At 42.0% G+C, this 131,814-nt stretch overlaps 1 protein-coding gene and 1 long non-coding RNA gene across 3 annotated transcripts; one reads left to right on the forward strand and one right to left on the reverse strand.

The window, feature by feature from the left end:
* Positions 1-2,984: 2,984 nt before the first annotated feature.
* On the reverse strand, positions 2,985-107,916 carry DRC12 (dynein regulatory complex subunit 12 homolog). 2 transcript variants are annotated; one of them, XM_075191341.1, is made up of 7 exons: positions 107,806-107,911; positions 99,855-99,926; positions 86,948-87,010; positions 85,986-86,105; positions 61,756-61,848; positions 43,213-43,343; positions 2,985-3,274 (listed from the first exon to the last, which is right to left on the reverse strand). In XM_075191341.1, the coding sequence occupies exons 2-7, from the start codon at positions 99,922-99,924 to the stop codon at positions 3,146-3,148; spliced, it is 606 nt and encodes a 201-aa protein (XP_075047442.1). In that variant the 5' UTR covers positions 99,925-99,926; positions 107,806-107,911; the 3' UTR covers positions 2,985-3,145. The 2 variants fall into 2 exon arrangements, with proteins under 2 accessions (XP_075047442.1, XP_075047443.1); XM_075191342.1 differs by lacking the exon at positions 2,985-3,274 and adding an exon at positions 43,082-43,128 and having other exon boundaries at positions 107,806-107,916.
* LOC142106807 (uncharacterized) lies at positions 78,090-84,902 on the forward strand. Its single transcript, XR_012679794.1, has 2 exons — positions 78,090-78,286; positions 84,358-84,902. It is a non-coding gene; the product is annotated as an uncharacterized LOC142106807 (long non-coding RNA).
* Positions 107,917-131,814: the final 23,898 nt, after the last annotated feature.

Here is a 131,814-nt window from a genome sequence, read left to right on the forward strand (position 1 = left end):
ATCTTACGTCATTTTGACCCAACTACTTAAAAAACGGGACTACCCGGAAATTATTTTTGCTTAGGGGTGCCTTGGAAAAATTATGGTGACCCTAAGGGTGCCTCAAGCTGAGAAAGTTTGGGAACCACTGCAGTAGAGCAATTTAAACATGCTTGGGATAAACATAACAATATCCTTATAAAGAATAAGGAGTCAAATAGGGTTTGAGGTTATCATAAGTTAATAAAACAATGGGCAGGCTAGATGGGCCAAGCGGTTCTTAAATGCCGTCAAATTCTATGTTTCTATATTTCTTTCGGCCCACGCCGCAGAGCATACCCAGGGGTGCACGCAGGGGAGTTTCCTAGTCTCTGGAAACCCGCCTGCTGTGCCTGACTTTTTTTTTTCCCCACCAGGTGCAGGTGCGGGGAGGGGGGGGGGGGGGTTCCACGAGCGTGGGAGGAGGGTGCAGGGGTGCTGCGAATGGTCGGGTTATGGTGGGGCAATTTAATTTAATAGTGTGGTTGGTGCAGACTTATTAATGTAGGGCGGGATGATTCATTTAATGTTGGGGTGGTTTGGGCGCTGTTAATTAAATGTGTGGCAGACTTTTGGAAAAATTACTTTTTCTTAAAAGTGAATGCAAGTTATTTAATGTATGGTAAGAAAGAGGTTTATTTAATAAATGTGATTACAATTAATGTTGTAGTTGTTTGGGGGAAATAGGTCTTTTTATTAAAGGTGAATAAAATTATTTTACAGTCAGACTGGTTACAAGAAAGGGGCACTAATAATAAAACTTGAGTTGTTTTGATTTAATGTCGGACTGCATAGAGGCAGGGAGGCCTACTGTCTTCACTCATTGCTGGTATTTCTATATCTCATATACCTATTCTATTTCCAAACAGGGACCCAACATTCCAGGACAAGCACAACTGAGCTTAGGACACGAGTAGCACCAACAAGTATTGAAAGCAGGAAGAACAGGTAGGAGAGAGCAGGACAGTCTACCAACTGTCCTGATTCTGGTGGGGCAGTCCTGTGTTTGGGGACTGACTCACTCAGTCAGGACTTTGTCCTGACTACAGGGACAGTTGGGAGGTATGTCCCACTTCACACTGCTCTGCTCGTGAAGGGGGATCTGCATGCACCTAACAGTAGTGCACGCAGCATTGCTTGTGTATTTAAAGGGGGATTGGAAGAGTTGGAGACTACCTAGCACTGTCTAAAATTATAGCCATGTCCCCATGCATGCTGGCCATGCCCACTGGTGGTGTGCTGTGGAAACCCCCCATCTCAAATCTTGTGTTTGCCCCGGTACCCCATCTAAATATATTCTGTACACCTAATCAAACCCGTTATATCCCCCTGTACCCCTCAACCTGTACTCCTACTATATATATATTCTGCAGGTATGCTAATGTATCCCATGGCACGTACCCCTATTATATCCCCCTATACACCTAATAAATATGTCCTGCATCCCTAATGTACCCGACCCACCTCTGCATACCCCTGTACCCCTATTATATCCACCTATACGTCTAATAAATATGTCCTGTACTTCAAATGCATCCCACCCCCAGCTATATCACCCTGTACCCCATCTGAATATTTTCGCTACTCCTAATCTATCCCCTTCTACATACCCCTGCACCCCCCCCCCCCACACCCACCCATGCATGCCAACCCGATCTGCAGGCTGCAATAGCGTGGGGTTAAACTTGAAAGTGGGTGGATCTTTACGGAAATGTGCCATTTGTGGGCGGAGTTTGGGTGAACCAGGCGGGGCTTATTTTGTCCCTCTTTTGGTATTCAAAATTTTGGGAGGTATGCAATATATATTTCATTGACACCTGTAGAATGCCAATAGCCTTCTAGTGATCCCTCCACAATACTGAAAGTTTTCTGGTGATCCCTGCACAATACAGAGGGACAGTACTTCATACTGATATATAAAACACTGACATTTTGACAAATTTTGTGTGACTTGTGTGATATTATACTGATGGTGGATGCTAACAGTAATAATGTGCTGATGGTTAATGCTGGGAGCGGCATTGCAGTGACAGTGCATGGTGGGAATGGTAGTGCAGTGAGAGTACATATTGAGAGTAAAAGTGTAGCTATTGTGTATGTTGGGAGAGGTAGTGCAGTTAGAATGATGGACGTGATAATGTGGATGCAGAGAGAACATTTAAAAGAAAAAAAAAACCTCATGCACCTCCATGGTGTCATGACAGTTGCTTGCCTATAATGAAAAATCAAGTGAAACTGATGACCATTCCATACCTGCATTCAAATCTTGCATTTAAAAGCTAGATGTTTTTTGCATGTGGGTGCATAATTATGCAGAGCACTCAGCAAAGAAGGCCCTGATCTGTCCCACTCTTTTGGCACCACACCATTTTTAAGTGCAAAATCAATGCCATTGTTTGAAATCAGACACATTTGCACAAATATAGTCACAAATGGTATATGCACTGCAGGAGGTGCTTGTTTTACATTTTTAGAAATTACATTTCCTGCTAATGCTAAGTGAGAAATAGGGTAAAATTAAAAAGGTCTACTCCATTAGTACATTACATTACATGTAGCCATTTACTACTGCACATACAATTCAGAGATGGTGAAGTTAGTTGTTTACTGTTATTACTGTGAGCTTAAACCTAATTTTATTAGTAAAAAATAACATGTAGGTTGGATTTTTGGCTGTTTGTGTTTTCCAAAACAAAAAGCCAGCCTGTTTGCTTTTTCAATAGCTCTGCCATCTTCTGCACATGAAAGGTGCACTTCCCAGCTTGCCTAGTCAGCACCCTATTTGTTCATCTAAATAGCATGCTCACCAACCTGCCATTTTGTTTTTGCTGATTTGCTGGATTAGGCTTTAAAAGTACCTAGTTATCTGCATATGTTCGCACTCCTCAGTACCCATTGATTTTGGTACTCAGATAAGCAACATATTGGAAAAACAGTGAAGTTTGAAATTAAACACCAACACATCCTTTTAGTTTATCCTGTTTAATACATTAATATCAGCTGCAAATATTTAAGTTTTTTGACAAACTTGATCTAGGAACATCCCATATTCATTAAACATTCCACTTTTATTCATTTTTCTACTATTAAAAACATAAAGATGATGTCGCTCATATAGTCTTATGGTTTAAATGTCTAAGGGATTTAGTCCACAATCCTGAAGCATCTGTTTGTGTTGCTGATGAATGGCCAAAGCTTCATTTGTCCACTGCTGCCCAGCCACACTGAACTTAGACAGTATCTGGTCCAGACAAGTCTAGAGGAGAGAGACAAGAATGAGTGGAAGAGCCAGAAAGTACAAATAAAAGGGTTCTGTGTGGATTAATTCAATAATTATGTGCCATGGTGGATTAAAACTATCACTGGCTCTGGTTAGTGTTCCAACCGAGGGTCCAACGTCACATACATATTTTCCTTGACCACCCACTGAAAAAAATTGTCCTTTAATATCTAGTCTGGAAAATCTTTGAGTTAACATTGAGGTCTGCTCCCCTCACGCTATAGGTTCAGGCTAACACCTCATAATGCACTGAACTGTGAAAGAAGGAAAACCTTGCTTAAAAGTGTCAATTTACCAAAAGAAGTGTCACCAAATTACACTCTATGGGTCCCCTCAGTCTAACTGACTAATTCATGCAACAATCAAATTAGCCTGTTATGCATGCAATCTGGTAAAATTAAGTTTTTTAAGCGTTGCATTTTCTTTTGATAAAGAACAGAGCTTGGTTATTGGGTGATAAAAAAATGCAAGATAATCCAATATTGATAGGCACATTGTGAAATAAAAAAAATGTAAAAGTATATATACCACAGAGCTGTAACTTAGAATTCTAGCGCCCGGGGCGAGAAAGACAAATGCCGCCCCTCTAGCCCTAATTTTTAACCAAATTAACCTAAAATATTCCTAAATTGCGCCCCCCTTCAGCGTTTCGCCCTGGGCGGTCGCCCCTGTGGCACAGCCCTAGTTACGGCCCTGATTTACCATGACAGGTCCTAAGATATCTGACATTGTATTTCACCTCTATTGCGAGTGATTTAGGTTCATATAGACTTGGTGTAACACAGTATTTAATTTACTAACAAACTGCAAAATTGCAAATGTGCAGTTACGCATAGCAACCAAATAGATTTTATCAAAGCTAGATAACATAAATTTTCCATCCCTCGTGATGTGTTGGGGTAACTACAAAATTCAGAAGATAGATAAATCATGCAGGCTACGCTGCAGCACTGTTTACAACATGGCTGCATGTGGCCCTCCGAGCCTTCACCTGTGGCCCCCAGCTTCATCCTGGTTTATTGTCGGATTTGTTTTTTTATAGTTTGTAACACTTGTCTAAATTGCCTGCTGATATATTATTATAGATATATGTCTATTTCTTTGATCAAATGTATTGTTTTAACTTATTACTAAGACTGAGGAAAATGTGTGACCCTTTTGAAGGTTAGAGGGCCCCCGAAGTGTTTCAGGTTGCCCATCACCAGTTAACAAAGTTATGTAGGAACCCAAAGTTATTTAAATTTAAATTTTTGCCAGTGGAAATTATAATTGACTTTGAGATTTTGGATAACATCATGAGGTAAAATTAAGATCAAGGATCTGCATTGATTCTATAGTTAGATAAGGTAATGTAATGTAAGCATCCTGGATTCCTATGCTCACAAGAGTGCACTGTATGAAAGGCCAGGAGACGCTATCAAATGCCTTTTTGGAATCTAAATTGAACACTAGAGAAGGGAGAGCACTGGAGTTTCCTATATGAATTAACATGAAGTCAGGTTTTCTGGTGTTATCAGAGGCCTGTCTGCCAGGGACAAGGCCAACCTGCTCAGGATGCACTAATGGGGGCAACACTGCACCTAGTATATTAGGTAGGATTTTTGCAAACAGATTCAGGTCCGCATTAAGAAGGGAAATGGGTCTGTAGTTGCTCACTTCCGTGGGGTCCTGATCTGGTTTGGGGATAACCACTATCCCTGCTCCAGTGGAGACCCTGTCAAATGTTTCTCCTGCTAATACCAAGTTGAATAGCCCCATGAGCATTGGAGCAGAGGTCTACTGAACTTTTTGTAGTACAATGCAGTGAAGCCATAAGATCCCAATGCTGATTGATGTCTTAGAGCTTCAATGGCATCAGAAATCTCTTCGCAATTGAGTGTGGCCAATTGTCCTCTTGTAAGTTTAGGGAGGTGGCATGTTTGAAGATGAGGTTTTTATACTATTTTTCAGTAAATTTGGATCACCTATAGTTGGCTGTAAATTGTATAATGTGGCATAACAGTCCCAAAATTGTTGCACTATTTTTTGGGGGTCATAGAGAGGCAAACCAGTTGAGGATTTTAACATCATTATTCTATTACACGTACATCGGGCTATAAATTTGCGTGCTAGTATGGAACCTGCTTTGTCGCCTATTTCAGATTATAGTTGGTGGGCCCAATAGCAGTATTTTAGCCGGTTGCTTTGATAATATTTTATTTAATTGTCCTTTTAGGGAAAGGATCGTAATATATAGGCATTTTTTTAGATAAGTTTGGAGCCGTCTCTTTAATTTGATTTTCTAGATCTTTGATACGCTCCCTCTCTGCCCTCTCCTGTGTCACATATATTTTAAATATGATTCCTCTTATGGTGGCTTTGTGGGCCTCCCATATGATAGACCTGGACCTTGCCCAGTTTTTGCATAGTCCATTGATCTACAAAACAGTAATCAATTCTCAAGTATATTTCATGTGGGATTGAGTAGTGTGTGTGCAAGCTCTGGTAGTGGGGTATAGTATTCACCATGTATCATATAGGATGAATAATCTGAGTTAGGTTTTAATTTACAAGATTCAGCTGTATGATCATTACTAATATGTGTAGAGTCTGAGCGAGTAGGATGGCATTGAAGACCCCTCCCACAATAGTCATGCCATTAGTAGAACAAACTAGATGCTGAAAAAATGTGGTATAGAAAACACCCCGCTGCAAGTTTAGAGGAAATATGGAGGCTAGTGTTATTGGGATTTGGTTCAGTGAACCTCTAATGATGATGTATCTACCAAGTGTGTCTGTAGTCACAGAATCTATTGTGATTCGAACGCTGTGATGTATGATTATTGCTGTACCTTTACGTTTAAAAGTTGCTGAAGAGTAATAAGCATGTGGGTACGATGTACAAGCTAGTGATGGTTGTGGGTCTTTAAGATGTGTTTCTTATAAGACGATTAGGTCAGAGTCTTTAAGTCTAAAGTATTGCAATGCAACAGATAGCTTATTTGGATAATTCAGTACATTGACATTAAGGGATAATAATTTAAGATTCATGGTGGTTTATAATCTGTGGAATTGGGTGGCGTGATTACCTTTACAGGGAGCTGATGTTCTTTAAAGATAAAGAAGAGGACCTTGAAAATAGAGAACATCGGAACAATCTTCGTATCCATAACATTATGGAGTAGGTGGATCACCAGCGCCTGGAACCGTACCTGGTTTGTCTATTTCAAGCCCTAGTTCCCAAGCTCTCTGATCAAGATATCCATATTAAACAAGACCACAGGGCCTTGTGCCCCAGACCTAAAGACACCGAACCTCATGTTCTCCTTGAATTTCTGTCTTTTAAAACCAAGGATAGCATAGCTACAGCAAGCAGGAACTCCCCCTCTATTCTATTTGAATAATCTAAGGTTTAAATCTTTCAGGATCTGGCTCCCTCTACAATCTTGAAACGCAGAGAACTAAGGGAAGTCACGATAACTCTGCATGAACATGTATATAAATATAAGTGGGGCTTCCCTTTCTGCCTAAATGTAGAAGTGGGAGGTCGCCAAATCACCGTACAGGATCCTAATGAAGGCAAAGACCTGCTGCGAAAACTAGACTTGGGTCGTATGGCACCGGAGCCGATCTCCCAACTGTGACGCTAGCACTTGGCTTTTCTTCTGGGAAACCTTTCTACATGTCCTCGCAACCTACCTGTTATCACAGGTAGGATCTACAGAATGTTAACATCACTCTGCGTATTCTCTTCCGGCCTGTTACCAGTGAGTTACCGCGAATCTTCACCAGCATTCCCATATGAACCTTTTCCATCGCAAAGGCCTTCATATTATTATTATTATTATCGTGGAACAGTAGGAAGTGTTTCGCAACTGTAGTTAGTCCTAAAATGTATTTGATCCCTCTTGGCATTTCTAATATTTCCCACATGTTCCAATAAACGTTTATTAAGGGGTCGAGCAGTCATTCCTATGTAATTTTTAAGACACGGACAAGAAATACAATAAATAACACCAGAAGAGTTGCAGTTCAAACAGTCCATAATGGTCCATGTTTTATTATACTTCTCTTTATATTGTTTAGTCTTCACAGTGATTTAACAGGCTCTACAATGATCACAATTGAAAAAGCCCTTGGTTACATTTTGATTTTATTTACTTTTCTGAAGATGACTGTGAACTTTAAGATTTTTAGATCTTCTCCAAGTAATTAAAATTCTGCCATCTAGACTTTTTCTGAGATCTCATCTGTAAGTAGTAAGTGCCAGTGTCTCTGAAAGATAGCATTCAACTCTTTCCACTCAGTACAAAAAGTACCAATCATCCTGATTTTATTATGCTTAATAGGAGGACTCTGCGATGGACAGATAACGGATTCTCTCTAATAGTATTGTTCTTATAACCCCTTTGTTGTAATCTCATAGTTAACGCCTCCGATCTTCTCTTGAACACTATAGGATCTGAACAATTACATTTTGTTTGTAATAATTCTCCCTTGGGGATACCTTTAGTGACTGATGGGAAGTGTGCACTCGTATTATGAAGGATACTATAAGTAGCTGTTTTTTTCTGAAATATATCGGTATTAAGAGTACCCTCTCTGGTTTAATAGACCGTCAAATAAAGAAAATTGATTTTTTCAGAGCTGATATCTGAGGTCAATTTTAGATTTAATGTATTTGCATTAAGTATTCTAGTATATTCATCAACCTTGAGATTGTTTCTATCCCAAAAAATAAAAATGTCATCAATATATCTTAGCCATAAAATAATATGACTAGTATACCGTTCATTGGTTTCTGAAAAAATAAACTCCCGTTCACACAAGCCTAAAAATAGGTTCCATACGTCGGAGCACAGCAACTTCCTATAGCCGTCCCACTTATTTGGAGTAAGAATCTTTCATTAAAAACAAAATCATTTTTGGTTAGAATAAATTTCAAAATTGAAATAACAAATTCATTCTGATCAGTTCTAGTATCCATGTTAAGGAAGTATCGTTCTACTTCCAGACCGTCTGTGTGATCAATATTAGTATAAAGAGATTCAACGTCATAAGACGCAAGCATAACATCCGGGTCTATATTAATTTCTTGGATTTTGGATAGAATATCCAGGGTATCCCTTGTATATGAAGGTAGACTTAATACATACGGTCTAAGATACTGGTCTACAAATCTGCTTGCCTTTTCAGTTAGTCCTCCTATCCCTGAGATTATAGGCCTTCCTGGGGGATTATTTTCATTTTTATGTATCTTTGGCAACATATACATGGCCAGTGTTTTCGGTTTTTCTACATATAAGAAGTTGTAACTCTGTTTCGTAATAATGCCCTCCTTGACAACTTTTTCCCTGCGTTTGAATTAGTTACAGAAGATCTAAAGAAAGAATGGGAACAGATTTTAACTAAATGTGCAAGCGAATTAATTAACATCTTAATTAAACATGATACCATCTTACTGGACCAATATAATAAAGAAATCTGCATACTTGGAGAAAAATTAAAAGATTTTGAGAATCTAGACCAATTTCAAAAATCATATGATAAATTTAAAACTGACTTGGACATATATGAGAGACACATTTTGAGATAAAGAAAAATAAATTCTCCAGAAATGTTAATGATTATGCCCAAAACAGGGTCTTTACATGGGATCAATACAAATCATATAAATTATCAACAGCATAGAGATAGATTTCTCAGAAGGAGAAACCTCCAGCAATACATCTGGGATAAGAGATCTGCCTACACATTCTAGGGATTTTTTAGAGAAGTATACCCAGAATATCAGACCGTGGCGGTTCCAATACAAGAAGACACAGGGGGGGGGGGGAAGACAATTGAAGGCAAAGAGTGTAGGAGCAGGAAGGAAATATCTTTTGCAGGAGTCAAAGACAACAGAAACACTAGATGCTGCCTTAAGAATTATTAATTTGTCTGCCAAACAATTAAGCCCCGATCATATATGCCTGTTAAGCAAAGGCCACTCATTTTCACCTACTAAAAATATGGATAGATTTGAATGGCAGAAAGATTCAAATCTTTTCTCAAGAAAACTTCTCAAGAAATTTTATCACATTAATATCTGTGATATATCTCATGTGTCAGGTACGAACCAGGAAGACGTGACTGATAGTAATAACTATTTATTACAACAATCGTTGACAGATTGTAACAATCCTGACCAGGTTTTGTTACTTTCCCTGTCTGCTGTTTTCTGTGCATCGCATGACTCACCCTCAGGGTGTGGTCACTTTACCTGCTCTATTTAAACTCAGCACTGACATCTGCTCACTGTCAGTGCAACTTGTTGCTAGCCTGATTCCTTGGACTCCTGTGTATCCTGTGTCTTCCTGTGTATGAGTTTCAGTTCTCTACCTGGTGCTGGAGCACTTCTACTGGGATTTCCCTGCTGCAAGTATCATCTTGTGCATATTACCAAGACTTGGTTTTCTCTCTATTGTGCCTCTACTGATTCACAGCCTGCTGCAAGTCTGTTCATGTGCATATAACAAGACTGTTATTGTGTCGTGTCTTGCCTCCTTATTCTGAACCTAGTAGACTCAGCATCTGATCGTGTACAGGCCTGCTCTGACTATCAGACCTGTAACTACCAGCACCGTAACAGTTTGCACTGACCTAAAAAAGGAAATGAACACCATGGACGATCCCTCTACCAAGGACCTATTTCAACACCTAATAGGGAGAGTGGAAAAACAAGAGTCCAATCAAGATCGTCTCATGCAGTTCTTACAGGATGTATCCTCTCGTCTGGATTCTTTTCAGGACACTCTGGAATCCTCCCATAAATCTAAGACATCTGCTGAGTCTTCTGCTAACACAACTACCATGTACCCACAAATTCCTCATCCTCCTATGTACGATGGGAACCCCAAGTCATGTAGAGGATTCATGAATCAGTGCGCAATTCACATAGATTTATTGCCCAGAAACTTTCCTACGGATAGGGCAAAAATTGCCTACATTTTGTCCCTTATTTCTGGTCAAGCCCTGACCTGGGCCTCACCCCTATGGGAGAAGAATGACCCCTTGCTGCAAAATTATACAGAATTTCTGACAACCTTCAAAAACATTTTTGATGAACCTGGTCGGCTTTCCAGTGCAGCTACAGGAATTATTCGTTTATGACAAGGCTCTCATTCTGTGGGACAATATGCTATCTTATTTAGGACAATGGCCTCCGAGCTGCGCTGAAATGATGAAGCGCTGGTGGCCACGTTCTGGCAAGGCCTATCTTATCAAATAAAAGACGTGTTGGCTTCCCGTGACCTCCCATCTTCCTTGGATGATCTGATCTCATTGTGTGTTAAAATAGATCTTCAATTCAAGGAGAGGGTTCAAGAAAAGGAACAGATTCAGTGCCCTAATCATCGCCCTGTTTTCCATAACTTAGGGGCCGCTAAGCCCCCAAAAGAACCCATGCAAGTGGGTAGGTCCCACCTCTCTCCAAGTGAGAGAGAGATTTAAAAATAATCTGTGCCTCTATTGTGGAGGGAAGTCCCATCGCATCAGTAGTTGTCCTACGCATCCAGGAAAATGCTCAGACCAAACAGAGCAAGTGGGAACCCCGTTAGGTCTGTTTGATTTTTCCCTCAACAGTTCTCATCACAAAGAGAACCTCTTGTCTGTTTTTTGGGAATCTCTCTATTCTGCTGGATGCCTTTCTGGATTCTGGTGCAGCCGGTATTTTATTGCCGCCACTGTGGTTGAGAAATATCATATTCTTACTACACCACTAGAACGTCCTGTACGCCTCACAGCCATCGATGGCAGTAATATTCCAGGAGGCTTCATTCAATTCCGGACGGTTCCCCTCACTCTTCAAATTGGAATCCTGCACCAGGAAAAAATATCCTTCCTAGTTCTTCCAAAGACCATCAATTCCCTTGTGTTAGGTCTGCCATGGTTACGTCTCCACTCCCGAACTCTGGACTGGCATACTGCTCAAATTTTGTCCTGGGGATCACGGTGTCAGTCTCACTGTCTGAAGAAAGTAGTACCGCTTCATCTAACCACTGCATTGTCATTACCATCTTTACCTCATCAATATCAACAGTACGCAGACGTCTTCTGTGAAAAGGAGGCAACCAATCTTCCCCCTCACCGCATTTGGGATTGTGGAATCGAGCTTCTTCCTGACAAACCTATTGCTCGTGGTCGTGTATATCCCCTTTCTCTTCCTGAGACCCAGGCTATGTCCACATATATTCAAGAAAACCTGCAAAAAGGTTTTATCCGGGAGTCCACCTTTCCAGCTGGCGCTGGATTCTTTTTCGTTAAAAAGAAGGATGGCGGCCTCCGGCCATGCATTGACTTTCGAGGACTTAATGCTATTACCATTAAGAATAGGTATCCGTTACCCCTCATCTCCGAGCTGTTCAACCGCATTAAAGGCGCTACTGTGTTCACCAAATTTAATTTACGAGGGGCCTACAATCTCGTTCGTATTAAAGCAGGTGACGAATGAAAAACAGCATTTAACACACACAATGGGCACTTTGAATATCTTGTGATGCCCTTTGGGCTTTGTAATGCTCCAGCTGTATTCCAAACCCTCATGAATGAGACCATCTCTATCAATTCGTCATCATCTACCTGGACGATATTCTGATATTTTCTCGAGACCTCCCTTCACATAGGGAGCATGTAGGTCAAGTCCTGACTCGTCTGAGAGAACACAACCTCTTCTGTAAACTTGAAAAGTGCCTTTTCGAGCAACCTCAGATTCCTTTCTTAGGCTACAATCATCTTGGGCACAGCCCTCCAAATGGACCCAGCTAAACTAAGAGCAACTGTGGATTGGCCCTTGCCCACCGGGTTGAAAGCTATCCAACGCTTCCTTGGCTTCACCAATTATTACAGACAATTCATCAAGGGGTATTCTACCATCATTGCCCCCATTACTGCTCTTACCAAGAAATCAGCCAATCCCAAGATTTGGTCCCCCGAGGCCATCTCTGCTTTTGAGCATCTAAAGTCAGCCTTCTCTTATGCTCCTATTCTTCAGCAACCTGATTGCCAAGTCCCTTCTTGGAGGTAGATGCATCTTCTGTGGGCACTGGTTCAGTTTTATCTCAACGTGACGCTTCTAGGAAACTACATCCATGTGGGTTTTTATCTCGCAAATTCCTCCCAGCAGAAAAGAATTATGGTATAGGAGATCAAGAATTATTGGCTATTAAATTAGCCCTGTCTGAATGGCGACATCTGTTGGAAGGGGCCTTGTTTCCCATTACAATATATACAGACCATAAGAACCTAATTTATCTCCGTTCGGCTCGATGTCTGAATCCGCGTCAAGCCAGATGGTCCTTGTTCTTTTCAAGATTTGATATTAGACTTACCTTCCGTCCGGGATCAAAAAATAAAAAAGCAGACGCACTTTCTAGGTCCTTTCATTCCGAAGACCAGGATTCTCCTGAGGACATACATCCCATCTTTGAAACTAGTTGTGTCTTGGCTCTTACTCCTGTGCATAAATCTACTTGCCCTCCAGGCAGGACCTTCATATTACCACATCTACGTCTCAAGTTGTTACGCTGGGCCCATTTATCTCGCTTCTCGGGTCATGCTGGAGCCAAGAAGACTGGAGAACTCCTGACCCGATACTATTGGTGGCCATCCCTTCTGAAAGATGTAAAATCATTTGTTTCTGCCTGCTCTAAATGTGCACAATATAAGATTCCTTGGCATAGACCCTTCGGTCCTCTTATTCCTCTACCTGTTCCTGAAGTACCCTGGTCTCAAGTATCTATGGACTTTATTACTGATCTGCCTCCTTCCAAAGCTCATACAGTTATCTGGGTGGTGACAGACCGTTTTTCGAGAGCAGCTCATTTCATTCCTCTCAAAGGACTCCCTTCTTCCGCATTGTTGGCAGAACTTTTCATCAAAGAAATATTTCGCCTCCACGGCTGTCCACTCCATATCGTGTCAGACCGTGGTTCACAATTTGTTTCAAGGTTCTGGAGATCCTTTTGTTCACAGTTAGGCATTAAATTGGACTTTTCATCGGCATACCATCCTCAGTCTAATGGCCTGACCGAACGGACTAACTAAAAGATCGAAAAATTCCTACGAATGTATGTGTCTGCTCACCAAGCGGATTGGCTGGAACTCCTCCCATGGGCTGAATTCGCCCATAACAATCATTTACATGAAGCTGTTGGTAATTCACCCTTTTTTGTCATGTATGACCACCTACCTTTTCTCAAACTCCGATCTCCTCAGTTCCTGCAGTAAATTCCCTGCTATGCAAGTTTTCTCTCATTTGGACTCAAACCAAAAGTAATCTGGAGAATTCTGCTGTACGGGCCAAAAAAATTTTCGATAAGAAAAGGTGTCCTGTACCTCCACTTCTTCCAGGGGATAAGGTCTGGTTATCCACAAAAAATATCCGTTTAAAAGTTCCTAGTATGAAACTAGCACCCAAGTTTATCGGTCCCTACCGAATCTCCGAGATAATTAATCCAGCAGCTTTCAGATTGGAACTTCCATCCTCACTACGGATTCCCAATGTGTTTCATGTCTCTCTGTTAAAACCTGTGGTACAAAATCAATTTTCAAGAGTCACAGCTTCTCCGCCTCCGGCTACTTCTCAAGATCAAACTGAATGAGATTAAACAACTATTGGACTCTCGTAGATCCAGAGGATCACTGCAATTCCTGGTCGATTGGAAAGGCTATGGGCCTGAGGAACGTTCTTGGGTTAAAGCTTCAGACATTCATGCTCCTCGTTTACTCAAACAGTTTCGGAAAAGATTCCCTAAAAAAATATCGTAGGTGTCCGGAGTCCACCCCTAGGGAGGGGGGTACTGTAACAATCCTGACCAGGTTTTGTTACTTTCCCTGTCTGCTCTGTTTTCTGTGCATCACATGACTCACCCTCACGGCGTGGTCACTTTACCTGCTCTATTTAAACTCAGCACTGACATCTGCTCACTGTCAGTGCAACTTGTTTATAGCCTGATTCCTTGGACTCCTGTGTATCCTGTGTCTTCCTGTGTATGAGTTTCAGTTCTCTATCTAGTGCTGGAGCACTTCTACTGGGATTTCCCTGCAAGTATCATCTTGTGCATATTACCAAGACTTGTTTTTCTCTCTATTGTGTCTCTACTGATTCACAGCCTGCTGCAAGTCTGTTCATGTGCATATAACAAGACTGTTATTGTGTTTATCCTTGTCACGCTCCGCTGTGGCTATTGGACACCTGCATATTATCATCTGTGCTGTGAATAGACTACTATTGTGGTTATCACCTTGTCACGCTCCGCCGTGGCTAATTGACATCTGCATATCATCATCTGCATATTTCTATATATATATGTTTTTCATTAAAGTATTGAAGAACTACATTGTGTCTTGCCTCCTTATTCTGAACCTAGTAGACTCAGCATCTGATCGTGTACAGGCCTGCTCTGACTATCAGACCTGTAACTACCAGCACCGTAACACAGATACATTTCAAACTGAAGAAGAAAGACACTCGATTAATATATTGTAAGAACAGGAGGACACGCAAACAATGAATACATACGAGGATATAAATCCATCTGTAAAATTAAAAAACAAATCACTATTCTCACCTGACATCTCAATATGTCTGCAAGTCAAAATATATGTTGATTTATTGTCAAGAGATAATGATAAATTGTTTGAGGAATCTAAATTACAATACAATTTGAAGAGAAATTTAAGCCCTCAAGGATTGAAAAATGGGAGGACATTAAGATTAAACCGCCTAACAAAGGTGGGAATATTTTGCTATGGCCGAAGGATAAATGTTTGAAGGAAGTTTATTGTCAACTAAATAATTCCTTTTGTTACAAACAACTTATGTTTAACCCAATTGTAAATTTTCTTAAAATGTACCAATGACTGATTGAAAAAGCGTTCATTATTATGAAACAGAGTTACAATTTCTTATATGTAAAAAACTGAGAATACTGACCATGTATATGTTGCCAAAGGTATATAAAAATGAAAAAAATCCCTCCGGGAAGGCCTATAATCTCAGGGATAAGAGTACTAACTGAAAACGTAAGCAAATTTGTAGACCAGTATCTTAGACTGTATGTATTAAGTCTACCGTCAAATACAAGGGATACCCTGGATGTTGTATCCAAAATCCAAGGAATTAATATAGACGCGGATATTATGCTTGCGTCTTATGACGTTGAATCTCTTTACACTAATATTGATCACACAGACGTTCTGGAAGCAGACTTCCTTAACATGGATACTAGAACTGATCAGAATGAAATTTCAATTTTTAAATTTATTTTAACCAAAAATAATTTCGTTTTTGACAAAACATTCTTCCTCCAAATAAGGGGGACGGCTATGGGAAGTTGCTGTGCCCCGACATATTCTAACCAAAAATTATTTCGTTTTTGATGAAAAATTCTTCCTCCAAATAAGTGGGACGGCTATAGGAATTTGCTGTGTCCCGACGTATGGAACCTATTTTTAGGTTGGTGGAAACTGTAGATTGTTTTTTCAGAAGCCAATGAACTGTAAACTACTCCATATTATTTTATGGCTAAGATATATTGATGACATTTTTATTCTTTGGGACAATAACAATCTCAAGTTTGATGAATTTACTAGGATACTTAATACAAATACATTAAATCTAAAATTGACCTCAGAAATCAGCTCTTAAAAAATCAAATTTCTGGATTTGACGATCTATATGTGACTGAGGTATATCGCCAAATTGAAGACACCTCATGTTACAAAAGACTTATTGTCACGGTTCAAATACAAGTGCAGCTCAGGAGCCAGGAATGAAGTGAAAACACACAAAGTTTATTGCTGAATACTGAATATATAGGAACATGCAGGAATAAATACCGGGTAGATGGCTGATTAAGGTAAGTGGTAATATGGAGAGATCCAGGCAGCATGAAACCATAAGCACAGCAGAGGAAAGGAACTACAGGATGGGACAACAATAACCAGTAATGACTGCTGGGAGAGACAGGTATAAATGGAACACACCCAGGTGCATGAAATAATGAGTGAAGTAGTGTTAACTCTTAAGGAACTAGGAGCAAAACAGGCACAATAGCAGCACCTCTGGTGATCAGAGGTACTGCTGCTAACACATAAAATGAATACAATGATAAAGTCTGATAGTCCAGGAGGCAGGAGCTGCCAGGCAAAGCAGTATGATGCAGGCAGATCGCGACAGTACCCCCTCTTCCTTAAGGACGGATTCCAGACGCCCAAATTACCACCAATGTCTGAATTCATTGGAATCATAGTCCAGAATGGGAGGCCCGGCAGAAAAGTCCTCGTCCATGGGCGGGGAGGCAAAGGAGACCATGCCAGATGAAAGCTGAAGCACTGCAGAACCTCCTTTCTTTTTACGTCCTCCCCTTTTACGGGACTTCCTCGGGATTGGGACCTAAGCAAACTGGGAGGAGCACAATAGTATCTCTTGGCCAGGAGAGATAGGTGGTATTGCTGACAATGCAGAGGCCCCGCAAGATGGCATAATGGGAGGAGTTACAAACTTGCTGATTACTGCCTCAGCAAAGGATTGTAAGTCCGATAAGATGGGATGATCCATCTCAATAAATGGGTTTGCCCATATTAAAGCCTCTCCCCTAAAATGGGATATTAGGAATAGTACCTGTCTCTTAGGGCTACTAACATGGCTTGGTACGGAGGGGATCTGTGAAGCAAAAAACCTCAGAAGGGCACTAAATTGAGAAGGATGCCCCTCAAAGAAAGGTGATGTTTCAGACTTGGCACCCTCTGTAACAGATGGTTCGGACTTGGCAGCAGGCCCGGACTGGGAGGCAGGCTTGGCAGCAGGCCCGGACTGGGCGGCAGGCTTGGCAGCAAGCCCGGTCTGGGCGGCAGGCTTGGCAGGGGCAGCACTGAGAGAAGCCTCAGGGCAGAAAACACTGTGAGAAGCCTCGGGGCAGACAGCACTGTGAGAAGCCTCGGGGCAGCCAGCACTGTGAGAAGCCTCAGGGCAGGCAGCACTGTGAGAAGCCTCGGGGCAGGCAGCACTGTGAGAAGCCTTGGGGTAGGCAGCACTGTGAGAAGCCTCGGGGTAGGCAGCACTGTGAGAAGCCACGGGGCAGACAGCACTGTGAGAAGCCACAGAGCAGACAGCGCTGTGAGAAGCCTCAAAGCAGACAGCACCAAGTGGTAACTCGGGCTGAACCGCATAGAGTGGCAACTCGGACTGAACCGCATAGAGTGGCAACTCGGGCTGAACCGCATGGACAGGCAACTCGGGCTGAACCGCATGGACAGGCAACTCGTGCTGAACCGCATGGACAGGCAACTCGTGCTGAACCGCATGGACAGGCAACTCGGGCTGAACCGCATGGACAGGCGACTCGGGCTAACCCGCATGGACAGGCGACTCGGGCTGAACCGCATAGACAGGCGACTCGGGCTGAACCGCATAGACAGGCGACTCGGGCTGAACCGCATAGACAGGTGACTCGGGCTGAACCGCATAGACAGGCGACTCGGGCTGAACCGCATAGACAGGTGACTCGGGCTGAACCGCATAGACAGGCAACTCTTCTGGAGCAGACTGGAGAGACAGGACCCCCTCTGGAGCAGGCTTTAAGGGCAGCGCCCCCTCTGGAGCAGGCTTTAAGGACATCGCCCCCTCTGGAGCAGGCTGTAGCTCAGGAAGAGAGACAGCGGCTGAAGACTCGCAACTGGAGACAGCGGCTGAAGACTCGCAACTGGAGACAGCGGCTGAAGACTCGCAACTGGAGACAGCGGCTGAAGACTCGGAACTGGAGACAGCGGCTGAAGACTCGGAACTGGAGACAGCGGCTGAAAACTCGGAACTGGAGACAGCGGCTGAAGACTCGGAACTGGAGACAGCGGCTGAAGACTCGGAACTGGAGACAGCGGCTGAAGACTCGGAACTGGGTAGCACGGTGGCAGGAGACTCGGGTGTAGAGGCAGCGGCAGGAGACTCCGGACCTGACACAGTGGCAGCAGACTCCGGACCGGACACAGTGGCAGCAGACTCCGGACCGGACACAGTGGCAGCAGACTCAGAGCTGGAGGCAGATGATGACTCCTCGGAGCAAGAGGCAGAGGCTGGGACCTCGGAGCAAGAGGCAGAGGCTGGGACCTCGCAACAGGAGACAGAGTCTGGGACCCCGCAACAGGAGACAGTCTGGGACCTCGCAACAGGAGACAGAGGCTGGGACCTCGCAACAGGAGACAGAGGCTGGGACCTCGCAACAGGAGACAGAGGCTGGGACCTCGCAACAGGAGACAGAGGCTGGGACCTCGCAACAGGAGACAGAGGCTGGGACCTCAGGACAGGCGGCTGGAGCTGGCGCCCCAGGAGGCAGGAGCTGCCAGGCAAAGCAGTATGCTGCAGGCAGATCGTGACACTTATCTTCAACCCCACTGCAAACTTTTTGTCATTATATATGAATTTAATAAAACGAGCGTATCATAATGGAACACTATCAAAAACGGATTATGAATTTCTAGTGGTGGAAAATCCGAAAATTCCAACTTTCTACGCTTTACCAAAAATTCATAAGAATGACAAATTTCCACCAGGGAGACTTATAGTCTCAGGGGTTGGTAGTTTAACTGAAAAAGCCAGTCAATTCATAGATCAACATCTACGTGAATTTGTAACGAGTCTGCCCTCATACACAAGAGATACTTTAGATGTATTATCTAAGATCAATGACTTATCAGTGAACCATGAAACAATGCTGGCATCTTTTGATGTGGAATCCCTATATACCAATATATTACATCAAAATGGTATTAAGGCAGTGCAACACTTTTTAGATATGAAGACCCACGGTGAATTTAATGTGTTCCTCATTGAACTTCTTGATTTTGTTCTGACTAAGAACTATTTCCTATTCGATGATAAGTTCTTTTTACAGACTAGAGGGACTGCGATGGGCACTTCTTGTGCACCAACGTATGCAAATATTTTTCTTGGTTGATGGGAACAACAATATGTATTTAACGGTGTCAATGAAAAATATACAAGCCATATTTTGTTATGGCTTCGTTATATAGATGACATTCTGATTTTGTGGGATGGTCAGGAAGATTTGTTTCATGAATTTACTAGAGTTCTAAATAGAAACAATCTGAATTTGAAATTAACCTCAGAGATACATGAGAATATCATCAATTTTCTGGATTTAAAAATACAAATCAATAGAGAGGGTAGACAGTGTACCGATATTTATAGGAAATCTACAGCTACCAATAATTTATTACACTACACGAGTTCACATTTTCCTCCCGTCCTTAGAGGTCTACCTAAGGGTGAACCTCTTAGGACCAAACGTAACTGTTCAGATGAAAAACTTTTCCAGATTAGATCTCAGGATTTACAGAGTAGGTTAAAACGACGTGGTTATAGTAGCAAAATAATACAAAAAGCAGTACACTCTGTCCAAGAAAGAAATAGAGGCTTGTTAATTTATCCATCTCCAGTGGTAAAAGTTCAGGACTCTGCAGTAAGAATGATTGGATCATTCTGCAACGAGTGGAAAGAAATTTCAGAGATCTTTCAGAAACATTGGAACGTTCTGTTACTAGATGATGACGTTAAACAGATATTGGATAACAGAGTATCTATGACTTGGAAAAGATCTAAGAATCTTTTCCAAGTCATAGATACTCGAGCTTACATCCTAAGGGAGGGTGGACGAAACAGACCACCGCTCCCTCTTGTGTCTGTTTCGTCCACCCTCCCTTAGGATGTAAGCTCGTTTGAGCAGGGCACTTCTTACCTCGTGTTCTTCTGCTCTGTCCTTACTCCATTTGTCTGTCCCGGAGTTTCTGAAGCACTGGTACTTTTTGTTTACTGTTCTGTACTGTTTAACCCTGTATGGTTTACTGTTTGTACTATGTACGGCGCTGCGGACACCTTGTGGCGCCTAACAAATAAATGATAATAATAATAATAATAATAATAATCTTAAGGACCAATTAGTTTATAGTCATTTTATTTCCAAAAAAAGGATCACTAGGAAAACCATAGGATTTTTCAAATGTGGCACGTGTAAGGCATGTGAGTATTCTATACAAACTAAGGAATACACTGATCGGTATTCCAAAACCTGGCGAATAACAGAATTTCTGAACTGTAATTCCATTGGGGTGATCTATTGTTTAACCTGTCCATGCGGGTTGAAATATATCGGAATGACAAGTAGGCCTTTTAAAAAACACCTTTTAGAACATGTAAGCAACATTAAAAATGCCTCTCGGGATAGAGACAAATTCAAACCGTTAACAACAGTTGCAAAGCATTTTTTATTATATCATGAGGGTAACCCCAAGTCTTTACAGGCTTTTGCTATGGAAAAGGTCTCCTTGGGGATTCGTGGAGGTGATTTCCATCAAGAACTCCTTAAACGAAAAGCTAGACAAATATTTATGATAAATAGTCTGATTTCATATGGCCTAAATGACTTCAATAATCTTATGGTTTATTTATAAATGATACATATATTATCTTGGGTCTTGAATATTTATTCTTCACAACACGTGATTATATTCACAATTTTGTATCGTCACTTTGTTCATTATATACCTGGGCAGTACAGAAGTATTGTATTAGGTATTCAATTTATTCTTATCACTTTTACATGTTGTAAGATACACTTGATTTGTATCATTCACTTACAAAAGTATGTTATGGAAATAATATGATTAACATAATAAGTTTATGTTACACATCATATATCCTTTTGCACATTTGTTGAATTGTTAAAATTTAGTGTCAACAGTTTCACATTGTTTCATTCATTATCACTTTATTTATACAATCAATCTTATTTTTTATTTATTTAATTTCACAACAATACTTACCTTATCACATTAGGATTGATTTAATGTTCAGATTTAGGTATGATTAGACATATCATCAAGGAGATTAATAGGCTTTTATGTAAGGCTTCGTATATCCCTTTGTTTACATGCTGCAGTCTGGAGGTTTGATCTGCCAATGACCAACTTTAGGGGGCGGATCAATGTTAATTTCACCAACGGGATAGGTTATACACACTATTAATCATAGGAATTGCACGACACGGAGCTCCACCTATCGTAGTGTTACACGTCAGATGAGGAGGCGTGTTTTACTGCTTATATACTTTCATTCTTCCTCATTTCTGGTTGCCTTGAAAAAGCGAGTAGCGAAACACGTGTTGGCGTCCGCCTCGCTACTGAATGTCTCCACTCCTTGTTATTTTGGTTAACTCAATAGTGATTATAGATAGCGCTTAACTTTTAATGGGCTGTATACATCAGTGGGCATGTGTGGGATCGTGAAAATGTACGATCGAGATCTGGCAGCAGCTATCAGTATTATATTGGGTGTCTTATAACAGATTTACCAGACAATTCGATAGCGCTTAATCCTTATTGAGCTGGATATTACAGTGTGTGATTGTATAAACGGAGGACTAAGACCCTGTAGCAGCTACAAGCACTATATTAGGTGTCCTACCAGGCAATCATAGATAGCGCTTAATCTTTATTGACAGCATGTGTGTGTGAGATCGTACAAGCGGAAGGACTGAGACTTTGCAGTAGTTATGAGTAATATATTAGGTGTCCTACAATTGTTATACAAAGTAACTATATAAGATCACCTTGATAGGTACTATTAGAGTAAAGAATTAACAGACTAGTTGCTAAAGAGTAATCTTATTAAGCTAATATGTAGGATTACCATCCACCAATGTTAAGAAACTAATGAACTGCAGCAGTCAGTCTAGGTGATACCAATTATAGAACGATCATACCACTAACTAAATAGACTTAAATCTGATAAAGTCAGTATCAGAGGGGAGTGAAGTACAATATTATATATTGGAAAGCATGATCAATTGATATAATAATTGTTGAAGTATATTAAGTAGCGGGGCATAGCAAATATTTTTGCTACTTTAATTCACTTTAGTTTCACTTTATTGGTTTTATACTTCGCTATTTCATTTGGAGGGATACATTTTCATTTTTGAATATAATTAATAAATAATTAGATATTTTATTATTAAGAAGATCGCGGAGTGCCTCCATAAGCACATTTCCCTTCTCTTACCTTTCTTCAGGTCACCAAACTATTACTGTGGCAAATTTGTATGCTCCCTATTCAGGGCAGACTATCTTCTTTAACAAATTTTTTCTAGAACTAAATAAAATACAGGGGGACATTCTCCTGATTGGTGGGGACTTCAATACAATTTTGCCAGAGGAGCTGGACAGGTTCAGTGTGTGGCATATCTCCCCACCTACTTCTCACTCAAAAGCATTAATCAGACGCATGGCTGGGGCTGATATGTTTGATTCCTGGAGGGCCCTCAATCCCTCATCTCGTGATTATACCTTCTACTCACATCCACATAAATCCTACTCCAGAATTGACATGATAATGGGTTTTAGTAAAGTTATTCAACTTCTCACTTGCACTGATATACTCCCCAACCCTTGGTCGGATCATTCGGTAGTCAAGGCTTTGTTTGATCTCCTGAATAATTCTAAAGGCAGTTCGTCATGGAGACTAAATGAATCCATGCTTAAACTTCCCCAGTTTAAAGAGCAGATGGGCTCTCATCTCCAAGAATATTTTGACCTTAATTTGACTCCTGAATCCTCTCTTTCCACCGTTTGGCAAGCACACAAATCAGTCATTAGAGGGGCCATTATAAAGTATGCATCCTTTCGCAAAAAAGCAACAAACCATGAAATTAAATTATCTTACTGCCCAATTGCAGCAGCTCGAACATATCCATAAACAAAATCATTCGAAATCAGTCTACAAACAATTTCTTTCTGTCAGGGGTGAAATTCAATCACTGCTGGCAGAAAAGACTGAACGAGCTCTTTGCTGGCTCAATCAAAAATTCTATTAGAAAAGCAACAATTCAGATACTATGCTAGCAAATAAACTGAAAGCTAAACGAGCAGCACAGGCAATTATGGCAATGAGAGATAAAAAGGGTACACTTAATTATGACCCAACAGTTTTCAATGACTCTTTTCACAGATTTTACAAATCACTCTATCATTTAAATATTGATGGGCCCCCTTCATCCTCCTCACCCACCATTATTCAGCAATTTCTAAAGGCTTGTAAACTACCAAAACTAGACAGGACCAAAGTTTCCAAATTGAACAAGGATATCACTGGGGATGAGATTAAAGTAGCCTTTAAGTCCCAAAAACCATCTAAGGCGCCTGGTCCTGATGGATTCACCAGCTCTTACTATAAAACTTTTGCACACATTCTGACCCCGCATCGACTTTCTATTTTTAACTCGGTCCGTCACGGTTTGGAAGGTTCACAAAGACATCACACCTTCCACTATTATAGATATACCCAAGCCCAACAAAGATCCCACAATTTGCGCCAACTATCGTCCCATTTCTCTGCTAAACATGGACATCAAGCTATTTGCTAAGATCCTGGCAAACAGGTTGAACAACCATCTGACACAACTTATAGACCCAAATCAAGTTGGGTTTGTTCCTAACAGGCAAGCCCTTGATAATACCAGGAGGACTATAGACTATAGACTTGATCTCCTATATAAATCAATCCAAACTCCCCTCTGTAATTTTAGCACTAGATGCAGAGAAAGCCTTCGATAGGCTCTCTTGGCAATTTATGTTTCAAACCCTCAAAACCTTTGGATTCTTTGGTAATTTTCTTCAAGGTATCAAGCTCTATACCACAACCCGTCCTCCTCGGTATCGATGAAAAGTTTTAGTTCATCCGTGTTTGGCATTAATAATGGGACGAGACAGGAATGTCCTCTTTCCCCTCTCATTTATGCGTTATGTATTGAACCACTTACTGCTCCGATTCGACTGAACCCAGATGTGATGGGAATCCAGGTTAATAGTAGACAATATAAGATTTCTCTTTTCGCGGACGATGTCCTAGTCACTCTATCCTTACCCCAAAACTCCTTTCCTAAGCTATTTGTCTGGTTCTCTCTCCGGATATCAGTGAATAATTCCAATTCGGAGGCTCTCGCACTACACCTTCCACCTCAAACTAAGAAACTATTGGAACTTTACTTTAATTTTCAGTAGCGTCGTTGTGCAATTCAATACCTAGTGTCTTCTTCACAACTTCCTATTAAAAAATTTTCAGGCCAACTATCCCCCTTTGCTATCTACTATTAAACAATATCTACTTACCCGGAATTCTCTTTGTATCTTGTGATTCAATACCATTAAAATGAATGTCCTGCACAGGTTGTCATATCTATTTCAAACTCTCCCTGTAAAATTACCAGATTGCTTCTGGGACTCTATTCAGTCTCTCGTTGGTAATTTTGTGCGGGCCTTCATTTATTTGATAAATATTACCACGCCACACAATTGACCCATCTCCTCTATTGGCTATCGCCTGTAGGACTCAAAAAATGGGTGGATATTGAAGAATTGTTGTCCCCAGACATGGGAGTATGCTTTTTACCCTGGATCCCTAGGAGTATCAGACCAGCCTCAGGCTCTGCCATCCCGTCCATTTGTTTTACGTAGCAGATATGGAGATATAGGACAAACTGAACAAGCAATACGCACTGGCCGAATACCCTCACCACTCACTCCGCTGTGGAGACACCCTCGATTCCCACTGGGTTGTAATAAGGCTTTTGCTTGCTCCTGGAGGAAGGTGGGTCTAGATTGTTTCTTTCATTTGTCGGGTGAGCATGCACCACGTCCCTTCACGGACTTAAGTGAGAAACATGATCTTCAAAGCAACCTATACTTTTACTATAAGCAAGCAAAAAGTTTTATACAAGCCCAGACACAATCATCTAAGCTTCGCCTCCCAATGCCCTTTGAACGACACTGCATTTATAGCCCAGGACGTTGTGGCTATAAATCAATCCTGTACAGTTCTCTCATGTCCTCCTCATCCCCTCCTATCAAACTGTTTGAACGGGTATTGGAGCATGATCTTGGAGTAGCTCTGGACGAGGAGGAGTGGTCGCTCATTCGACAAAGGATATCAGGGTCTTCCATTAGTACAGTCATTCAAGAAAATACCTACAAGATTTATACTAGATGGTACATGGTTCCTGCGAGATTGCACTCTATCTACCCCCACGCCTCCGATCTATGTTGGCATAATTGTGGTTTAGTGGGAACTTTCCTCCACATATGGTGGGATTGCCTTCTAGTATCTAAATTTTGGGATGATGTATTGCTCCTGATTAAGCAGTTTACTTCAATTAATGCGTTTAAGGACCCGTTATCCGTGCTACTGTGTCAGCCTATCAAAGGGATCTCCATCGGATAAACTTGTTCTACATATATATAACGCAGCTAAACTTCAGATAGCTAGTGATTGGAAGAAAGCTTTGCAAATCTCTAGAGAGGCAGTTATAAATAGAACCTGGCACACTGCTTCCATGGAATATGTGACAAGACCCCTCCACGATATAGTCCCTACTTTTCATAAAGTGTGGATCACTTGGTATTCCTACAATAGCAATATGCCTGGCTTTCTCTAAGCCTTTTATGTTCTCTCTCTCTTCACTCTTCATCTGTACCTTTTTCCATTTTTTTTCTCTCGAACCTCTCTTCTATCCACCTCATAGACTCACCGATTCCCCTACCCCACCTACATACCTCTCTCTTCATTTTCTCTGAAAACGAAGGGTCTCTGTGCAGTGATGCACATGTACACTGGAGACTCCCCATCCTCTTTCATTCCCCTAAAAATATCAAAAAACTCAGCAGTCTTTTTCAGTCTTCATATGTCCCCAATCTTACATGATCTCTCAACTGTGGTGGCATGATCCTCACTACTATCTGTGTCAGCTAGGCATTTCACTCATAACTGTTATCTGGATTATAATCTGTGGAATTATCAATGACTACAAGAGACTGGATGACTATGCATAGTAAGGGGGAAGTAAGTGAAGGACTGAGAAAAAGGAATAACAAGTATGATATGACAGGTATAGTGAGAAGTGTGGCCCTAAACTCAGAAGGAGTATTAAAACCACATGAGACAGTGGAAAAGACACCAACTCTTGTAGTGAGGGGAGTGGGTGGTGGGTGGCTTTGTTATTGTAGGATACCTATATCTTGGGCATTGTATTATTTTGACTACATGTAGAACTGGATGAGAAGTTGAAGTGCGAGAGGAACATTTTCATAGAGAAACTATCACAGTTAAATAACAAATAATCAACACATAGATCATAGTAACAGCAACATATTAACAGTATCAACAGTCAATACTTGAACAAAAGTACAATACTATAGTTAACAGTTAGCAACTGGTAGTTTATTGTTAGTAGATGTCTCCAAGTCTATGTGCCGCCTTGTAGAATGGCAAGTATCCAATGAATAAAACTATGTGGGATGGCTAAACTATAATCTTATGAGTTTAAGCAAAGCAGTGTACATAAATGAACCTGTGAAAAAACAACAGTTTACCAACAAATGAACATTTGAAGTCATAGTTAATATTAGAATATTTCTTAAAATTAAGTATACTGTTGCCGTTGCCAAATTGGGGCCGTAGCCGGGGATCTCGGTTGAGACATCAATACTGTCGTAGGGGCCTCTGGATCTTGCATTATTCCAAAGCTTTTGAGCAAATCATAGCTTTGATCCAGAGTTTTAATAGAGTAATGATTGTTAGAGAGCCGCGGCGGCCGCGACTAACCTTCCCTCTCTCTGGCGTCCCGGCCGTCTCCATGATGACCGAGACATAACTTCCGGAAGTTCGGGCCGATGCCAAAAATAAGTTCTGTGCACTCCGGAAAGCTGAGCAGCTGGGCGCATGTGCAGGTCCCCTTGCAGCCTGTGGGCTGATTAAGCAGTCCATATTAGTTATCAGCCTACACCTGAGTGTAGGTTCAGGGCAAGCTCTGATTGATTAGTTCAGGAAGGGCTTAGCCTCCCTGCCGGTTATAGCGCTTACGTACCAGTTGTCTGTTGAACCCTGTTCCTGTGGATACTCTGCTATTGGATCTCCTGTTGTGACCTTCTGGCTGTACTTTGGACCTTGCTTGTTTGCCCTTGACCCTGATCCTTTGGCCTGTACCTTGGACCCCTCTTCTTTGCCTGTGACCCTGACCCCTGGCGTGTTTACTGATTATTCTGCTTGCTTGTGACCCCTGACCAGGACTATCGTCTGACTATCCGCTGCCTTCTATTCATCCTCCTGGCCTGCGCTAACAGGGCTGTATTACCAACTCACACTACACCTGGAGTTAAGTCCTGGGGGCATCTGAGTACTGGTGAGCGTATAAAGCTCTAAGGGAAGGAGGCTGCTATAGGTGAAGACCTCCGCCATCTGGTTCTGTGAGTTGGTGATCAGGCCGTCAGCCTAACAATTATGACCATCTTTGGATATTATCAATTGGAAGGGGAAGCCCCATTTGTACTTAACAGAGTGATTATGCAATGTGTATATTGGTAATGTTTATTAAATCTCTTTGTTTCTTAAGCGTTGAGGGGGCAGATCTTGATGTAACTGAAGATGCAATCCTACATGTTATATTGTTGGTATATTCCATGCTGATGTTATTATTTTTGCTATTGTTTTGAAATGTTGAAAACGGATGACTTCATCACATGGTGGTTGATGAGGGCTTGGTTTCGGAGGTACAGCTCTATGGGCTCTGGCTAGGTGAAGCATTTCTTTAGGTAAATCAGGAATCATTTGAAAGAAGAATCCTTCAAGATAATTCGATATAGCATGTGAAGTAACTGATTCAGGTACATTTTTTATGCGAATGTTGATGCACCAGTTTCGCTTTTTCGCTTTTCAAGGTCTTCTAAGTGGTTTTTGAAGGTATTAAATTCAGCATGTATATCAGCCACCTCTCTATCAGTGGATTGTTGGTGCTGGAAACTGCATCCAGTTGGTTTTCTACAACGTTAGTTTGGGCACCAAGCTTCGCTATTCCGGTACAGAGCCGTGCGACTATTGCTACACATTTCAGATTTCATCTCTTTTGTAAATATAGCAACCACATTATTAGGAGTTAGTGGTGATTCTGACAAGGAGGTGTCATCTAATTCTGATCCTTGATCTGTTGGATCTGGTATCATTTTGAAGTGACCTTTGGCTTTTTCTAAGGTTTTAATAATTGTATGCTTAGGCGTGTTGGTTAGCTTTTTATGCTTATGGGATATGAAGTGGTCGCAGTCTGTTTTCATTATAAGATCACTCTAATCTGTGTATTGGCTAGTTATGGGACATCCCTCTTGGTGTGTTGATTCTGTGCTCAAACCAAAGCATTAGTTTCAGTACATTTCTCTCTCAGCCTCTGTAATTATAGCTGGGGCGGCATGCTGCGTGTCATACTTTTGATGAAATATGAATAGTTGCTATATCGTGTTGGGTAGTTTACAAATGTGTCTGGCACACTCCGGCCCCGCGGATGGGTACAGACGTTGCTACCTTCCTCTTTTAAGCGGTGATCAGGCTGTACTAACTTCATTATCGGATCAACATCCACCATCTAGTATCTTTTTATGCGCATGTGCTACCAATTACCCTGTCTTATGACCTCCCACCTGTTCCCATTGGTTCTAGCATTTTGGAGCACTATTTAAACCTCCCATTTTCCTTTGCCTGATGCCTGTTCTTCGAGTTACTCAATCTCAGTAAGGATCTGGCTTCCTACGGTCTGACTCATCTGTTGTTGCTTTGTACGAACGTCCTGGATCAGCTGAACTCCTCTCTGTCGCTGCTGCTAATAGAACTGCTTGCTGCACCTGTACTCACCTGCTGCTGCTCTGAATCACCATCTACGGATCAGCTAAGTTCGACTACACTTCTGCTTCTATATTTGAACTGCGGCTGTACCAGTAACTCACCCATTGCTCTGTATCACCATCTACGGATCAGCTAAGTTCTGTTTGAACTGCCGCTGTGTCAGTGATTCACCTGCTATGCTTTGAGTTACCATCTACGGATCAGCTAAGTTCTACTCCACTACTGTCCTATGTCTGAACTGCCACTGTATCAGTGATTCACCTGTGACTATCGCTGAACCAAAGACTCTCCTACTGTTGTTTCCAGTTACTACTTACAGTTTTTGCCACTCCATTGCTACTTCCCGATACACCATCGTTACTTTGCATTTCTACGAGACTAACCCTATCAACATTACCTTCAGTGTCTCTCTGAATGGTCGTTACCAATCTGCTGTATGAAGCTCCACTATTTACTCTGCCAACATCCATTCAGGGAACCGCGACCTGCGGGATAGAAGCGGCGAAATCCATACCCTCTTGCAGGGGTCACTGGCCAAAACCTCCTACTCGTTAGACCATGCGCCCCTGAATGAGCTCTACCCTTTGGCAGATACAAGGGATCCACTAAATATCATCCGGATTCGTGACAGTGTCCTAGTATAAGGTTTTTTATTAGAGGCATTAGTTCAAACTCTATTGACAGTGAGGGTTATATATAAGATGCAGTATCCGTAATGAACACTGGGTGGCGACCAATTCTCTTTTTTTTTTATTAACAATCGGCAGTTGTGGTGGGTAAAATAAATGGCAGAGAAATCCAATGGATAGAAACAAGAGTGGGACAGTAAAACCACTAGGTTAAAGAGGTCTTAGTGGGATAGCAGAAGTTGCTTTGTGTGAAGGCAGTATCACCTCTTAGTATCAATGTAATAGAAAGGCTTGATTAGCCTTTTCACTCCCTTGCTCAAACTTTAGGGCTCGAGCGTAGGCTCACCTCTGGTACCGCAGCCACTACTGTCTGAGAAACAGCAGTGCAAGGGAGGAGGTAGAAGTGTCCCTTAGTTGTGCTGGTCCACAGTCCTCCCGACAGCAGTACACCGCAAATCCCCTGGCCACGTTGGTAGTTTGCGCTCCTATAACGGGAACCCTGACAGTGATGTAGGTGGTCAGAGTACGCTTTACTCATTACTGCAGGGCCGACAATTAAGGTTCAACATTAAGCGCCATTTGCGCCAAACTTGAGGTGGAATTTCTTTTGGTGATATTTCTCGACCACTATTAGGCCCAGCACAGCTATTGGTGTGTTCAGCGAGGGCTCCGCCAAGCTTTAAAGTGGATCTACTTCAGTTTTGAACCATAGATGTTGGTTACAATTTGCTTTTCTAGGCCATCTGGGACAGCGATGCTAGAAAACACATCTAGCCATATTGGTAGCCAAGTCATGACTCCTCTTGGAGTGTTTTGTACCAACGACATTGCTTGTTTAATGTCAACATTGTGACTGTCGACATTACTGTTGTTGACAATGACAATGTTTACATTTTAACCATGTAGGTAGCATGCATGTGTCAACATTTACCGTCTACATTTTCGTGTCGCCAGGATAAGTGTCGGCCTTTCCACCACCAGGAATATGACGCCCCAAAGAGTACAATGATGTTAAAGGTCCTCTGTTTAGGGTGTAGAATTGAAAGGGCGACACACTCAGGGCTGCCAAGAGGAATTCAGGGCCCCGGTACAACAAATCCATGGAGCCCCCCTTATAGTCGAGTATGCTTTACGACGGCGCAAAATTTTTCGGCTGTATGGTCATGCATTTGGGGGCGTGGCAAATGCGCCATTGGGGGGTGGCTAACACATCAAAATCACTAGGCACTGAATTCGCAGGAGCGTCACATATGTCCAAGCACTCCTGACTTTCAGGACATCTAGCACCACAGTGCAGTATAGAAAGAATGCAGTGTGTACACAAAGAGTTCAGTCTTGGCCTGCACCCTGCACCTTTACATTGGGCAGAACACTCACCAAAAATTGGCATTGTCCCTACTAGAATCACAACATTTCACATACTGTCCTGCTCTCTCCTACCTGTTCTTCTCACTTTCACCACCTGTGGCTGCAGGTTTTTATAGTTGCGGCTTGTTTGGATCCTGGAATGCTTGGGGCCCTATTTGGAAAAAAATGGCTACATTTAGATAATTCCAAACAACCCTGGCGTTAAATTAATACCGCCCACGATTAATAATTAGGCCTTCCTCCAGCTCCAACATTACAATAATGTGCCCTTTCATCATCGCCATGCCTTATGATCACACTGCGCCCTCCATGCTGCTTTTGACCCCTTCACCTGGCTCCCCTTCATCACACTATACTATGCTGCTCCCCCCTTTTCAATCCCACTGTGCCATGCCTCCCACCCTTTTTAACCCCACTGTGCCATGCTTCCCCCCTGTTTTTTAACCCCACTGTGCCATGCTGCCACCGTTTTTTAACCCCACTGTGACATGCTCCCCCGTTTTTTAACCCCACTGTGCCATGCTGTCCAGTTTTTCAACCCCACTGTGCCATGCCCCCTTCCATTTTTTAATCCCACTGTGCCATGCTGCCCCCATTTTTAACCCCACTGTGTCATGATGCCCCCCCTGTTTTTTAACCCCTCTGTGCCATGCCCCCCTCGTTTTTTAACCCTTGTGCCATGCTTCCCGTTTTTTAACCCCTCTGTGCCATGCCCCCCTTCGTTTTTTAACCCCTCTGTGCCATGCCCCCCCTCGTTTTTTAACCCCTCTGTGCCATGTCCCCCGTTTTTTAACCCCACTGTGCCATGCTGCCCCGTTTTTTAACCCCACTGTGTCATGCTGCCCCCGTTTTTAAACCCCACTGTGCCATGCTGCCCCCGTTTAACCCCACTGTGCCATGCTGTCCAGTTTTTCAACCCCACTGTGCCATGCCCCCTTCCATTTTTTAACCCCACTGTGCCATGCTGCCCCGTTTTTTAACCCCACTGTGTCATGCTGCCCCCGTTTTTAAACCCCACTGTGCCATGCTGCCCCCGTTTAACCCCACTGTGACATGCTCCCCCGTTTTTTAACCCCACTGTGCCATGCTGTCCAGTTTTTCAACCCCACTGTGCCATGCCCCCTTCGTTTTTTAACCCCTCTGTGCCATGCCCCCCGTTTTTTAACCCCTCTGTCATGCTGCCCCCGTTTTTAAACCCCACTGTGCCATGCTGCCCCCGTTTTTTAACCCCACTGTGACATGCTCCCCCGTTTTTTAACCCCACTGTGCCATGCTGTACAGTTTTTCAACCCCACTGTGCCATGCCCCCTTCCATTTTTTAACCCCACTGTGCCATGATGCCCCCGTTTTTAACCCCTGTGTCATGCTGCCCCCCGTTTTTTAACCCCTCTGTGCCATGCCCCCCCTCGTTTTTTAACCCCTTTTTGCCATGCCCCACCCGTTTTTTACCCCTCTGTGCCATGTCCCCCTTCGTATTTTAACCCCTCTGTGCCATGCCCCCCCTCGTTTTTTAACCCCTCTGTGCCATGCCCCCCGTTTTTTAACCCCTGTGTCATGCAGCCCCCCCCCCCAGTTTTTTAACCCTTCTGTGCCATGCTTCCCCCCCCCCGTTTTCCTTCCTTTACTTTTTTTTTCCTTTTATTCTCTCTTCTTTCTTGGTCCTCTCTGCTGCTCTCTGCTCTATTCAGACTGAATGCCGGGTGTATTCAGTCCGAATGGAGCAGAGAGGAGGGACCACCTGTGTATGTTTATTTTTTTTTAACTACCCTGCTCCCCCCACCAACGACCGACCCCCCCCCCCCCCCCCCCCCCCCGCGGCACAAAACAAAACAAAAAACAACAGCAAAAAAAATGTAGTTTTTAACAAAAAATATTTATTTTTTTAAAAAAAATTGTCGGCGATAGGGCCTGGGCCGAGCCCCATGGCATACCCGGGCCCGGGTAATTAGTACCCGCCCCCATCCCTCTCGGCGGCCCTGGACACACTGACCCTTGTTTTAATGCCTTATCAGATTTTTTGCTTTCTAGCATTAAAAAAACAATGATCAATTTAAATTACTGCAAGAAAACATTTATTTCTTACAGCTATATTATATAGCTTATGGGGGAGATTGCTAAAGTGGAACTTTATAACCAGAGGAGGCAGAATCAAAAGCAGAATTGAGGGTTTAAAAAAGTTAAACCCAGGCCTGACTGAGATATCCCATTGAAGAGAAAAAATGAGCACAGTGCCAAAAACTGATTGAATCTGATTGAAATAAGTCAACAAGAGGTTTTGCATACAAATTTTATGATCGCTAGTGTCATGTAGCAGGAACAACTTGTGGAAGCGGCCATACCAGCTCATTATGAAGAGGTGTCTGCCAAGAAACGCAATAGTGACCAAATAAAATACAATTTACTGATTCAACCCTTGGATCAACTAATGAATTGAAGAGTAGATCCACAGGTGGGCCCCAAGCCTGAGTGGACCTTATGCTAACCATAGCGCAGGAACAAATGACAAAATGGCACCCAAAAGAATGCATAGACATCTAAACACTTCACTATTATAGAGAAAATGTAGTGACATATAAAGCTTGCAGTGGAACAGTAGTTAGCACCAATGCCTCACAGTGCTGGGGTCATGGGTTCAATTATGACCAGGGCCCTATGTGTGTGGAGTATGTATATGCTCCCCCTACTTGCATTTCCACCCACACTCCAAAGACATTCTGGTAGGTTTATTGGTTTCTGATGATATTAACCCTATATATATATATATATATATATATATATATATATATATATATATATATATATAAAAGGAGGGGAGGGGATAGGCGCCGAACAGTGCAGTATGTTATAACACCATACTCCAAACTCCTGAAGACGAAACGCGTTGAGACTATTGTTCTAGTGATCCTTAAATCTGATTGACGGAGAACGCTGTTTTCACTTTGGTGATTTTGGATACATCTTGGAACATCTTAGTACTCTGACTTTGACACATTGAGAACTAAGCTGATTTAACTTATGATTATGTGAGTGCATTCATGTATTTTATTAAAAGTGTACACCTGTTTTGCAATATTACACCATATGGGTTTTTTGCTTTTCTTGCAAGAGGTAAAGAACAACAAGGATGAGTGACTAGCCCTTGAAAGATACAGATAAGCAAGCTTTTTTTTTTTATTTGGTACGCACAAACACTTGTGGTTTATATGGTGTGGTGTTGGGACTCAAGTCACTGATACTGCACAATGATTGGATCTTTTATTTCCTCTGACACAACAAAATTTCGCCAAGAACTCCAAACACATCTGAGGGATTGACCACTTGATACGCATATATATTTAATATTCTCTGGTACGCATATCAGCTTACAATTTTGGTTTGGAATATGGTGTTATAAACTAGAGATGCTCACTGACCCCCGTGAAGTGGTTTTGGATCCGAATTAGCTTCGTGTTTTGGTTTTGGCAAAAACGCCCTCGTGTGTTTTTGTTTTGTTTTGGTTTTCGATCTGTATTTTTTTAGAAAAATTGCTAAAATCACATAATTTTGCTCTTTTTTTGATCCTACATTAATATTAACCTCAATAACACTAATTTCAAGTAATTTGCAGTCAATTTTGACCGCCTCACAGGTCACATTATTATTTTCATACACTTTCGGACAAATACAGCAGCGACCTGGCTGGATGCTAAGTGACAGAGCAATGACACAAACACACGGCAGTTCCTAGCACATCTAGGACACATTGGCGCACACATCAGTGACAGAAAAGAAAAGTTGTGCAAGATGAAATTGTCCTTGGGCCTCCCACTCACCCTTATGTTGGATCTTAAAAAGGACATGCACACTTTAACAAACCAAGCACTTCAGCAACACAAGTGCCATTCCATGTGGCTGAAGTGCTTGGCTTGTTTGGGCCCCCACAAAACAAGGTAACAATGGCCTTAAGCCACCTAAGGTAACAGTGCTTTTAATTAACTCTACTGTGGCAAGATGTTGTTGTCATAATCCTCAGCCTCATCCTCACTGTCATCAGTGTGTACATCATCCTCACACATTATTAATTTATCACAGCTGGAATCCACCATTACAGAAGTCTCAGTAATTTGATGTAATTGTCGGGAAAGCCCTTCCTCGTGGAACTTGAAGTTCATTTTTATGAACATCATCTTTTCCACATTTTGAGGAAGTAGCCTCCTACGCCGATCGCTGATAAGGTTCCCAGCTGTGCTAAAAACTCTTTCCGAGTAAACTCTGGAGAGTGGGCAGCTCAGGCAGGCCAAAGCCAGTTGGTGCATGGGTCTCCAAATTCCCTTTTTTCCTCCCAGGGACTGTCTGATGTGTCTATTTTTATGCTGTCGTTAAAATAATCCTCCACCATCCTTTGGATGTTGATAGGTGGAGTTACGTTAGAGGTTTCATGTTTTTTGGTCAATTCTTTTAGACCAGACCAGATGTCAATATTTGGTGCTGAGTCATCTGCATCGTCCCTGGGTCTCTTGGGAAAGCTAAGTTTTTTCCTAGCAGCAGTTGAGTGAAAAGCTGAAGAAGGAGACGCCGTCCTGTCTCGTAATAGTTGAGCTTTCATCTTGCTCACCAGGAGCTCCTTGCATCTCTTCCGATCTGGGTCAGTTTGAAACAAAGAGAAGACATAGCTCTTAAACCGAGGATCAAGCACAGGCGCCAAAATGTAGTGAACCGATTTCAAGATTTTGATAACTCTTTGGATCCTAGCGAAGTGAATAAAGTGCTTGATCTTCAAGTCTGACATACTTAGCGTAATTGCTTTGATTAATCTCCTCCTTCAGTTTCTCAAGCTGCTTTTCCAAAAGTATAATTAAGGGAATAATTTGACTCAAGCTAGCAGTGTCTGAACTCACTTCACAGGTGACTACTTTGAATGGTTTCAGCACCTTGCACAATATGGAAAATATTCTCCACTACGCTTGACTAAAATACATCTCCCCTCCTTTCCCAATGTCATGGCTCGTGAAGTAAGCGTGGATGGCTTTTCGCTGTTCCTCTATCCGCAGAAGCATATACGGGGTGTAATTCTACCTTGTCACCACCTCTTGCTTCAGTTAGTGGCAGAGCAAATTAAACTGCTCTTGCAGCTGCTGCAATCTCCTACACACTGTTGCCGAATGCCGGAAATGTCCAGATAATTTACGGGACACAGGCAGCATCTCTTGCACATCCCTGTCATTTTTTTAAAAAGCTCTGCACCACCAAGTTTATTGTGTAAGCAAACAGGGAATGTGATGAAATTCACCCAGCTGTAATACTCTCACAATATTGGTGGCGTTATCAGAAATGACATATCCTGAGGAGAGTCCAAGCAGGATAAGCCATGTTGCAATGATATCCCTTAGTTTTTGTAACAGATTGCCAGCTGTATGCCTCTTAGTGAAGCTGGTGATACACAGAGTAGCCAGGCTCTGTCAAATGTGACGCTCTTGGGTACATGCTGCTGCTGTTCCTGTTGGTGAAGGCGAATCACCATCCCAGTGGGCTGTCATGGTCATATAATCTTTAGTTTGCCCAGTTCCGCTTGTCCACATATATGTGGTTAAGTGCACAGTGGATAGAATGGCATTTTGCAGCCCAATAATACAATTTTTATGAACCTTCTGGTAGAGGTGAGGAATAGCTTTTCTACTGAATGGTGTCGTGATGGAATTTAGTAACGGGGACACAAACCAGCTGCATTAATAGTGGATATTTGATTGAGATCTAATAGTAGCATAGTCGCCATGGCGTCTGTGATTCGCTTTGCGACTGGGTGACAGCTTTCATACTTGCTTCCTCTTGTAAAAGATTGTTTAACAGTCAATTGTTGTAAACTACTAGTAGACTTCTTCTTGGTCTGCTTCTGGGATGAAGATTCACCCCCAGCAGCGGCAGCAGCGGCAGTAGTGGGACGAAGAATTCTTCTGAGGAATCCAGAATAGTGGACGAGTCATCTAGCCTTAGCAACTTGGACGCAGGACTAACTCCGATCGCTACTGAGGATATTTCTGAGGACGGTGTTGTGGGTGTAGATTGCAGGCGTTGGGATGTAGGTGAGAGATGGACTGCTTGTTCTAGCTGATGATGGACTGCTTGTTCTTTTTTTAGCATAACACCTTGCCATGAAATCGCGTCAAATGGTGTAACATGGATGAGGTTCCTAGATGGTTAAGGTCCCTACCTTGACTGACTGTGGCTTTACATATGCTACAAATGGCTAGACAACTGTTGTCAGGAGTTGGGTAAAAATAATTCCACACGTAAGGGGTGAATTTTTTGGTCTTATGTCCAGGCATGACAATGGCCTTCTTATCACTTGCAAGAAATGCTTCCACCGGTGCAGGACTTACACAAACATCATCATCCTCATCAACATCCTCATTAGCGCCATCGTTGGCTACACAAATATCCCCCTCATCCTGTTGAAATTCCAAAGTGGCATCCTCAATTGTTGTATCACCGGCTACACTCGGGCTGTTTAGGCACACATCTGTAGAAATGTTTTCTTCCACCTCGGCTTTTACACGAAAAAGTATTTGGGCACCACTTTTGGAGTCTGAATGACAAAGTCTTGCTTGGTCACGACTGACCTTAAAGGAAGATGCCTCAGTAAGTTTTGCAGAACTCACACTCATAGATAAAGGCGAAGGCCTCATTCTTTCTTAGCTACTGCGTGTGTAAAATAGCAGGATGGCAATTTTATTTTGTTCTGCAGATAACTTTGCCTGGATTACAGCTCTTTTTTTCTTGACCAAGGTAAAAGGTGTTTTTTTACATTTTTGTTTTCCTGACTTAAAAACACTATGTACATTTACATAGGCTTTATCAGATGACGTACAGGGATAACTATCATCATGACTGGTGGCAGCAGCTGCTTGGTGCTCCTGCTCTTCTGTGTATTGCTGTGAATCCATTTTGATAACTCTGTACACTTTGACTGCAAATTCAGAAGAGAAGCCTGCAAGGCCTAGTATTTGTATTTCAGCAATGACAATTAGCAATAAAGCTCTTCTCTGTGTGTAACCTATATAACACAGTGGAATTTTACTGCAGAATTACACAAACTCTGCCAGCACTTGTATTTGTATTTTTCTGCAATGAGAATTAGCAATTGAGCAATGGAGCTCTCCTGAATGTCACTTTAGACTTTGTTGAACACTGCTACCCCCTCCTATTTCAATTCTATCTATTTGCCTGCCCAACTGCTCTACACACTGTGTTACCCCTTCTGTGTCCCTCTTTTGAAATGGCGCTCTTTCAAATGGAGGGCAATATTTATAGATTTTAAAACTTGCGAGATCCGAGGACGTAACAATGACGTTTTGCCTCGCTTTCGATTCCGAAAAAGTGCGAAAGTACTCGGATCCCCTAAGTTCGGGTGTGTTCGGTTCTCGAGGAACCGAGCCTGTGCATCTGTAGTTATAACATACTGCACTATTAGGCGCCCATCCCCTCCCCTCATTTATTCCATAGATTCCAGACTGACCATCTGGCCATTGGAATAAGGCTGCCACCTGTACATGTGGAGTGCATTAATATGTCACAGAGGTGCTTTTTTTGGTCTTATGCCCTGGCATGATAATTCGCTTATCATGGGCATGAGGTGGTACCACTGGTGGCTGCCTTATTTCAACATAATCATCATCATCCTCCTCACTATCATTTTCAAGTACAACACATTCATTTTCAGATTCACAATTATTCCCCTCATCCTCTTACACATTTTAAAATTTCAAAGTGGCATCCTCAATTTCTATGTCTAAAACATCATCATTCTTACTAATCTCACCCCGAATAGTTGAGAAATCTGGGAAGGAGGCTGCTCTATAATTACAATTTCAGAATCTGAAATATATCACACAGCACTCATTTGCTGCTGAAATTCAAAGAACACACTGTTTTTTGACAGCTTAATAAATATGTCACTGAGACTGCCCGTCCCAAAAATTATTTCACTAGAAACAATTTAGATTTTTAAAAAAAAGAAATATATTTGTTTTCCTGGGTGTGCTGCTCAAATAAATACTAGTTCAGAATGACGTCTATAGTACTATATATGTATATATTATACATATGATAATAACAGTAGCTACTACTCTAAACTGTCTGAAGACTGACACCAAATTGATCAGCAAACTATTCTAACTGACTGATCTCTACATAAATAAACTGCATTAAAATAATCACAGCTATTGTTTTCAATGTGAATTTCCTCCTTCATTCTGTCTAACGCTCTAGTCACTATCTACATGCGCTTTTTGGAGCACAGCCTTCCAGCTACCTTCTTCTTATCACTTGCAAGAAATGCTTCCACCAGTGCAGGACTTACACAAACATCATCATCCTTCCACTTCTTAAATGGCAGATGAGAACACAAGGAAGAGATACATTAACGATATTGATCCAAAACTTGCGAGAAACAACATTTTTCCAGAAATTACGTTTTTTTTTTCGTTTTTAGATCTGAGTTTGGCGTTAGTAACAAAGTCAAGACTCGGTTACACTTGGAACCCCAAAACTCAGCTCTGTCAGATTTCACATAATCCAAACCGCTAATCTCTAGTTTGAATTATAAGGACCCAAGCATATTACACTCTTAAGTTTAATTAGATCTAAATAGACACAGATAACAGAACTTCATTTCTCCAAAGTGAGGGTAATTATTCAAAGAAAGCAGTTCCCTGATCCTGCACAATAGGATAAATACCAAATAGATCTTTAAGAACAGAATTAATATTTTTTCAATATAAGTCCCTCCCACAACCTTAAAATGTTTGCAGCACATAACCTCAAACTTCACTTGGGCTAAAAAACGCAGAGGAATACGCTTTAAAACACTACAAAGACCCTCTCATGGATGCAGACTCGGAGTTCCAAACTTTAAAAGATATAATCAAGTAGCCCAACTCGCCCAGTGTGTCCAATGGTATACAACATACCCAATAAAAACATACATTTTTATCGAAACTGACTTCAGCAGGTTTCCCTCACTTTCTGCTCTCCTACGGCTTCACGCAGACCTATACAAGTCAAATCCCACCTAGTTGTGGCACTATACCTCAGTCGGGGACAGGGACATAATCTTTATGCTCTAGCAACAGAACCTAACGCAATTCTTCCCATTTTTGGCAACATAATTTCCACCTAGCCAAACCAAAATTCTCTACTCCATTGTGTTAAGGGTAGAGTAACGCTAGATCCTAAACAGCTAGAAATGCTTTGCGAGATGTTAACCTTTAGCAGCCCCCTTTCTAAGAAACTTGTTACACTCCACAGTACTCAAATGCCCCAGAACTTAGGTTTGGGTAGTAGCAGTTGTTGATCTAGCACTAGTAACTGCACAAATGATACAAGTATCAGTAATTGTACAGATGATACAAGAAACAAACAGGAAAGATCCCATTTCTTAACACTTGGTTGGCAGAAAGCATCAAGTTTCTTAACGATTTGACTCGTTCAAAGTCTTTCCCTCACAGACTTACAAGTTTCACTCAACATTCCACATGAGTATTTTTATCAATTCTTGCAAATTAGAAAACTCCATGCATCTTAGGGTGTTCCACTTATGACAAGGCCGCCCACTATATTTGAATAGCTTTTTACGAGACAGGCCTCCACAAAAGGATAGTGCTCTACATTGTATGCTGAACTTTCTGTCCCAGGGTGTCTGTTGGATGACCTGCACGAACATGTTCGGGAACTACATATTGGGGAACGTCTTGAAAGAGAGGACTGGGCATAAATTTGGGAGCACACTTCCTTCAGCTCCATTTGCAGTAAAATCAAAGAAAACGCTTATAAGCTGTTATACTGTTAGTACTATGTTCCAACTCGATTATGTAAGATTATATCTGATGCTTCTGCCAGATCCTGGAGAGTTTGAGCATCTCTTGGTACATTTTTCCATATTTGGTGGTCTTTTCCCAAACTAATAAACTATTTGTGTTTTAATGCATTACCATAATGACAGTGGAGCTGTTTGGATGACCAAGATGCAACATTTACAGATAAGCTGATTAATCATTTATTTCTGGTACGCACTACAGTCAAGTCCATAAATAAAGGGACATCGACAAAATTCTCATATTTTGGGCTCTATACACCACCATAATGGATTTGAAATGAAACTAACAAGATGTGCTTTAACTGCAGACTTTCAGCTTTAATTTGAGATAATTTACATCCAAATCAGGTGAAAAGTGTAGGAATTACAACGGTTTCTGTATGTGCCTCCCATTTTTTAAGGGACCAAAAGTAATGGGACAAACTAAACAATCCTACATCAAGCTTTCACTTTTTAATACTTTGTTGCAAATCCTTTGCAGTCAATTACAGCCTGAAGTCTGGAAGACATCACCAGATGCTGGGTTTTATCCCTTGTGATGCTCTGCCAGGCCTTTACTGCAAATGTCTTCAGTTCCTGCTTGTTCTTGGGGCATTTTCCCTTCAGTTTTGTCTTCATCAAGTGAAATGCATGCTCAATCGGATTCAGGTCAGGTGATTGACTTGGCCATTGCCTAACATTCCACTTGTTAGCCTTAAAAAACTCTTTGGTTGCTTTTTGCAGTATGCTTTGGGTCATCTGCTCTGTGAAGCGCCTTCCAATGAGTCCTGAAGCATTTGACTGAATATGAGCAGATAATATTGCCCGAAACACTTCAGAATTCATCCTGCTGCTTTTGTCAGCAGTCACATCATTATTAAATGCAAGGGGTCCAGTTCCATTGGTGTTGGTGAGCTCTCCGGAGCGTTCTTTCTTTTTAAGAATATTCCAAACAGTTGATTTGGCCACACCTAATGCTTTTGCTATGTCTCTGATGGGTTTGTTTTGATTTTTCAGCCTAATGATAGCTTGCTTCACTGATAGTGACAGCTCTTTAGATCTCATATTGAGAGTCGACAGCAACAGATTCCAAATGCAAATGTCACATCTAGAATCAACTCCAGACCTTTTACCCAAATAAATTGATGATGAAATAACGAGGGAATAGCCCACACATGTCCATGAAATAGCTTTTGAGTCGACTGTCCAATTACTTTTGGTCCCTTAAAAAGTGTGAGGCACATATAGAAACCGTTGTAATTCCTACACCATTCACCTGATTTGGATGTAAATACCCTCAAATTAAAGCTGAAAGTCTCCAGTTAAAGCACATCTTGTTTGTTTCATTTCAAATCCATTTTGGTGGTGTATAGAGCCCAAAATATGAGAATTGTGTCGATGTCCCAATATTTATGGACTTGACTGTATATGTTAAACGCCAGGTGATTGGCATAATAGGTGCAGTTTTCCTTTTTCTTCATTCTAGGTTTTTTCTGGACTAACCATCTGGTCCTAGAAGGTTGGCTGCCACACGTGTATGTGGAGGTGTTTTCAAGATAAGACTGCCAAGAAAGACTTATGTTTTTCCAAATATTGGGTTAAGCGCCTTTTTGATATCTTGTAATTGTGCTATATATATATATATATATATATATATATATGTAGATTTATATGATCAGTGTATGGTTTTTAAAATACTTACACTTACAGATTTTAATTATTCGATAGTTACTTGTCTTTATATGGACAATCATATGGTCTTTTAGTCTTTTAATAGATAACTAATAAAGGTTATATTTTATGCAATGTTTGGTGCATGTAAACTTATCATTTATCACTTATCAATTAATAAATTGATATTAAAACATTATCTGTTGAAGTGCACTACATAAGTGAACTCTTTTTCTTTAATATTTTAGCAATAAATAATAAGACCAACTTAGTAATGGAATTCGACACCTATTATATACTGTTAAATTACCACAAGCACATTAGGTAAATCCGATAGAATGTCTGAATCAATCACAGGGGTGCAAGTTACACTGCCCTGAGTCTTTGCAGATTTCCAGTTTTCTAGGTTTGTAGATTTATATTCTTTTCACCTCTAGGTATGTATAGGCAGCTGTGGGTCACCTATCAGCTCCAAGTCCTGTATTTATGAGTGAGTAAATTATATCATTATGGAAAGATCTGAATCCTTTGTTAACTTGCATTAAAATGTGGAGTTAATAAAAAATGGGAATTCTGCTAAAAGCTGTAAGCAAAAGAAAAGATGTTTCAATTTAGAAAGGACACCCAAGCAAGCCTTTATAATAAATATATTAGGAATTTAACTTACATGAAGCATAGTCTCATTTTCTGTCTCCATAGTCTCTATTTCCTTCTTTAGTTCTGTGATTTCAGCCTTGTTCTTTTTTGCTATTTCCTGTGATTCCTCGCTAAGAATTTGCAGTGCTTGCTGGGACTTGGCTATGAGAAGGTTTAAAAAAAACCTCATTATAAACATTAGATATGCTATAGCCATGCAAATACATTATTATCCTAGTAGATCCAATAGAATAGACAAAACAAAGCGCAAAATATTTCTCTCATGTTTTTATTTTGGCTAAGATTTTGATTAAGGTATTAGGGTGCAGGGGTGTAATGTTCCATAGCAAAAATTGGAGGGACACGGTGATGCCGGTCCATCCAGAGGCCAACACTCTGGTGTTTTGAGCATATGTGGGGACGAATGCATGCTTACTGAAGCCCCATTTTGTATTTAAGTTGCAGGACTGAAAGCCCAAATAGTACTTCCTTGCCCACTGTGATGGCGGTAACTATTGTGTAGTTGGTTAATATTAAAAAAAACGAAAAAAACAAAGAACAGACATTTCCAGGGACAAAAAATTTCATTAAAATCTGGAAATTAGGCCCAGTTGACAAGTATGGGACCTCTAAATCATTTTTTTCTTTTATTCAAATTCAAATAATCATACACAAAATAACATACAGGCAGGTGACATAAGTCAGAGAAAGAAAATTTGAGGAAACGCTATTTAGGCTATCAGCAACAATATTGTCACAAATGCCTAAGAAAAGATGAAAGGGATTGTTAACCTAGTTTTCTTTCTATTTTAAAGTTAGTGGATGGGTTGGGGTGAACTGCAAGGGCTGACAGGGGGTGGGGAAGTCAGAGATGAGACAATTTTGTGAGAGAAGGAAAGTTATTAGATGACCAAGGGCAATTGAAAATTATTATAAATGGTCCAACCTCCCAGGTCTTGGAGAATGATTTTGCTGTCTTATTGGAGAATGATTATGCTGTTTTTTTTATTAAGGTGGTCATGTATTCCATAAGTTATACATACAAGATTCTTTTGATAATCATGGCAAATGAGGTGGAAGTCTGGAATCTCCAGTCTGCTGCTAGTTGGCAGGCAACAACAGACAAAGTGTCGTATAAAACTGATTTGATATTGGGAGAGCAAATGACACTTGGGCGGCAGTGGTAGGTCGATTTACAGGACTGAACATATCAAATTTTGTAGAGCCAACCAGTAGTTTTAATTTTTTGGACATGACCAACAAATATGAAAGATGGTGCCTGGCATAGTCTAGTGGGCACATAGTACCAGCGGTATAATTTGTAAGCATTTTCCTTAATCTTAATGCAGACAGAGCTGGATGAGGTGTGCTCCCAGATTTCAGACTGTTCTTCTCTATCTAGGTATTCCCAGAGATCAAATTCCCACATTAGTTCATGGGGATCACTTGTCAGTGATGCAGGCAAAGAGAGTTCAGTATACAAAGTGAAGGCAAGCTCTTTGGTGGATGCCTATCTCGAGCAGTGTTTTAAATGTGGTGTGTAAAAACAGATAAAAGTGTTTATTTGGAATATTAAGTTAGGATTGGAAGGAAAGAAATCGAGTGGGCTAAATCATTGAGAAATCTAACACTACTTGTAAGCCAAGAGGTGGAGAATGTGGAGGTCTGCTCTGGAGCTAGAACACAGAACTTGAACAGTGATACCACTGGGTGTATTTTTGCTAATTTGAGGCAGCAAGCGGGGGCAACCATAAAAGGTAGGAGAGTAAGAGCAGTTTAATGGAATCTGCTTCTATAGAGACTAACACTTTTGCTTAGGAGCCATATTTCAGTGGACATATTGGGCCAGCTGTACCGCTTGGTAGTAGGGACACCCAACCCACCATCTTTGGAAGGTCTTTGTAAAAAAATATAGGCATATTCTTTGGCGTATTTGGCCCATATATGTTTATGAATTTAAAGGTTTTGGTGGGAGCGGAGACAAGCACAGGGCGAGTTTGAAAGAAATAAAAGTTTAGGGTCGTAATACAATAATGCACCCAACCCAAGAAATATACTGAGAATTCCAGCTAGCAAGATAAGTTTTAACCTTAGATAAAAGTTGAGTGTAATTCACCTGATAGAGTAGATGCTAATTATTGGTTATTTGCACACCAATAAACTTTAATTTTTGAAAGGAAATTGAGTTTCTAAGGCGGACTTAACTTGGGGAGTATAGCAAAAAATGATAAAGTATTCCAAGACGCAGTAAAGGGGGAAAAATACAGGGACTGTTATCTGGCGGTGGAGTAATGGACCCATGCAATACGCCAGGAACGTGAATTACACAAAAGAAACACTTTACTGGTAATATATTGATAAAGACAAAGTTAACTTGCCAGGACTGGAAAGACTAGTGGTCAGTGGTCTAACACATACTGCTGGATGTAGTGCTCACAAAGTGCCTGTTTTAATAGGAGAAACAATGGTTTAGTCTATAATAGGACTTGGCTGGGCTCCAAGAGCCAGATGGGTGTAAAAACAGCCGGGTGGATCACCCAGGAAATAGGTGCTGGGGAGAACACTGAGCCACATAACTAAATTAGGAACAGAAAGAGAGGTGTGAAAATAGTAAATCTGTGTCAACAGTGTTTCAACTATAATGAATAATGAACAGAATAACCTATAAAGTGTCCAGTCAATTAAATAGTAACACTGACCCATCCACAACACAACAAAAAGATATTAACATTGAATGTTCCACTGGTCCTGTGTGCAAACTGGGGCTTTTTCCATAACTGTGGCTGTAGAATGTCGAATAACTTTAAATAAACGAAAATTTGAGGCTAATGTTCTGATGGTTCCATTTTCTGGCAGACTGGTATTCTTTCCATAAGACCAAAAGCAGTCCAAGAATGAACGTTGCCTGATGATAAGAGCATACAGTCACATGTCGAGGGTACGCTGCATAAAGGGATTGTTAGCATCTGAACATATACTGAATTCTTACAATAGTAAACTGAGAAAAGGGTAACTCGTGGACTAAAAATACCCATTTACAGAATCTCTCAACACAAATAGTGTGATTTAGTGGACAAAAGACTTAAGATAACCAATAAGTCATTCAACCTGTGGGAGGAAAGGGAGATTTGGAAACAAGCGTCCAGGTAATTCTGCATGTTGATAGGCATGGAATCTGTCCATGAGGATAGGATGTGTTTAGTCTTATTAAATATTCGACCAGTCTGTCATTTTTTGCATGTGTATTAATATATAGTCTTTAAAAATTTTTTACAGCTCAGCCTCCTTTTTGATATTATACTTTCTTAAACCCTGCTACTCTGTTTATGAATGAGCCCTTAATAAAGGTCTTGAAGGAACCCCAGAGAATGCCAGAGGTGACCCTGGAGATGTTATCTCCTAAATAACCCTCCCAATCACTAACAAGGTCAGATCCCGCCCCATCAGGATAAGCCAGAATGGGTTAAATGTCCAGAAATGTATCCCTTTATCTGGAGAGAGGCTCAAAGTCAGTGCCAGCAGGAAGTGATGGGAAAACCATCTGGGGAGGTATTCAACAACAGAAACTAATGGGGTCAGACTATTTGAGATAAGTACTAGATCTACAGGTGACAGAGAATGAGTTGTAAAATTACATGAGAATTGCCTAGATGTGGGGTGCCTGAGTCTCCAAATATCTATAAGCCTCAAATCCCCAATGAGTCTGGGATGGGGAAAGGGGTAGACAAAGAGAACAAGAGGAAGGGAGTGGGATACAGAGCCCAATTAGAACCAAGTTCCCAAGAGGAGTGGATAAGGGTGGGGCAATTTAAGGCAATGGGGGAGGAGGGTGGGGGGAGAACTGGAGGGCATGGTTACGAATTATACTGGTAATGTGTTCCATCTTATGTGTTTGCCAAACTTTGGATTGAGTGATTGGATAGTGGGATGGTCAGTTGTTTTCCAGTTTAGGGCAATCAAATATCTCACTGCGGTGAGAATGTCCCCAATTAGTTTTTGTGTATGTTTCAAAGTATCAGAGACTTTGCGTGGAAGAAAGCGATAGAAGATGTTATCTGGGAGTTGGGAGTTAGTGATACGTTCAATCAGGTGACGGATCTTGTTACAAAAGTGTGCTATTTTTGGGCAAGTCCACCATATATGGGACAGGATGAGGTAGAAGCATTGGAGTAAATGGGCCAGAGTCTCATAAGCACCGGGGCACTGGGTATCACCTAAAAAGAAGTTTGTATGAGTCTTATTTAAGTTGTGTACAAATAGAGCATTTAGTGACAGTTTCATGGATTTGGGTCCAGTCCTTCAGGCCAAGGACCTCACCCATGTCTTCCTCCCATCTAAGCTTGTGTCTCTCCTTGGTGAGTTGGTTGTGTTTAATGAAAAACTAATAAAACATTGAGATCAGGCCACTGGAAGGGGATCTGCCAAGACAAAAGGCTTCAGCAAGAAAGGGAAATAAGGGTGTCTGCATTTTATTTTCTCAGGATAGTAATGGCGAATCTGGAGATACTGGTAGAAAGTTGAAGTTGGGAGCCCAAGGCAATCCCGGAGGCCAGAGAACTCTGGGAAAAGGGTCAACGGGACTATGTCATGAAAGAACTTAATGTTATGGGAAGTCCAGAATTTAAATGTGCTGGGGACTAATCTTGGAGTGAGTTTGTTCCAGAGAGGGACATGTTTTGAGGGTCAGTTACCAGGTCAAAAGCTCAGGTTCAAAAGTTCCAAATTGACAGTGTGAATCGTAGATTTAGACGTAGTTGGGAGGATCGGGGCTGATATTTTGGATCAATCCAGAACCACCCGGAGCAGGGGGGAATGTATGTGGAAAAGGTGGAATAGGTGACCTTCAATGTCTACCCACAGTAGAATGATTATTTTACACCGCACCAGGTTGACCATTAATACTCCTATATTGGTATATAGTGGGTAATTTTGTATCACCTATAATAAAGGGTGCACTCACACACAGTATTGAAGTCAATATTGTTGGGAGGAAGAAAGAAAGAGTGTGTCCTAACAAAGAGGCACTCTAATGGTCAAAGATTAAAACTTAAATTTTATTAGTTTATTTTAAAAGTTCTCAATATATTGAGTTCCATGAGGACCTATAGCGAAATATTTGAAATATGAGAAATGGATTGAGTGTTAGAAAAATTAATGTTCTGTTAAGATAGGTAGTAACACGAGACTACCAAGTCGCCCCGCTGCTGAAATAACTCTGTATATTAATTTAATCATATAATATAGATAGTACTGATATATATCGATCTGTCCATATAAAATTAGTGTGGATCAACAGAGATCTCACAATATATATAATGAGGAGAGTCCCTTAATGACTATAGGGATTTTATATTTCCTGCATGAATCCTTATTTCCCACTGTATTTTAATTGTAGTTATCATCTATCAAGGGGAAATAGACTGGCTCATGATTTGATTAGTCATACACACATAAACTGAAACACAGGCAGCAAGATCATATTTCCAGAATCCCACTGGTATTCCCTGTATGAATCCTATTTCCCACTATATTATTATCACAGTTGTCATATATCAAGGGGAAATATACTGGCTTATGATTAAATCATACACATATGGGCTGAAACACTTGCAACGAGATCATGTTACCAGAGTCACGCTGGTATCATACTAAGTACGAGCATAATTGAATTAGCTCATATTATCTGCCACTCGTGTTTATATAGAGCTGGTACAATGTGGCTGGAGTTATTTGCAGCGGACTCTGAGATTAAAGATAGATATGTTCTCTACCTAAAAGCAGAATTAATATTGTGAGGTTAGAGTATACGTCTGAAATTCCCTGCTATGCACAGTGTTTAAAATAGGGAGAAGTTATATAGCTAGATCTCGCTATGTTCTAAGTGTGGAATCCGGATAATCTCTTGTATTAAAAAGGTTGCCAGATCCCGGCAGGTCTAAATCTAAGTTATCTGCCTAAGTGTGTAACAGTCTTTATTAATTAATAAATATATTTTTAACAGGTCAGAGAAGCTAGGAAGCTTTTTCAAGGCCTTTTTCACCATTAATTTTAGAGTTTGAGAGTAGACCGTATTGAGCAATTGCATCTAACACTAGCAGGACAGTGCTTAGGGACTGGTCAGTGTGAGTAGAGTGTCGTCGGTTTAAAGGGCTAATTTATGGTCATGGGGCACAACTGTGATACGCGGGTGGTTGTGGAGGGTGACTGATAGGGGTTCCATTGTAACTGCAAAGGGAAGGGAAGACAATGGGCACCCCTGTCAGGTGCCATTCCTAATATGAAGGGTCACTGATGTACAACCGTTTAGTGAGGATGGATGCCATGGGATTATAGTAGAGTGCTAAAATGCCCCTAAGGATGGGGCCAGGGAAGCCCAACGCAAAGTGTATGACGCATGAAGGGCCAGGCTACTCGGTAAAATACCTTCTCTGTGTGGAGTCCAGCACCAGAGCAGAGGTTGAGGTTTTGTTGACAGCGTGGATTAGGTCCATTACCTTGCGGGTGTTGGCCAGGAATTGACCGGACTTGATCTAGGTTTAATAAGATCGGTATGAACGATACCAGTCTATTTGCAGTTTGGAAAGGAGTTTAAGGTCTACATTAAGGAGAGAGATGGGTCGGTAACTGGAGTAAAAGAGTGGGTCGCGGCCCTCCTTGGGTATAACCACCATGTCCACTCTGGTGGTGGCCCCATTGAACTTCTTTCCATGAATGATGAAGATGAAGAACTCTGGCATGCCACGAGCCGCGGCTTCTGTGATAGCCGCCATGGCTAGCTGTCTGTTAGGGTCTCACGTCCCATCCATCGTCATGATGACCGGGATGTCACTTCCTCTCACTTGTCCTGGCTGTCACCAGGGCAACAGCCAGGAAGCTTCTGACATCCACCGCTGTGGCCCAGCTAGTGTGGCAGCTGGCGCGCATGCGCATTCAGTGCCACTAATTATTACAGCCTCCTAACGCTAATTGCCACCCCTGAGTCTTCCTATGTTCATTTGCTCTCTCATGTTTATAAGGCAGGGAGGGCTTAGCCTCCATGCTGGTTATAGCGTAGATTCCTGCCTGTTGCTGACCTGCTCCTCTGTTCCTGTGGATACTCCATTTCACTGCTGTTTGATCTCGCTGTGACTCCTTGCCAGTTTACCGGATTCTACTTGTTTGCCTGTTGCCCAGACCTCAGCCTGATTATTGGATTTAGTCTGTTCACTTTTGACCCTGACCTCTGCCCAGTTACTGGACTCTGCTTGCCATCCTCCTACCAGTTGCACTGCACCTGCAAAACATAAGCTTCAACTACTAAGAGTTAAGACCTGGGGGCATCTGAGTACTTGTGAGCAAGACTCTCTCAACGGGAAAGGCGGCTGCTATAGGCGAAGACCTCTGATACCTGTTCTAGGAGTTTATGTTTGGAGTGTGGAAGGGGCATGAAAGAAACTTTTTATAGTACATGGCCGGGAAGTTGTTGAGGCCCAGGGCTAATAAGTTCTTGAGTGACTTAATCATGAGTTTCAATTCTTCTGTGGTCATCTCAGTGTGGAGGGCTGCTAACTGAGCACGGGAGAGCCGAGGCAAATGACATTTCTGTATGTACTGTTTAATTTGTTCATTAACCTGTGCCAGAGGAGGGTATCTTCCTTCTGGAGATCAGAAGGAAGATCCCCCTAAGTCGGTTTTATAAGTAGAGATGGGTGGGCTCAGTTCCCCGAGATCCGAACCCATCCGAACTTCGCCTATCCGAGTACCGAGCCGAGCAAGCTCGGTACTCTCCCGCCCATTCGGATTCAAAATCGAGGCAAAACGTCATTGTGACGTAGTCGGATCTCAGAGCTCGGTTCTCGCGATATTTGAAATGCATAAATACCCGCCTACACAGCAATCCATTGCCATTTGACAGAGGGAGAGTGCAGGGTTAGGTCACAGGCTGTATTAGAGCAAGGACAGAGCAATAATTGTATACCTTATTCTTTCTATTATTATTTCAATTCTGATTCCAATTCTATTAGCAATTGGTAGAGCAGGAGGAGAGGAGGATAGAGGAGGCATTTTTTTCAATATATTGCACTACAAGTGCTTTGGGGTGTCCCATATTCCCCAGTGTGAAACAATAATTTTTCTGGCTGCCAAAAGTCATATTTAGCAGCAGTATCTATCTATACAATATTTTGCACTACAAGTGCTTTGGGGTGTCCCATATTCCCCAGTGTGAAACAATAATTTTTCTGGCTGCCAAAAGTCATATTTAGCAGCAGTATCTATCTATACAATATTTTGCACTACAAGGGCTTTGGGGTGTCCCATATTCCCCAGTGTGAAACAATAATTTTTCTGGCTGCCAAAAGTCATATTTAGCAGCAGTATCTATCTATACAATATTTTGCACTACAAGTGTTTTGGGGTGTCCCATATTCCCCAGTGTGAAACAATAATTTTTCTGGCTGCAAAAAGTCATATTTTGCAGCACTATCTATCAAATGTTTTGCACTACAAGTACGTTGGCCTCATTGAAATGGATTCAAAGCAGTCCACATATGAGCAGGATCAGCAAGCAGGTGCTGGCACCAGTCCTGATGGTAGTGTTCCCAGTACGTCATCTGGTAAAGCCTATGTAAAAGTACATAGTCCTTTTAAATCAGGGAAAAAAACACACCCAAAATTTTTTTACCGTGTTGTAGCGAAAAAGAAGTGTAACTGAGGAAAAAAAATTGCCAACATGCCATTCTACACACGCAGTGGCAAAGAGAGAATGAGGTCTTCGTCTTTCTTTATTAGTGGCAGATCAAAAAATGTTACTGAGCCTTCTTTTTGTACGGTCACTCGTGACCAAGCAAGACCAAGTAATTTGGAGTCTAAAAGTGGTACACAACCACTATTACGCGGGAAAGCTGAGCTGCAAGAAAACAGTAAGGCATTAGAGGATAATGCATGCTCTGAATCAGAAATGACACCAATCCCTGTGGAGAGTCCATCCACCAGTGGTATGTCTAATCGTGAGCATTCTGTTTGTGTACCCATAAAGAAGGGCCCTTTCAGCAGTTCTGCTGATGTGTGCCTGAACAGCCCGAGTGTAGCCGGTGATACACAAATTGAGGATGCCACTTTGGAATTAGAAGAGGATGAGGGGAAGATTTGTGTAGGCAACGAGGGTGGTAATGATGATGTTGATGAGGATGATGCAGACAGATACCAAATTGCCTTTCTCAATTTCTATTTGTATCCTAGATTCTGTAACGGCTGAATAGTTTTCTATTTTGCTCCTAGTGGAGAGGGGGTCTGATGCAGACAGATACCAAACTGCCTTTGTCCATTTCTTTTTATATTGTACAGTCTATACCGGCTGAATTTTTTACTATTTTCTACAAGTAGAGGGGGACCTATACAGACAGAAACCAAACTCCCTTTGTCCATTTCTTTTTATATTTAACTATAAGTGTAGGGTGTAATATACACCCAAAGATGGTGGTTGCATTGCCAATAGGTATAGATGGAGAGGAAGACAATCTGGTTTGTGTGTAGAATTAATGATGGCCTACAAGGAATTAAACTGTTTTTTTTTTCATAATTTTTTAGCTTTGCAATTACCTTACTTATCCAAGAAACAGGTGGAGCACTAAATTAGGTTATTTTAGGCCCAAAAAAATAGATTTTTAAACAAAATTGCAAAACAAAACCAAACAAAACCAAAACACGCAAGGGTGGTTTTGCCAAAACCAAAACAAAAACCTGAAGGTAATCCAGATCCAAAACCAAAACCAAAACACGGGGGTCAGTGACCATCTCTAGTAATAAGCATGAAATTGGTTTGCAAATTTTATGGGTCATAAAGCAGAAGCCCTGTTGTGCTTCCCACACAATTGAAGGGAAGGTCTCTGCCGAAGAATTATGTTCTCTGAACTCCTGGATGGTCCAGGCTATCTGGTCCCTGATAGAAAGTAAACACACAAAATATCCTGGCGCAATGAAAACAGATCTCCAATCCCCACCAGAATCTCTCTTGATAGAGAAACAGCCAAACCACACCAGCTGTTGAAAGACCAGTGGAGTCTCAAATATCAAACGCAAAAAATGTATAAAACAACGCTGAGTGTGATTTCCGAAATATCTCTACCAATACCATAAAACATGGATAGATTAATAAAATAACAATTTATTTGACATGTGCATACAAATAAATAAATGAATGATTAACACATTTGCTCATGAATGACCAGCTGATCACATTAAAAAAGATGTAACAAATGATGTCAGTGTTCCAAAGTAGTCTAATGGGGAGTAAATAGATTGTTAATGGCCAATATGTAACTCCTCAAGTGACTCTAAGTTGGTAATGTCTCCAGTGCTCAAACCGAGCTAATAGTCATATGGAACGTAGACTTTGTGAAGTTTGTAAAGCAGGTGTGTCTGCTAGATCTGGAGTGCTCGTATAGTACTATATCCGCGGGATCTCTCAATAAGCCGTATACTCTGAACGATCAGACAAGTTGTACTTAGTCTCCAAGGTTTGTATCTATGTGTGGAATTGATTAATACAATTCATCCGGTATTGGATACATAGGTAGATGGGAACGATCAAGTCTCTAATCATTCATTGATAGATCTCCAAATGACAAGACGGTTCAATCTCTATATGTGGAAATAGTATAAAACTTCATCCGGTATATAGCCAACAAGCAATATCAATACTGTATCAAGATGAGTCCACGAGATCGGTCCTCTTCACTCAGTCCGGCAAATGGTTCACAACCGGACAATCTGGGCTCGGATCTCCCAATGTCTCCCAATAACAGGCCACCTCTTGAATGGAGTAATAATCCCAAAACCGGATAGTAAATATTAGGTGGATACCACATCCAAAGATGATGATCGTAACTAGCAGCACACCACTCGATCTCCACTTCGAGAATGGATCAGTTCAACTGGTCACGTGGACTGATGCGTTTCATCACCGATTGGGGATTTCATCAGAGGTGTGCTGCTAGTTACTATTAACTAGCAGCACACATACCGCTGCGTTCGCATGCGCTTCGCTGCGCTCCCACCAGTACCAGTGAACAGTATATCACTCTAGAATACTGTGGTCAGAGTAGACTGAAGCTAGTGGGAGCACAGCTACGATTATATACATTCAGTGTTACAGAGAGAACAATGCAGATGACGTGGCTTGCTTCTATAGGTCCAGACTTCAGGCGAATCCAGGGTAAACAGGTCATAGGTTAGTTCAAACAACCCCCTCAAAGGCAGAGGGTCAACATTCCAGATGATTCTCCCGCCCAGAAACCAGTTACAACTAGTCCATTAGCATTTTACAGTTTGGTATCACTCTGACTATTTATTCCCTAACATCAATAACTAGAGTATGCAATATGCGATCTCTTCGGCGAATGAACCGGACAGCTGCTGATGAATAGGGGATCAAAATGATATCAGACATGACACATTTCCTATAACCTGAACCTTAAAAAAACACTGAAGTGTACATCTAATCCTAATATATAAACTTATAATAAACCAAATACTATCTGCTCATAAATCACTGTATAACGGAACCAATATGAATATGAATTATATAAATAACTAAATGTTGTAATGCGAGTGTGTGCGTGCTTATTTTACCGTGCGATCGCAGTATGCCACGTGGCATACTGAGTGCAATTGCACAATAAAACAATATTAACCAATATACTTTCGTTCATCCAATTATACGACTTTGACAGATCGTAACACAAGCACTGGCTTGCACCTTACGATTAGGCTCACATTAGATTGTTGGAGATAGCTCCGCATGCAGAGAGACACGTCCCTTCATACTCCCATTACAAACAACATAAAAATTCACTCCGGGACTCCAGCACCAAGTGTTGGAGGCATGGACCTACGGTGGGAAATGGAGCCAGGAGAAATCGGAACAATACACCCCACTGGACCTAACGAAAATAACAACTATACTATCTTCCTTTAGCAACAATATATAGATCTTTATACAATAATACTCACCTGTAGGAATAAGAATAATCATCAAATACCATGTCAAAATAGATACTCATTGATAAAGCCATATTAATTTGCCAGTATCAAATCCTTAAGTGACACTCAGATATTAAATTATTACTTAGATATCACATTAATCTTGATACACAAACACAATTATTCACTATATTTTAATAATTATTTTTGTTATTATTAAACTTAATAGTCAGAATCGACTTCTAATATTTCACAAATTTTGTCACTAACATTATGAAGATCAAATGGATCATTCATGATGAATATTCATTAATTATAACACAATTTAAGATGAGGATTTAGAAATATAATTATATAATGATATATTTTAGATATATGACAGGATGGATTGGTTATATAGAACTGATTTATATTGTTAAATGGATATAAGTATATAAGTATATAAGAACTGTCAGTTCATTCAGTCTGCTTGCCTTGATTAAGCAACAGCGAAACGCGCGTCGGCGTACTAGCTGGCCACACTTGATATTTGCACTAAGAGGAGTCTGATTATTTAACTACCCCTATAAGCCCAGAGTTAGAGGGGAAACCTAGCAGGCAGTTAGCAATACACTCCCCATATCAGCAATCTGTGACAGCGCCTCTGAGTTATCTACCATATAGCGCTATTGAATATGCTGCAGGGTAGATTATACTACAACTGATTACAAATGGCAGGAATGAGTTGGAAGGGATAGCATACTAGCTACTACAATTTTCAAATAACGTTTCTGCTATACTTTACATGTTACGCTACTGAATATGCTGCAGGGTAGTTTCCATTTCAAATGATTGTTGATTTGCAGGATTGAGTCAGAAGGAATTACATACCAGCGTTTGTGATTTATAAGAGGTAATTGGGATATTTTTGTTCCAACCTCTATCTGCCAGCTGGACATTATCAGCCTGTATAGCCTGTTATTTAACAGACATTATATTAGAGACATAACTGCTTATTATGGCGTATGTTTCTTTATTTACTATCTGACTTATTCATATTAATCACACTATTATACCTCTGTACCATATAATTTATAGTGGGATTATATAGGTACGATATTGAGTGTATCCAGCCTTTTATTTATATCCATGGGATTTTAATTGTTATATTTTAGTATATTTCGCTTTTAAGTTATTACTTAATAAAAGTTATGTTTTATAGGATGGTAATTATCGATATTATCTATCAGAAGATTTAGTGCACCTTATATCAGAAACTTCGCTTTTTTCTCCTTTTTGTTCAGATTATACTTGGAGTTTCAAGGTTGCACCCCATTTACCAATTAAGAGATCCTATTTAGGAGATATTTATAGGGATATGTGTATTACAATTGGGTAAAATCTTATAGTCAGTGCGGTGATCCAAACTTTAATCCATACTTAGTTTATACACAAAACTTTTACAGAACCTAACACAGGAATAAAATTAAGCATAATGGTAATTGTGATTTCCTTTGAAGGATCACTACACCCCAAAATTGCAATTTTCAGAAAAAGAGGTGAAATATATATTGTTTACTTGTAACTTCACTTTCCACTAAAAAGTAAATGATTACACCAACAGTCCATTAGAGATAGCTGAACTCACTTCTGCATCTTTGAGACAGTATTCCAATGAGGCCTGATAATTAGAGTCGCTAAAGTTAAGTGATATTGTTAAACACACCCCCTTGTTCCGGATGTCACCCAAGGGTGTGTTTAATTTAATTCACCGGGCAGCATACACTTAGTGCAGAGGCACTAAGAAAAACACTAAGGGGTATATTTACTAAGCTGAGGGTTTGAAAAAGGGGAGATGTTGCTTATAGCAACCAATCAGATTTTAGTTATCATTTATTTAGTACATTCTATAAAAGGACAGCTAGAATATGATTGGTTGCTATAGGTAAAATCTCCACTTTTTCAAACCCGCAGTTTAGTAAATATACCCCTAAGGGTCTGATTCATTAAGGAGCATAAATGGCGATAAGTTATGTATTTTGCGCACACTCTGCGCATGCCCAGAAATAGACCATATGCCAGAGAATGCAGCAACATTCAATTCATCATCGAGCGCAAAGGACACTTACTATAGCCTACGATTTCAGGGGCAGAACAGGGAGGGGAATGGGCATATGAACATAGTCAATTAACAAATTACAAGGGCTTGCCAAGATCAAGCGATTGCAGCAGATGAAAGCTTTGAGAATTTCAAAGATATATGTTTCTCAGTCGTAACACTTGCATCAGCTACAGGTTTGGTGTAAGTAGCAATTACTAGTGATGACAGCTGTGTATGCATGCTAGAACATGTGTTTGCAATCTGGAAAAACTGTAAAAATGCATTTTATGTATAATAGACATTATATTAACATCCTAATAAACGCATTTTATGGGGAAAAAATGTTTGTTTCTTTCAATGTTTTGTCATTAAATTGACAGTGTGACATTAATTGCAGCTTTTTTTGTTTTGTTTAACTGTGTGTTCCTGGATATTGGACGTATCCTGCAGTGTCTTGTCTGTTAGAGCAGATCAGTTCCTTGTTGAATACGAACGTGCGTATATCAGATGTATGTGCGTTTTTTAAAAAAATGCACATTATGTTCGTTTTGTGTTTTTTATTGAATCATGCCCTAGATGAGTGAAATGTCACCCATCCTGTGTTTTAAAGCACCCCCAAATTGTTGACAACTGAAAAAAAACATCAAAGAAACAAGCACTGCGGGCACTACAGAGTGACTGACTGTTTATGGGGCTCCACAGGATATTTATCACCAGGAGAATATACTCCATTTGCTTGACCCATGCTACACCCTGACCACTACAAGCACAGTTCCCTCCAGTCCCACTTTATACTGAAATGTTTATAATTATTCACAAAGTTTTATGTTATTTACATGCAGAAAGCCAGCAACACTGTTTATCAAAAAGTTTCTGCAAACCGTTCTCCTTGGCGCTTGTTCTTGGTCAAGCCACTAGGAAATCCATCACAACAAAAACAAGAGGCACTTCTGGCAGGTAAGTTGGCTTAAATTGTGAACCTGTTGCCTATTAGCAATCATCTGCACTTATCTGCTGTGTGTCCTTTCAGGGGATTAAAGATTCAACAAGAAATCCGGGGTCCAATTACCATTTTCTTAAATGAAGAATACCTACTTTGTAAGTGATTTTTTCAGTATGCTCATGTTACTGTAACACATTATTACTAGATCTAACTCCCCTTGGTTAATCCCAATATTTAGAGCATGTACTTTGGCAGTGGTCTGTGGCCTTAACATGTGTCACCATATTCCTGGCATGTGTACTGAACATTATATGGTCACCTCACCCATGGCTTAAAACATCCTTATACAACTTATGATGTAGAATTTAATAAATGTGATGATATTTATGATAAAGCATGTAATGCATACACCAACCATCATGATTATGCTAGTGTAAATCAAGAAAGGCAGAAATGCTACTATGTTTAGTGGAAGACCAAAAGTATAGTATAGTATCAACAATTTTTATTTATTTCTGTCAAGTGTTAGTTGTAAATAAGTTTTGTTTTGTTTATTTTTTTTTTGGCCGGGGGGGGCACACTTATCTTTAAATCAATAGCAGTCACCAAACCACCAATACACCACAATCCACCAGCCAAATCTATCTCTCCTCTCCTACCACTAATATCTGCAACCCCTCTCAACTAATATTAGGCACTAGGAAGTCTTATATAGTGCAGGTGAGAAATCTTGCGATTTCAGTGGTTTGAAATCAACCAATCATAATCCAACAATGCTTAAAAATCCCAGCATTTCCTTTAAGTTGCCAGCGGTTTGGAGTCTTTGGGTGGGTTTGAAACCGTTGTATATCACTGTCCATCACTTGCCATCTCTGTTTTCACCCTCCAAACCGCTGGATCATAAATTTGGCTTTATAGACCAAAATCGTCATTGATTTGCAGTGGTTACAAACCCGCTGGAAAAAACAACCTATGATAAATTTCCTCCTTTGTCAGCTAAATGATTTATAGTAATTTTATTTATTATATTTGCTCTTGATAAATATACCATAGGATTGTTTGTAAACCCCCAAACTTGTTTCAAAATGTAGTGAAATTAGAGCAGCTTAGTGTCGTATTCAATGAGTCCCCCGACTCAAACCCTGGTGATGGAAACCACATACACAGCCCCTGAACGAAATCTGGGTGGAGGCACTGAGCAAGGAGAGAAGGTGAGATGAGTAGATTGTATGGAATACATCCATACTCCCCACCCTGAAAATCCTAGCTAAAGCGGGTGCTACAAATACACAAACTGCACCATGCCCAAAGACAAATCCTGGGTACCCTACCCTTACATACACTGGTGTAACCACTGTGGGTGCCAGGTGTGTAGTGCGTACAGACCCAGTAGAGGGGGCCCTGTGCCAGCTGCTTAATTTATGGGCCCACCTTGCGCCCACACTTATTATTATTATTAATTTTTATTTATAGGGCGCCACTAGGTGTCCGTAGCGCCGTACCGGGACAAACGAGATTACAATACGAGGTGAGACAGCACAGTACAGTAAACAATAATCACAGTAACTCAGTGAGCTCAAAGCACCACTAGAGGGGCGGAGGAGAGGAGAGGGGAAGGTCCGCCAACGATGGAGTCCAAGAGGGAAGGCACGGATGACAGGGAGACCCCTAGAGGGGAGAGGAGGGAGCGAGAGGGGACGCGGGAAAGAGGGTCCTCAAGGAGGAGGGCTAAGTAGCTGGAGAGCAGAGTTAACAGTGGTGAAGACAGGAGGAGAGAATACCCTGCTCAAAGGAGCGTACAATCTAAGGGGTGGGGTAGACAGACAGAGAGACACGGGGGAGAGATGGAGGAACGGAGGATAAGGATAAGGGGGGAGGAAGAGGCAGAAGAAAAGGTAGGAAGTTAAGTGGGAGACTGGAAGGCTTTAAGAAAAAGGTGGGTTTTTAAAGCCTGTTTGAAACTGGACAGATTAGGGGAAGTTCTGATGGAGGGAGGGAGCTTGTTCCAGTGGAGGGGGGCAGCATGGGCGAAGTCTTGGATACGCGCACGGAGAGGGCGGGATGGAGCATGAATAGAGAGGAGGGTGGAGATGTAGGGTGCAGTGGAGTTGGCGAGGGCCTTGTATGTAAGAGTGAGGAGCTTGATCAGGATTCTGTAGGGGAAGGGGAGCCAGTGAAGGGATTGGTAGAGGGGGGAGACAGAAGAGGAGTGGCGAGAAAGGAAGATGAGCACTTGTACACACAATCCAGCGACTCCTCCTCACCTGGTCCCAAACAGCCCTGTGGTTTTCCCAAGTTCCGCCTGGATCCAAAAGTTTCTGGCATAGGTACTTTAACCGTGTCAACACAGACTCTATGTTGGTGTAACACAGTAATACTGTCCGCAGAGAGAGGGACAAGCTGATAAGTAGAAGGGAGTTTCATGCACTCTGCTGTCAGAGAGGTGCCAGCAGATTGGCTATGCTCCCCTTTGTCATAACTGGAGGCTGAGCAATGCATGCTCAATCCTGTGAGTGTGCAAGATGAGATCTCACAGTCAGATGGCTCTGAAGGGGTCAGGAGGCCCCAAAGGGAAGAATAAACGGTGACTGGGTGGGCGAGAGCTAATTATTATGCTGATGAGGGACGACCATGTCGATGCAGGGATTCATTGTGAGTAAAACTCAATAATACCATCAATTAACCTCCTCCTCATAATCAATCCCTTTCTGTCTATTTAAACACAAGAGAGGGAGGAGGAGGGAGGTAGGTCTAGCACTTGTAATGCACTGGGCACAACCAATGTGCTGGTCACATCTTGTTTTACTGACCATAGGAGTTGGTCAACTTGGTAGATACTCTCTCACAGGTGCAATGGTCTCCTACTATATCACTGTGTGCTAGGATACAAGGGGCTAGAAGAGCACTGGGCTGCTGCTATTGGCTTTTCTAGTGGTATTAGTGGTCAGAGGCATATCACACATGTAGCATGTTGCAGAGTTGTCATATTCTCTGTGGAAATGGAGAGTACTAAATAGACATGAGTTCACCTGTATAAATTTTAAAAAGTTAACTAGGTATGGTACGGCGGTAGTCAGTTTTATGATTACAATAATGCCGACAATAGTTACACTAACCTAAAAATGGCGATTACACTAATTGATTAATTATGATAAGTATGAATTTACATTTTCAAATCACTGTTCATGATACCCAATATAATGGCTGTCTTCACCTTACTTTCATGCACATGTAATTCCTCGGATGCAGACAATATACTTGACAATTTATACAACTTTCTTATATTGTGAACACAAAGGGTATGATACAAGTGTTTCAGCAAATGTTCCAAAGTATGCAAAACACCCCAAAATTATCTATTAATGTACAGTGTGTCCAATGCTCTGACCCATATCCCTACCACCAGTAAGTCCAAGGTCAATTGTTGCTAAACTCCAGTCCCAAATAATACATACGTTGAAGTGAGAAGTCTCTCCATGCATCTAAAAGCTTACATTTCCAGTACACTACACAATTTACTTACAACTGCTACCCAATGTGTATATGTACATGGTAGCTTAGTAAATAAGGTGATTTCCTTCCATACTTACACAATTGTAACTTTAATCCTACAATCTCTTCCTCCAAAGCCTGTACATGTGCTGAGCTCTGCTGTTCCAAATTCTGATGCCGACGTGTCATTTCTGCGGCAAAAACAAACAAACATTGTCCAAACTTGCAGACTCTCTTACTTCTATGCACAACAGAAATCATAGCCATCATATGCGCAACAGATGCATATCAGGTGCACTCAGAGTACAACACATATTCACATTTGCCCATAAGCTCTCTGTACTAAAGGCAAAGGTAATCCCTAGGTATACATTTGCTCTTCAAGATGGATTATAAGAGATCTATGAGCATATTTATCAGAGGACAAACAGCACTATTGCCAGTAAAAACTGGAATTTTGTTAAATATGCTTCATGAATTTTGTTAAATGAAGCAAAGTATAAGTTACCTGTTACCGCTCTGGGCCAGTATCACTAGGAAATCTGAGTATTGCTCACCTACTCCAGCATAATTTTATGATAAATTGCTGCCATATTGCCGTGATCAGGTTTCTAAAGATAAAAAGGCCTTTTAGTCTTACAATAACTAGTTTTATTCACAGCTGATTGGTCACAAAATTCAAGAAATATCAAGAAATATTGAAATGTCTACATGTGTTATCTGTATACAGAGAATATATGTAGCCACATACAATAGATCAGTCCTTACTAGATTTTTATCTTTCTTTCTTGACCTAATCTCTTATTTTTCCCATCTCTTCATTTATTACGTTTCCCCCCCCACAGCATTTTTTTGACTAATTTTATACAGGACATTATTATAATATACCTATCTATCTTTACACTAATCTACCCACATATACATATGCAGCACTTTACTGTCAAATCTAATGTTTCACTAAGCTATCTATCCACCTCAGGACCCCCTTCTAACTCTCTAATGGCTGTCTCTACCCACCTTCTCAGTTACTATCCCTTAAACATACAGCCTTTCCTATCACCTCCATCACCGCTGAGACAAACAGACAACCACAGACCTATTCAACCCCACGGATCACGTTTGTCTTTGAACACTTCGGACACCACTCAGAATGATAGGGGCCTGTGGCGTCTGAACTCCAGCCTTCTGGAGGACAAGGAGGTTATACACTCCTTTAAGGACTTTTTTGAAACCTAAGAAACACTTTTGGAAGCAGGTTGGGGTAGGACAGAGTGGTCAGAAGAATTTAAAGGAAGAACTCAGAGGTTTTTTAAGGAACTGGCAATTCAGTGGAATTGGTTAAAAAGTAACATCTGCCATGCCTTGAGATGGAAACTAGATTTCTTGATCTCTGAGTGCGGCGATAGTGGGGAAATTTCTTGGGTAAAATCCCAGATAAATGAATGTCAGTATGACTGATATTTCTCTTTGGTTTTGAAAAGGAACTACGGTAAGTACCACTCTCTGGATCCCTACCTTAACTGTAAGAGGTCGGAGTATGCGAAGTAGGTGAGGGAACTGCGCAATGACAGAGCGGTACTCTGGAAAAACGAAGGATGTATCTTGTCAGACGTAGACTCCTACTCCGGCCTTTTGTCTAAGAAGGCACTTTTCAGGGAGAAGATTTGGAGTTGTTTCTGGAGGGGTTGTCTGGGCTTGGTGGCCATCATTCTTTTCTTGATCTCTTGGATTTTGAGATAACGGAGGATGAGGTCAGGAGGGCGATTGATCATTTATCAAATAAGAAATCCCTAGGCCCGGATGGTTTAACCTTCGAGTTTAAATGATTTTTTGGTCCTCCTGGCTCCGCACCTGGTGGAGGTATTTAACAAGAGCTTTAGTAGAGTATTTCTCCTTCCCACCATGAACAGTCTGCCCTTATTTTGTTATCCAAGGGGAAAGACCCATGCAGGGTTGAGAATTTTCACCCCATCGCTCTTCTCAATTCAGACAGGAAGATTCTGGCAAAAGCCATTTTTAGCAGGATTATGGAAGTTTTAGGCCTGTTACTTTCCCCTTCTCAGCACTATATGGTGAAGGGTCGAAGCATCTTTGATGCTGTCTTTGGCGTTCGGGAGACCATTGGACAGTGCAGGACTGAAAAGTGGCGCAAGTACTTTCTGGCTCTGGATCAATCTAAGGCATTTGATCGTGTCAATCATGAATACCTATAGGCACTTGTTGAGAGGTATGGTCTGCCAGTATGGGTGGTTGATTGGCTATGTACCATTTGTAAGCAGGCAGAGAGCTTCCCTCTTGTGAATGGTTGGGTGGACCCTACTTTTGAGGTGTCATCTGGAGTCATACAAGGTTGTCCCTTGGGCCCCCTATATGTATTTGCGATTTACCATAGCGGTCTATGCTATGCTGATGATGCCACGGTCGTCTTGTCAGGCATGGCTGAGAGGCGTGGAATAGAGAATCTGATCTGCGAATATTCTGAAACTTCGGCTCAGAGATAAAAAAGGAAAAGAGTGAAGTTCTCTGGTTAGGGGAGAAAGGATGGCAGTTTTTCCTTCCAGATGCGCTCCCTCAAGCCAGTCGAGAGGTTAAAATATTAGGTATTCGATTTGGTTCAGGTGATTATGCCCAGCAAAACTGGGAACTGAAACTGGCAGGTGCCGTCTCTAAAGTGGAGAACTGGAAGAAGTGGAAGCTGCCCTATTGAGAACCGATTGATTTGATCAAAACTTACTTGACCCCAGTTTTTTGTACGTCAGTTACATATAAGTGTTGCCAGAATCATTAAGGGTCAAGGTCAGTTCCTTGTTCTTTCAGTTGCTATGGGGAAACAATCTGAACTTCATTTAGATGGCCTGGGAATGCTAAATCCAGTGCTGTTCTTATTGTTGAAGCTTCATCTCTGGAGTCTCTTTTTGGGGTCTCCCCCTCAGTCGGTAGCTGGCTTTCGAGTTTGGGTTCGTCCCCTTCTCAATTTATAATTGGATGGGGTTCCCATAAAAAAATGTTTGAGTTAAGCATGGATATCTCCCTGCCTATGTGGTTCCGGGTCTGAAGGTGATATGTAATTGGCAGATTAGGGTGCAGATTAGCGTGGCAAAAACCTCCTCCAGGAAGGTGTTGGAGAGGAGGATTTAGTGTACTCACTTTGATGTTCCCCTGTTACTAAAGGATTGCCCACTTGATATGTGCTCAAAGGGTCTGTCTTTTGTGAATTCGAAGCGGATTCCTCCGAAGTTTAGAGATCTCACTTTGCTGGTCATCTCTGGCGCTTTGCTGTGATGTAAAACACTCTCGTGTTTAGCTAACTCTACTGTGCTGTCGAGCTGCGAGATTAGTAAACACATCACGGTTACACTGCCCCTGCCTATAGAGCAAGAGGTGCCGGCAGCTGTCAAAAGTGTTAAAAATAGATAAAAGTTGTTTTAAAAAAAGCGTGGGGCCCCCCCGCCTGGGCACTATTAACCCTAGTGCTGCCAGCCTAATGCTAGTTACGTGAAAATCGGGGAAATAATTTGCGTGGTATCCCCCCGATTTTCACATAACCAGCACTAGGCAAACCAGCCGGGGTGGGTGGCACTATAGCAGGGGGACAAGCGGCAGGGGTCCCTCTGCCATAATGACAACCGGCAGGGGTCCCTCTGACAACCAACTCCAGGCTGTTCAGCGCTGGGCTGAATTCTGTAGGGAGTGGGGTCCGCCGAAAAAAACGAGCGGATCCCCGTCTAGGGACAACCAGCCCGGTGCTGAAAGCTCCTTCTACCCCTGTTGGCTGTGGGCAGCAGGGTAATAACAGCGATATAAATTTAAAAAAATAAACAGACACCATTTTGTTTTGTGGAACTACAAGTTCCAGCCAGTCAGGGTCCCATAAACCGTGTGGACATGCTGATGCTTGCATAACTACAAGCACCAGCATACCCACGTCAGCCAGTGCATGTTGGCACTTGGAGACCTACAAGTGTCAACATGCCCTGACACCCACGGCTTTTTTCAGCGTGTTAAAATTGAGGCAAATTGCGGGTGATAACCTGCGATTTTAGTCCAAAAGTTCTCAAATGTATTAAGCTGCGATTATTACAGCACAGCTAATTCCACTTTTTGAATACGTATTCGGATGCAGATTTGTCTGTTACTGACTCTCATTACCACGGAGACAAGCGTTGACACGGCCGTGTTAATCGATGGTCCGTATGTCACGCTGACACGGAGTTGAAAGGTCTATACAAGAAACTAGTCTGGTGAACCCTGTGTGAGTATCGTGAACCCGATATCGGCATCTACTCCAGGGGCGGTTGACGAACCAGCTACACGCTCAGGAATGTAACAGATTATATATTCTCTTCTATTACGCCGATGTGTAGTGAAAGCATTGTTAATCGATTGACTACAAAACTGTGATGATTCCAAAGGAACAATAATATTATTTACATCAATGTAAATAATTGATGGTATCTGACTGCCTCTCCGCCATCTCCTCCTGGATGTCGGAGCGCTTTCTCAAAATCAACATTTCCAAAACTGAACTCATTGTCTTTTCTCCTCCCAACCACCCATCCCACCATGACCTCTCCATTGTCGTTAACAACACTACCATCTCCTCTGTCACCCAACTCCACTGCTTGGGTGTCACCCTTGACTCCTCTCTCTCTTTTGCCCCCCACATTCATTCCCTTGCCCAAGCCTGTCGCTTCCAACTACGCAACATCGCCCGCATCTGTCCCTTTCTCTCTCAGGAGGCCACCAAAACCATCATACACGCACTCATCATCTCCCGCCTGGATTACTGCAACCTCCTCCTCACCGGCCTCCCCCACTCTCGTCTCTCCCCCCTCCGCTCTATACTCAACGCGGCCGCAAGACTCATCTACCTCTCACGCCGCTCCTCCTCTGCCTCCCCTCTCTGCCTTGCCCTTCACTGGCTCCCCTTCCCCTACAGAATTCTTTTCAAACTCCTCACCACCACTTACAAGGCTCTCTCCCACTCTACTGCCCCTTATAACTCCAACCTCCTCTCCATTCGCACTTCCGCCCGCTCCCTGCGCTCGGCCAATGACCGCCGCCTCTCCTCCACTCTGATCACCTCTTCCCATTCCAGAATCCAGGACTTTTCCCGTGCAGCCCCCCTTCACTGGAATGACCTCCCTCGCTCCATCCGCCTCTCTCCCACTCTGGGCTCCTTCAAACGTGCACTCAAAACTCACCTCTTTCTCAAAGCCTACCACCCATCCACTTAACCCCTATCTCCTCCGCTCATTCTCCCCTCTCTCCCATTGCCTCAACCGGCTCCTCTTGTGCCTGGTCTGTCAACCCTCCCTTAGGATGTAAGCTCGAATGAGCAGGGCCCTCTTCCCTCCTGTCTCCTTACCCGTTCTTCTGCTCCGTGTCTATTGCATCTGCCTGCCTGGAGTTTCTGAAGTATTGGTACTTTTTGTTTATTGTTCTGTACTGTTATACCCTGTATAGTCTACTGTTTGTACTATGTGCGGTGCTGCGGAAACCTTGTGGCGCCTAACAAATAAATGATAATAATAATAATAATAATAATAATAATATTAAAAATGTATCACTTATAAATGTGGTCATTTTTGAATTATTAACATGGTATGAGGAGCCATCCTATTTAAACACCTATCAGGATTTAATGGAAATAATTCCTTTTCAACATTAGAAGGATTTTGGGTCAATGAATTACTAACATCCTTATTCATTGAACAAGTGATTAATTACGGTTTGTTTGGTTTTTTTTGCTACAGACTCATTAACCTTTCATTCCATACTGTGCTTGCAGTTTGTAGCAGAGTGGTATTCGCTATCAGTGCACTGATATTTTGCTATTTGTATGTTGTGTATTGGATTATTATATGTTTATATTTAATAAACTATTTTATTTGTACCAACGTGGATTCAATACTAGGCTTAAATTTAGGTCTCAGCGCTGTTTCTATATTTTATTAAGCTGCGATTCTTACCCTGATCTTCAAAATCGCTGGTCATCTCTGGCGATTTGCTGCGATGTCAAACACTCCCGTGTTTAGCAAACTCTCCTGTGTTATCCATATCTAGATGCAAGATTAGTAAACACATCACTGCTAAACTGTCCCTGCCTATAGAGCCGGAGGTCCCAGCAGCTTTCAAAACTGTTAATAGATAAAAGTTATATAAAAAAAATAATAATAATAAAAAAAAAAGCGTGGGGTCCCCCCGCCCGACCACTATTAACCTTGGTGCTGCCAGCCTACTGCTGGTTACGTGAAAATTAGCGTGGGGTCGCACGATTTTCACTTAACCAGCACTTGGCAAACCAGCCTGGGGTGGGTGGGACAGGCGATAATGCCATAATGACAACCAACCCCAGGCTGTTCAGTGCTGGGCTGGATTCCCTAGGGAGTGGGGTCTGCCTAAATAAACGAGCGGGCCTCCCCTCTAGGGACAACCAGCCCAGTGTAGAAAACACTAGGGCTCTTCCTACACCCCTGGGCGGAGGGTGTAGGGTAATAAGGGCGATATAAATGTAAAAAAATAAACCAACGCCATTTTGTTTTGTGGAACTACAAGTCCCAGCCAGCCAGGGTGCCATAAAAAGTGTGGACATTCTGATACTTGTATACTTACAAGCACCAGCATACCCATGGCAGCCAGGGCATGTTGGCACTTGGAGAACCATAAGTGTCAACATGCCCTGACACCCATGACTGGCTGGGACCTGTAGTTCCACAAAAGAAAATGTTTAAAAAACCACAACACTCTCCATAAAACCACATACTTTTAATAAAAATAATAAATCCCCAATATACTCACCATTGATGTTTTCATCTGTCGTCAGCAGCTTTTAATCCTAAAATGACTGTAAACCAAGTTCCAATTAAATTTGTATCCAAAGTCTGGCTTGACCACGTCCAAAATACATTTGTATCCAAAAGTTTTGCTTGTAAAAGTCCAAAATTAATTTGTAATTCCATTAGTCCATATGCTTGGCAAATTCTTCAATGCTTCTGGCCAGGAGGGTCTCATATTTGTAAGATCCCATCCGGACATGTTTGTTTACCAAAAATAAAAAAAGATGAGAGACGCAGCAAACAGCTTATACAGTGTAGAAGCTCCGATACGCAATGAACTTAGCACAGCCGTGAGGTCTATTTATAGTACTAGGAGATTTTCCCACGCTGTCGTGGGAAACCCCTAATACTATAAATAGACCTCGTGGATGTCCTAAGTTCTTTGCTAATAGATGCTTCTACAGTGTAGAAGCTGTGTGCGTCGTCTCTCATCTTTTTTATTTTTGGTAAAGAAGCATGTTCCGGATGGGATCTTCCAAATATGGGGCCCTTATGGCTGAAGATAAGAAGACTTCAATCAACAAGTGGGCCCTCCTGGCCAGAAGAAATGAAGAATTTGCCAAGCATATGGACTAATGGAATTACAAATTAATTTTGGACTTTTACAAGCAGGACTTTTGGATATGGTGAAGACGGATTTTGGATACAAATTTAATTAGGACATGGTCAAGGCAGGCTTTGGATAAAATTTTTATTGGAACTTGGTTTACACTCATTTTAGGATTAAAAGCTGTTGACAGATGAAAAACATCAGTGGTGAGTTTATTGGGGTTTTATTATTTTTATTAAAAGTATGTGGTTTTAAGGAAGGTGTTGTGGTTTATTAAACATTTTCTTTTGTGGAACTATAGGTCCCAGGTAGCTGTGGGTGTCAGGGCATGTTGGCACTTGTGGTTCTCCACGTGCCAATATGCACTGGCTGCCATGGGTATGCTGGTGCAAGCATCAGCATGCCCACACTGTTTATGGCACCCTGGCTGGCTGGGACTTGTAGTTCCACAAAACAAAATGGCATCCATTTGCTATTTTACATTATTTTCGGCATTATTTCCCTACTACCCACAGCCCACGGCGGTAGGAAGAGCCCTAGTGCTTTCAGCACTGGGCTGGTTGTCACTAGAGGGGGAGCCGCTCGTTTTTTTCGGCGGACCTCACTCCCTAGGGAATCCAGCACAGCACTGAACAGCCTGGGGTTGGTTGTCATTATGGCAGGGGTACCCCTGCCGCCTGTCCCACCCACCCCAGGCTGCTTTGCCAAATGCTGGTTAAGTGAAAATCGGGGGGATCCCACGCCAATTTTTTCCCCGATTTTTCACGTAACCAGCAGTAGGCTGGCAGCACTAGGGTTAATAGTGGTCGAGCTTTTTTTTTATTATTATTATTTTTTTATATAACTTTTATCTATTTTTTTTTTAAATCAGGTACTTTTTTATTGAGTTTTAGTACATATAACAAAAAAACCAACAAAATAAACATTACTTAACTTAACGTATGTCAGCCGTTTAGAAAATCTCTAAGGTTACCCTGGTGAGATCAACGCGAATAAAGGCATAGATGTAAAATGTATACATAGTACAGAATAATATATAGAGGAAATGAGGCAAGTTCAGATTCAACAGAACAGATACCTATAAACATATTTGAATGTATAAATATCCTGCCTAAAATCTTGTCAGAAATATTGCATAAAGTAGCAAAGTTTATCAACGCCTAAATAATGGAATTAAATTAATTTAAATTTAGTCCAGACCAGACCAAGCGGGGCTTTCACATTTAACTATCCAACATCCTGGGCCACCCTTCTTTTTCTATGCTTGGATTCGTACCAAGAAGACCAAACTTTATGATATTTGTGTTCAGCCCTTCGCAAATTATATGTGTATCTCTCATGGTCCATGGTCTCGTTTACCAAAGCCCTCCAACTATGGAAATCTGGTTTTGCATTTGCAAGCCAATTACGCGCTATGACAACTTTTGCCAAGGTAAGTGCTATGAAGACAAATTTATAAAGGGGCACAGTTAGTTTTTCATCTAGTGATATCCCGAATAGACATACTTTAGGTTCCAATGGAGAAATACCAGGTACCACCCCAACAATACATTTCCATATTTTTCCTAGAAGGCATGGACTACCTGACATTCCCAAAGCAAATGCCAGAAATCACATCTTGGCTGCGAGCATTTAGGGCAATCAGCGTTTCTAGCCCCATCAATTGTTGCCATAGACATTGTAGTGTGATATACCCTATGCAAAAAATAAAAGTGAATTTGTTGAAAACACACTGAAGATGTGGCAAGTTTGATGCTTTTTAGGATATCATACCACTCCTTCTCATCAATTGTACCAATATTGGATTCCCATTTTACCTTGAGAGGTAATAAACTATTACATGTCTGATGATGGTTAAGCTCCGCATAAACGGAAGAGATAACTCTGCGACCCTTCATACTCTCAAGCAGAGATCTAGCAGGGGCAGTAGCCAATATAGGGGTGTGTTCCCAAACTGAGACTGAGTAGCATGTCTGATTTGCAAATATCGGAAGAAAGCCCTCTGAGGGATCTGGAAATCTCTTTTAAATTGTTCAAATGATTTGAATAGATTTGTATTATAGAGCTGACACCCCCAAACACCGCCAGAAACAGTCCCCACTCAATTTTCGTAATTCAGGTAGAGCGTCATTATACCAGATCGGGGTGTCTGCATCCACACCTTTCCCCCCAAGGATTTTATGTGCCGTATTCCAGATCCTAATGGCTTGTGTAATGATAGGAGCGTCTGTCTTACGAGTCCGACCCATCAACAGCACCTGCAGTGGGGTGAACTGGGGCCCCGCCCATTCACCAATAAAGCCCAACAAGGAGCCGTCATTACATCCACTCATCCATTCAATCAGATGTGACAACTGAGCTGCCATATAATATAATCTGATTTACATAAAGTACTAAGTTTTATTCTAGCCCTTCTGTCACCCCAGACAAATGAAGAAAGTATTGAGTTTATGACTTGAATTTTTGTTAGGGATATATATGAGAGAATGTTGCAACACGTAAAGGTATTTACGTTGCATTATCATTTTAAAGAGATCAATCCTTCCAGTCACAGTCAATGGCAGGCACCTCCAGGTGTGGGACCTAAGTTTAAAGTAGTCAGTAATAGGATCAACATTTAATTTAACATAGTCAGCTGGCTTGGAGGAGACCCAGCTGCCAAGGTATTTGAAACAGATTCCATTTAAGAGGGTAACTCTGTGTGGACTGGGCTGGGAGAGAACCATGTACTGGAAAAATTATAGATTTATCCCAGTTAATTTTTACTCCTGAGTAATGGCCATAATTATCAACAGTCTCCAATAGGTTATTGAGGGAACCATCCGCCTCAGACAGAAACAACAGCAGGTCATCTACGTATAGAGCAATAGTATCTGTAGCCTCCCCAGCAGAGAGACCCTGTATACCGGGATGGGCGCAAATCAAACATGCTTATGGTTCAATGGCTATGGCAAATAGAGCCGGAGATAAAAGGACACCCTTGATGGGTGCCTCTACCCAAATCAAACGGGGCTGAGGTATATCCATTCACACATACCCGCGCTACAGGGACACTATACAACAGTTGAAGCCAGCGGATGAATGTTGGTCCAAAGCCAAACCTATTCAAAACCTCCCACAGATAAACCCAATCCACCGAATCGAAGGCATTGGCAGCATCCAGAGATACCACCGCAGCCCCCGGCTCAGCAAAGTGAGCCATCTGCAGATGCGTGAACAAATGCCTCAAATTAATCGTAGTCGATCTACCTGGCATAAATCCCATCTGATCTGGAGCAATAATTTCAGTAATGACCAAATTAAGTCTTATGGCCAAAATTTTAGCGAGGATTTTAACATCAGAACCCAATAGAGAAATTGGATGATATGAATCTGTGTACAAAGCTTTTTCCCTGGTTTGGGAAATACAACAATTAAAGCCTCTGACATTGTGGCAGGCATTACATCAGACTGCAATATTCTGGCATAGTGAGCGTGCAATTGTGGGACAAAAAACTTTTCAAATTTCTTATACAATTCCACTGGAATACCATCTGATCCCGGGGACTTCCCATTTAATTGCCATTTCAACTTCTTTAAGTGTGAGAGGGGCTTCCAAGAAGGCAACAGAATCACTAGTCAAACTAGGGAGTTGAATAAAGTCTAAATATGAATCAAGCTCCGACTTCCTAAAGGGCACTTTGGAAGCATACAGTTCTTTGTAGTATTGCAAAAAGGAGTTAGCAATATCCACCCCTACGTATTGTTTCACTCTATTTTGATCATGAATGGCTGCAATTACTCTACTATCCCTTTCCTCCCGAGCTAAACAGGGCAGGTAACTGCCACCCATATCCGCTGTTCAGTATTGTGCTCGTCTAGCAAACAGCAACCTCCTTTTTGATTTGTCTAGCAGAAAGTCTGACCATTTTTGCTGTGCATCCAGCCATTGGACTCTATCCTCCACTGACCGTGACGACAAATATGTGGACTCTAAATTTCTACAAGATTCTTCCAGTTCCACCTCTCTAGAGCGATTGAATTTTTTAGTATCTGCCACCTTCTTTATAAGTGTTCCCCTCAGAAAGGCCTTAAATGAATCCCATAACAAGGCAGGACTGGCATAGGAATTATCACCAAAATAACCCTCCCTTAATCGCCATCGGCTGCAACCAGGCTGGGTGCAACTTCCGGAAATGAGTTCCCCTATCTACTATGGTATCTACCTGTACTAAAACAGGAGAATGATCGGATATACCTCTTGGCAGGTATTCAATCTTGGAGACTAGGGGTGACAAAATTGGGGACAGAAGAATAAAGTCTATCCGGGAAAGAGTATTATATGTGGTAGAATGACAAGAGAATTGTTGCGCATCTGGATTAGGAACTCGCCATACATCCACAAGCCCCATTTCCTGAAGAAGTTTAGAAAATGCAGTTGGACGGGAGGAACCCAAGGGTCTCGTACCAGGAGTTTCTCTCCATCTGTCGAGCAAAGGGTCAGGAACATTATTAAAGTCCCCCATACAGATGACAGGAGTATCAGGCGATTGGGATATAAAGGATGCCGCCTTTCCAAATACCTCTGTACCATATGGAGGAGGAATATATATAGCTAGAATTATTATTGGAGAGAAATCAATTATTGCTCTTAGAAAAACGTATCTACCATAAGGGTCTAATTGTAAACATTCTAGAGTAAAATGCAAATTTTTCTTTATTAATAGAGAAATCCCCCTGGAACTAGGCGAGTGAACAGAATGGTACGCCCACCCCATCCAAGGTTTTTTAAGTGCCATTACTTTACCACCATGCAAGTGCGTTTCCACCAGACAAATAACATTATTTTTAAGCTGAGAAAGTACCAAATTGCGCTTGACCCTCTCATTCAAACCTCTTACATTCCAGGTGAGCAGACGGAGCCCCCCCACCATCTGGCTAACCCCTACCATGACAAGTTAAGTAGTGTATATCTGAGGATAGCAGGGCCACATAAGCACAATCCCGACATAGCTTAGGCATAACTCCACATGGCAAAAATACATTTTTGCATTATGCATTTAGATGTAATCTGAACCTGCCCTACACCGATCTCACAACACTTCGCTGACAAAGCATATCAAAATTGAAACAGATGGGCGGTTGCCTACTCTTGATTAATTTCAAATATAAGTGCAGGATCGCAGGAGATCCAAAATAGGTTGAACTTGATGGACTGGTGTCTTTTTTCAACCTCAACTATGTTACTATGTTATATGTAGATTAAAAGAACATAATAATTAAGACAGATTAAAGAAAACAAAATACAAGTAAGTGTAAGACAAAATACACAGTACAAACCATCCCTTCCCACCCCGTATACTCAGCACAACACTAACAGCTAGAGTACACTTGGATCCCTAAACTAGTAAAGATTACCCCAATTAACCTATCTAATTGCAAAAAAATAAAAAAATAAAAATAAATTGGGAGAGTAGCTATAACTAGCAGGCAATCTCCCGTATTTTAAATCCTCCAACCGATTCTGCCTAAATAAACCTTCTAGCTCAGAACCATTTAATAGGATTAATGAATAAGTATAAAGATCATTAGAAACATCAATTATTAAAATTGAATAAAAAGGGAGAGAGAATAAAAATTTAAGACTTAGGCTTTCGAGTGTCCAAGTCCGCAGCCGGTATTCTACGATCCAACCAGTCGACAGCGTCCTTGGGTGAAATGAAGAAGTGTTGCTTCCCATCAGCTGATACATGCAGCCTCGCCGGGTATAACATGGTGTATGGCAGTTGTAGATCCCTCAATCTTCTTTTAACAGCAACAAATTGGGATCTGGATTTTTGTACATCCATGGCAAAATCAGGGAAAACTGAGACAATATGGTTGTTATACTTCAAAGGGCCTTGTTGTCGCACAAAACGAAGAACAGCATCCCTGTCTTTGAAGTGCAAGATCTTTGCGATGAATGTACGAGGAGAGCTCCTTGCGGCAGAGCCTGAGTGGGGAGGCGATGCGCTCTTTCAACTGAGAAAAGAGGAGTGAATGCTTCTTTCCTAAATTCTTGGATCAACCAATTCTCCAAGAAGGCTTCAGGGTTATGACCCTCGGTTTTTCCGGAAGACCCACAAATCTCAGGTTACTGCGCCTCAGTCAGCCTTCCATATCCGAGAATTTCTGTTTACATTGGTTAAATTGAGTCGCCAGTTCCGCGATCTGCCTTTGTACTGGAGCGCCAGCGTCTTCCAAGGACGAAATTCTATGTTCCGCTTCTCCCAGACGCTCCCGTGTTTTTTGAAGGTCATGTCGGATAAGGGAGAGGTCTGCCTGCACCTCACCTATCCTATCTGTGACCTTCTTTTCACTAGTATTTATAGCTTGAAGTATGTGCTGTAGGGATGGTGAAGTCTCATCGGGCTATGTACTCTGAGTAAGTGGGTTATCTGGTGCTGTATCTGGTTGCCCAGCATCTTTAGGAGCGGATGATGTAGATTGGCGGGCATAGCGCTCCAACTTAGTCGCTGCGGCTGTTGCAGTGTTGTGTTTTCCCATAACGCTGCAGGCGTAGTATATCAGGCTATTGAGAAATGTGATTTTGCTAAGCTGACGCCATCTTGTTGCCTTATAGCCATTTTGTTCTGTTACAGCTTAAATACAATTAGATGCACCTGTTTTGTAGGAGTAATTCATTATTTGCAAGGCTATGCTTATAACCTTGGACATACCAGACAGGAGATAAGCCAGTCATCCCTGTGGAGTTCTCCTGTCTGATAATGAGAGACTGTATTAACATCTGTGTAAAGGGAACATGAGTGGCTAAAACCTTTTGGGGCGTAGTTTTCTGTAATACGTGATTTTTGCTATATAGATAGGGACTTGTAACTATAAACTATAAAGCAGAGTTTATTGTACACTCAAACCATGCAGTGTATTTAATTATCTCCAGCTGATGAGCTCATAACTGATAAACTGACACTTACAGGTGAACAATCTGATTTTGATTTGACACTATACAGCGGTTAATGCCCAGGCTTTTCAATCCCCTATTTCCCCTCTTCGCCTGAGACAGCAATACAGAATGATGAAGAAAAGTCACTGACTCACAGGTAGTATCTAACAGTCACTCTCTTACAAAATATTTCACCTCGGTGAAGTTTGCCTGCACAGAAGGAATATCCAATTCAATGCTGGTATATGCTGCAGATTTATAAGGAAATCAATCAGCCCACTTAGCATAGAAGGCACCTGTTGAGATGCTTAGGTCAGCAGCCTGTAATTTTCTAAGATGGCGGATACTGGCCTCACTGCGTTCTCACTTCAACCAGTGGCACTGATAGGACCAACAGTGGGGCTCAGCCTGCCGACCAGCTCCACACCAACAACAGCAGCAGCCCTCAAACACTCCATTGTGTTATAATCGGAGACTCAGGGTAAGCTGTAGCAGGATCTATGTTGCACCTCCGCCCGCCAGCAGTGTCTTTGCGCCAACTTTTATCTATTAACAGTTTTGAAAGCTGCTGGGACCTCCGGCTCTATAGGCAGGGACAGTGTAGCAGTGATGTGTTTACTAATCTTGCACCTAGATATGGATAACACAGGAGAGTTTGCTAAACACGGGAGTGTTTGACATCGCAGCAAATCACCACAGATGACCAGCGATTTTGAAGATCAGGGTAAGAATCGCAGCTTAATACATTTGAGAACTTTTGAACTAAAATCGAAGGTTATTATCCGCAATTTTAAAACGCTGAAAAAAGCTGTGGGTGTCAGGGCATGTTGGCACCTGTAGGTCTCCAAGTGCCAACATGCACTGGCTGACGTGGGTATGCTGGTGCTTGTTGTTATGCAAGCATCAGCATGTCCACATGGTTTATGGGACCCTGACTGGCTGGGACTTGTAGTTCCACAAAACAAAATGGCGTCTGTGGTTTTTTTTTTACATTTATATCGCTGTTATTACCCTGCTGCCCACAGCACTGCGCTGTACAGCCTGGGGTTGGTTTCTCATTATGGCAGGGGGACCCCTGCCGCTTGTCCCCTTGCTATAGTGCTACCCACCCCAGGCTGGTTTGCCTAGTGCTGGCTATGTGAAAATCAGGGGCACCCTAGGCAAAATTTTTCCCCAATTTTCACTCAACCAGCAGAAGGCTGGCAGCACTAGGGTAAATGGTGGTAGGACGGGGGACCCCATGCTTTTATTTATCTATCTTTAAACATTTGACAGCTACCGGGACCTCTGGCTGTATAGTCTGACAGTGTAACAGTCATGTGTTTACTAAACACGCAGCTAGAATGCAGCATGTTGTATGTAGTGATTTTTAAAGCAAACTCAGGAGAGTTTGCTTAATCGCAGCTTCATACATTTGAGACTTGTATAGCTAGAGTGGTAAACAGTCAGGTGTTTCATCTCTATTGACTTTGGAAATAGCAATTATGACAGGAGCACAACTCTGGCGATTTTACATGAAATCTCAGGTTCATACATCTGCGAATTTCAACTCTCCTGAGAAAAATAGCTGGATTTGCAAAATCGCACCTTGATACATTCACTCCATGAAGTTGTGGGGTCTAGGTTCATATAAATGATGGAAAAGTTATCTTATTATTTAGGACCCTTAAGCTATAATCATAAACTAAGCTAATCAGACATAAGTTTTAAGGTATTAAATATAAATGCTTTTAACATATCCAATGTTTTCTGTCAGATCAATTAAAGATGGTTTGTGTTCTTTAAGTCAAATTCAGATATTTTGTGTGTTACTTTCCTGTCCAGATAAAACAGACAACCACAAGACATTTGTCAGCGAAAGTTTGCTAAAATGGAGAAGTGTGCTAACCTCAAAAATTCCAGATTAAAGAAATAATAAGAATCAAAGGATATTGAGAAATATCAGAAATCACCATGCTGACAGCAACAGTATTTTATTGCAACATTATACACTGATGTAATTAATTAATTATTTTCCAGTGACGTGATTATGACGTAATTTTGTTATAAATATGAGCTATTTTGAACGGGTAAAGCTAGTTCAATTTGGACACCAGACAGGTTCTGTGGTCTCTTTGAGCTCTGATCGATCATATACATCACATTGCTGATACAGCATTATACATATTAGCTTTGGCTTGTCAATTGCAGGTTAAATATACCTCTGTATAGCAATACAGGAGTTTTTGCCCTAACATTTGGTGCCTCGCCCGGGAATCTCACAATCACCTGTACAGAACCTTCCATAATGATCCACAACAACTGACTGCAAATCCATGGTGAGTAATGAATTGCATTGTGATTTACACCTTTGATTACTCAGTATTCAGTACTTGTGGTTCATGGAAATACTCCTTTCTAGTTGATTTGTCGAGTTCCAGAAACCCAATTGATGAGTCAAATTTTTAACTAGAATTGTAAAGTTTTTGTTTTTTAGTTTAAAAGTTCAGTCTAATTGCTAAGATATTGCTAAAATATAAGTTTATTGTGTATGCAAAATGTGGTAATAATGGAATAGAATTATTTGGCTAGAATAAGAGTTTCCTTCATTGTCATATCTGTGTTGGGGAAAAAAAAAAGAAAGTTTTTGTTTGTTGTTTTTTTTTCCTCTTCCTTCTTAATTACTGTATTGTTTAGTTATTTTGACAGTATATGGGGTTAGGAACCTGTCAAAATTGTACGTGTTGTGTAATTTTGAGAAAGTTAAGTATATTCAAAGGTCCACATTTGGAAGCTGTAACAAGTAAGGATGTACAATTTGGTTATGTAGCAAATGGGTCAGAATACTATGCTACATTAGGCTGTCACTTAAATCCAGAATATTTGAAGGATTTATTGGAAAAGGACTGGTCATATATAATCCTTGAGTGGCCCCATAATTATTTTCCCAAAGATCATAGAGCCCTTTGTTTGCACAGCTTAAAGATATTGCCAAAAGGTCCTGAAAGGGAAATAATAATTAAAGGTTATCCTGTAGATCGTTGTAAGAGGGATAGTAGATTGATAAGATATTGAGTGGATAATAATATTGAATTGTAAAGTGAATGGTTGATGGATCAATTGATTGAGTTGAGCTGTAGAGACTGTTCAGGATGCATTGTGTTTCAGTCAAGTGGAGATCGCTTACTCAAAATAACTGGGAAATTGCTACAAATAGCACACACAGGAATATATTGGGGATTAAATTCAGACCCCTAGGAAAATTTGACAATTCTAGTGGGAACTCATGTTGATGATTTTGATTATTTACATCATGTTCGAGGAAATATTGTGAATCCTATTGTGTGTCCCTGCAGTAATCTAAGCCAGACTCTAAATCAGATTTCAGAAAGAAAAAGGTTTTGGTTTTTTTGAGTCAGATTGCTGAAATGAGGAACTCCTTCGCTTAATGAAAAGAAACTGAAAGTGCTGTGACGAGTAAATAGCCTGTATTAAGATATCAATGTCTAGAATTTTTCACTCATACAGAGAGAATTGGGTTGTGATTATTGAACAGCTGAAGTTGTGTTGTATTGCAAAACATATGCTCCCGAAAATATATTAGTTGCTTCTGTGAATCATTGTCAATTAAAGTTAGGTCTTACAAAAGGGATAGATCATAGACCTCAAAAAGGAATACGGCAGATAGTTTGTGCAACAGGATTTCACAGTAGTAGTACTGCTTGTAAAGTAAGCTTCAGACAGACATATCCTGAAGTAGTTAAAATCTTTCCAAAAGCAGAGAGTCCATTTTTGCCCTAATTCATATCTTCATTGTATGTTACCCTTTATGGTATAACTGAAGGATTTCAGTTAAAGATTATTAGAGTATCTGAAGCCATACAGGTATAACCCATTATCCACATACGGGGCCAGTGGAATGGGGGCTTCTGAAAGTAAAAGGGACCAGCGCACAAGGAACAATACCTGGACCATATAAAGCTGCACAAGATGCATTAAAGGCAATGGCAGAATACCCAGAAGAAAGGAGTGACCGCAAGCACATGATAACTCAGTCACCAGTGAGGGCTGATTACCTTAAGCCCACATCCCAGATAAAGCCTGAATCATATGAGAAATGGACCCCACTTTACCCAGAAAAGGACACAACTATTGCAATACATGGATGATTTATCCCTTGCAGTAGAAGGCATGGAAGAATGCCAACAAGAGACTGAACACCTGTTAATTTTCTTAGCAGAAGAGGACTGTATAGTCTCTAAAAATAAAATACAAGAAGTTCGTGAGACAGTAACATTTTTGGGACATTGCATCTCTCAAGGGATGAAACACCTCACACCAGAAAGAATAAAGGTGATAATGGAGGCAAAAGTACCTGAAACACAAAGACAAATCAGAGGACTGTTGGGAATAGTGAGTTACGTCAGAGAATGGCTACCAGGAGCCTCGTTACTCATGCAACCCTTATACAACCTAATTAAAAAAGGAGAAACCTGTAGTGATGCCAATTATCAAGAGAGAAAAGAAGCACTTCAAGCTATTAAACAAGCTATATGCTCTGCACCAGCGCTAGGACTACCTAATTATGGCAAACAGTTTTTGTTATTTTGCCATGAACACAAAGGACATGCTTTGGGAGTCCTTACGAAAGAACACGGGAAAAAGCAGAGACCTTTAGCCTACTATTCAACAATGCTTGACCTCATTGTATTGGCGTTACCAACCTGCATCAAATCAGTTGCGGCAGCCACCATATTGAAAGACAAATGTACGGATATTGTTTTGGATCACCCACTAACAATCCAAGTTCCACATGCAGTCATGGAAATACAACATCAAGCAACCACAAGACATATCTCTAGCGCCAGATTAACAAAATATGAAGTGGTACTTCTCAGCTCATCAAACGTCACCATAAAATGATGTACAGTTTAAATCAAGCAACACTTCTACCATTATTGTATAAATCTTATGATTCAAGAATAGGGAGACTGGAGCAGGAAGACTGGGAACAGAATGGGCAATGGACAGATCTGAGTGCCGTGGATGATGAGGACAACAAGGAACATCAGGAACATGAGCATGATTGTGTGGCATTGATGGATCTGGAAAGAGCGTATCCGACGCATTTGACTAATCAGCCAATAAGTAACCCAAATTTTTCTTTTTTCACTGATGGCTCTAGCTATTATGTTGATGGAATCAAAAAAGCAGGATATGCAATCGTTACGCTGTATGATGTCATGGAAGCAGAACCACTTCCCCCGGGTACCTCAGGTGTTAATGGCAGTATTGAGAGCACTGGAAATTGCGGAAGGTGAAACAGTAAACATATATACTGACTCAAGATATGGGGAACAGCCTTGGACTATGCTAACATCTGGAAAAGCAGAGAATTCAGGACAGCAACAAGCAAGAATATTCAAAATGCTGCCTTAATAGAAAGACTGACAAGAGCATTGGAACTACCAATCAAAGCAGGCATCATAAAAGTTGCTGCCCACACCAAAGAACAGACGCAAGAAGGAAAAGGCAATGCCTTTGCAGACAAGATGGCCAAAGAAGCAGCACTAAAACCCATTGTGCAATCATTGTATGTCTTAAACATAGAATCCTCTGTACAAGAAGTCACGACAAAAGACCTGGCAAAAATGCAGAAAAAAGCAGGATCATTGGAGCATGCCAGCTGGGAAAAACGTGGAGCTAAGGAATCATGTACAGGCCTCTGGACCAAGGAAAACCTTGTTTGCCTGCCACAAACCTTATATACTCCTATGATACAAATAGCACATGGTCTGGACCATAAAGGCAAGTGACAGACAGCAGCACAAATACTTCAACATTGGATAGCGCCAGGCATTCATACAGCAGCCGACGCATTTGTGAAGCAGTGTTGGATCTGTGCAGAAAACAATCCAGGACAAAGAGTAAAAACACCAATCGGAAATACGCCAAGAGCCGAATACCCCTTCCAAAGACTACAGATTGACTATATTCAGTTACCCAAATGTGGCACATATATATAATATGTCTTAGTTTGTACTGACATATTCAGTCGATGGCCTGAAAGTTGAGCGGTTAGCAAAGCCACAGCAAAAAAACGCTGCAAAAAAAGTTATAGCAGAAATAGTCTGCAGATACGAGATTCCTGAAGTGATTGAGTCAGACAGAGGAGCTCATTTTATGGGAGAAGTCATGCAGAATATAATGTCAGATTTACAGATCACCCAGGCATTTCCCCCGTACCGACCACAGGCCAGTGGAAGAGTAGAGAGGCTAAATGGTACATTGAAATTAAAAATCCATAAAGCCATGAGAGAAACAGGGAAAACATAGGTAGAATGTTTGCCTATAGCCTTATTCGCTGTTAGAACCATACCATTGAAAAAACTGAAGTTAAGCCCCTATGAAATATTATTCGGGTCAGTACCAAAAACAGGTTGTTATTTTCCCCAAGAGTTACAGCATAAGCATGGGGACTTAACGGGGTATATGCTGTGTCTCACAAAACAACTTGCTAATTTGCATGCACAAGTATTCTCCTCTCTTCCTGATTCAGGTTCCCTGATTAACCCTCACCAACTGGAAATTGGAGACTGGGTGTATCTCAAAAAGCACGTAAGGGGAACCCTTGAACCCAGATATACGGGACCGTATCAAGTTGTGTTAACAACCCCCACATCAGTCAAAGTTCTGGGAAGAGACACCTGGATACACACATCTCATTGCAAAAAGACCAAAATAACGATTGAACCTCCGGCAGAAAAATGAGATGTTATAACCTGTACATAAGTTTTACAGGTGAACAGGAAAATGGGTCAATGCAGTTGTACTCAGAGATATGAAACACTCAAAATAGTGGAGATATGTTGGTTATACATGTGTCCCCCCATAGTAGAAGTGATAAATCAATGCATGAAAGATTGTTGCAGAAATTTATCCATGATCCCAACATTAACACTCGAGACCGCCCATAGCGTTAAAAGACAAATGCTAAATGAGGGTTGTTAACACCTGCCCCCTATTCCCAAATGCATCTGCGAATATTGTAGAGCGCCCCCAGAGGAAATATGCATCAGGTGGTGTAACTCTCCAAAATGGCATCCAGAGAACTTATTTTTATACATGCACGAGTCAATCAGTAGAATGACAAATCAGTCAGATTTCCCTGTTTCAGCAAATACAATGGCTTGGATGTTTCTCCCCATGAAATGGGAAGAATGGGTCATGTATGATTTTAATGACACTTACAGCCCAGAAGATGCAAACAGATATGTTTTCCAAGCCCCTCCTAGAATAAAAGTTAACTTACTTAATCAAAACACATCCTTTTGTATTACCATTAGCCCCCCCAATACGGTGAAAGCATGGGAGATATAATTCCTATAAAAAGATATTTAGGAGGAACACAGTGTAAAGAAGCTATGATCAGGGTAGGTAAACGGTCACCCCCTGGAAGATACCATAACCACAGTTCCAAAAATCCAACTTACAGAGTACGCTGGAATAATAGAACATTGATATTGGTAGGGCTCTGGGTAGAAGGAGAATTGCCCTACTGGGTTATTATGACAGGAAGCAATAAAACAATACTTTATGTAAACGCCACCACAGCAAGACAGGGAATACAGAACATTAAAGGGATATGGATGGGAACACCCCCTTTGTTACTAGATGGGCTTTATTTCCTATGTGGTAGCTATGCCTACAAATGGCTGCCCTATGGCGGATATGGTAATTGTACAGTGGGATGAGTGGTGCCAGCAGCATATATAATATCACATCAGGAATTATTACAGAAATTTAAACCCACTAAAAGTGGCCCTCACACACACCACTCTATTCAAAAAAGGGAAATCAAAATAGTAAAACAGAAACATGTCCCATTATTGGAAAAATCAAAAGGCCATAAAATAGCAATCGGTCTTGGTAATATAATAACTTTTGAACTATAATATGATAATAAAGTTAGCAAACTTGTTGGACAATATCACTGAGATCTATGATGAAACTTTCAGACATGTGGGTTAAGAACTACAAGCTTTAAAAACGCAGTTTGCACAACACCAATTGGTCTTAGACTATCTGACAGCACAGTTAGGATGATATTGTCTTACATTAGAGACAGAGTTTGGAACATACTGTTGTAATTTCATTCCCAATATCACTGATGAAAATCCTGAAGACACCATATCATACTACATAGACCAGATTGTAAAGTTGAAGGAAGATTTTAGGAAAACTAATAATGACCCTGATGTTGTAAATGATATATGGTGGGAAAAAGCATTTGGATGGATGAATCCAGCTAATTGGTTCTCTGGTCCGAGCGGTTGGATTGCTGCAATTCTCACTTTTCTGGCAAAAATAATGAGTATTCTACTGATTTGTTATTTACTTTGTAAATTAGGAGTCTGTATAAGAAAGCAAGAAGAAAAAGGATGTTACAAAGATGGGCGCAGACAAGAAGGAAGACAATGGATAACATTTACGGTAGATGGGGACTAACTAGAGATGAAAGGAGAATACCTGAGGAAAACGTTTATGAGACATATGAAGAGACCCCACTTGATGACAGAGTCATAGAAGGTCGTGATTAGGTTACAGCGGCGGGGTGTCGAATGGCCATTAGCGTTTGCTCTGACGGTAGGACAAGCCTACGCGTCTTTGCGAAACATATTCATCAACAAACCGTTTTAACCTCTTCTCTTATTACCTGTTAGGCAGGAAAGTTTAGCCCTAATTAATATGATAAAGAATAGGGACTGTGGGGTCTAGGTTCATATAAATGATGGAAAAGTTATCTTATTATTTAGGACCCTTAAGCTATAATCATAAACTAAGCTAATCAGACATAAGTTTTAAGGTATTAAATATAAATGCTATGAATGCTTCTAACATATCCAATGTTTTCTGTCAGATCAATTAAAGATGGTTTGTGTTCTTTAAGTCAAATTCAGATATTTTGTGTGTTAATTTCCTGTCCGGATAAAACAGACAACCATAAGGCATTTGTCAGCGAAAGTTTGCTAAAATGGAGAAGTGCGCTAACCTCAAAAATTCCAGATTAAAGAAATAATAAGAATCAAAGGATATTGAGAAATATCAGAAATCACCATGCTGACAGCAACAGTATTTTATTGCAACATTATACACTGATGTAATTAATTAATTATTTTCCAGTGACGTGATTATGACATAATTTTGTTATAAATATGAGCTATTTTGAACGAGTAAAGCTAGTTCAATTTGGACACCGGACAGGTTGTGTGGTCTCTTTTTCTGAGCTCTGATCGATCATATACATCACATTGCTGATACAGCATTATACATATTAGCTTTGGCTTGTCAATTGCAGGTTAAATATACCTATGTATAGCAATACAGGAGTTTTTGCCCTAACAGAGTGTACAGTGTTTAGTGTCCATTATGGACAAAATCCTTCCCTGTATTGAGGTGGTGGATAAGTATTGTGCAGGATTTCTGAAAAATAAGGGAAATAGAGAGTGGCCAGACAAATGCTACTAGCTGGGGTAGACTTTTTAAAATAAGGTTTACATACATTTAAAATTGGTTTTACTTTCCTGCCAGTAAAGGATGTGTGGGTGGTATTATAAATTGTGTTAGGGGATGTTATGTTCCTTTGGTGTATATAGTTATCTTATTTGTGAAGGGATGCATTAGTTTTTGTGGAGGAATTAATGTAAAATTGAATGTTATGAATTGAATGTTATGAATTGGTACTTTAACTCTTTGTTATTGTATATAGTCTACTTTATTTTGGACAAAGTGATATGGGATTTATTTTTGATGCAATTTTTAATAAAAACCACCATGCTCCCACGCCACCTTACCTCTACGGATCACAGAACCTGTTTAACACCAGGCCCACTACAAACAGCGCACAACAGCTACAAACAGATCAGTGTAACTTTTTCTATTCTTATGAGGTGGAAGAACCCATGAAGATAGCACACACATAACATCCCCCACATAAGCCAAGTGCAATAGTGCACTCCTCACTGGATCAGTCCTTACCACTATATATTGCTTGTTTTTTATCTCTCTCTTCCTGTAAGTCTTCTTGTAACTCCAGCAATTTTCCACGCAGTTCATCTTTGTGCTCCTGTGCCTGGCGTGTCACTTGCCTCTGTAAAGCTAGAAGTTTGGAGAAGTAAATGGAAACTATACAATGAGTACTTGCACATAAATGCATGGTACTTGTAGTATTTTAGGCATATTTGCAAAAATAAGAGAGTATAAGACAATATTTACGAAGGCAAAAAACAAACAAAAGGCATATGTAGTGGAAAAAGAAGAGATGTACTCTCAAACATTTTCTATCATAAGTTTAAAGTGCACTGGAAAAATCAAATTAATATGTTATTTGGTTGATCGGGGTTACTTAACATTGTGTTAATAAACTGTTATTGAATTAGCTTTTATACTTTCTATGTAATGATCCCAGTGCATATTGGAACTTCTGTTCAGCTAATTTCCAGTGGCTCCCTTTTTGCCACAAGATGTATGTGGTGGCAGTAGTTGCCAGTGAATATGGATGAACAGGAGAGTAGCAACATCTCTTTGATATGTTATTTAATCAAATTATTATAAGCAGTATGGTTTAATTTGGAGTTATTACATATTTAATTTACTGCTGAAAAACTTGCAGAATTGTGGAGTTTATCAAATACCTGCTGGATCTGTCATCTCCTTCTCATTTAAACAGAATTTCACTGGTATTAGGGCAGAATTGACATAAAAATATAAACAAGCATGTTTTTAAAAATACCTAGATTTGTATCTAAATACAGTAACTGTTTAATCAGGAAAGAATTCACAGTGTCAAGTGTACTATAACATGATAAAACGCCCCATATCATGGGCAGTTGTGCAAACATAAAATCAACAAATATAAAATAAGACATTGTGGAAAAACAAGGAGATTCTGCTGAAAACATACTTTATAAGATGTGGAGGAAGAGTCCTTTATAACTTACACAGGTGATCTTGTAAGACGTCCACCTCTAGAGTTGCTTTCCGGTATCTCTCCTCTACCGAACCTAATAGAAGGAGCACTTTCTTTATATAACAGTGGAAACTAAATTTAGTGGTTTAATAAACGTGAGCTTGGATATGCACATGTAATGATGGAGTTTATAAAAAGTGAAAAATAATATATTAATTACATCTAACTAAATAACATACATATGTAAGGATTTTTGTATATTATTAAAAAAATATATTTCTATGAACAAATATTTACTGGGACTATTTTGATCATTAATATAATCTTGTTCATTTTGCATATTTATGACCAACCATTATGACTAATCACATTTTCTCATTATGGCTATTTATTTGGCTTTTAATCCAGCAACTAATTTATGTTTAGAGGTTTAGGTGGCAGAGATATTACGATTAATTTTAAATACTTTAAACTGCATTTTAAGACCATGAGTGGGATATTTAATCCAATCTCATTATGGACGTGCATGCGAAGAATAAGAATCTTTGGCCTGATTCATTAAGGATCTTAAATGAAGAGGTATCTTATTTCAGTCTCCTTGACAAAACCATGTTACAATGCAAGGAGTGCAAACTAGTTTTCTGTTTTGCACATAAGTTAAATACTGACTGTTTTTTCATGTAGCCCTGCAATTTCCCTACGGAAAAAGCAAAAGTTGTGCACTTTATCTCCCTCCTATCGGGACAGGCATCATCCTTGGCATCTCAATTGTCGGAAAGAGCAGATCCCCTGCTTTCCTCATGTTCTGGATTCATAGCAGCCTTCCCTCCAATCATTGACGAGCCATACAGAACCACTTCAGCATCCTTAGATATTCTACGCCTTTGACAAGGCTCTCGTCCACTGGGCCAATAACTGTTTCAGTTCCAAATATTAGCTTCTGAGTTGAAGTGGAATGATGAGGCCCTGATCGCCACCTTCTGGAGTGGCTTGTCCGATAAAATTAAGGCTGAGCTATCTACTCGTGATCTGCCTTCTACACCTGAAGAACTAATTTCCCTGTGTACTACAGTTGATTTACGCTTTTGGAAATGTGCTCTGGAGAAAGGAAGGGGTGAAAGGGTTACGCTGCATCACCACCTTCGACTCCGGCAGTCCTCACCGCCAAGCGATGAGCCCCTGCAGGTGAACCACTCTTGTTTAACCCATAAGAGGAATGTCAGAGATGCCGACTAATGAACTTATGCCTCTACTGTGCAGCTCCAGGACACTTACTTGATTCCTGCCCCAAGCTTCCGGGAAACTCCAGCTTCTAACCGGTGATGAAGAAGCTAGGTTAGGAGTAGTCAATTCTTCTCCACAAAAACCTGATTGTGTACTAACAATCACTCATGAATTTGCTCAGCAAACCAAGAACCTCTCAGCTGTTCTTGATTTTGGTGCCTCTGGAAACTTCATTACGGTCATAGCGGTTCAAAATTTGCGGGTACCCACAGAGCCACCCCAACCTTTCTACATCACAACAGTGGATGGAAGCCGCATTTCAGATAGTATTATTACCCACCAGACTCATCCTCTCAATATTAGAGTGGGGGTTCTCCACTCAGAATTACTTATTATCATTGCTTCTTATCATTACCAAAAGCTTCACATTCCTTAGTTCTAGGTTTACCTTGACTCCGGTTACATAATCCTCAGTTTGAATGGACTACGTCTCAGTTTACATTCTGTAGTGTATGTTGTAAGGACTCCTGCCTCCAGCGTGTTATACCACTTCGGACCACAGTCTCCTCTGGTCAAGAGCTTCCACCCTTACCTTACAGGGACTTTTCCGATGTCTTCAGTAAAGTTGGTGCCGACTCCTTACCACCACATAGAGAGTGGGACAATATCCAGGAGAACCTTGAGAAGGAGTTTATCCATCCATCTTCCTCCCCTGATGGAGAAGGTTCGATTTTTGTGAAGAAAAAAGATGAAATTCTCCACCCCCGCATTGACTATAGTGGTTTAACCCTATAACCATTAAAATCGTTATCCTTTGCCCCTTATCATAGAACTGTTGGATCGTGTCAGAGGTGCCACCATCTTTACCAAATTAGATTTGAGAGTTTACAATTTAATTGAAATTCATAAAGAGGGCGAATGGAAGTCCACTTTTAACACTTGTGACGGGCACTACGAGTAACTTGTCATGCCATTCGGATTGAGCAATGTCGCAGCGGTATTCCAGCATTAGGTCAATGAAATTTTCCTTGACCTCCTCTACAGAATAGTTGCTGTCTACTTGTACGACATTCTTATCTTCTCCAGTAATCTGTAATCACATTGCGTTCATGTCAAAGAGGTTCGTTCATGACTCTGTACCAACCGGCTCTTTTGTAAATTGGAGAAATCCACCTTTGAAATATCATTCATCTCCTTTTTATGTTACATTATTTCTGGTACTGACTTACAGATGGACCCAGAGAATCTCAAGGCAATTTTCAACTGGCCTCTTCCAACCACTATCAAGGCGGTTCAACGCTTTCTGGGCTTTGTGAACTATTAGAGGAAATTAATTCGAAATTTCTCCACTCATGTGGCTCCCATCACAGCCTTTACCAAAAAGGGGTCCAATCCCTCCAACTGATCTAAAGAAGCTAAAGCAGCATTCCATTACATCAAACAACTTTTAATTTCTGCTCCAGTTCTTCGTCAACCTTTTATCCTGAAAGTGGATACCTTTGCAGTAGGTGTAGATGCTGTTTTATCCCAGCGTTTTGAAGGATATTTTCATCCCTGTAGCTATTTTTCTTGAAAATTTTTGCAGACAGAGGAAAACTACTCTATAGGAGATCAAGAATGACTAGCAATTAAGTTGGCATTGGAAGAAAGGAGACATTTATTTGAAGGTGCCAAGTAACCCACCTCTGTCATTACAGATCATAAAAACCTTCTGTATCTAAAGTCAACACAGTATCTCAATCCAAGACAAGCTAAATGGTCCTTTTTTTTTTCTAGATTTGACTTCAAGGCAACCTTCTGACCAGGATGCCAGAAATGTAAGGCCAATGCCCTTTCGCGTTCCATGGTTCAAGTGGAGGATCTTTGCCTTACCAAAAAAATCATTGATCTTGTTGTTACGACCCTGCCTATGTTTTGGATGTGGCAGCAGTACCTCATACCACCAGAGGTGCTGCTGTTCTGTTCCTGAACTCTTCAACATGCCTGAAGGAGTTAATCTCCTTGCCTAATTAGAACTGCACCTGTCACACTGCTTCAAATACCTACCTCAAGCTGTGCTCTGGGCAGTTCATCGTTTGTGCCTGGCTGCTACTGGTCTCCTGTTCATCCCTGGTCCAGTGTTTGATTTGCTGCCGTTTGACCTCCTGTTGTGACCCTTGGCTTGATTCCTGGACTCTGCTTGTTTGCCTGTTTCCCTGACCTTTGGCTTGTCTTCTGAACTATGCTTATTCGCTTGTGACCCTGATCTCTGCCTGGCTATTTGGAATCTGTTAACCTGATCTCTGCTTCATCCCTGGACTCTGCCTCCCTGGACAGCCTCGTGCCTCCTGGACTGTGGTAACTTATTAACTGTTCCTGCCATTTAACTGTACAGTCACTATTTGGGACCTGTTCTTATCCGTGGATTTGAGTTATCCTTGTTTATGTATTTGCCTGAATAAAGACATTTTGCTTTATACTCCTGTTGCTGCTTCCTGAATGCACTAGGAATCATAACATGATGAACTGCCATACAATCTGGGCCTGCTGATTGCACGCCCTCTGCCTTAGTCCTGGAATTCCTAGTATATTTGCATTGAACTCTGTGTTTGGCTATTAGACATGTCAGTAAATCCACAATTATAAATGCTGCAAATGGACATTGTTCATCTCCGTTACTAAATCATACAGGTATCCACTTTACTCCAAGAACTTCTTAAAACCCTTCCTGCTTCTGTGTTAAGTAGTTTCTACACTAATTCTGATTCTAAAGCAACAAATTCCTCTAATGAAAGCATGCAGACCGCAGAGAGAACGTTTTCTGACATTGGTGCTATATCTATGGTAGTGTCATCGGTCCCTACCATTAGGGATTCTAAACGACCAAGTTACCTGCGTCCCCATCTCACTGAGGAGGAACGATGGTGCAGAAGGATTGGTAAACTATGCCTCTACTGCGCCAGTGGCGAACATTTCTTACAAGGCTGTACACTCTGCAGACCACAACATCCTATGGAGCAGCCTTTAGTGTGCTACTCTCCAGACCCTGCATTATTCTGCATGTCACCTCCTGCTGCTTTACTTCAACCTAATCCGTTCCCTGGGATGGGGCCCTAATCTGCCAGTTTCAGATGCCTGTCCTGCGGTGCCAGTTCCAGCTGCCACCTGTCCTGTGGTGCCAGTTCCAGTTGCCGCCTATCCTGCGGTGCCAGTTTCAGTTGCCGCCAGCACTGAGTCTCCTGCCATTGCCTCCTGTTCCAAGGTGCCATTCTCTGCCTCTTGCTCCGAGGTGCCATCCTCTGCCTTGAGCTTGGAGTCTCCTGCCCTTGCGTCTGGTCCTGAGTCTCCTGCCCGTGTCCGGTGTCTCCTGCCACTGTGTCCGATCCTGAGTCTCCTGCCACTGTGTCCGATCCTGAGTCCGCTGCCTCTACTCCCGAGTCTTCAACCGCTGCCTCTACTCCCGAGTCTTCAGCCGCTGCCATTACTCCCGAGTCTTCAACTCCAGAGGGGGCGCTGCCCTTACAGTCCGCTCCAGAGAGGGCTCTGTCCCTCCAGCCCGTTCCAGAGAGGGCCCTGTCCCTCCAGTCCACTCCAGAGCTGCCAGTCCATGCAGTTCAGCCCGAGTTGCCAGCCCATGCGGTTCAGCCCGAGTTACCACTTTGTGCTGCCTGCTCTGAGGCACCTTGCAGTGCTGCCTGCTCTGAGGCACCTCGCAGTGCTGCCTGCTCTAAAGCACCTTGCAGTGCTGTCTGCTCTGAGTCATGTCGCAGTGCTATCTGCTCTGAGGCATCTCGCAGTGCTATCCAGTCGGAGTGCAGTGTCCAGTCCGGGCTTCCAGTTAAGTGTGCCCAACTTGCCGTCCCAGCTGGGGACTCCTGCTCTGCCGTCCCAACCGGGGACTCTCCAGAGACTGCTGCACAAGCTGGGAACTCTTCAAAGTCTGCTATTGAGCCTGAACACCCAAAAGCCTACTCCGAATCTTCAGACCCTCCTCCAGCCTACTTTGACGGAGACCTAAAACAATTTTCTGTAGTCCAACTTTGTATGAAACAATTTGAAGAATCTCCAGGATATTTCTCTGACCAATTTAACCAAGTTGGTACTATTATCATGAATTTCAGACGGGAGCCGCAGACTTGAGCTTTTTCCCTTCTTAATTCTGATGATCCCATTACCCACAACACCATGGACTTTGTTAATGCAGTCTGCCAGAAATATTTGTCAAGTCACCTGATTGGGGTTTCTCTGTGCCACCTCAGTCACAACGAGCATCAACCTTGGTGACTGGCTTTATGGGCATATCGTCATCTTGTAATAAAATACAAGGTCCTATCCCGACCTTTGGCTGGGACTCAGACTCTGAAAGTGAATTTGTTGAAGATACTAGAGACTTAGTGGACGAACTTGCCAATTTTTCTTTTGGGTTTTCAGGAATTGGGTCTTCTCTGTACTCCTTTGGAGAAGAGCCCAATTGTGACTTCAGGAAGATCCCATAAAAAGAAAAAGAAGAGGAGAAAAAACCTGAAGAGAGCTTGTATGGAGTGTCTGGAATCCGCTCCTTAAAGGGGGGCTATGTTACGACTCTGCCTATGTTTTGGATGTGGCAGCAGTACCTCATACCACCAGAGGTGCTGCTGTTCTGTTCCTGAACTCTTCAACATGCCTGAAGGAGTTAATCTGCACCTGTCACACTGCTTCAAATACCTGCCTCAAGCTGTGCTCTGGGCAGTTCATTGTTTGTACCTGGCTGCTACTGGTCTCCTGTTGATACCTGCTCCAATGTTTGCCTTGCTGCCGTTGACCTCCTGTTGTGACCCTCGGCTTGATTCCTGGACCCTGCTTGTTTGCCTGTTGCCCTGACCTACGGCTTGACTTCTGGACTATGTTTATTCGCTTGTGACCCTGATCTCTGCCTGGCTATTTGGATTCTGATCTCTGCTTCATCCCTGGACTCTGTCTGCTTCCCTGGACAGCCTCGTGCCTCCTGGACTGGGGTAACGTATTACCTGTTCCTGCCATTTAACTGTACAGTCACTATTTAGAACCTGTTCTTATCCGTGGATTTGAGTTATCCTTGTTTATGTATTTGCCTGAATAAAGACATTTTGCTTTATACTTCCGTTGCTGCTTCGTGGATGCACTAGGAATCATAACACTTGTGTTCTTTTCTACCACCAATATTGTACCCACCCCATTTCTGGGAAAAATTGTCGCAGCAAGAAATTGCTTCAATGGGCTCATGCCTCCCGATTCTCCTGACATTCTGGAATTCTAAAGACTCTTAAATTTATCAAAAGATCCTATTGGTGGCCTACTCTCAAGCAGGACATCTAAGAATTCAAAGCTTCCTGTTCCAGGTGTTCCCAACATAAAATATCTCGTCAGATATCTGCCGGCCAACTTCAACCATGGTCTATTCCTCAACAACCCTGGACTCATCTGTCTATGGACTTCATTACTGATCTACCAGTTTCTAACTATCCTCCACTCCAAAACTGGCTCAACTGTTTATTTCTGAAGACAAGCCATGGAGTCTGAAAATCTTCTGAATAAAGTCCAGTTCATCACCACCAAACAAATGGCCAAACTGAAAGGTGAATCAGGACTTTTCTTTGCATATTTATCTCAACTTCACAAGACACCTGGAAAGAACTTTTACCCTGGGCAGAATACTCCCACAATAATCAGTCTGTCACGGAATTGCAGAGATGGCCGCTAACCGATATTAGCGCAACTGAACAGGGAGGCGCGGAGTCTAACGTACCCCCGGTATTCACCAGGGACCCCCGCAAGGAGGTTTGGGCTTAGCTGCAGAGGGTACGCAGATCGCGGTTCTCCAAGACAGTCACCGGTGTAGCGACAGTAGTAGACAGGCGTAGTCAGGCAATCCAGGTCAGAGCCAACCGAGCGGTGCAGTACAGAGGGAGGATCCAGAGAGAAGTCAGGTCAAGCCAAATAGTCAAACCAGCCGGGCAGCGAGGTACCAAAACGAAACACAGGAGAGTAGTCACAGGAAGCTGAGTCAGAACCGAATAACACACTGGATCAGAAGTTCAGGAAATGCTGGAGCTGGAGTGAACCAATACTCTGGCACTAGACATGTGTCAGAGGCTGCTTTATATACCCTAATGTGCCTCCTGATTGGGTTAGGGAGATTTTGGCGGTAAGACATGCTGGCTGCAGACAGGTGAGCAGAGATAGCGTCCCGCTGCTAGGCAACAGGATGTGGTTTGCCGAGAAGGTGCAGGCGTCCATCTCCTGCACCAAGTGTCAGTGCGGAGATGGCGCCTGACAGTACCCCCCTCCCCTGAAGAAGAGGAGTTGGAAATCTGGTTCTTCAAAAACTTTGAAAGTAGATGAGGGGCATGTAGGTCTTTCTTATCCACCCAGGACCTTTCTTCAGGACCATAACCCTTCCAGTGGACGAGGAACTGAGTCTTACCACAAATGGATCGGGATTTCAAGATGCGTTCAATCTCATATTCATCGCCCAAGGCTGTCTTGATGGGAGGAGGCGGAGGCTGAAGGTTTGACCAGAGAGGAGGGAAATTATATAAGCCACTTTAGTCCTCTCGGAGGCAAAATTTTCTGGAGAAAGTTCAAACTGAATACCGCATTGGTTAAGAAACCATATGGCCAGAGTATACTGTCACGGAATTGCAGAGATGGCCGCTAACTGGTATTAGCACAGCTGAACAGGGAGGCGCGGAGTCTAACGTACCCCCGGTATTCATCAGGGACCCCCGCAAGGAGGTTTGGGCTTAGCTGCAGAGGGTACGCAGGTCGCGGTTCTCCAAGACAGTCACCGGTGTAGCGACAGTAGTAGACAGGCATAGTCAGGCAATCCAGGTCAGAGCCAACCGAGCGGTGCAGTACAGAGGGATGATCCAGAGAGAAGTCAGGTCAAGCCAAATAGTCAAACCAGCCGGGCAGCGAGGTACCAAAACGAAACACAGGAGAGTAGTCACAGGAAGCCGAGTCAGAACCGAATAACACACTGGATCAGAAGTTCAGGAAATGCTGGAGCTGGAGTGAACCAATACTCTGGCACTAGACATGTGTCAGAGGCTGCTTTATATACCCTAATGTGCCTCCTGATTGGGTTAGGGAGATTTTGGCGGTAAGACATGCTGGCTGCAGACAGGTGAGCAGAGATAGCGTCCCACTGCTAGGCAACAGGACGTGGTTGCTGAGAAGGTGCAGGCATCCGTCTCCTGCACCAAGTGTCAGTGCGGAGACGGCGCATGACACAGTCCTTCTGTCTACACCATTTTTTACAGTCTATGGTCATCATCCAGCCTCTTCCTTCTGCCATTGTACCTGCTAAATAAGTCTGTTCTTCCCTGTTAAAGGCTAACTCCCATTACAAAAAATGTGCTGATCGCAAAGTTCGACAATACTTAGTCTCAAACCAGGGAATCGAGTCATCAATCCAGTAGCTTACAAACGCAAACTTCCTTCATATCTACGAATCCCAAACTCCTTCCAAATATCCTTGTTGAAGCCTTTGGTCTTGAATATGTTCATTCTGCATTCCCTAAGACTCTTAAAATCTAAAACTTAACAAGTTGAGTATGAAATGGAAAGGACTCGATTCACGGATTCGTCATGGTACTTTGAAGCCCAAGAGGTGTCCAGGTTCCACCCTCAAAAGGGGGAAGTAGTGTCACACACCAGGCTCTCAGGTCCTGTCATTTACTCCTCCGCTGTCTTTCTAAGCTGTCCCTGCAGTCCTCAAGCTCTGCTGGTTTCAGATCTCTCTGTAAGATGCTGCCCAGTCTGTCTCCTCTACAGAGAACCCTCCAGAATCAGTGTAAGGGTGCTGCCATCTTGGATTTGGTCACATGATCCATCTCAGCAACTCAGATTGCTGCTTCAGCCCAGCTGACCGCAGTCTCCAATCAGGAAACAACGACTAGTATAAAAGGACTTCCTGGAGCCCTTACCTGTTTATTTTAAACGCCAACCTGGTTCCCAGCAGTCTGCAGTCTTTTCTATTGTTCCAGCTGAGACAGTGCAGTCTGCATTCCGGCTCCAATTCGGTTCCATTCTGGTTCCAGCATTCTGGTTCCTGTCTGGTTTCCTCTGCTAGTCTATCACTACCTGTACCAGTCCTTTCATTTAGATACAAAGGAATATAATCAGACCACCCAGCTTTGTATATGTTATGCCCAGGGAAGTCCCTCAGTCTGTATTGGCACCAGCTCAGTAGAGCGCAGAGTCTCTCAGGTCTTCACCAAGAACTTCCGCAAGGCAGGATGGGCTTGGCTGCTGAGAAACTGCAGGTCGCGGCCCATATTGAGCTTCCAGACGTGAGGATTGAATAGGTCAACAGCAGGGTAATATAAAAACGATACCTGTGGCAGGGTTCGGTGTACAGCGAGGATCCTTGCCGAGGATGGTGTGGCACCGGGTCTGGTACACGATATCAGATGTCCGTCACGCCAAAGGGAAAATCCAAAGGAGTAGTGAGATCAAGCCGGATCTGGTACACTGGAAGACTGAGATATAGTAGCAGGACCGAAGGGAGACACAGGAAGCAAGCAGCAGGAGTCAGGGATGCAACTTGTTGCTCTGACACAGGCTTGTGTCAGAGCGCGGTATATATGCAGACAGGTGGAGTTTTGAATTCTCCGCCGGGGGATCACATGATCGGCGCTGCCGCGACCCGGAAGTGTCCGGCGGCCGGCAGCGCATGGATCGGGGAGAGGTGAGTATTACAGTGTATATAGTCACCAGACTAACTCCAGAGACACAATCCAGTCTGGGTACTGTTATGTGCGTATTGTCGCTAACCAATAACGATTGTCGAATCTCGATTTGTGTTTCCAACGCACAAAGATTTGTTCTCAAAAAGTAGCAGTAGATATTCAAGCGAAAATTATAATAAGTACAGCCGTTACTTATCGCAGGCGCTCTGGATCCAGTGTACAGTCATTCAATCCTGAAGTCTGGGGACGAGATGTCTGCACACTAAATGAGGAGCTGCTGCTTATATGCACACAGAATTACAGTAAAACAATGCAGATGGTATAGCTTGCTTCTATTGGTCCAGAAAGGTCAAAGGGGTTGTCAATCATTGGCTAGTTCAACCTAAAGAATCCAAAGGAGGGGGTCATCTCTCCAGGGGGTTGGCTCCGATCTTCCCGCCGAGATTCCTTAGTCTATAACTCCTTATCATTCATAACTTGCGTATGCACTCTGTGATTTCTTCGCAGAGTGAACTAGACAATAGCAAATGTTAAGGGGATTGTAATGATACCACACATGATATGATTCAACCTGTACCATATGTTTTACTGATATGCATATAACTTATAATATTATACTTAAATACTACTATATTTCGACATAAATGACTATGTGTCGCAACTACCATTAATGTGTACAATTTTACAAGTATGCGTGTTTGTGCGAATGTATGTAAAAGGCTAAATACTGTTGCTGCCACTTGTTGCAGCTGCGTACACCCTTTTACGCCGTACCGCGCCCTTTTACGCCGCTGCGTAGCGTGCTCATCTTTTCAGACAAAGACAACCAAGTTTGCTCGATTTTAATTGAAATGACTTTATCCAATTTGCTGACTTCGACAGTACAGACAGATCCTCAGGTGTGACATACTGCACTTGTTGATCATGATATTGCTTTTGTAGTAGCTGATATGAAAGACTGAACTTTTTTTTTTTTTTATCTTATATCTTCTTTTCCTAAGTCACCTCAATAGTGACTTAGGGATTTTAACAGATCTATATTGAGGAAAGTCTATTTTATACACTTTCCATTGCTCATCACGAAAGCTGTATTGTAGAGCTATGTATGAAATGTGTCCTCCAGCATGGCCTTCCCCTATTGCCTGTTTAAGTAACAGGGGCTGACCCCCCGCTGACCCCCCCCTATTTATTGTGTGTGAGGACATGTTTGATAAGGCAGAGTATTGGAAGTGGGCAACCTATTAAATCATGCACAAACAACTACACAGGTCTGCAACCAAAAAACTGTTTTCATAATTTTATCTGATTTTTATGTTTTTTGGTGCACTGAATTCGAAAACGACCACCGTTTTTTCCTGGGACGTCAGGTTTTTTCACAATCGAAATGTGCCTTGGTCAAGCAGGTAGCTGGAAATCGCTAAATTTCGAATTCATCATACTTGGGAGAAAAAAACTGAACATGGAAAAACAAATTTATTTTCACTGCCAGTGCTCCCAAAATCATGAAAATACATGTTTATTGGTCCTGATGGTGATCACTGCATTGTTGAGTGTGCTTTCTATGGCCTGCCCGGACATGTTCTTTCATGCATTACCTTGTTCTCTGATTCCTCCACAATCGTATATTTCATTTCAGTCGTCATGCTGCTATTATCTGTGTGGTTCAAAATTAGTGCAATGCCTCCAAGAAAGTGTGTAAATTCGCCTGACAGTTTCTGTTTCATATGTGGAGAGTTCATGGTGAAAAAGCAGCAGAAACTGCAGAAACCAAAACTGGTTGGTATGTGGGGATTTAAAAGTATTGTGTATACTGCTGGGACAACAGGCTGGGTACACCAAATACCCTTTGTTTTCTATGTTTATTGGGCAGTAGAGACCGACAAAATCACTGGAAGCAAAAACATTGACCACCAAGAAGTCTAGTTGTTGGTGAAAAGAATGTTCTCAGAGATACATTGATACCCCCTGAGAAGGTTTTATTACCACCACTCCATATAAAATTAGGATTAATGAAGCAATTTGTTAAGGCACTTCCCAAAGATAGCGAATGCTTCAAGTACTTGGGATCCAAGTTTCCAGGTTTAACGGAGGCAAAACTGAAAGAGGGGGTTTTTGTTGGCCCGGATATTAGTAAACTCATATCTGACAAAGACTTCATCAGTTCAATGACTCCAACTCAAAAAGAAGCGTGGGTTGCCTTTACTGTGGTCATAAAAAACTTTTTGGGAAACCAAAAGGACCCAAATTAATAGGAAATGTTGGAAACAATGCTGAAAGCGTTCCACAAGCTTAGTTGCTACATGAGCTTAAAGGTCCATTTTCTCAACTCACACCTTGACTATTTTCCTGAAAATTTGGGAGCAGTGAGTGAAGAGCAGGGAAAACGTTTCCATCAAGATATAAAAGAAATGGAAAGAAGGTATGGAGTGTTACGATGATGGCTGACTACTGCTGGATGTTGTTCAGGGATCTTCCGGAAGCCACCTACAAGAGGAAAAGCTCAAAAAGAAGTTTAGAATTTAAAAAAAGACGATTTCACAAGCAATCTACTTGAGTGTGGTGTTAATTTTGTTGTCACCTGTGCAAATGAGTTAATATTTTTCATGTAAATAAAATATTTGCGTTAAGAGATTTTTTTAAACAATGACCACCCGTTTGTTCAAAAACCCGACGTCCTAGGACAAAACGGCTGTCATTTTTGGATTCAGTGCACCAAAAAACGTAAGAATAAGTCAACTAAACCAAAACAGCCGTCCAAAAAAATTTTTTTGCAGACCTGTGTTATTATCAATATGGAACAACTCAAGACTGCATTAGTTTAGTTTGCTAATGTTTATATTTACTATGTTCCTCATGGATTTTGCCACTGCATCCCTGTATAGAGAATAATTAGCTCTGCTTTTAGTTCCATTCAAGTTGCAACAAACAGATTACAGTGCAATGGAACTCAGGTGCACAAAAAAATGATCGTGCGCATCCAGACTAAAGTGCAAGTATACTCTCATATCACTAGCTTAACAGTACCTGCTCCATCTTCCTTCTTCTTCCCTTTCTTTTTTGTCTTTGGAGACTTTACCTTCAGCTTCGGTGGCATTTCTATGAAAGAAGGAGACATATAAAATAATGGGTTGGTAAATCAAACTACAATATTACACTAATTTCTATGACACACCACTACTAAATATCTGAATGCAAATGTGATACACCCGACGAATGGTTTTGGTTCTGATTTAGGGTTTTGGTTCTGATTTATTTTTAAAAGAGCATAAAAAGTGCTAAAATCCAGTTTTTGTTTTTTTTTTCACTACTACGCCATTATTAACCTCAATAACATTCAATAACAATCATTTCCACTAATTTCCAGTCTATTCTGAACACCTCACACCTCACAATATTGTTTTTAGGCCAAAAGGTTGCACCGAGGTAGCTGGATGTCTAAGCTAAGCGACACAAGTGGGCGGCACAAACACGTGGCCCATCGTAGGTGGCTGTGTAGGCTTGAATGGCCTTTTTCTGCTCCTCCATCCTCTGCAGCATATAGAGGGTGGAGTTCAAGGGCGTCACTACCTCTTGTTTTTGTTGATGGCAGGGCATGTTCATGCTTTTTTGATGTAGCAGGAACAGTGAACGTGATTTAATATCCGATTCGAATATTTCTGCACTGCAGGAACAGTGAACGTAGTTTAATATCTGATACTAAGATTTCTGGACTGCGTAGTGGAGTGGCCCCGGTACCCAATTTGGTACCAGGGACACAATACCTCCTTCAACTGTCTAAATTCCACTGCACAGATGGCGGACACCGGATGCACGTTTAACACCAACATAGCTGTTAAGGCCGCAGTTATCCGCTTTGCCATAAGATGACTACTGTCGTACTTCGTGCTCATGGCAAACGACTGTTGGACAGTCACACAATGCCAAAAAAAGAGTTGCAAGATGGAATTGTCCTTGGGCCCTCCCACCTACCCTTATGTTGCTGAAATAGGACATGCACACTTTAACAAACCAATCATTTCAGCGACAGGGCCTACAAAACTGTGTGTCACGGGCACTAGGAGTCTTTGCCCAGGATATCACCAGATGATGTTCTTACCAGAGTAATATAGCTGGTACTATGGTCCTCTGGTAGCAGGGTGACAACGGAACAGGAGAATCAGCAGATGGTGAGAGAATGCTCAAGGAAAGTCTATGACTAGCAGCAACTGGTAATGACTTAGATGGATGTACACGAGGAACCAGATGGACAAGGAAACGTGAGGAGAGTCAGTGGTCTGCGTACAGCAAGTTTTACCACTGCTATAGTGAGGAGGAATGTCCAGGAGTAGAGAGAAGATAGTGAGAGTCAGTGGTCTGCGTATAGCAAGTTGTACCACTGTCTATAGTGAAGGAATGGATTCCAGGTGCAAGTAGGTAACGGGGAAGTCAGTGGTCTGCGTCAGCAAGTTGTACCACTGCTATATATATGTGAGGAGGGGCACGAGGAGATGAATGTAATGCAGAGGATACACGGGGCACACGGAACTTGATCCCACGATGATATCCACAATACAATAATAACTGACAAGCGCTGCTTGAAGTATACAAAGTCACTAGAGCGATCCAGGTAATAGGAAACAAAGTCAATAGTAACAATAGCTTCAGTAGATAGAAGACTCTGGAGATGAACACAACACAGTCCAGACGGATATGCAATACAATAGCAAAGTCAATGGAAAGTATGCATACCGCGGTTCAGGAGAGCAGGCTGTCAAGGAGACGTGCAGGGATACCTGAACAGCTGAACGCCGGCAGGAGGAGAGACCACTGGAGGATGGAAGCGGTAATCAGGTTGGTGCAGCGCACGGAAGGTAACCGGAAATCAACGGAGCAATACTCAGGAAGCAGTAGTAAGTAAAACTGGAAACATGATGAACACGGGAGAGTTGAGGCTGTCTGGAATCCGGCAGAGTAGCGGAGGCAGCGGAGGGAAGGTACGCTGAACACAGGAGAGATGAGGCGGACTGGAATCCGGCAGCAGTAGCAGATAGGAATCAGCTGAGTGCAGACACGATGAACACAGGAGAGTTGAAGTGGTCTGGAAACCACAATCGTAGTAGACAGGAATCAGCTGGAGCTGAATACACGAGGAAACACAGGAACACCTTCAGAGGCTCATGGGGAATGAGACTCCAAGATCAGGCAACCAGGCAATGATCACAGGTGGTTTAAATAGGGAGGGCTGCCCGATCATCCAATCAATTAAAAGCAACAGGTACTGAAGTTTTCATAAGGGCTGCACATGCGCAGACCCTCAGGATGGCGGACGGTCACGGTTCCTGAACACAGGAGAAATGGCACTCACAGTCCGGTGAGTGACAATGTGGCTGAAATGATTGGTTTGTTTGGGCCCCCACACAAAAAAAGCTATTCATCTCTCCCTGTACAAACTAAACTGGCTCTACTGAGGCAAGATGTCGTCCTCATCCTCATCCTCTGATTCCTCGCCGCCTTCAGTGTGTACATCCTCATCCTCACACATTATCAATTCGTCCCCGCTGGACTCCACAACCACAGGTCCCTCTGTAGTATCTGGAGGCCAGTGCTGTACTTGAGGAATTGATAATTCATTTTTATGAACATCATTTTTTCAACGTTTTGCGGAAGCAACCTCCTTCGCCGCTCACTGACCAGGTTCCCGGCTGCACTAAAAACTCTTTCGGAGTACACACTGGAGGGGGGACAACTCAGGTAAAATAGAGCCAGTTTGTACAGGGGCTTCCAAACTGCCTTTTTTTCCTGCCAGTAAGAATATGGACTGTCTGACATGTCTACTTGGATGGTGTCAGCAAAGTAATCATCCACCATTTTTTTAATTGTGACAGCATCCAATGCAGCGACAGTAGACATGTCTGCAATGGTTGGCAGGTCCTTCAGTCCGGACCAGATGTTCTCAGCATCCCCGCCAGCGGGTCTTTTAGGAAAACTGAGCTTTTTCCTCGCAGCCACAGGTGTTGAAGAAAATGAAGGAGGAGCTGTTGGCATGTCCCGGTCTTCTTCAGAGGACAATCTCCTGACCAGCAGGTCTTTGCACCGCTGTAGACTTGTGTCCGCCGGAAACAGAGACACAACATACGCTTTAAACCGAGGATCCAGAACGGTGGCCAGAATGTATTCCTCTGACTTTAAAAGAGTGACCACCCTCGGATCCTGGCAAAGCGTACGAAGAGCTTCATCCACACGAGCTACATTCTTTGTTGAATCGCAATGCTTTAACAGCTCCTCCCTCACTTTCTCCAGCTGCTTCTGCAACAGCCTGATCAGGGGAATCACCTGACTCAAGCTGGCAGTGTCGGAACTGACTTCTTGTGTGGCAAGTTCAAACGGCTGCAGAACCTTGCACAACACGGAAATCAGTCTCCACTGCGCTTGACTCAGGCGCATCTCCACTCCTTTTTTTATGTCGTAGGTGGCTGTGTAGGCTTGAATAGCCTTTTGCTGCTCCTCCATCCTCTGCAGCATATAGAGGGTGGAGTTCCAGCGCATCACAACCTCTTGTTTGAGGTGATGGCAGGGCAGGTTCAGACTTTTTTGATGTTGCTCGAGTCTGCGGTAGGCACTGGCTGAATGCCGAAAGTGTCCAGCAATTTTGCGGGCCACCGCAAGCATCTCCTGCACACCCCTGTCACTCTTCAGGTAATGCTGTACCACCAAATTAACGGTGTGGGCAAAACATGTGACGTGCTGGAGATTGCCCATATGTAATGCCCGCACAATGTTACTGGCGTTGTCTGACACCACAAATCCCCAGGAGAGTCTAAGTGGGGTAAGCCACTGCAAGATTATTTCCCTCAGTTTCTCTAAGAGGTTGTCAGCATTGTGCCTCTTATTAAAACCTGTGATACACAACGTTGCCTGCCTTGGCACGAGCAGCCGTTGTGGAGATGCTGCTACTGATGCAGCTGCTGCTGTTGCTGCGGAAGGCGATGCATCTACCCAGTAAGCTGTCACAGTCATATAGTCCTTCGTTTGCCCTGAACCACTTGTCCACATGTCCGTGGTTAAGTGGACAGTGGGTACAACCGCATTTTTCAGAGCACTGTGGACACTTGTTCGTACTTCTCTGTACATCTTTGATATCGCCTGCCTAGTGAAGTGGAATCTCGATGGGATCTGGTACCGGGGACACAATACCTCCATCAACCGTCTAAATCCCACTCCACTGATGGCGGACACCAGACGCACGTCTAACACCAACATAGCTGTTACAGCCGCAGTTATACGCTTTGCTATAGGGTGACTACTGTCGTACTTTGTGCTCAGGGCAAACGACTGTTGGACGGTCAACTACCAGCAGCAACAGCAGCAGTGGCAGTAATAGGCGTACCGCTGCAGGATTCCTCGGATGAATCCCGGATTGAAGAGGACTCAGTCTGGCTGGTGACATGGCCTGCAGGACTAAATCTGATGGAGATCGTGGAGGAAGTTGACGAGGAGGGTGTTGGTGGTGTGTATCCAACAGGACCAAGGGATTTAGGTGTCCCTGGACTGATGACGGTCCTAGCCCCAGTTCCTGAACTAATCACTGAACTATGAAGGTTATTCAGGTGACGTATAGGGGAGGATGTCCCTAGGTGGCCAAGATCCTTACCCCTGCTTATTTGAGCTTTACATAAGCTACATATGGCCATACATTTGTTGTCCGGATTGGGATAAAAATAACTCCAGAACGAAGAGGTGCATTTCTTGGTCTTCTGTCCAGGCATGATGATGGGCTTTTTCATCCCATGGACAACAACTGATTCCCCCCCTGGTGCCTCATTTAAGATAACCACATCAGCATCCTCCTCGTCAAGTTCCTCCTCAGCGCCAGCTACATCAATATCCTCCTCCCGGTGTACAACATTGACACCTTGATTATCCAAATCTGGATCTACACTGTGGGTGATCCTTCCAGCATATGCAGAGGGTGTGCTGCAAATGGTGGAAGGAGCCACCTCTTCCCGTACAGTGAGGGGAAGGTCAGGCTTCACAACCACCAATACCCTTGGACTCGCCTTGGGGATTTGTGATGTCATCTGTTTAGAAGGCAGAGTTGTTTGCTGTGTTGTTGCTGACAGCATAACTCTCTTAAATTTTTTGGAGGGGGGGGGAGGAGGAGGGCTTAGATCCTTGGGTGAAGCGGAACCACTAGTCCTGAACACGGGCCAGGGCCTAAGCCGTTCCTTGCCACTCCGTGTCGTAAATGGCATATTAACAAGTTATCGTTTCTCCTCAGATGTTTTTAATTTCCTTTTTTTGGTAATTTTTGTGAACTTTGGGTTTTTGGATTTTACATGCCCTCTACTAGGAGATTGGGCATCGGCCTTGGCTGATGACGTTGATGGCATTTCATCGTCTATGTTATGACTAGTGGCAGCAGGTTCAGCATTAGAAGGAAGTGGGTCTTGATCTTTCCCTACTTTATCCTCCAAATTTTGGTACTCCATTATATGCAGCACACGTTGTATTACAGTACTATTTTTTTAATACTGCTGGAACAGTGAACAATTTTTTATAGATTGCAGTACTAATGTTTCTGGACTGCAAGAACAGTGAACAATTTTTTATAGATTGCAGTACTAATGTTTCTGGACTGCAAGAACAGTGAACAATTTTTTATAGATTGCAGTACTAATGTTTCTGGACTGCAAGAACAGTGAACCATTTTTTTATAGATTGCAGTACTAAGGTTTCTGTACTGCAAGAATATATAGCACTACAATTATTTTTATACTTTTGAAATTATTTTTTTAAATTTTTTTAAAATAATTTTTGTATAATTTAAATTTTTTTTTTAAGATTTTTTAATACTTTTAAAATAACTATGCACTTAGCAGAACAAAGCACAGGACAAAAGCACCACTGTACTCAGCAGCACAGAGCACTGGACACAAGCATAAAGCACCACTGGACTCAGCAAGGACTGAGCACTGGACTGATGCACCACTGGACTCAGCAAGGACAACGCACTGGACACAAGCATAAAGCACCACTGGACTCAGCAAGGACAGAGCACTGTACTGATGCACCACTGGACATAGCAAGGACAGAGCACTGGACACAAGCATAAAGCACCACTGGACTCAGCAAGGACAGAGCACCACTACCCTACACACCCTCCCTCTTCCCTGATGTCAGGCGAAATGAAGATGGCGGCCGCAAGGTGAGAATTTATGACATCCGAGTCTCGCGAGATCCGACGCGAGACTTGGATGTCATAGCCTCGTTTCGGATTCCTTTGGCGGCCGGAAGTACCCGAACAGTGCTCGGATCCCGTCGGATCCACACTGTTCGGGTGGGCTCGGATTAGCAGAATCCGAGCCCGCTCATCCTTAATCTGTACCCCATTTTTCCCTGCCTTTCACCCCTCTATCTGCACCTCCTTTTTCCCTGGCTTTCCCCCCTCTATCTGCACCTCCTTTTTCCATGGTTCTCTCAGTTCTCTCCCTGTACCTCTTCCCCCCTGGTTCTCTCAGTTCTCTGACTATAGGGCATAACCGCACTAAGTGAGTAAATAGATTTCCATATCATACATCCCCAATATTACTGACTATGCAGTTTCTACCAGTTATTCATAGATATATAATTATTCTGGTGGGTGTACCCTCTTACTACATATAATGTATAGAGAAACAATAGGAGAGAGAAAAGTATGTATAGAGGCACTCCAGGATGTGTAATAGATCTAAAATATAATACATTTTATTAATATATATTAAAAACTGTTCCATACATGAGCAAAAATAGAAATGAAAATATTAAAATAAAAATGTATGTACACACTATTCTCTCTCCTATTTCTCTCTCAGTTCTCTCCTGCACCTCTTCCCCCCTGGCTCTCTCAACTCGTAATACACCCCCCCCCCCCCCCCCGCGCGCGCGAAAGTCGCAGCACCCCCTGCGATTTGCCTAAGTCGCGGCACCCACCTGCGGTTTGCCAAAGTCGTGGCACCCCCCCTCACACCCCCCGCGAAAGTCGTGGCAACCCCCCCCCCCCAGCGATTTGCGACAGTCGCAGCACCCCCCCTGGGGAAAAAAAATCTGGCAATTGTGTCCAATGCAGATGATGAGGGAGGGAGCAGAGAAGCCGTCATCCGGCGTGTAACAGAGGTGACTGGTTCCTGGAGAGGAGCCAGCCACCAGGAAGTGTCGGGCCGGCCCATCTACCCATCAGCCCTTCTGGCATTTGCCAGAAGTGCCAGATGGCCAGTCCGGCCCTGGTTAAGGGGCATCTAAAACATTGAAAGAGTGACATAATGTCACCAGCTAGGGCATCACCAGGACTGCACTGACCCTGGGAACAAATGGCTGTTAAGGACTGTGCTGGTGTACACTCAATCATAGTGGGAAATTTGATTGGGCGCAATGTGCCGCCAAACATCACCACAATGGTTGGCTGCACACACAGTCAGCCAATACGGTAAGGGAGCTGCGAGCAAAAAAGCCAGGGTTGAAATTACCGTAATAACTGTAATAAAACGTATTATTACCGTAACAACAGTAATAATGCGAATGCCGCGTTACTTTTACCCGTAACACGGCCAATTGAATTCCCTAGTCATTTCAGGTGCTGAAAGGAACTATTTAACACGATGTAGCACCATGATCAATTGCAAGTTGTGTTTTCCATTATTTTACTTTATCCTTTTGATTTTTCCCTCGTTTTAAACTTTCCTGAATTTGACACCATTTATCCACCTCCCTTAAAAATGATAGAGTGGGTGTTGACGATATAATTTTACAATAAAATGTGTTACTAAAAATCTGTATAAAGTGCACACAAAGTCACTAAATGTATTGTCTTTTTTTCAAAAACATTTATATTCCTTTTTGTTGCAATGTGAAACACAAGCTATGCAACAAAAATGTTTATATACAATTCTAGCACACCATGTCCATAATATGAACACATTAAATAAGCGCTATATACTAGAGCAGCTTTAAATAATCTTACCTCAAATCTGAAGTTTTAACTCAAGTTTATGACAGCCGTACAACACCCAACACCATAGGAAAGACCAGCCTGTGGGAACAAAATAAGAGCTCCCGCCCCTCAGATATTGGCCAATGGAGGTTGAGAAGAAGTATGACTGCTTTGTGCTACGACATTACCATGGCAACTTTGAAAGCCTAACACCGATTTCTCATGAATAAAGCGTGACGCGTTAAACAATGTAATGCTTCTTCCTAAGCGAACGAACAGTATACTTCTCCCTAATGTGTGATCAGCTTAATTACAGTCCTTTAATGTCAAAGTTTGATAAAAAAAAATAAAAATCCGGGACACTGGGAAATTGATCCACATTCGTTTCCAACTTTCTATTTCCAACATTTTTGAGATATACTAATCAGATATTTTTGCAAAAAATAAAAGTTAACACATATTCACCGTTTCTTCTTGAGTATTTAAGAACGTACATAATGTAGTATCCAGCAGCATAATGTGACGCACATACTGAAATTTTCACTAACATCTTATAAATTCATCTTGCACATATATGTAAATTATGTGGGAGCCACTTGACTGCCCCTGTCATTCCCTGATTTGGTTCTATTCAGCGTAAGTGGGGAGCTCAAGTTACGTAAGTGACAGGAGTAATAGAATGTAGCATATGAGAGGGTACAGTGCCTTTGTGCCAGTGCCATGATGTGACCATTCCCAGCTGTTGTGGAGAACTGCCCATGACGCTGCCAGGGCATGTTTAGAGATACTGGCAGTTAAACAACAGGTTCCAGAACTTGGATCATTATCACAGTGAGAGACCTGGTGATACTTTATTAACTACCTGTTCTATTGAACTAAGTATCTTGCTTGTCATTAATCAATAAAAACTGTGATTTGTTTACATCCTATGTGTGTATCTATTGTATCACTGGACTTTGATTCAAAAACCATGCTTCACGGTACACCATTAAATGCAACAATATACTTTTTATTCACACCTCATATATTACGGCAAGTGGTTTTTGTTTTGCTTTTTTCCCAGAAACCATGTACTTGTAAACCCCCTTTTTAAATCCTGCCTTTGCCTCTCTGTGTCCAGGGATCGGAAACCCCCCACCTGGCTGGTGAAAACACACCCACACTCACAAGTCAAGAGAATAAGCCACTAGAGACATTTATCTGAAGACCCTGATAAGTAGTGGGGGCCGTATAACAAATAATTGACTCTCTGACATGGTGGAAAATGCAAAGAGTAATTGTAACAGGATGGACCCTTATGCCACCCTATCATGTTGTCAGGGACCCGCTGGCCTTGCACTGCCACTGTCCCCTTTCTTTATCCCAATTGTGGCCCTCTAAACGCAGTAGAAGGGGCTCTGCTGCCACTACTAGGATCCTTCACCGGCACCTAGAACTGCTTCCTTCTGGGTAACTCTCGCTGCTAGTGTCCCCCCCCCCCCCCCCTTGCTGGGCACCTAGGTTGATACCCCTGACCTCTTCCTTCAGATCAGGGTTGCTGTAGATGGTTCCATCTGGCTTATAACACTAACGAGAGCTGCAGAGTACTGAGCAGAGCATTGTTATTAGATGCTGGGTCTCAACTTCAGAACAGCCAGATAATGGATTAGAGTGGTTTAATCTGTAGGTCACAGGAATTACAGCAGGTAAGTAGTCGTCAAAAGCAGAATCTGGAAGCAATGATATTTATTAGCTCAAGAAGTTCTTATAACTCACACTGATCAGCTGGACAGGTAGTGGGCTCACTCTGTTTGCCTGGGCTGGTAAATAATTGTGGCCGGGTTTCCTGAGTACCGGCCACTGCACGAGTGCGGCTGCCATCTTAAAATGGACTCCGGCGCCGGGAGGGTTAATACCCGATGCTGAAGGGGTTAAATCACCGGTGCTAGGCGTCGCGTGAATTGTTAGTAATAAAAATGTATTCTGTCACCAGTCCTGATGGTAGTGTTCCCAGTACGTCATCTGGGCAAGGTGATGTCAAACTACACAGTGTTTCGAAATCAGTCCAAAAAACACACACCCAAAAGTCATATTTGTCAGTAGTATCTACCAAATAATTTGTAGCACTCCCAAGTGCTTTTGGGGTGTCCCACATAATTGTGCATAAATATTTCTGGCTGTCAAAAGTCATATTTGTCAGGCATTATCTACCAAATAATTTTTAGCACTACAAGTGCTTTGGGCTCAGAATGGATTCAAAGCAGTCCACATATGAGCAGAATGAGCAACCAGGTTCTGTCACCAGTCCTGATGGTAGTGTTCTCAGTACGTCATGTTGGCAATGCGATGTCAAACTACACAGTGTTTCGAAATCAGTCCAAAAAACACACACCCAAAATTTTTACTGTGTTGAAGCGAAAAAAAAGTGTAACTGAGGAAAAGTTAAGTGCCGATAAAAAAAAAATTGCCAACATGCCATTCTGCACACGCAGTGGCAAAGAGAAAATGATGCTTTCACCTTTCTCTATTAGTGGCAGATCCAAAAAAGTTACCGAACCTACAATTGATGCACAACTACTGTTACGCGTCAAAGCCGAGCTGCAAGATAATGTGGAGGACTTACCTGTCCGGGGCCGTCGTCGTCCCGCGGGCGGCGGTTCCCTGGGTTCAGCCGGGACGGTGAACCAATCAGGGCTCACCTCCCGGCCATTTCAAAAGAAAGAATGGCGGCGGGCCAATCCGGACCCGCCATGTCGTCACGTGGCGTCGCGCCGACGCTACGTGATGACGTCGGCGGAGAGAGCAGGAAGAGGATGTGTCGCGGAGAGCTGCGGGATCAAGAACCGAAGAGAAGACAGCGGAGACCAGCAGTGGCGGCAGAGAGCCCTTGTTAGGGCTAAGAGCTCCTCTGCTGCCTAAAGACCGGCGGGATCAAAACAAGAAGCCGGCGGCAGAGCGTGGAAGCAGCGGCAGACGGGGAAGGAGTCCAGGAGAAGCTCCCCGAAGACAGCCCCAGGTAAGGCCTTTGCCAGGCAACTCCTCTCCCGGGTCCACGCCCGCAGCACACTAGATAAAGTCGGGCACTAGGCCCGTGGGCACAGTCGGGCACAAGGCCCGTTGGCACCGTGAAGTAGGGGCACAAGGCCCAGGGACCTGGGCACTAGGCCCCTTGCTATTTAGTGGGCCAGTAGGCCATAACTTTGATAAAGGGGACAAGCCCCTGTTAGTTAGACAGGGGCGTAGAGCCCCAGGTGTACAAGGGCAAAAGGCCCTTAGGTAGTTAGTGGCCTAGAGGCCATAGGAAGGCCACAGGGCATGGTTAGGGGCTGGTAGCCCGTAGGCTATTAAGGGCACAAGGCCCTCAGTCAGTCAGGGAGGCCATAGGCTTCAGGCAGGGGCTAGGACCCCTAGGTAGCAGGGCACAAGGCCCTAGTTAGTGGGCTCAGAGCCCTGAGGTAGAGAGGGGACTGAGGCCCGTTAATCCGAGCACCAGGCTCTGTGTGTAGCTGGGCAGAGGCCCATGGTGTGAAGGGCAGAAGGCCCTGGTGGTGATGAGGTAGAGGCGTGGGAGCCTCGTGAGTGTAGGCGCGGTCCTGTGTGAGGTGAGCACACGTAGTTAGGAGGTACAGTAGAGCGGAGGCTCCTGTGGTGCTGTAGCAACCTGCTGGTTGGCTAACAGTGGTGTGCTCTGGTAAGTAGCTTACAAAGTACTGTATATTGTATTCTGTCTGTGAGGCGGGTATTGTTGAATTACAGTATTTTGGGTGTGCTATGTAATTGTGTCCAGGGGCAAGACGTCAGGCCCCCATTAAAGGTAGGCTCTTGTTCCTGTGGTTTCCTGTGCTAACCCGTGCTGTGGGGACAAGTGTAGTTACCAGCATACACATAGTCAGGGGAGAACACACGTAGTTTTCCTGTCCCTTAGGTACCCGGGGTCACACTGGCACACCTTGAGGCAGTTCCAAGGGGCAGCCGTGGTTCTGATCAAGGGTCCTCAAGGCCGATTCCGTGCAGGTGGACCTGTGGTTCCGGACGTAAGGGACACGTGTGAGATACCCGAGTACAGGCAGTCGGGCGGTTCAGTTCGATCGGCTGTTCCGTGCGGCAGTCGGCCCGCGGGTTAGTGTGCTGGTCCACTGAGCCTCAGCCGGGCTTAAAGAACCGGTCCTTAGGGTCTGTGGGTGACCCCATAGCAAGAAGGCAGCTTCTTGGTACGACCTGGGTGAGGGGGTTAGGAACCGCCCTCCGGTTTAGTCCGTGAACACCGGCTGGTGTTCCCCGTAGTGTGTAAGTGAGCAGTTCCGTTAGTGCACCACACCTAGTTAGTCATAGTGGTTTGACTTAGTTGCGTTGCCGACCATTAGAACGTTGTTAGGGTCGGGTCGCTGTTGTAGTCAGTCCAGTTTTGTGGGTGCCATTTTAGTCTCACTGGGAGCGTAGAGGTAGGCTGTGTGTTCTTGTCATCCGCAGGAGTCGGGAAGGCGCAGAGGAACCTGATCGGAAGTGGGAGTGTCCCGTGACTATCATGCTCGATTCCTCCTTTCGGTTAGGCCCTCACCGGCAGGTGTGTGAGGTACTTGAGGCGGGACTAGTCCTCGGACTAGTCTTGGCCTTCAGTGCCTGTAGTCCCCCGCGTCTTGGCAAGAACAAAGTGAGGAGGCGGCAAGTGAGCTTGGACTGACCGTGTCCTTGTTCTTTGCCGTAGTCTCGGACAGCCCTTACTTGGTATGCTCGGTTTAACTGTGTTCTCCCTCTTAGGTGTTACCTGCGGGCGTCCGGAGAAACCCCAATCAGGGACCGAGGTAGGATCCAGTCATCCACGCGGATCGTGGTAAATTCGGAGGTATTAGGAGTTAGTCGCCCTGTGAGGCACATCTCCGATAGGGACCTTACAATAACAGTAAGGCATTAGAGGATAATGTTTGCTCTGATTCACAAATGACACCAATCCCTGTGGAGAGTCCATCCAACAGTGGGATGTCTAATCTTGAGCATTCTGTTAGTGTACCCATAAAGAAGGGACCTTTTAGCAGTTCTGCTGATGTGTGCCTTAATAGCCCGAGTGTAGCCGGTGATACATAAATTGAGGATGCCACTTTGGAATTAATAGAGGATGAGGTGGAGATTTGTGTAGGCGACGAGGGCGCTAATGAGGATGTTGATGAGGATGAGGTTGTTTGTGTAAGTCCTGAACCAGTGGCAGCAGTTCTGGCACGTGACAAGAAAAAGGCCTTTTTCATGCCTGGGCATAAAACAAAAAAATCCACTTCTTATGTGTGAAATTATTTCTACCCAAATCCAGACAACAATTGTATAGCCATTTGTAGTGTATGTCAAGCCACAGTCAGTCGAGGGGGGGACCTTAACCATCATGGATTCTCGTCTATGTTACGCCATTTCGCGAGAGTTCATGGCAAAGTGTTAGGAAAAGCTGAAAGTTCTTCCAAAAAAATTACAAGCACTCCATCATCAGCTAAGACCCTCCGCTTACCGACATCACGACGGCTACAAAATACACCAACCACACCATCCTCATCAATATCCTCAGTAGCGGCCGGAGTTAGCCCGGCATCACACTTATTAAGGCTAGATGACTCCTGCACTATTATTGATTCCTCTGAAGAAAGCGTTAGTCCCACTGCTGCTGTTGCTGCTGCTGGGGGTGAATCGTCAGCCCAGAGGCAGGTGAAGAAAATGAGCAGTCCTACATTTCAGCAATTAACTGTGAAACAATCCTTTGCTCGGGGAAGAAGCGAATCACAGACGCCATGGCTGCAATGTTAGTGTTAGATCTGCGTCCAATCTCCTCAATAAATGCAGCTGGTTTTTCACAGTTAATTAAGGTTTTGTGTCCGCGTTATAGAATTCCATCGCAACACCATTTCTCCCGTAAAGCAATTCCACAACTATACCAAAAAGTGTGTAAAAATGTAGAGATTGCACTGAAAAATGCCATTCTGCCCAATGTCCACTTAACCACAGATAAGTGGACAAGTGGAAGTGGCCAAACCAAAGATTATATGACTGTGACAGCCCACTGGGTTGGTCATTCACCTTCACCAGCAAGAACAGCAGCAGCATTTACACCACTAAGTAACATTTGTCACAGGCAGGCAACTCTTTGTATCACCGGCTTCACTAACAGGCATACAGCTGACAATTTGTTACGCAAACTAAGAGATGTGATTGATACATGGCTTATACCAATTGGAATCTCCCCAGGATATGTCATTTCTGATAACGCCAACAATATTGTGCGAGCATTACAGCTGGGTGATTTCCAACACATTCCTTGTTTTGCTCACACCATCAACTTGTGCAGAGCTTCCTACAAAATAATAACCGTGAGATGCAGGAGATGCTTTTGGTGGCCCGTAAAATTTCAGGCCATTTCAGGCATTCAGCCACAGCATGTAGGAGATTACAACAGCTCCAAGTGCAGTTTAACTTGCCCTGCCACCAACTTAAGCAAGAGGTGGTAACTAGGTGGAATTCCACCCTGTACATGCTTCAGAGGATGGAGGAACAGCGCAAAGCCATCCAAGCATATTGCACAAGCCATGACATTGCGAAAGGAGGGAGGATGTATTTCACTCTTACACAGTGGGGAATCCTTTCAGTGCTGTGCAAGATGCTGAAACCATTTGAAGTTGTGACGTGTGAAGTGAGTGCAGACTCTGCTAGTTTGAGCCAAGTCATTCCTTTAATTAGACTATTGGAAAAGTAGCTTGAGAAACTGAAGGAGGAGCTTAAAAAGCAAGCAATTCAGCAAAGTATGTTGGCCTTGTCGATCAAGTACTTCATTTGCTTCACAATAATCCTCAAGTTATTAAGATCTTGAACTCGGATCAGTACATTTTGGCCACTGTGCTTGATCCAAGGTTTAAGACCTACATTGAGTCTTTACTTGTAAATGAGCGAGATGTGAACAGTTGGCCGCTGAACTGGGCCTCGGCTTGACGACGTGTCCTCCTTCACTTTCTCAAGCTGCTGCTGCTTGTAAAAAATTAAATTTCCCAAAAAGAAGCAGGGAAGACGCAGGGGGCAGACCAGAACAATTTAATATCTGGGCTGGTTTGATGGATTTTTCAAAAAAATGTGTCACCTTGCCCATAACTCCATCCAATACGAGTATAAACATGCAAAGGATGGTGGAGGATTATTTTCAAGAGGTAATTGATATGGAAATGTCAGACAGTCCCTTTCCTTACTGGGAGGAAAAGCAGGCCATTTGGAAACCCATGTACAAACTTGCTTTGCAATACCTAAGCTGCCCACCCTCCAGTGTGTACTCTGAACGAGTATTCAGTACAGCCGGGAACTTAGTGATCGCCGTAGAAAGGTACTTCCAAAAAATGTGGAGAAAATGATGGTTATAAAAATGAACTACATCTTCCACGAGGAAGGCCTTCACCATCAAAGACATCCAAGCACTGACTGTTCTGTAATGGCGGATTCAAGCGGCGATGAATTGATAGTCTGTGATGATGACGTGCACACTGATGTGGGTGAGGATGAAGATCCAGATGATGATGATAACATCTTTTTAAAACTTTCTATTTAAGTCTAGGGTGCAATCTACCCCCAAAGAGGAAAGGGACTTGTGGCATTTCCATATCACGTACCGTCTTGAAAGACTGCTGTTTGGGCAATTTCTCCTTAAGGGTAAGGTGTCATACACACAGTGACCCCAAAATGGCTTTCTCCATTTCAATTAATATTGTACAGTCTATAACGGCTGAATTTTTTGGGTATTTTCGACAAGTGGAGGGGGGCCTATAGAGACAGAAACCAAACTGGCTTTCTCCATTTCAATTAATATTGTACAGTCTATAACGGCTGAATTTTTTGGTATTTTCGACAAGTGGAGGGGGGCCTATAGAAACAGAGAACAAACTGGCTTTCTCTATTTCAATTAATATTGTACAGTCTATAACGGCTGAATTTTTTGGTATTTTCGACAAGTGGAGGGCGGCCTATAGAGACAGAAACCAAACTGGCTTTCTCCATTTCAATTAATATTGTACAGTCTATAACGGCTGAATTTTTTTGTATTTTCGACAAGTGGAGGGAGGCCTATAGAGACAGAAACCAAACTGGCTTTCTCCATTTCAATTAATATTGTACAGTCTATAACGGCTGAATTTTTTGGTATTTTCGACAAGTGGAGGGAGGCCTATAGAGACAGAAAACAAACTGGCTTTCTCCATTTCAATTAATATTGTACAGTCTATAACGGCTGAATTTTTTGGTATTTTCGACAAGTGGAGGGGGGCCTATAGAGACAGAAAGCAAACTGCCTTTTTCCATTTCTTTACATATTTAACTATAAGTGTAGGGTGTAATATACATCCAAAGATGGTGGTTGCATTGCCAATATGCATAGATGGAGAGGAAGACAATCTGTTTGTGTGTAGAATTAATGAAGGCCTACCTACCAGGAATTAAACTGTTTTTTGATCATTTATTAGCTTTACAATTACATTACTTATCCAAGAAACTAGTGGAGCACTAAATTTGGTTATTTTAGGCCCAAAAACATTTATTTGCCAACAAAATAGCAAAACAAAACCAAACAAAACCAAAACCAAAACACGCAATGGCGGTTTTGCAAAACCAAAACACGACGGTAATCCAGTTCCAAAACCGAATACAAAACCAAAAAACGGGGGTCAGTGACCATCTCTAATTATAAATGTATGTAAGTGTAAATGTATGTAAAGTGTAAATGTATGTAAAGTAAAAAGGCACTTACCCTGTGCTGGGGCTGCAGAGGCAGCCCTGAATCCCCTTCACCCTCCAACAGCCAGCTTCAGTGGCTACCGGAGGGGCTTAGCAACCAGCCTCCTGGAATCCAATGGGTCCAGGAGGTGCAGTGACTCCTGGGGGTTTCAGGAAGCTAAGTCCCTAGCTGGAGCTCAAAAAGCTTCAAATAGCGACAGGGCAGGGACTGCTGCCCCAGGATCTGGCTGCTCTCTCCTGGTACTATTTTCGACCAGGAAGCAGAGTCATACCCCGGAGCCCAGTCCCTGGAAGTCAGTTTAGGATAAATTTCCAGCCTCAGACAGAACGGCACCAGGGAAGGAGAATGGGCTGAGCCCCCCCTCCCTGGCAGCTCATGGACAGGGGGGAAGTATACTAGCACCTACCACTAGCAGTATTGTTAAAAGGTGTTAAACTCTTTAGGTTGATTCATGTGCAGGCTGCATGAATCAACCCAGATTGGTTAAAAGGACAGGAGGACAGATTGCCTCCTGATAAACTAGTAGCCAAAAACTGTATAAAAAAAGCAGTGTATAACTGTATAAAATAAAAAGGTCTGTATTGAAAATCGTTCTTCTTGTTCCCCCTGACCTGATCACTGGTACCATCAACCAGTGTGAAAGCAAATAAACATCACCTGCTTCAAAGATCTGCTTGAGAACTTCTTCATGCTGAAATTCCTGTCACCTACAGATTAGACCCACCTCTAATCCATTCTCGGCTGTTCTGAAGTTTGGTCCCAGCTTTCCGGTACCACCGCTCTGCCCGCTACCCAGCAGCTCTGGCCAGTGTGATAGGCAAGTGGAGATCCATCCACGGCAACCCTGATCCATAGTAAGAGGCCAGCCCAGGTACACCAGCAGTAGGGTGCACTAGCAGCGACAGGCACCCAGAAGGAACCCAGTTCTGGATTCTAGTAAGGAGTCCAGTGGTGGCAGCGTTTGTAGGCCCCTCCTACTGTGGTTAGAGGGCGCATTTAGGCTAAAGAAAGGGAATGGTTGCAAAGTAAGCCCAGCAGGTTCCCAGCAGCAACACACATGGTGGCATAGGCGGTCCATCTTGTCACAATAATTCACTCTTTTCCTCCAGCAGTTTGATCAGGATCCTTGATAGCTTATTACCTGGCTATGATAGATTCCACTCTGGTACTGACAATTCTCTCTGATAGTCTGACAGCTAGTTCTGACAAAATTGCAGCTTTCCCTGATAGATGGGCAGCTTACTGACTAAACTTGCAGTCTTGTCTATAGATGTTGCAGCTCTCTGTCAGTACTGTCGCTTGCTTTGAGACTTGTAGTTTTGTCTAGCAAATGTAAAGCCTTTCTCATCTCCTACAGTCTCTAAACTCTGTGCTCTCTGCTCTTCTGTCTGGATCTAGGTCTCTCAAGCACTCAGTAATCACACTTGCTGCATGTTTTCTCCTATATGGTTGTTGACCTGTATTGTGGTGCCTACCTCCTCCTCTACCACTCTCCTGCATTTCTCCTTTTCTTTCTCTTTTTCTGGCTGCCAGTGCCCAGATTAAGTTGGGCTCTGACCCTGAGGCCTGGAAGTCCAAATATGCTGGGAACTGTAATTTACAACTCCCAAGGCTGCATTGAATGGCATCCTAATGCTGGAAATTCATGCTCATGTGTCAATCTACTGCTGGGACCCACCCCTCCTCCTCAGGTGAGAGCTGGTTTAAGAGTTTACATAAAAGTGTCACGAACACGCTCCCAGCTGCCGTGACTTTGGGGTGTTCGCTGTATGAGGTCACACAAGATTTCAGCCTGCAGTCTCTCTCTACCTATCAAACAGGTTATAGACCTACAGAAGCGCCCCCAACACAGCATTCTCACAGCCCCAGACACTTCAGGTTTGCCACCACCTATTGAAAACAGGCAATAGGATCCCAATATACTGTTCCACACTGGCACGCAGGCTTCTAGCTATTAACAGACTAGCAAGACAAACACCAGCACACAAAGGACTACTACCTCTTCACACCTCCAGACTGTTACACAAATGTACATGCAAGCACACACAGCTTGTTAAGCAAATGTATCAACAAATCACACACTGGCATTCCAAGGGTTAACTTGGTCGAGCTCTCTTCTAAAAGGCTAATGGATTCGTTAGAGTATCAAGGGCGCAATTTATTAAATTATAGATTTAATATACAAAAATACAGGGCATACAGATAAAAAAAAATGAATAACAATTAACAGATTGACCTAACAAGCAAAGCAGTTTAAAATAAAAAAGGGTTACATTCAGATTTGCACTTACATGAATTGCATTCTGGCCAAGGGAAATTTGGCTTGGAAGAAGATGGACAACTTATCAATGTGAATTGATTTCCCAAAAAGTCTGACAGTTTGTTCCTTCAGAACACAGGATTTTAAGCAACATGAAATGGGATGGTCTTCACAGGGACAGGGTTTAATGTTAATAGGGAGTTGTAGCGTGTAACACTTTTTCAATCACCATTTGCATGTTGCCTGATTTACTTACCAATTCTACTATGCAATATAACTTTTTTGTAGAGCTTGACATTGATCCCATTTATCATTATTAAATCCCTTATGACTCTGTCCATCTTTTGATATCAAACACGCCTAAATACAGTGCACTCGCAGAGCTAACACTCCTTTCCTTAATTTCTCTGTGGGGCAGAATTATTAATTTAACATATGAGCTGCCCTTCATCATGCTATTGTGGGATATGTGGTTGATCACTACTTTTATTGATTTTAAGGGGCATATTTTAAAATTGAATTCTTTTGGTCTATATTACATATAGCCTATGTCAGCCCATGGCCTCTTTGAGCCAGACCACATGCTGAGTGGTACCTAAACGTCTATTCAGGTGTCACTAATAGGCTAGATCTCACTCCGGGAGCTCTTTAAAGCTGCCCCCAGGTGACACTTCTATCTTCTCACACTGGGATGTGCAAAGCCATCTAATTAATTTACATCAGGCTCTCTGATTTCAAATCTTACACTTTAACTGAACTTATCAATGGGTTCCTTTGATATAACATATTTACACTGCAGTTATGATTTTATTCCTTATAAATAACTGCAAGCTCTCTATGTTTACAACAAGTAGCCTTCTATAAAATCACATAATGTTATCATATACATTGCACTCATGTTGATCTGACGCCTCCTCACCAGTGAGCAGAGCTATATATTAACATAGTTCACATCAATGTGCAGGTGGTCTGTGATGCAAACAGAGATATCATGAGTGTGGCAGACCATCCTTGTTTGTGTCGTAACTCTTATATCTGGCACCAGTCATGCCTATATAGTAATTTTGAGCCAGTGGAAATGCCCATGGGGTGGCCACTAAGTATGTAATGAGAACGATTACATTATGTATTTCGGTTGTGTTGTTTTACACACACATGTGCTAAATTAAATATGTTTTCTGCCAAGTAAAATATATTGTGTATCATTTCAGGTGATTCTATTGTATCCATATACTCCTGTTGAGGACATATTTAATGAGACACATATTACTACTTGATCCATGATAAAGCATACCCTTGGTCTTTTGAATAGTAGGTTCAGGTTCCTTGATAAATCTGGCTGCGTGCTTCTTTATGTAGATAATTCACAGGGGGCAGAATTCCAGAAGGGGTGTCCACGCTGCCACTGTGGGCATGACCAGTATGCAAGGGCCATGGCTTATGCCCTTCTGCTCCACAGGAGGTTTCTGTCCTCCCTGAGCTTGCTTAAGAATACCTGCGTTACAGTTTGACAGGTGTACCGCCCCATTCAAACTCCCCACCTGCCACTATCCTCAGAGGCAGTGGTAGGTTGCTTTAAAACCCCTTACTATCCCCTTCAAATAAACAGGCAATGTCCCCAGGCATTCCGGAACCCGCACCCTTCTACGCTAATTGTAATGCACTGCAAGCCAGCACAGGTTCCAAACGCCTGACTACCATGAATGTGCGCTTCAACCACCTCGCTTACCCTGTACAGTGTTCTCTGCTAATGAATGAACCAGCCACAGGACTTCAGTCCGTACAGTGATCACGCTCATCTAGCGGCTCCAAATACCACCGGGGCTGAACCTGCACACCTGTAGCATACCAGGGCCGCTCACCAAGTGGCCCATTATACCTCCGGGGCTGAACTAGCACACCAGTACCATAACCAAGGCCTGTGCACCAAGAGGCATATTATACCTTTAAAGCTGAATCAGCATATCCATAGTATACCATACCTGAAATGCACCAAAGAACAGCATTACAAAGGCCTAGCTATATAGACTACTTTTATAGGGATCATGGGCCACACCAGAAAGTGTACCTAGCAAGTCTTTCAAAATCCCGTCTGCACTACCACTAGGAACCACATCCCGAAAAGCAAGCCACTTCTGCCATCCGGACCGATATTTGCGGAGTGTAGCAGGCACTAAAGAGGATTCCGCCTGGCTTCATACTCCAGCTTTACAATAAGTATGACATAAGCGGGACAGGGAGAACCAGTGAGAGCTGCCTCCAGTGCAAGTGCCAGAAAACTTGTCCCAATTACATCTAGACAAAAGATCCTTCAGACTGTTTTCAGCACCGGGCACATGTCGGGCACTAAAGGATATGTAATAGGACAGACAGCGCAACACCAGCTGTCAGCGCAACACCAGCTGTCAGAGCAAGCTGATGACTGGGGGAGAGGAAGCGCTTTGCTTATTAATTGAGTGCACCACTGCCAACATGCCCCACCAGAAGACAACTTGTTTACCCTGAAATCTAGCAGCAACTCCACCGCAACTATAATGGGAAACAGTTCCAGCAGGACCAGATTAGCTGTCCAACCAAACGGACCCAGTCACCGGGCTGGTGCGACATGCACCAGTCACCGGCGAAGTAGGCCCTGAACCTCCTAAACTGACAGCATTCGTAAACAGCTGCAACATCTGACTGGAAATCGGGGGGTCGGCCCAGATACAAACACGGTTGACGTTCCGGAGGAAAATTTTCCACATTTGCAGGTTGTCCCTAATTTCATGGGTCAGAGGAATGTAACAGTGAGGGCAAAAGAAACCAGTGATCGCCCTCTCTAACTTGCGGAAAATGAAGGAGCCCTACCAAGCCTCTGGCTATCCTCCACTAGCGGCATGCGAGAGTTGCTACCGCTAGTGCTGTGGGATGACCGTGCACTGGATGCCCTGCTGCGTGAACCTCCAGGAAAGGGGAAGTGTAAAAAGGGAAAAATGGAGAACAAGGGAGAGGATGGAAAAAAAGAATAATATGATAAAAGGTAGAGCTAGGAGACAAAGAAGAGGTGGTGGAAGAAGCAAATACAGTTGTAAAATGCACAGGAGAGAAAATAAAGGCAGCAAGGAGACAAAAGAACAGTGAGATAGACAATTGCTGAGAGACTTATCCGAATGTTTTCCCTGGAACCAAGAAAGCTAACTAACTCCGCCCCGCTCTTTTAATCTGTTCCCTTGCTCCTGTCCTCTTATGACAGTTGCCTAGGCATCACCACACCTTCCTGCTTTGTTAACCCTTAGTGATCCAAATAGTTATTGTATGTACACAAACCTCAGCTTTTGATTTCCCTCCAGTTTAATCCATCCCTCTGTTCTACTTCTCCTTTACAAACAAAGCAGCTTGAAGTGTCGCATATCTACCAACTGTCCCTGCAGTCAGGACAAAGACCTTATTGAGCAGGACAGCCACCCAAAATCAGGACTTCCCCACCAGAATCATGGACAGTTGGCAGACCTCACTCACTCCATTCATCTCACTCAAAGTCCAGCAGCCATTTTTAAACACATGGTTTTAACCAGTTCAAACTACTGCGCTTTCTATGCATATCTAACAATCTGATCACTTCCTAATCCATCACTTTCTATGCAATCTAGTCACCATCCAAAATGGCTGACTTGCCATGCTTTGTAGGCCCACAAGGCCTCACTTTACAGACCCATTACTCATTACAAGCAGTATTTAGCCAATCCACCACAAATAGCTCTCTCTTCAGCAGTTAACACACAATCTCCACTGGCCAACTTTAACACATGATATTTCACACATAGCACAAATGTCTCCATGACCAAAGCCTAACCAATCGATCCCAAACACAACGGGAATTCAAACTATGTGTCACGGGCACTAGGAGTCTTTACCCAGGTATCACCAGATGATGGACTTACCAGAGCAGTATAGTTGGTAATATGGTACTCTGGTAGCGGGGTGATCATGGAACAGGAGACAGCAGATGGTAAGAGAATGCTCGAGGAAAGTCTATGACTAGCAGCACTGGTAATAGGTAGATAACTGTACACGAGGAACTGGATGGACAAGGAAACGTGAGGGTAGTCAGTGGTCTGCGTATAGCAAGTTGTACCACTGCTATAGTGAGGAGGAATGTCCAGGAGTAATAAGGAGGGGATGAGAGTCAGCGGTCTGCGTATAGCAAGTTGTACCGCTGTCTGGGTGAAGGAATGAAATCCAAGTGAAGGTATCCGGGGAGTCAGTGGTCTGCGTTAGCAAGTTGTACCACTGCTATGTGAAAGGCTACTGGAAACTGGTGACACAGGGAACAGGGAACAGTGGTCTGCCTCTAGCAAGTTGTACCACTGACATATATATGTGAGGAGGAGCACGAGGAGATGAATGCAATGCAGAGTATACACGGGCACACTGAACTTGATCCCACGATGATATGCACAAAATAATATTAACTGAGCAGCACTGCACAAATATACAAAGTCATAAGAACTATCCAGGCTAAAAGGAAACACAGTCAAATGATAGCAATAGTCTCAGTGGATAGGAAACTCCGGAGGAGAACAACTCAGTCCAGCTAGATATGCAATACACCAGCACAGTCAATGAGAAGTATGCATACCGTGGTTCAGGAGAGCAGGCTGTCAGAGAGAGGTGCAGGGATACCTGAACGGCTGGAGGCCGGCAGGAGGAGAAGTCCCAGGCGGGTGGAAGCGGTAACCAAGTAGGTGCAGCGCACGGTAGGTAGACCAGCAAGGATTTAAACAATACTCAGGAAGCAGTAGTATATAGAACTGGACACCTGGAGAGCACTGGAGAGTTGAGGCGGTCTAGCTGAGATGAAAGCAGCGGAGCGTTGACCCGATGCAGACAGGCGAGTTGACACAAGCAGGAACACTGTAGAAGCATGGAGACAGCGGATCGGCTGGCTGTAGACACGATGAGCACGGGAGAGTTGAGGTGAGCAGGATACTGTAGAAGCACGGAGGCAGCGGATAGGAATCAGCTGGTGCAGTCACGATGAAACACGGGAGAGTTGAGGTGAGCAGGATACTGTAGAAGCACGGAGGCAGTGGATAGGAATCAGCTGGTGCAGTCACGATGAAACACGGGAGAGTTGAGGTGAGCAGGATACTGTAGAAGCACGGAGGCAGTGGATAGGAATCAGCTGGTGCAGTCACGATGAAACACGGGAGAGTTGAGGTGAGCAGGATACTGTAGAAGCACGGAGGCAGCGGATAGGGATCAGCTGGTGCAGTCACGATGAACACAGGAGAGTTGAAGTGGTTTGGAAACTGTAGAAGCACGGAGGCAGCGGATAGGAATCAGCTGGTGCAGTCAGGATGAACACAGGAGAATTGAAGTGGTCTGGAAACCACAAACGAACAACAGGAATCAGCAGGAGCTGAATACCCGAGGAAACACCTTCAGAGGCTCATGGGGAATGAGACTCCAAGATCAGGCAACGAGGTATTGACCACAGGTGCTTTAAATAGGGAGTGTTGCCTGATCAGCCAATTAACTAAAAGGAACATGTACTGAAGGTTTGAAAGGGCTGCACATGCGCAGACCCTCAGGATGGTGGACGGCCACGGTTCCTAAACACACGAGAAGTAGAACTCACAGTCCGGTGAGTGACACTATGCATAGTACAGCACTCCACAAATCACAGCATTGCATCATTATTACAAGTCATGAAACCAATACTGAACTTTCTAAGAGAAAGTGAGACAGAAATGCAAAAAAGCGTTGTTTTTGTACGGCAATGAAGAAATGACTATGTTTTGCGATTTCTCCTGCTCAGAAAGACTTAGAAAGTTGATAATTGTGGGCAATGTTAGAAATGTCATGAGAAACAAGAATTATGTAAAAGGATTGATGTAAATCATTGTTTACAAGAGAAAGTGAGACAGGAATGCAAAAAAGCGTTGTTTTTGGACGGCAATGAAGAAATGACTATGTTTTGCGATTTCTCGTGCTCAGAAAGACTTAGAAAGTTGATAATTGTGGGCAATGTTAGAAATGTCATGAGAAACAAGAATTATGTAAAAGGATTGATGTAAATCATTGTTTCTAAGAGAAAGTGAGACAGGAATGCAAAAAAGCGTTGTTTTTGTACGGCAATGAAGAAATGACTAAGTTTTGCGATTTCTCCTGCTCAGAAAGACCTAGAAAGTTGATAATTGTGGGCAATGTTAGAAATGTCATGAGAAACAAGAATTATGTAAAAATGTTGATGTAAATCATTGTTTCTAAGAGCAAGTGAGACAGGAATGCAAAAAAGAATTGTTTTTGGACGGCAATGAAGAAATGACTATGTTTTGCGATTTCTCCTGCTCAGAAAGACTTAGAAAGTTGATAATTGTGGGCAATGTTAGAAATGTCATGAGAAACAAGAATTATGTAAAAGGATTGATGTAAATCATTGTTTCTAAGAGAAAGTGAGACAGGAATGCAAAAAAGCGTTGTTTTTGTATGGCAATGAAGAAATGACAATGTTTTGCAATTTCTCCTGCTCAGAAAGACTTAGAAAGTTGATAATTGTGGGCAATGTTAGAAATGTCATGAGAAACAAGAATTATGTAAAAGGATTGATGTAAATCATTGTTTACAAGAGTAAGTGAGACAGAAATGCAAAAAAGCGTTGTTTTTGGACGGCAATGAAGAAATGACTATGTTTTGCGATTTCTCCTGCTCAGAAAGACTTAGAAAGTTGATAATTGTGGGCAATGTTAGCAATGTCATGAGAAACAAGAATTATGTAAAAAGATTGATGTAAATCATTGTTTCTAAGAGAAAGTGAGACAGGAATGCAAAAAAGCGTTGTTTTTGTACAGCAATGAAGAAATGACTATGTTTTGCGATTTCTCCTGCTCAGAAAGACTTAGAAAGTTGATAATTGTGGGCAATGTTAGAAATGTCATGAGAAACAAGAATTATGTAAAAGAATTGATGTAAATCATTGTTTCTAAGAGAAAGTGAGACAGGAATGCAAAAAAGCGTTGTTTTTGGACGGCAATGAAGAAATGACTATGTTTTGCGATTTCTCCTGCTCAGAAAGACCTAGAAAGTTGATAATTGTGGGCAATGTTAGAAATGTCATGAGAAACAAGAATTATGTAAAAATGTTGATGTAAATCATTGTTTCTAAGAGAAAGTGAGACAGGAATGCAAAAAAGCGTTGTTTTTGTACGGCAATGAAGAAATGACTATGTTTTGCAATTTCTCCTGCTCAGAAAGACTTAGAAAGTTGATAATTGTGGGCAATGTTAGAAATGTCATGAGAAACAAGAATTATGTAAAAGGATTGATGTAAATCATTGTTTCTAAGAGAAAGTGAGACAGGAATGCAAAAAAGCGTTGTTTTTGTACGGCAATGAAGAAATGACTATGTTTTGCGATTTCTCCTGCTCAGAAAGACTTAGAAAGTTGATAATTGTGGGCAATGTTAGAAATGTCATGAGAAACAAGAATTATGTAAAAGGATTGATGTAAATCATTGCTTACAAGAGAAAGTGAGACAGGAATGCAAAAAAGCGTTGTTTTTGTACGGCAATGAAGAAATGACTATGTTTTGCGATTTCTCCTGCTCAGAAAGACTTAGAAAGTTGATAATTGTGGGCAATGTTAGGAATGTCATGAGAAACAAGAATTATGTAAAAAGATTGATGTAAATCATTGTTTACAAGAGAAAGTGAGACAGGAATGCAAAAAAGCGTTGTTTTTGGACGGCAATGAAGAAATGACTATGTTTTGCGATTTCTCCTGCTCAGAAAGACTTAGAAAGTTGATAATTGTGGGCAATGTTAGAAATGTCATGAGAAACAAGAATTATGTAAAAGGATTGATGTAAATCATTGTTTACAAGAGAAAGTGAGACAGGAATGCAAAAAAGCGTTGTTTTTGGACGGCAATGAAGAAATGACTATGTTTTGCGATTTCTCGTGCTCAGAAAGACTTAGAAAGTTGATAATTGTGGGCAATGTTAGAAATGTCATGAGAAACAAGAATTATGTAAAAGGATTGATGTAAATCATTGTTTCTAAGAGAAAGTGAGACAGGAATGCAAAAAAGCGTTGTTTTTGTACGGCAATGAAGAAATGACTATGTTTTGCGATTTCTCCTGCTCAGAAAGACCTAGAAAGTTGATAATTGTAAGCAATGTTAGAAATGTCATGAGAAACAAGAATTATGTAAAAATGTTGATGTAAATCATTGTTTCTAAGAGAAAGTGAGACAGGAATGCAAAAAAGCGTTGTTTTTGTACGGCAATGAAGAAATGACTATGTTTTGTAATTTCTCCTGCTCAGAAAGACTTAGAAAGTTGATAATTGTGGGCAATGTTAGAAATGTCATGAGAAACAAGAATTATGTAAAAGGATTGATGTAAATCATTGTTTCTAAGAGAAAGTGAGACAGGAATGCAAAAAAGCGTTGTTTTTGTACGGCAATGAAGAAATGACTATGTTTTGCGATTTCTCCTGCTCAGAAAGACTTAGAAAGTTGATAATTGTGGGCAATGTTAGAAATGTCATGAGAAACAAGAATTATGTAAAAGGATTGATGTAAATCATTGTTTACAAGAGAAAGTGAGACAGGAATGCAAAAAAGCGTTGTTTTTGTACGGCAATGAAGAAATGACTATGTTTTGCAATTTCTCCTGCTCAGAAAGACTTAGAAAGTTGATAATTGTGGGCAATGTTAGAAATGTCATGAGAAACAAGAATTATGTAAAAGGATTGATGTAAATCATTGTTTCTAAGAGAGAGTGAGACAGGAATGCATAAAAGCGTTGTTTTTGTACGGCAATGAAGAAATGACTATGTTTTGCAATTTCTCGTGCTTTGAAAGACTTAGAAAGTTGATAATTGCGGGCAATGTTAGAAATGTCATGAGAAACAAGAATTATGTAAAAGGATTCATGTAAATCATTGTTTACAAGAGAAAGTGAGACAGAAATGCAAAAAAGCGTTGTTTTTGTACGGCAATGAAGAAATGACTATGTTTTGCGATTTCTCCTGCTCAGAAAGACTTAGAAAGTTGATAATTGTGGGCAATATTAGAAATGTCATGAGAAACAAGAATTATGTAAAAGGATTGATGTAAATCATTGTTTCTAAGAGAAAGTGAGACAGGAATGCAAAAAAGCGTTGTTTTTGGACGGCAATGAAGAAATGACTATGTTTTGCGATTTCTCCTGCTCAGAAAGACTTAGAAAGTTGATAATTGTGGGCAATGTTAGAAATGTCATGAGAAACAAGAATTATGTAAAAGGTTTGATGTAAATCATTGTTTCTAAGAGAAAGTGAGACAGAAATGCAAAAAAGCGTTGTTTTTGTACGGCAATGAAGAAATGACTATGTTTTGCGATTTCTCCTGCTCAGAAAGACTTAGAAAGTTGATAATTGTGGGCAATGTTAGAAATGTCATGAGAAACAAGAATTATGTAAAAGGATTGATGTAAATCATTGTTTCTAAGAGAAAGTGAGACAGGAATGCAAAAAAGCGTTGTTTTTGGACGGCAATGAAGAAATGACTATGTTTTGCGATTTCTCCTGCTCAGAAAGACTTAGAAAGTTGATAATTGTGGGCAATGTGAGAAATGTCATGAGAAACAAGAATTATATAAAAGGACTGATGTAAATCATTGTTTCTAAGAGAAAGTGAGACAGAAATGCAAAAAAGTGTTGTTTTTGTACGGCAATGAAGAAATGACTATGTTTTGCAATTTCTCCTGCTCAGAAAGACTTAGAAAGTTGATAATTGTGGGCAATGTTAGAAATGTCATGAGAAACAAGAATTATGTAAAAGGATTGATGTAAATCATTGTTTACAAGAGAAAGTGAGAAAGGAATGCAAAAAAGCGTTGTTTTTGTACGGCAATGAAGAAATGACTATGTTTTGCGATTTCTCCTGCTCAGAAAGACTTAGAAAGTTGATAATTGTGGGCAATGTTAGAAATGTCATGAGAAACAAGAATTATGTAAAAGGATTGATGTAAATCATTGTTTCTAAGAGAAAGTGAGACAGGAATGCAAAAAAGTGTTGCTTTTGGACGGCAATGAAGAAATGACTATGTTTTGCGATTTCTCGTCCTCAGAAAGACTTAGAAAGTTGATAATTGTGGGCAATGTTAGAAATGTCATGAGAAACAAGAATTATGTAAAAGGATTGATGTAAATCATTGTTTCTAAGAGAAAGTGAGACAGGAATGCAAAAAAGCGTTGTTTTTGTACGGCAATGAAGAAATGACTATGTTTTGCGATTTCTCCTGCTCAGAAAGACCTAGAAAGTTGATAATTGTAAGCAATGTTAGAAATGTCATGAGAAACAAGAATTATGTAAAAATGTTGATGTAAATCATTGTTTCTAAGAGAAAGTGAGACAGGAATGCAAAAAAGCGTTGTTTTTGTACGGCAATGAAGAAATGACTATGTTTTGTAATTTCTCCTGCTCAGAAAGACTTAGAAAGTTGATAATTGTGGGCAATGTTAGAAATGTCATGAGAAACAAGAATTATGTAAAAGGATTGATGTAAATCATTGTTTCTAAGAGAAAGTGAGACAGGAATGCAAAAAAGCGTTGTTTTTGTACGGCAATGAAGAAATGACTATGTTTTGCGATTTCTCCTGCTCAGAAAGACTTAGAAAGTTGATAATTGTGGGCAATGTTAGAAATGTCATGAGAAACAAGAATTATGTAAAAGGATTGATGTAAATCATTGTTTACAAGAGAAAGTGAGACAGGAATGCAAAAAAGCGTTGTTTTTGTACGGCAATGAAGAAATGACTATGTTTTGCAATTTCTCCTGCTCAGAAAGACTTAGAAAGTTGATAATTGTGGGCAATGTTAGAAATGTCATGAGAAACAAGAATTATGTAAAAGGATTGATGTAAATCATTGTTTCTAAGAGAGAGTGAGACAGGAATGCATAAAAGCGTTGTTTTTGTACGGCAATGAAGAAATGACTATGTTTTGCAATTTCTCGTGCTTTGAAAGACTTAGAAAGTTGATAATTGCGGGCAATGTTAGAAATGTCATGAGAAACAAGAATTATGTAAAAGGATTCATGTAAATCATTGTTTACAAGAGAAAGTGAGACAGAAATGCAAAAAAGCGTTGTTTTTGTACGGCAATGAAGAAATGACTATGTTTTGCGATTTCTCCTGCTCAGAAAGACTTAGAAAGTTGATAATTGTGGGCAATATTAGAAATGTCATGAGAAACAAGAATTATGTAAAAGGATTGATGTAAATCATTGTTTCTAAGAGAAAGTGAGACAGGAATGCAAAAAAGCGTTGTTTTTGGACGGCAATGAAGAAATGACTATGTTTTGCGATTTCTCCTGCTCAGAAAGACTTAGAAAGTTGATAATTGTGGGCAATGTTAGAAATGTCATGAGAAACAAGAATTATGTAAAAGGTTTGATGTAAATCATTGTTTCTAAGAGAAAGTGAGACAGAAATGCAAAAAAGCGTTGTTTTTGTACGGCAATGAAGAAATGACTATGTTTTGCGATTTCTTTCCTGCTCAGAAAGACTTAGAAAGTTGATAATTGTGGGCAATGTTAGAAATGTCATGAGAAACAAGAATTATGTAAAAGGATTGATGTAAATCATTGTTTCTAAGAGAGACAGGAATGCAAAAAAGCGTTGTTTTTGGACGGCAATGAAGAAATGACTATGTTTTGCGATTTCTCCTGCTCAGAAAGACTTAGAAAGTTGATAATTGTGGCAATGTGAGAAATGTCATGAGAAACAAGAATTATATAAAAGGACTGATGTAAATCATTGTTTCTAAGAGAAAGTGAGACAGAAATGCAAAAAAGTGTTGTTTTTGTACGGCAATGAAGAAATGAACTATGTTTTGCAATTTCTCCTGCTCAGAAAGACTTAGAAAGTTGATAATTGTGGGCAATGTTAGAAATGTCATGAGAAACAAGAATTATGTAAAAGGATTGATGTAAATCATTGTTTACAAGAGAAAGTGAGAAAGGAATGCAAAAAAGCGTTGTTTTTGTACGGCAATGAAGAAATGACTATGTTTTGCGATTTCTCCTGCTCAGAAAGACTTAGAAAGTTGATAATTGTGGGCAATGTTAGAAATGTCATGAGAAACAAGAATTATGTAAAAGGATTGATGTAAAATCATTGTTTCTAAGAGAAAGTGAGACAGAATGCAAAAAAGTGTTGCTTTTGGACGGCAATGAAGAAATGACTATGTTTTGCGATTTCTCGTCCTCAGAAAGACTTAGAAAGTTGATAATTGTGGGCAATGTTAGAATGTCATGAGAAACAAGAATTATGTAAAAGGATTGATGTAAATCATTGTTTCTAAGAGAAAGTGAGACAGGAATGCAAAAAGCGTTGTTTTTGCTATTTGGATCGGCAGAAGACTGACTATGTTTTGCGATGTCTCGATGCTCAGAAAGATCTTAGAAAAAAGGTTGATAATTGTGGGCAATGTTAGAAATGTCATGAGAAACAAGAATTATGTAAAAGGATTGATGTGAAATCATTGTTTCTAAGAGAAAGTGAGACAGGAATGCAAAAAAGCGTTGTTTTTGTACGGCAATGAAGAAAATGACTATGTTTTGCGATTTCTCCTGCTCAGAAAGACTTAGAAAGTTGATAATTGTGGGCAATGTTAGAAATGTCATGAGAAACAAGAATTATGTAAAAGGATTGATGTAAATCATTGTTTCTAGAAGAAAGTCAGACAGAAATGCAAAAAGAGCGTTGTTTTTGTACGGCAATGAAGAAATGACTATGTTTTGCGATTTCTCCTGCTCAGAAAGACTTAGAAAGTTGATAATTGTGGGCAATGTTAGAAATGTCATGAGAAACAAGAATTATGTAAAAGGTTTGATGTAAATCATTGTTTCTAAGAGAAAGTGAGACAGGAAATGCAAAAAAAAGCGTTGTTTTTGTACGGCAATGAAGAAATGACTATGTTTTGCGATTTCTCCTGCTCAGAAAGACTTAGAAAGTTGATAATTGTGGGCAATGTAGAAATGTCATGAGAAACAAGAATTATGTAAAAGGATTGATGTAAATCATTG

The sequence above is a fragment of the Mixophyes fleayi genome, chromosome 11, assembly GCF_038048845.1.
Source record: "Mixophyes fleayi isolate aMixFle1 chromosome 11, aMixFle1.hap1, whole genome shotgun sequence".
In the NCBI taxonomy this organism is placed as follows: domain Eukaryota; kingdom Metazoa; phylum Chordata; class Amphibia; order Anura; family Limnodynastidae; genus Mixophyes; species Mixophyes fleayi.

Bases quoted from the DNA above. Each gene is read 5' to 3' on its own strand.
- DRC12 (XM_075191341.1), bottom strand. From the start codon at position 99,924: ATGCCACCGAAGCTGAAGGTAAAGTCTCCAAAGACAAAAAAGAAAGGG. The intron at 87,011-99,854 runs GTACTGTTAAGC...TCCTTCTATTAG, and splicing joins GAAGAAGGAAGATGGAGCAG to GTTCGGTAGAGGAGAGATAC. The intron at 43,344-61,755 runs GTAAGTATGGAA...ACCTTCTCATAG, and splicing joins AGGATTAAAGTTACAATTGT to CCAAGTCCCAGCAAGCACTG.